Source organism: Atractosteus spatula, chromosome 8 (genome assembly GCF_055471065.1).
Source record: "Atractosteus spatula isolate fAtrSpa1 chromosome 8, fAtrSpa1.hap1, whole genome shotgun sequence".
NCBI lineage: Eukaryota > Metazoa > Chordata > Actinopteri > Semionotiformes > Lepisosteidae > Atractosteus > Atractosteus spatula.
The window spans coordinates 6,473,496-6,617,674 of NC_142713.1; the positions used below are offsets into that span (position 1 = coordinate 6,473,496).

The window sequence follows — 144,179 nt, forward strand, 5'->3', positions numbered from 1 at the left end:
TTAATGCGTTAAGCGCATTATTGAGTCTCAAAGGGATACCCTCATTTTAATGAGTGAGAGTTGCAATTAATCGATCAGTTAATAAACCCGTGGTGAGGTTTGTTGCACTGATGTCCCACTATTACTGTAGACATTCGTGTAGAAATAAACTTTTTAAACCGCAAAATGGTTCGCTGAATCCATCTTCAAACAATTCGGTTAATAATTGAAATGAATACTAAGCTGTAGTACCAATAAACCGATACCCTGCTTTTAACTTACCAGTCTTGATGTGACAGCCTGATGTCATTTTCTGTAATATTCAATAATAGGACTTCTTTAATTTTGAATGCAGTGGGTTTCCTGGGGTGCTATCTGCATGGAGTCTGCGTGTTCTCCCTGCATTCACATGCGTTTCCTCCCAAATGACCACCAGACATGCTGGTAGGACGACTGGCTTCTGGGAACATTGTCCCTGGCGTGAGCGTGTGTTCGTGTCTGTGTGTTGGCCCTGCGAAGGACTGGCATCCCATCCAGGTTGTACCCTGCCTTGCATCCAATGTTTCATGGGATAGACTCCTGCTCTCCAGCACCCCATTACTAGATAAGTCATTATTGAAAGTGATGGTGATAGCGATCCTCATGTCATCTGCCAAACAATCGCTGAGGTTTAGATTCTCATGAGAACAGTGCTGTCTTGAAAGCAGCTCATCAAATCGGTGGCACAGCCACAGACAGTTCACCGTCTCATGACCGTTTCATAGTAAGAAAGAACTTCAAATTCTGTGAAAATGCAGAGCAAAGCCTGTGAGAGATAGAGAGTACAGCAGGACGTAAAGATAAGCCAAAGCTGAAGAAGAAGTCTGTAAAGACTTTTAGCTGGGAGATTGCTCCAAAATGGCTTCTCTGCTTTTTATTTTAGCCATTCGATACTTGATATCCATCAAAGAAACAACAAACAAAAACCCCCAAACATCAGAACATTAAAAGCAAAGTAGAACCTTTTGTAAAATACAGAAAATCTACTTCACAGAAAGATATGGGAGATCCAATTAGAGCTGTATTACCTGAAAAGACAATTTTCCACACTCAGTGTACAATGAAGAGTGGGCACAATGGGCACAAGGCAGGATATGCCCTGGACAGGACGCCAGTCCTTCTTAAGAAAGACAGACACACACACCAAGGCCAATTTTCCCAGAAGCCAATTAACCTATCAGTATGTCTTGGACTGTGGGAGGAAAGCAGGGCACCCAGAGGAAACCCACGTGAAGCAGGGGAGAACATACAAACTCCACACAGACAGCACCCCAGGTCTAGAATTAAACTCAGAGCCCTGTTGCTGTGAGCTGTGAACACTAACCACTGCATCATCGTGATTCCCAACAGACTATTGACTTTTCACCTGATCTTTTATACATCTTCAATTCATCAAGCCCCAACATTGATCTTAAAGGTAAGGCTGTCATTCAAAGCTGTTATTGTTCATTAAATTCATAGGCACTTCCTAAGTATTTTAACATATGCAGCCCCAGGCCCTGTTGAAATTGTCATACACAGATCAGGCATTTGTATAATTTGAAATACGGCTGTTCTTGCACATATATGCTATGACGACATCTGTGTACTAGAGCATATGTTGTGTGAAAGAAAAACATTGTTTTACTAACACCTTGGGAGTGTTAAAGAAAATATATTCAATTACATCTTTAACCGACAAAGGTGTATACCATTTGGTAGAGGAAAAAATATTCAGAAAATGGATTCCAAATGTAACCCCCAGAGAAAAAATAATTTTGCCAAGCTTAAAAACAATCAAAGTAAAAGACCTGGTTTTGATACCAGGAGTGGTTCTATGAAATTTCAGTCACCCTGGATTTGGGAGAAAAAAGCACCAAGATTATACTAGCTTGAAAGTGCAGCCATGTGCTCAGCGCAGGATTGTCCTTTTGACGGTAAGCATGCTATACTCATGTACATTCATGCTCCTTAAGTCTCTTAATGCTGTTTCTTCGAGTGTTTTGGCATTCACACAAACTTGACTGCAATAAATCCTATAAAAATCCCAAGGAAATGAACACAGTTGCACTGTCCACATTTCTAACACTGATTTGAAAGTGTCAGCTTAAAGGTGACGCCTTGCATTAGCAAAAAAAACACAGTCCAAATTCAAACACTGTTAAGAAGGGTAAAGGCAGTACTAAGCTCTGCAAATTATATTATTTTTAAGTAATCAAGCTATTTACACAATGGAAGCACCCCAGACAAGGCTTTTTATCAGAAGAATGCTGAAATGTTACTCCTTTTTTGTCACTTAGCCATTACTTGACCCTGGTATTAAGTTTTAAAGTGGACTTTGATTCATACTGTATCTATGTTGATTGTAACCAAATTGAATCTTATCATGGAGTCCACAATAAATAAAGCATTAGCCCCTAGCACACTTATCTTATCCTTTTCATCTGAGTTGACCACAGAATGTTAGAAAAGACCATTTTTGAACAGATGCTACATAATTGGAAACAGACTAGAGGGCTGCTAAACTACAGGCCCAAAAAGATCTAAAGAAGAAGTAATCTTTGAGGCCCTCACAAACAACCCTCTGCACAAAGCTTTTTCATTCCATTTACCCCCCACAAAGATTTAACGAGAAACAGCAATCTCAGATGAAGCTTTCCATGGTAAAGGAAATAACTGAAACTGAGGTCAGTTTTAAATGGCAATAATCTTTCCAAGGGCACATTTTTTTTTCCCTTTTGAAGCCTGATTTAACTTGCCTGTCCACGTCTGTGTCAAACAGCAGTGGTTCTGCTAACGATGAAAGCAGCTTCAAATTTTCCTGCCTGTTTCTGGAAATCCATTGCTAGTTTTAAATGCCTCCAGTACACACAATGGCACATTACCCAAGGCACGCAACGATACAGATGAAATTACTTTGTGGATCATAAGTAAGTGTGACAGACACTTGTAGGTCACTTCAATACCAAAAACAAGAGATGTAAACTGAACTGGAAATTGCAAATCAAAGTTCTAGAAGTTTTGAAGCAAGACTTGAGAAGTGTAACATCAATTAACACTGTTCTAGGTAGTTTGAAGGTTGCACTGCTCATTATTTAATGAACATAATAATATAATGATCAACACTCCACGTTTGTTAAGCTTTTGGAGACTGTAATACCTCATAACCAGACTAATGGTACATGGTATGTAAAAGTTATTGTGGTACCCTGGGGTCAGAGGTCAAAACTCTCAGTAGGACATAAATTGAAGAGCCCAAAATGCTTGAAAACAATAACTGAACTGAAGGCATCATCTGTATGGAATAGCATTACGATAAATGAAATTAAAAAGCTTTGAAATACAACCTGACAACCCAGATGGAAAATTGTCAAAACTAAATGGATAATGGTGAGCTAACTCCACATTTCAAAGACGCATGCTTGATTGCACCAATATAGAAACCATACCAAATTATGAACTATAGTTAAAACCAGTTTTAGCTTTAACCCCTGCTTCACACTAATCAAAAGTCTTTTTGAAATTCACTTGATGTAAGCGGGCTGCTTAAAAATGTCACCTGCATGGTAAATTGCATTATCTACTTTAGAAAAATGTAATATAGATCTTTAACACTGCTTATATTTAAGTTCTTTTTAAATGCTGTACATAAATGTGCAATTTACTAATCATTAAGCGAAGATGAACTCCAAATCTAGAACTGTCTGATTAATATTTTATTATCATTTCTATGGTGCAATTCAACTGTTATTTAAATACAATCCTGGGTTACTTTTAATTATTTTATGAGCTCTGAGTCCCTCATAAAATAATCACTTACAGAAAAGCTTAAGAATGATATGTTTTACAGTGATTCATCCTTTCTAAAACAGTGGGACTGGGCCGGTGATATGTCCCCAATTCCTGAGGATTTACAACTAGTAGCAAATCAGAATGCTTTGTTTTGAATTGCAAATTAGTGAAGAAATCAGAATGGATAAAATACCACCTCATGTAACTCAGTTCTAAATGCTTATATTTGAATGCTATAGGTGTTAGAACTGTGGTCCCCAGATCTGGTAACTTGTACTTCCTGAAACGAGAGTTGTAATAAACTGGCTATCACCAATGAAAGACCCCCAAGTGTTAAAACAAGACTTGAGAACTACAACAAGAATTAACACTGTTCCAGATAGTTTGAAGGCAACGCTGCTGATTATTAAATGAACATCCTTTCACAATAATTAAACAAGAAACATTCTGCTTTTGTGAAGATTTTGGGGACTTTAATAACTTATAACCTGACCTGGTACGAGACATATAAAAAGTTTAAGGGGGATTCGGATTTTGAGGCTTTCAGTCATAATGCCTTAACTGGCAGCTTCACAGCATAGGCTCCTGAGCCAAGCACAGACACTGGGTGTGTATAAGAACTACTGACAGGAACTCCAGCAGAAGGCCGAATCAAAGGTGATGAATTCAAGTGATTTCAGTTTTCTCTTTGGGTATTTTTGTAAATATGATCTCTGGTCTGTAAAAACGTAAAACGGGATTTGTGATTGGGATCAACTCTAGATGAATTTAGAAGGTAGAAATACACGTGCTCACTTTTATCTATATCTTCATAATATCCTTACACTTATATAGAATTTTTCTGGACACTCCACTCAAAGCGCTTTACAGGTAATGGGGACTCCCCTCCACCACCACCAATGTGCAGCCCCACCTGGATGATGCGACAGCAGCCATAGTGCGCCAGAACGCTCCCCACACATCAGCTATCAGCGGGGTAACACCTCTACTTGTTTCAAGAAACGCCCTGGGATTTTTAATGACCACTGACAATAAGGACCTCAGTTTTACGTCTCACCCGAAGGATGGCAATTTTTTTTAAAGTATAGTGTCCCCCTCACATTACTGGGATATTAGGATCCACACAGACACACACAGTGAGCGCCCCCTATTGGCCCCACTAACACCTCCTCCAGAAACAACTATAACTCTCGCAGGAGGTCTCCCATCCAGGTACTGACCAGGCTCTCACCTGCCGAGTTTCAGCGGGCTGCCACTTGTGAGTTGCAGGGCGATATAGCTACTGGCAGTCCACTATCAATTAGTCAACTAGGAAGAGCTGTTTAATCAGAAATAAGAGCAAGACAGCCGAGGAGAGGCTGTGTAAAGTGCTGCATTTTGAAGTTGCTTGGACAAGTATTCCTAAATAGGGTTTTTTTGATGCCCCCTAATGGCTGAAGTATGAGATTTCAAGCCTAAACGAGCAAGCAGATCAATATTGTCTTCGCGTCGCCTTGGAAATGTAGAGCTCAAATGGGATGAAAAGCAGCAGATGCAGTCTTCTTCCAAGAGCAGGCCTGGGAACAACCCAACCCTGGTGTCAGAAATAAAATCCTAAAATGGAGGGAAATGGCCTATTATTGCGGTAACCCCTATCATTGGGATCACTGAGACAGCATTTACGGAGAACTGCACCATCTCCATGAATATAGTGTTCATGTGGGTATCCTCCGCATCCTCCAGGTTCTGGTAGGGTAACTGTTTTTGGGGAAAATTGGCCCGTATGTGTGTCTGTCCTACAATGGACTGGCAATCCGTCCAGGGTGTATCCTGCCTTGTGCCCATTGCTTGCCAGAACAGGCTCTGGCTGATCCTGTATTGGATTAAGTAGTAAAACCGAGGGGTAGCCACAGGAAATTAAACCTGAAGGAACTACCGTATCGGGATCCATATGGATAAAACTTCCAGAATTCTAAGGAGACTGTTATTCATGGTCAAATTAAAAAAAAAATCATCTATATGACAAACTGCTGGCAATGTATTAATGAGAGCTTATCTTCTCAAAGACTTGAATCTTTAGCAGGACTGAAAATGAATTTGTAGTTATAAAATGTTATCAGCCATTTTTTTGCCCAAGAGATACTGCTTGTACCAAAGGCCTGTACGGACATGTTTCTCAAACAACACAACCCCTTCAAGACACTATGCTGGGAGCAGTTAATATGCTGTACGGTTTGAGATAAGGTTTTATGAGCTATAATTTGAGATGAAATGAACAGAAACGTAATCAGTAGACTGGAGTCTGACAAGAAATCGTGAGAAAAAATTGTTTGAAAAATGTAATACTAGGGGCACAAATTCAATGTTAAGTAAACAGTAGTCTGCAAAGGCCATAATGGCCATAATCGCTAAATAGGTTGATAGAAGTAGCATTAGGAAGATTTTTTATAGCTTAAACCATATAATGCATTATATAGTATTAAGAATTATAAAAGAAAAACTGAACATTAACAAATCCAACACATACAGTCTCTGTAGATTCAGGGACAGTGTTGAGTTTACACACTACCAGGTTGTGCTAGGAGTTTTCCTATTTAGTTCAATTCTAAAGGTAGTTGTGAGAGTTCCCAGACCACAGGATGAAAATCACAAGTCTTGTGGACCACTAGATGATGGACTGTGAAGTGTCACATGTAAAGCTGATTAAAAGAGTAGGGACATACTCTAATGCTCCGGTAGGGCACTACACAGAGAATGATTTTTAAAAAGCCTTGTACGAACACTACAACTTTATACTCCGCTGTGGTTAGTCAATATGGACCATATTCTCAAATGGACACAGTGCATATAAAATAACCCCAACACAAAAACAGTGTTGAATGCCACACAAACCTCAAAGCAAAGCGTTTTATAGTTATAATGAGAATTTGTTATTGCTACATTTCGACAGTAAAACAGACACAGTAGTGCACATTGTGGTTCCTTAGAACATGAGTTTCAATTAAAAATGTCAAACTTAAATGCTTCCCCAACTTGCAATCCTTAAATGTGCGAATTCATGTACTTCCCCATTGCTTTTGGCAACACGAGCTCTTCACTTATTAGGGCACTGACTTGTTCAAAGCGTAAAACTGAGGTCCTGACTCTCTGTGGTCATTAAAAATCCTAGGGCATTTTTCTAAAAGAGTAGGGTTGTAACCCTGGCGTCCTGGCCAAATTTCCCATTGGCCCTTACCAATCATGGCCTCCTAATAATCCCCATCTATTAATTGGCTACATTACTCTGTTCTCCTTCCCACTGATAGCTGGTGTGTGGTGAGCGTTCTGGCGCACTATGGCTGCCATCACATCATCCAGGTGGGGCTGCACACTGGTGGTGGGGGAGGGGAGTCCCCATTACCTGTAAAGCGCTTTGAGTGGAGTGTCCAGAAAAGCACTATATAAGTGTAAGCAATTATTAGATATTATTATAAAGCAGGTACCCAAACCAATTCATTATTTCAAATTCAAAATTACTTCACCCTTAGGACCAACTTTAACACAATCACAAAACTACTTGGACCTGTGGTTTGCAAATACATGTTAAAATCTCTTGGCTGAGTAATGATTCAATATATATACACATGATACCAGCTTTAAAAACAAAATCACATTTGTAAGACAAATTTTAGTTCTTTTCATGCTTTATGCTCTTTCATAACAGGAAATCTATCCTGGCGACAAGGTTACAGATACACTACGACATAATAAAAGACTAGATCTTTAATTGCTTACATTTTCATTTTTTTTTATTCTTACAATAAAGCACCTTAATTCCCTATGATTAAGACCCAGAGGCATGACCTAACAGATAGTTCTCTTTCATGGCTGCTTTCATTAAATTACTGGCACTGGCAAATTAAAAAAAAATGCTTTGGTTTCATCCCAAAGTCTGAGAACACTGAGAGAAAATGTTTAAACAACCTGTTTCACATTACTTCCCTTTCTGTACTTACAATAACTTGGTATCTGCAGTTAAAATTTTAAATACAAAAAAGCAGCAAGTTAAAACCTGGTTGGTAGCACATACTATTGTAGCTTTCACATACTAATCAAATAGTATCGCGAAAAAAACCTAATGAAAATGCACAAAAATAAATATTCATTACAAAATTGTCTTTCTTTTATGTTACAACAAACCTTCATAACATTATATTGGGAGCAGTTATTATGACGATTGCATGCCAGCAGGTTTACTGGCAATTCAATATTGAAACTTTTGTGTAGATACAGTATATACACATCATAGAGTTTTCAGGAAAACATTTTGAAGTTAAAAAAATACTTTAAAATTGGTTTCTCATGTTAAAAGTGTCCAACTTAGGCATATCTTAGGTTGAAAAGGCTGTTCACAGATAATTAAACAGGATACACACAAGAGACACCATTTGACATATTTCATTTACCTGAAAAGGTTAGTTTTTGGACAAAGTTAGTCTATTAATGAACATAACATGGCTGTTTCAGCGAATGTTAAACACAGGGACACATTCTAAAATACCTTGATAATTCTGCTTAGATCACTGTTTATGGTTTATATAAATTTGCAGTGTGAAGACTTCAGACCTGCACAAGTGTTTTCAAAGAAAAGTTTTTTTAAATGTGGCCCAGACCCGCCAAAATCAAAGTACTGGTATGGTCTGAAAAAACACATCTATTCTGATTCTGAGATTAGTTCTCAGCTTAAACAGACGCAGGGTAGCATCATCATCCAATTTGGGAATCGGCACACTTTCGCAGTTTCTTTTTGGGCTGTGAAGGCTCGTTCTCTGCCTCTCTGGCCACTCCTTCGACTTTCGGTTCGGGAAACTTCCGTGCCGGATACAGGATCCCCAGGCGTTCCTCAAAAAACTTTTGCAAGGTCTTGCCAGCAGCAGCAACTTCAGAGTCTGGCTACAAGACGCGCAGAGGAGAGAAGAAAGGGGAAAGTGCAGGTCAGACAAATCAAAACTGCCCATATTGCTGTGCAACTCCCTGCAGACCTCAAAAGAAAGGTTAAATGTTACACGCAGTTGCAGTAATTTGAGAAAAGAGACAAAACATATCCGTGCTAGGAATACAAGATGTCAGGGACTTCAGGGAAGATGCTCCCCTCGAGTTTTAGATAAAATAGTAGGAAAACATTAATTTTTCCACTTGCAAAATGCTTTTTTTTTATTTCAACACACAATACAGGACTGAAACGATCGACTTAGATCATGATTTTATTTCTATCACTTGCTTTTAACTTTATGGTAGATTACACTATTTTAAAAGGAAAAATAAATCATACTAAATCTTTAACATTTAAATGTAACCCACTTGTAAAATGTTTCTTACAACAGAAAGGTAAAGCACTGACCTTAACTTATGTGAAAAAATTAGTGGTAAAACAGCAAACTTTATACCCATTAAAATGATCAAGATTCTTGGTCTCTGTTTTCAACACAACACCTGACATTGGAAAAAGAAGACTCATAAAGATAACAGACTTTTTGATGAATTTCTAAGCTTAAATATTGATTTTAACAATTGGAAACCTATTGGGTTCACAGGTACATTGAGATTCTGTCATACCTCGTTAAACTCTGCACAGTTCAGGAAGATAAGCCTGATGTCTGCAACAAATTCTTCCGGGTCGCTGTAACACTGTTTGTGCGCCTGAAGTTTCTCCTTCACAAGGGACAGATCCATTGGCGTCTTGATAATTGTGTAGTAGTCTGGCACAATCTAAACAAGAAAGGCAGGTCACTTTTAATAAAATATCGACATCAATGACGCACCAACAGAAAAAAAAATGGAAACATCGATGTTAAAGAGACTTAATAGGGCACAGGGCCACCAAATGGCTGTAGATGTCTCTAAGACTGTACTGCAAATTCTTTCACAAGAAATCAGTTGGCGCATGGCAGGTTAATGGAGAAGGAAAACGCTATGATCAGGCAACATCATAATATCCCAGTGCTCAACTGGATTCGGATCTGGTGAGCAAACAAGTGTCATGCTCATCAATTCACTGAGCGACCACATGGGCTGTCTGGATGGAGGTACTGTCATCATGGCGGACAGCCCTCCTAGCAGCATGGGTTGAAGGTGATCAATTAGCACCATTAAGTAGCGTTAGGCATTGACCAGGTCTCCTAAGAAAATGAGTGCTTTCAATCTATGCCAGGAAAATCCATTTCGCAGTATTACAGAACCACCAGAACCCTTTACTGCTGGAACCATGCACTTCGGCATGGCTTTTAGAGGTTGGCACTGTATGTGCACACTTCTGTTTGTCCAGAACATGGTGAAGGATAATTTATATGACCGTATATTACGCTTCTCCTCTGTTAAAGACTGCTATGTGCTCCTGTGGGATCTCTTTCTTCTCCATGATTACTTACGGATGGTGGGACAGGCTCTTGGAAGTCGGCGCTCTGTTCGTGACAGTAGAGGTAAAGTAAAAGTCTTTCACATTTCTAGAAAAGTCGAGGAAAAAAAATGCACCACACATTACAAACATTCTGCAGCTTCTCGCGTGATGCAAACAGGGGAAAAAACAGTCATTTCGGTCTGGAGGATGACCTAATAGTCCAGTGGATACTGCTAGATATTTGTTGTTTATCAGCCCAAGTATACCTACTTGCTATACTTAGTGTATATATACATTCCTACTGGCATACCTACCAGCTAATTGCTTGAACCTTTTCAGTCTAAGTAGGGCCAATATTACTTCTCACCATCATACCCACAAAACTTACTTTGGAACAGAAGACACAGATGAGATGTATGTAAAAAACATAGTGCAGCATTACTATAATTCTTAACAATGTCATTTACAGTGTTGTTCTCTGTGTTATTAATGTCAACAAATAAAACATGCCCACAAAAAATATTGAGGGAACATATTAGAATAGACTAAATTTTCACGTGTGAGGTATATTGGTAAATTTGTATTATAAAAGGGTTGATGTGTAATGTCATCTGCATTTAAAACAGTATTATCTGTTCCCCAAAATAAAAAAAATTAAACAAAGGACCACTAATTAAAAAAATTCTAAACTTTCCTAGGGTCTAGGATTAAGAGTTTTAGTTATTTTACGAGTGTGTACAGATTTGATACAGGTATGTCTTAAAAGGACGATTAAGCTTGCATACCCTTTTGTCCAAAGGAGGTAGTCTCCTGGATGATTCCTTATCCTTGGCTCCTGTGGGTTCAACGGCGCTGTCGCAGTCATACTCCAGCTCTGGCTTGGACAGGTCACGACAAAATGTGCAAAACCACTCTCCGCTTTGGAAAAAGAAAAGCCACAAAGATGAACGCAGTCGTGCCACTGTCCTCAACTTTCACATTTACCAGTGAATCATTTAAGCCAAAATGAAGCACAATACTTCAACTTCAAGTACAATAACCTCACATCTACAACTTCTGCCATTCCTAAATTCTATCCACTATGTGCTGTGTTTTTTTTTGGCAATTTGTACTGCAGTCCTATCATATGGGTGACTCCACCTAAATAAATGCATTTGCTTTCCACCTGGGACAATACTGCACACTGCGCGTTGCTTCATATCATAAATGCTATGTCTTTAAAACAAATACACATTAATAATAATAATAATAATAATAATTAATAATTGCTTCCACTTATATAGCGCTTTTCTGGACAATCCACTCAAAGCGCTTTACAGGTAATGGGGACTCCCCTCCACCACCACCAGTGTGCAGCCCCACCTGGATGATGCGACGGCAGCCATAGTGCGCCAGAACGCTCCCCACACACCAGCTATTAGTGGGGAGGAGAGCAGAGTGATGAAGCCAGTTCAGAGATGGGTATTATTAGGAGGCCATGATTGGTAAGGGCCAATGGGAAATTTGGCCAGGACGCCGGGGTTACACCCCTACTTTTTTCGACAAACGCCCTGGGATTTTTAATGACCACAGAGAGTCAGGACCTCGATTTTATGTCTCATCTGAAGGATGGCACCTGTTTACAGTATAGTGTCCCCGTCACTATACTGGGGCATTAGAACCCACATGGACCGCAGGGTGAGCGCCCCCTGCTGGCCCCACTAACTCCTCTTCCAGCAGCAGCCTTAGCTTTCCCAGGAGGTCTCCCATCCAGGTACTGACCAGGCTCACACCTGCTGAGCTTCAGTGGGGCTGCCAGTTGTGAGTTGCAGGGTGATATGGCTACGCCACCCCCCTGCACTCTTGAGGAAAGAAAAAAACAGTCTTTCACCCCTCCATGGTGGTTTTTGAAACAACTGTGCTTTTCAGTACCTTGGAAAGGCGAGGAGAGGGGGCACGTGGCAGGCGAGGTGAAAGACTTTGGGACACTTCTCGCAACAGAGCAGCTCTCCCCCGTTCTGACACACGGCGCACCAGTCCTCGTTGGGGTCCTCCTCGGCGCCTCCAGTCTTCCCGGCCGGCGTCCCCGCCGGGGAGGAAGGACTCCAGCACGACAGCCGCTCCTCCACCGCCTTGGCTTGGTCCTCCGTACTGTCCGGGACATTGGTCCTCACGCGCGATTGGCCCTGAGAGCCAAAGGCAGAGCAGAGAATTGTTGGAGTTGAGAAGCTGAGGAGATCCCAGGACCCTTTTTCTGTGCCTTTCATCAAATTTTCTTTCATAAAATGCGAACGTCTAAAAATGTGAAAGGAAGCTTCTATCACACAGCTTTTCAATACTCCACTGTCACTTCTTCTACAGTTTCATTAGTCATTTGCAAGCAGTGGAGCTCCAGGTGAAAGTTCACATGAACAGCTGGAAAATTTAGAGTGTTGCTGGACTGCCTACAAAGGCTACAAGCATAAAACACAAAAGGACAATACTGCATGTGAACAATACTGTCATACGTTGTCAGATTCAATACTGAATCTTGTTTCTTACTAATTCTTTGTGCTCTGCTGCCTTCTGGTCCTGTTATAAATTTCACAGATTATATGAAATGCTGGCATGTTGGTGCAGTAGTCAGCATTGCTGCCTTGCAGCTCTGGGGCCCTGGGTTCAATTCCTGGGGTGCTGTCTGTGTGGAGTTTGCATGTTTTCTTAGGATGTAGGTTCTCTCAGCGAGCCAGGATAGGCTCTGGCTCTCCTGCAGTTATGCATTGCATAAAGTGTTTAGAAAATAGAAAGCTGAATTATAATTTGATTTCTCTAAACGAGCAACAGCTATAATAAATGCGCACAACATTTTGCTTTCAGTTCCTCGTAAAAGATTAATTTTCAAACTACAGGCAGTAGGCATTTAGGGAACTGTGTTTGGATTAAGAGTTGGCCAATAAATAAAAAATGGAGTACAGTGAGAGTAATCTGTACTTACTGTTTTAGATCAGTATCATACTAATTTAGATCAAATTTCTATATGGGTATGGTGAGTAATGTTTTCTCCTGTTTAATCAGATTATACTAAAACAGGAGGAGTAGCTAATGAAATTCAAAAAGACACGTATCAAGACTGAACCGACACATGGCAGATGATGTTCAGTGCAGACAGGTGCTGGTGAGTAAAAAATCATTAAGCATAAATTCAAATTGGAAAAGAATTAGAAGAGGGTTTTTGATAACACATCTTCCAGATAATGTGGGGAAGCAATTATAAAGTGTAAGAAAATGTTATGATATGTAGTTAAAAGCATTTAATCAAAATCAAAAGATTTTAAAATTGTACAATGCACCATTAAGATCTTACTGTAAAATTAAGATCTATTCTTTAGTTCACCACATTAGAGAAAAGATATCGCTGCTCTGGCATCAGTGCAGAGAAGACCAGCCAAATATTTTCCAGTGATAGAGGGAATTTGCTACACTGACAGGATGAAGAAATGTTTTTAGTCTCAAAAAGAAAAGACCTCTAGTGGACCTAATATAGTATTCAGAAATCCGTCCTTCCTCCATTTTACAGACACTTCATTCAATTCAGCGTTGCGGGTGAGCTGGAGCCCATCCTGGTAATCAACGGGCACAAGGAAGGGTACACCCTGGGTGAGACGCCAGCGCAGGGCACATACTCACACCAGGGTCAGTTCTCCCAGACACCAATTAACCAACCAGTAAGTCTTTGGGACTATGGGATGAAACCAGAGCACCTGAAGGAAACTCAAGGAATCATGTTGAGAACATGCAAACTCCACACAGATAGCACCCAAGGTAAAGAATCGAACCCAGGGCCTCGGTGCTGCGAGACAGCAATGCTGAAGAGCCACTATGCCACCTGTATTCAAAATGCTCAAAGGGATTTTTCTTTTAATTCCAGTCAAGCTAGTGCACTTCTTCAGAATGGACACTAAACCATGAACCAGAGGACATGTGTACAGTAAGTGTATTTAATACCAAGAACATGTTTTTGACCCAAAGGGTTGTGAGAGTAAGCTATACAGCCATGGTGTTGAAGCCAGTATCCTGCCTTCTTTCAAGAAACTGCTGAGATACTTAAACCAATTACAGGAGAGTCACGATTATCTGACCTAAACGGGACCAACAGTGTATCGGATAATTGAAAATGTCGGATAATGTCGAAACTGAGTAGACAAATCCTAGATTAATGGAAGCGCAGTATAAGTATAAAATCTGGTTTATTAATCTACTGTAAATCAGAGCTTTCTCTTGAAGTATCTGACCTGTGCTAGGCATTCCCTTATCCCTTTGCTGCGTAAACCACAAGAACAAAGCTTCACTGACCTCTTCATCTTCACATTTCTTCATCGTTTTTCTGTCCCTCAGGCCTTCAATTGAGGCCCGATCAGAGCACCACCTTTCTATCTCATTTCTTTTCCTCTTCCAGTCACCAGCTGTATCTCGTCCCACACCGAACTCCGATGCAAGTTTATGCGTGGACGCGCCCTTGTCTAGTCTTTTTGACGCTTCAAGCTTTTGTTCCATTGAAAGGAAAACTTCTCTTTCTCTTTGCACTTGTCATGTTTCTCAAATAATAAAATGATATATACACAAGCGCAAACGAACAAGCGAAGCTACGTCAATGGCAGTATTTGACGCACTGAGAGACAAAGCAGCATGGGATTGGGCAAAATATTATGCATGCGCACACATACAGTGCATAGCATATATGTATATAGCATGTTGATTGCTATGTCAGATAATCAAAGGTCGGATAATCGAGACTGTACTGTACCTATCAACTATTAAAGGAGTTAGAGGGCTACTCTTGTTTGTGACTGTTCTTATGCTCATCTTACCAAACTGAGGTCATCATCATCAGGCTCATCTTTGACAACGATAACAGGGTAGGGAGAAGTACTCTTCTTCTGCTTAAAGGAATCCTTATTTTGAGACTGTGAAGATTTACAGGATGACGACCTAGGCAGATGAACAACAAAAATCAGCAAAAGCTTCTCTATTTATTCCTTTATTCCTTCCGCCCAGCTTCATGTTCAGCTTCACTTCTGAGAAAGTCAAGATCAGCTGAAGAGAATCAAGGTCGAGAGAAGATCTTGAAAGAGAGGTAATAGTGAGCTAGTCAATCTTTTTTAAGGTTACTGAATCAAGTGCATATGCCTTCACTTCCTCTCCTGGAAGCACACAGCATAAGTACGTACCAATAACAAAAAGTATTACTTTGAAACATTAAAAAAAATAATAATTTAATCTTTAACTGTAGTTCTTTAACTGTAATGGAGACGGCACACAACATTTGCCAATCGGACTCGGTTTGACCACAAACGCCACACTACTTTTCAAACTAACCATGCCTTAATGGGTTTTACAAAAAAAAATATTTCAACCTGCCCTCAACATACGCCAGTTTAAAAAAAGCCAATTTTTAACTGACTTAGATAAACACAAAAGATAAGATCACTTTATTAGCCATATACAATTTCTTGCATTAGGAATTTGTCTTTTCGCATACCCCAACTTGCTCTCCATGAGACACACAGGCACACAGATGGGGAGAGAGAAGCTTGGGGTCAGAGCACAGGGTCAGCCATTTATACGGCGCCCCTGGAGCAGCTGGGGGTTAAGGACCTTGCTCAGGAGCCCAACGGAGTAGGATTCTTCTGCTGGTCACGGGATTTGAACTGGCAACCTGCTAGCCACAGAGCCACCACTCCATTTGCTCAGTAGTGATGAAGGTTACACTTGTGTACTCTATAGCATGCTTCTGCCACATGGCCTTTATCTTCTCATTATGAGTTTAAACAGCCAATTATAAAGCCAGAGCAACAAATGCATCTCTGTGAGAAAATGGCCTGTTTGCAGGAACCTATCAAGCTAAGAATACCAGACTCAAGCCCACCCAGATCCAGTGAAGCTCAGCCCACTCTGTGTGAGGGTGACAAGTCAGTTCATAGCACAGGCCAAACTCTAGCCAGCGGGATTCCAGTAGTATTAGTAGTAAAGCACTGAACCTGTGGTTAGTACAGGCACATTTATGAGCTCCTTTGCTTTTTAAAGGAAGAATCAGAGTGTTGTATCTCACCATGTGCTGATCTCACTGGAAGTGGCAGATGAGGGCATCAAGAAATTCAGTCTTTGTTGGTCTGTGAAGAAGAGAAAATAATTACTTTCATATTACTGGTTCTAGTATAGCATTAAAATATGCTTTGCTTTATAAACGTTCAACTTCTTAGTGAATTTAGGAACACAAGAACCCTACATTCAATGGTTTTATGTATGCTGGTATTATGCCCACTTCAGAAACATGGATATGCTTGTACTTTGCGTATGCCTCCGATTCACAGGAGAAACTTGACCAGAGAATGTATACAGTACATATGGCATTTGTTAACCATGCATGACATTAAAAAAAAAGTCCCTTCATACTCACTGTCCTTACTTTTCAAACCAATTTAGCAAACAGATAAAGATCACACTTGGACATTAGCTGGTCCAGTACTTTGTACAGTGCCCACCCGAGTATTCAGTCTTACCATTTTTATCTGTGGATGACATTGGTAAGCTTTGAGAGGGGATAGTTTTAGGAACTGTTATTGGGCCATTCCTTTCTTTCCTGTTGTCCAGATATACAGCTTCCATCCTATTTAACTGAGAACAGAACAAAACACTGTCCTAAACATTTTTGTTTATATAATACTTATAAACAACAACAACAACAACAAAGTTTGCTTTCGAAAATGATCAGGTATTTCGAATAATTTCAGAAAGCCATGTCCAGTTCAGGTTGAAAGAGGAGAATGCAGTCATAAACCGTGACATACATTTGAAATAGAATAAGGGAATAAAAACTGAACACTAGCTCTCACAACATAGGCCAGAATAGTACAATTCATGTCTTGATATTTTAACTCGCTTTAGAACGAACATTTGAGAGAGATTTTTGGAGGGAAATGCAGGGTTTGTGAAACAAAAACTAGCCACATTAAGGAAGTAAATTCTATCCAAAACGACCTGTGTACTTTTAATTAAGATTTACCTTTACAATGAAGAGCTTTAAGACGTTACTGATTAAATCAGATCATACTGGGATTTTAGTCTGCGTTTTGATAAATCGCCACCAGAATAGATCTCTAGTTAAAGTAAAAATGAGTTAACATGACTGACAGACGTGCTCAACTCAAAGCCTCACCTGTTGGAATGCTGAATACGCCGTGGGGCTGCTGGAACTGGGGTGGGGCAGGGGATTCCGAGGGGCATTCTGGGACTGCTGGGAGATTACCTGTTTGACTGTAACGTTGGAGCAGTTTCCAGCACGTCTCTGATTTTGGACATTAATCGGGTGAGGAGGCTGCTTTAGAAAAAAAAAGAGAAATGACTTGACTTGGTGCCGAGAATCATGTACTGCTTGATACCGACTTATTCTGATCTATTTGAGCTAAACGGCTAGCACTACATTTAGTAAGGCAACTAGATCTAAATTGCCTTGTTGTTAACGCACCCTTTGGTACAATGAAGGACTGTTCATTTACTGTATGTCTGTGACATATTTCAGATTGTTTTAATTACAAATAACCTAGGAAAAACAGGCATTTTAAGTGCTAGGTCATCAACAGAAGTTCCACAGACTTTGGAACACAGTTCAGCTCGCCAAGTGACTCAGAGACTGAATGGGCTTGTGCCTGCCTCGTCATTCTTGCAGATATCCGTGAAGTGCAAATTTCAGAGGAATGTGTGTACAGCCTTTATATCTCCTGTACTAGTTGGGAATTTACATGTAAAAACAAAGACAAATCTGAAAACCTTCTCTTTGTGGCTCTTTATACTGCAAACTCCTGTTGTTCGAACACATCTGAGGGCCATGTTGTCTTCTTAAATGATGATGATTCTATAATTGTAACTTCAACGCAAGGTATTCACCACTTTGGAAATGTCAAAATAGACAAGCAAACCTAACGCGTAGAGGAAAAACCTTGTAAAAAATTACTGTCAGTATATGGCATCAGATGAATAAAAGTTCAAGCAAGGGTTTTGGAGTTACAGACTCTTATTATAAGCCCAGTGCCAGGCACTGTATAGTGGTAGTTTGTTCATTTAGTTGGACTGAGTTTCCATAAAGAACAAGTAAGTTCAAATGCACTTACTGTAAATATAAAGTTTTTGCGCTTCATTGGTTCACAATTATACAACAGCCTGCTGCATATGTTTTGTGCACACTGGAAGTCTTAACTGGTTACTTTCTATTAGGAATGAATTTTACATAAAAACATTCCTAGAGCACTTTCAACATATGCAGTTCTTCAAGAAAGATTGGAGCAAACAATGTTTCCTAAACAATTTTGGACAGAATTCTTGAACATCCTTTCAATTTTCTTACATTGTACTGGACTCATCCTATCAGTCTATGAAGCAAAATTTGAATTTGAAACCTCAGACTAAACAATATCTTACAGCTGACAACACTGGGGAGGGGTGGCGACAATGAAACAGTTGTTTTTTTTGGTCCTTTGGGTCAGTTAGCATTTCTTCTCCCAAGTCGCAATATAAACAGCTGGCCATTAAGGTCTGAAACATTACATTAATTTTCTTCATGGTATGTAAACAGCATGCAGTATGTCATTGCTCCTTAGTTGTAAAGCCTTTTTTTAAAAGGCAGGAAAAGCCTGTTAGGAATTCAGTGCCGACTGTAGACCAAAGACTCCAGAGTTTGTTGTAATACAGTCCAACAGGAGACTGTACAAGCTCAAACACCTCAAAACAAGTCTCCTGGTTACATTATTTCCTGTCTGGGGAAAGCAGAGTTAAAAACACTCCCTTATCAAAGGACATCTCTGTCTTGTCTTTATTTATTTATTTATTATTATTTTTCCTACCCTTGAGAGCCATAGGGGTTGGACATTTTATTTTTTCCTATTACTTCAGCATTGAATCAAATGTCTTATTCATTTCCTCGGTCCTGGGGGTCTCCAAGTTCTTAACTTCTAAGACATATCATTTCTAAACCCCCTTGATGCTGTGGCTGTGCATGCCCCAGTATACTTGCATTCCTCAATTTTGCAGCACTAATATCAAGCTATAGGCACAAGGAGGGATATATCCTGGATGAGATGCCAGTCCACTGCAGGACACACACACATACACACAACTAAGAAGCCAAATAACGTACCCGCATGTCTCTGGACTGCGGGGAGGGGGGAAACAGTGCACCAGGAGGAGACCCATGCAAACACAGGGATAACATACCAACACCATGCAGACAGCACCCAAGGTCCAGAATTGAACCCAGGGCCCCAGGGCGGTGAGACAGCAATGTTAACCACTGTGCCAGCATGCCACTCAGTTAGCTTTACTTGCATCTCAAATTACATGCCATTTGTATCTCCAATACAAGCCCTCCCAAATGTGCTTGAAGTAAAACACTACTTTAAAACTTTTCACAAAAACAAAGTGGTGATTATGTGGTAAAGTTAAGCTTTTCTTTTTGATTGTTTTTATGTGTCCACTGATTGCATAACTGAGCGAGCAGGTAACAGATAAAATACACAATATCGACAAGCACAGTCACGACCAGTTACTTTACATGAAGGGCTTTTTCTGCAGTTATGAATGTCACTCTTTATCTAGCAGACTGTACTTTAGGAGAGTACTGAAGAGCAGCTGAACAAGGTGAATATATGCATGAACCCTGTCTGGCTCAGTTCAAAACTGTAAAAATTATTACAAATATATTACACCGACAGTCTGAATACAGTCAAAAGTTCAAGCTATCACCATAAACATATTTCCTTTCTCAACGTCAATCTTTTCTCTTAAATAAACTGGAGTGGATAAGTTCTCCCCGATACAGATAGAAGGACATTAATTAAAATGTTTAAAACTTGGCAAAAATGCTACATCTGGATCAAGTACTAGTGGCCTCTTCAAAGAAGAACACTGTGTATTTCTATGACATAACATCAGCAAACCACGAACAGCAGATGTATGTGCTTGAAGAGATTCCACTTATAACACTGTCATTTGTTATGACTGTGTAAAAGGGTCACTGCAATCGTAAACTCCAGGGACTCGTAAATTAACAGAACTGGAAAACAAGAATTGGAACTGAAAACACATCTTCGGATTGATGTTCTTTTCTGCTCATGTCCCATGGTCTTGAGTTATGCCAACGCATCTACTGTATAGTATAGACTGGGGAATATCTAGTCTATATCTCCTATGCTGGTAAGACAGTGAACAACACTGCAAAAATTATGCCCACTTGCCTTTTAGAGAGGAACAAATTCTGTTCATAAGAAGAATTGCCTGAGCACGAGATAAGTTAGATATTGCAGATTCAATTGCGACTACTGAGGAGAATGTACACCTATCCAGCCCATTTTTTTAGGTTTCCATTCGTAATTACTTTTCACAATGTATGAGCGTCTGTTTTTCACTTGGAGGTGGTGTGTTACAATGTGTACAAAAAGGTTGATTCTTATTTATTCTAGAGTTGATTTCAGTCACAAAATGTGTCACTTGGGAAAGGGTGCTGTAGACCGTCTAGCAGGCACTGTATATTTTAAGTCCTGCTTGTGTCTAAGATGTCTTAAGTTTTTGCACGGCTGCACAGGCTGAAAAGCAGTTATGTCCAAATCATAAGATACAAAAAAACTAAAACAAAAGAACTTGCATGCAAGGTGTCCAAATACTATAATATGGAGGAACAGGACAGAAACTGTGGAAAAAATCTCAATTAACTTACAATACTATCCATACTAACACCCCATTTTGCATTTAAGCCACTTTTTAAAAAAAATATAACAGCAACAAATTAGAAGGGAGGATATAATTTCACATAGAGAGGTGGAAGCTTGGAGAGCAAATAGATTGTGCTGTAATTAGTCTTGGATCTTGGATCTGTCGACCTTTAAGAAAAACACTGGGCTTGAGTGATGTCTTCCTAATCTAATGCCTGCTATCGTTGATCTATGATATCTGTAGATCTTTGTGGCCTAAAAAGGGACAAGTAATTGCAGAAACAACTCACATGGGTGAGGAATCCAGGGTTCTGTGGGTTTGAAGTCGGGCTTGGAGGAACCAGACCTTGAGCCCCAAATCTTGGGCCCTGCTGGGACCCCACAGACGGGCTTTGAACTCGGGACCCTTGGACGCCCCCTTGAGGCTTGAGCACAGGGGGCTCGTGGATGTGCCACACCCAGCCTCTGGGCTGGCGCTGTCGGCCAGGGCGGTAAGACAAGCGCTCCACCTGCTTCTGGAGCTGAGCCAGGGTGTTTGGGGGCACGGCCGGGGCCGGCTGGGAGGAGGAGACGGAGGGGAAGCCGGGCGGAGACGCTCCTGGTTTCTGGGCAGCGGGATTCAGCACGGCCTGGGCGTTCTGGAAGTTGCTCTGCTGCACGGCGGGGTCCGTATCGATCATGAGAGTTCCTGCGGGGTACCAGAAAGAAAACAGAACAGAAAACAGCCTCAGCACGCAGCATGTGCTTCCAGCCATGCCTTTTCAAAACCGCTTCTTGCGGGTCGGGGGAAAGGGGGCCCCTATCCCAGCAAGCCACAGGCGCGAGGCTGGGTACAAACCAGATGGGATGCCAACCTATCACAGGGCACTCTCACAGCAGGGCCAGTTTTCCCAGAAGCCAATTAACATACAAGTGTGTCTTTGGACTGTGGGAGAAAACCAGAGCACCCGGAGGAAACCCACACGAACAGGAGAGAACATGCAAACTCCACACAGACAGCACCCCGGTCCAGAATTGAACCCAGGGCCCCCCCATGCTGCAAGGCAGTAACACTGACTACTGTGCCGTCATTTGAATGAATTAAAACATAAACAGAAAGAATGAACTGATACAAAGCAGAGTGACAGGCATGAATAACAACTGCCTCTAATAATACTTGTGTATCTGTTTCTGGACTTCTTTGCTTTGTGCACATTTATGTTAATACTCCAACGCTACAACTTGTTTCAATCAGCAAGGAGTTCCTTTATCCAAACTCAAAAGTGAAGAGATCCTTTTGATTTTTATCTGGGTCCAGTATTAGGAGGCTGACATTGTAGTGAATGTTTGTGGGAACCATTTTAAAAGTTTTCCAAAACTCTCCAGATGATCTGATATAGTCAGATTCCAAACAGTAATCTGGGAGTTTAACTGGAGTTAAACTTTCAAGGATATTTACTAATGCAGTATATATGTACACGTTTAAAAGTGTATAACTACCAGAAGTGAAATTCTGTAAACTTTATAACAAGATATTTAAGATTTATTTGAAAACCATTCATATTTACTGATACCATGTATATTTGAATATATTTTGAATCTTACCAAAATCAATATTTCTAGCCCAAGCAGCAAGACCGGACTGGAATCGGACAGAATTTTGGGGTATAAATGTCATCTCACATTTGGCTCGAAGAAGGTTTTGGATTTGAAACAAAATCTGAAACAAAAGGAAAAACAACAAATGAATAGGTAGAACCTATGTTACTTGTTAAGTATTCCTAAACCTATAAATGTGTCCTCCAAGGTACATTAATTCCTCCAATAGTTCCCAAGAATATAGTAGCAAATATCTGTGTACTTTAAGGAGCACTTAAAAACTTGCTTTCTATAATTTTAGCTGTAGAATATGACTTTTAATAAATATGAATAATTCATTTCAGGTTATTCTGAAAGTCCACTTTTTCAAGGTTAAATACAAATACTTTTTGTACTTTTTGAGCTCTGTGGACTATTACCAACTGGAGAAATTAGTTACATTAAGTTTCCTAATATGACTATTCTTGCGAAAGGTTGATAACGATACACTCAGCCACAAGAAATATAATTTTAAAAGTCTCAGGAGTCAAGAATGAGAAGTTTCAAAGACAAAAAGAATATGGATTTATAAATTAAAACTGTTCATTAAGTTTCATGTTCTAATTGGTAAATTATAAAACTAAATCTAGGTTCTTGAACTAGAAAAATTTGAGATGACAGGAACAACTTTATGTCCCAAATATGTGTGAGCACAGTATAACATCTAGTCAGATTACTATCAACTAAATACATGAACAGATTTAAACAGTATTGATACATATGCAATACATCTTGAATACAGGTCAACTTACAATGTACATGAAGTTTACATTAAGTGTAAGTACAAAGAAAACTAGTCAAATTCCAAACGCAAAGTGTATAAATATGAAGTTCTAAAATGATGTCAACAGATACTAAAAGAACAGATGCAAAGCGGCAATATGGACAATATAGTTCCATGAGGAAAGTAATGCAATTAGTAAATTACATGAAGTGTTTGAGAATCAGGATTAATGCAAAATAGTGTAAATGTTAGTGAAGGCTGAAGATGAGAGGTCACCAGTCTTGAGAGGTGCTGAAAGGTGGTTAGAAACCAAGCATTTCTGTGGGGAGGTTTTTCCACCACTGTAAAGAAAGGGTGGAGAATGCACAGGCTGGCAGAGTAGGGATAAAGGAGATGGTGGAAAGAAACATCTAGCAGAAGAGGAGGAGTGGAGAATGTGATTGAGGGTCCAGGGGGAGAGACAGGAGGGTGGAGATGGGCAGGAGGAAAGAGTTTAACACAGTAGGGAAAAATGAAGGGTTTCACATCGCGCTGTGGCAGGGGGTGGGGGTGTAGCATGGGGAAAGTGGGGAAGAAATAGGACGAATCCAGAATTCTGCATCTGGCCGAGCTTGAATCGGACAAGGACACCTGCAGGGAGGTCAGCCAGCAGATAGTTCCAATCTTCCAGACAGGAGAGAACCGTGGCCTGGACTAGAGTAGCTGGCAAGGAAGGGGCAAGATTCTGTACATCTTGCTCGAGAAACGATCTGGGGGAAGACGCATGGTGGGATAAGGAAGGGTCGGGAGTGAGTCAGTGGTTATTCCCAGAGGAGGAAGGGGAGAAAGGATGGAAGAAGAACCGAGACAGCTTCAAAGAGGCGGGAGGGAGAGGCAAAGGGACGATGAAATAGCATTCAAGAAGACAGACTCTTGGAAGCAAAGGTATGGAAGGAGACATGAGCATCAGAGAGGGGAAAAGAGGGAGATTTGAGCACCACCAGCATAAAGACGACACAGGAAGTTGTGGGAAGTCATTGGATGACCCACAGATGAGTTTTAAAGAAAAGTAAAGAGACCGAGCCACGCTAGGAATCGCGTTATGTACAATCAGCAAAAAGGAAGGACAGAAACAGATCAGTGGGTGTCGAAAGGAATATCCAATGATCTGCAGTGTGAAAAGAAGCAGCAGAGAGATCAAAAAGAATTAAGAGAGGAGAGGGGGGCCGCACGAGCTGTCGGTACCAGTGACATTCATTTTGAGTGAAGGCGGGTAGACCACAGCACTCACATTTTGCGTCTGCTGCGGGTCGTGGGGAAAAAAAAAGAGGAGGACTAGTAAGAAATGAAAAGGGCAGAGTAAAAGTCCACTCAGCCACTGGTGGGGAAAACAGTCAAAAGCAAGACTGATGGCTTACTTGCTTGCAAAAAGAGATCCCGATTATTTCACTGAACAAGTTGAGTCATGCAAGGAAAGAAACAATGACACCAGTGGCGATTAGAATTGAAAAGATAAAAAAATAATCATTTTAGGTTACTCACAGATTAGGAAGGTTGAACAATAGAAGCACTGTACCAAAAGTAAAAAACAAAATGGCTATCATATCTAAAGTCTGGAAGCTTCTCTTTAGCAGAAGATATCAGTAGACTGAGTGCTTCTTACCAGCCGTTTGCTGTACAGGAGGGCAGTGCTGCTGTTATTAGATGCCACCCACTTTGTAAAGTTCATGACGTACTCCAGCTGTTTGGACAGCAAGTTTATGTCTTCTTGCTGCTTGTTCAGGACGGCCTCTTGATCCTTCCTCATAGCCTGGAAAGAAAGAGTTCCAACCGTGGTAAAAAAACTGGAACATACAAGAATATCTAACGCCTAAAGAACAGAGATTAATTTCCCAAGTTAAAACAACACATCAACCTCTATGGCTAATTTGGACGATGTGAATTCTTTAACGCCACGGGAATTTTCTAGTTCTAACCAAGGGATTTTTAACATTTTCTGGCTTTTCGTGCAAGCCTGCTTTCTCAGCACTAAGGCATGTAGTCAATTTCCTCCACGGTAAACACCGAGTGAAATATTAATTTATCATTCATTTTCCTTCCTCCGTGTAAACGTTTCACATTTTTACCTCTGAGACACTACATTCTTTAGATTGCTGTTGTAATAATGAAAAATCCTCTTAGTTTTCAACACTTCCTTCTTTCAGATACTTCCCTCAGCGTTTCCATTATATATTTACCCCTGCTTACAAAGTCATTACTTTTACTGGATCCTGTTCTTCTGCAATCCCTGCGTAAAGCATGTTCCTTCTATTATATTTGAATCGATTTATTAAAACATTTGCGTCTCTGCTTCCTAGCAGAGCTTCTAGCTTTGCATTCCCTAGGAATGTGTTTGTTCAGTCTTTCAAGTAGGATACCTAAGAGAGGTTCCTAAGAAGTCCATCCATCTTGTTAGGTATCCAAGATCCAAGGATCTCACCCAGCTGTTTCTTATAATCTTCACACTTACATAGCACTTTTCTGGACACTCCACTCAAAGTGCTTTAGAGGCAATGAGGACTCCCCTCCTCCACCAATGTGAGCCCCCGCCTGGATAATGTGAAAAATGCGCCAGTCTGCTCACCACACATCAGCCATCAGTAGGGAGGAGAAAACAGTAATGAAGCCAATTCATAGATGGGGATTATTATGAGGCCATGATTGATAAAGGCCAGGGGCCAATTTGGCCAGGACACAGGAGTTGACACCCCTATGCTTTTTGGAAAAGTGCCCTGGAATTTTTAGTGACCATGGAGAGTCAGGACCTTGGTTTTATGTCTCATCCAAGGACAGTGCCTTTTTACAGTATAGTGTCCCCGTCACTATACTGAGGCATTAGGACCCACATAGACCGCAGGGAGAGCGTCCTCTACTGGTGCCACTAACACCTCTTCCAGCAGCAACCTTAGCTTTCCCAGGAGGTCCTAGCCAGGCTCCCACCTGCTTAGGTAAACCCTGCATCAGCTTCAACAACCTGGCTATGTTGCTTGCTCCATACTTCAATAACCCTTTAAACTGTGGATGCTAAACAGCTCTTTAGATAAGATAACATCACTTTATTGGCCATATACACTTTCTTGTATTAGGAATTTGTATCACACACAAACATTTCTTGGTCTGCAAAGGTAATTTGTTCCTCAAAGACGTTCACAATGCAAAATTATACAATTTTGGTGGGAGCTATTAACAAAAAAGGTCACAATGCCAACCCTTTATTGACAAAGTCAAACTCACCTCGAGCTGATTAATCAAAGCCCTGCCCCTTTTCTTAATTTCCACAAACAAAGCATAGATGGACATGTTTATCTCGTATTTAACTGCTTTATGGTTCTCATCCACTTGCTGGAGTCTGGGGAAAAAACACATATGGCATATGGAATACTCAGTAAGACTAAGTAACTCACTAACAAACGTGTAAGACAGCACAGAGCAGCATCGTGTAACGGCAATAAAAATGAAAGTGTTTAAAAGTTAGATTTTGTGGTTTAGCTCTTAAAAAAAGCTAGAAATTGAGGACAAAATAAATGCGTATATAAAAGCACACTTTCATTAAAACAGAACACCGACCACCTCATGAGATGTCATAATTCACCATGACAACATTCAAATTTGAAACCATGAGAGAAAAACGGGAAACTCTTGTTTTTATAACGAATGTTTTGGAATTTGTTCAGAAAACCACACCTAAAAAACACCATAAGTATTTCCACCGTTTTGACAATTATCATACTATTGTATTCAGGGTATTTTATCAGACCAAAACTATGGTTAGGTAACTCTAGTTCTGCAAAAGGTTGCAATTTGCAAAGCTATCCTAAAAGAATTTCTACACACATACTTTTATCATGAACTGCTCAGGACAAAGGCTCTTGATTTGTGGCATTACCTGCTCTTTATGACATCCGACACTGTCTCCACTGCCTTCTTCTTCTCCTGTAACTGCATCGTCATCGTCTCAAGACACTCCTTGTGATTTTTGTAAGCATCTTCCAGAAACTGGTACCTGAGGAGAGAAGCCAAATGGCAGACAATGCAAGGATTAGCATTCTTGGTCCTGTCAGGAGTTTCGATCCGAGATTTTGCTAAATGGATACCAAGTGTGATAAACACACCAGACTGGGTTGTTCAAATATATTATGATGTTTTGTCCAAATATTTCATGTGTTTCCCTGTGTGCGGGTGAAGTCTGACAGTGAGCCTGTTCGTGCATTGAGCTCGCCATTGAGCAGCTCATTTCTCTGGCCCTGAAATTAACAGATCTCCATGTGGAGGTTGTAGAGAATTCTCTCTCTGTAGTAAGGTGACTTTACAGGGGGAGTGTAGAATGCACACAGGAAAGAGATCACTTTATTGGCCATATACAATTTCTTGTATGAGGAATTTGTCTTTTCGCATACCCCAGCTTGTTCTCCATGAGACACACAGACAGGGAGAGAAGACTGGAGTCAGAGCACAGAGACAGCCATTTATACTGCACCCCAGGAGCAATTGGGGTTAAGGGCCTTGCTCAGGGGCCCAACGGAATAGGATTCCTCTGCCGGCCGCAGGATTTGAACCGGCAACCTTCCAGCCACAGGCGCAGATCCTTAGCCACAGTGCCACTGCTCCGGAAACGATCACTTCCTATACAAATGAGGTTTCTATTCTGATCTCACACAAATCACACATGCGACTCTCCTCTCTTCACAGATTGTATGGACCTGCTGAGCCACACGATGATCCCCCCAGAATCTCTGCTCCAGGTGAGAAAGTTTTTTCTAACTACGATCTCCTTGTAGCCTGGGGAACAGTGGGTGGCCATGTCGAACTGATACCATTTCCCTGGGTTAATGATGTCTACTCCCATTATATTAATGAACTCTGGAGCTCTGCTCTTCAGCCCAAATGCAGAGGGACCCAGGCCCTGTATATTTTACATTTTGAGTTGAAACTTTTACAATGATTGCTTTCTGGGATGAGATCAAATCAGTGCACCATCACCAAAACGCATCCAAATTAAGAACCCGTCTCTTGCTGTACAAATTGGAGCTTTAGCTCATGATCCCTATCCGTGTTGCTAAAGCTCAGGAGGTGGCAAATTTCTCCCAGCTCTGCTGAGTGCTCATGTTTTCTAACCCCCTCCACGATTAACACAAACTTGTGAATCAATGCAGCACAAACCCTGGATGAGCCTGTAATGCTGTCCCTCCTATCTCACTGGCAGACACAGCCAGGACAGATAAGGGAGGATCACTACAGTATCACGAATGGCTCTTCTCTATACGTACACATGCAAGAGCTCAGCAAGGGTCACTTCCAGCTTGCATAACATTCGGGTGACGTACAAACTTGTAGAAACAAACACTTGAGTGCATATATTCTGAATGCAGTTATTATACCATTTAAAAATATACCATTTTGGTCACGGACACATTATAGAAAAGATATTGCTGCCCTTGAATCAGTCAGTTGTGGGAGAGCTGCTACCCAACCATGTTGCTGAAACCAGCACTCTGACCTCTTCAAGAAACAGCTGGATGAGACATGTGTAACCATTCTTATGTTATTATACATTACAAATGCAGATGTATAATTCCCAATTAGCAGTAGACAAAATAATCCAAAAACCGTACACAGGGTGTTTCCAATGGCTCTTGATTTGTGACATTATGTGGATTTTGTTTTTCCTGACACTACGGATGACCTCCCTCGTACTCAAGTTTTCAGACTCCCATACATAAGCCAAACTCAGGCAATGGCTTATAAGAGGTTTACAATTTTAATTGAACTTTTCTTGTCCACCCAAATCTGTAATTGCATAAATACATGTACATAAGAGCATGCACAATTTAGTTTGTGTACATTATATACTCGGGATTTTGCAGTAAATCAACAGGTATGTTATTCAGATCAGATAACTGCAAAAAGTTAGCTGACTTTTTGATCTGACTTAAGCTGGTATCATTGGTGATGAACGCTTGAAAACTATGGTACTTGTGTCTGCCAAGTACCTCTCCACTACACGTTTAAGTTGTAAAAGTTCAGATTTCTTCTTTTAACTATATTTCTTCACCAGTGAACATAAGGCAAAAAATCCCAGATGAGCTGTAGCATGATGGATGATCCTTAAGTATAATCAGTGCCTACAGTGTACTTGAAAAACCACAGTATGCAAGACAAGGTCTCCTCTAATTTGGACCAGATCAAATTACCACCAAACCATGAATGTTATCCTAGTTTCAAAAGTCCAGACAGGGATTCTCTGCCCTTCCTCTGTTACAAAATTAAAACTTCAAAGCTACATCGGACGTAAACTGTATTTTAAACGGTACAAACTATATTTTTATAACTATGTTTTTAGTTTTTCCATTTTCTTCAAGGATTTCTAGCCAAACACAGAAGACTTGCCATTACTAAGTGCTCTGGCAAATCCACTTATAATTGGGGAAAAAAACTATCTGGTTGATCAAATAGTTTAAAATAAAATGGCATTTTACAAGGATAGCACATGTACTGTGTTTTATTGTGTTTTCTAGTAAACAGTAAACAGGAGGCTGTTTGTTTCAGTTTCAGCAGGGGGAGCTCCAGGACTTTGCAACAACCCTTCTAAATATCATGAATGGTGTGTATGAAGAAGTATTAGGTTTTCCCCATCAAACACACAACAGTACTGTTCATAACAATGTAGCCTAATTGCATCTGATATGTCTAGATCAGGGCCACACAGTGGTGCAGTGGTTAGTGCTAGTGTATAAAAATCTTAACAGTTCACAAATCTGACCATTCGTGAACCTTCAACCTTTACATTTAGGACCCAATTATCCCGTTTGCTTCTGAACTGCAGTACACAACTATAGAAAATATCACAAACCAAAAACAGATCGTTTTTAGACTACCAAGGAACTTCCACTTCATGCTACGTTCACTGAGAGTAATGATATTTTTCTAGAAATATTGAGGCTAAAATAACATGGTCTAATATCAAATCGTGGAAGGTTAACATGAGCCATTCAAGAAAATAGGAAGAGGGATTTCTTCTACTGAGCTCATGCCTCTCCAGTCTTATTCACCTTCCCAGAAGAAAGGGAAATGCTAAGCCCTTCGCATGTTGCTCTATCCAGTGTGTGGCCCCCACCTGGATGCACCTGTAGGCTCACCACACAACTGCTATCAGTGGGGAGGAGAGCAGAGTGATGCAGCCAGTTCAAAGATGGGGATTATTAGGAGGCCGTGACTGGTAAAATCCAGAGGGGGGAATTTCTTCCAGGACACCTGGGTTAACACCCCTACTCCTAACTACCCCTACTCATTTTTAATGACCGTACAGTTAATACATGGAAAATGGCAGCTTCATTGCAATAACATCTTCCATCTAACAAAAGTTTCTGTTGGGGTTCAGACAAATGCAAAGCACAGAACCACTGTTGAGATACTTTATTATTTGCTGGTGGATTATAACTGAATCACTTTCATTCCTTTCTTATCTTAGGTACCTTTTAACACTCTCAGTAATGGAGCACAGGGAAATCTATCCAGGTCGAGTGCACAGTTAAGCGCAGGTTTTATGAGATAGGAATGTTAACCAGTCTGTTCCCTCAGAACTAACTCTGAAACTCATGTCTAGGACTTTCCTTTTATACATCACTGCATGCAGCGATAAACCTTCCTGCGTTACCGTAAAAAGAATTAAACATCACGTTAGGAAAAAGGACATACAGGGAATAGATATATTTAAACTCACACAGAATGCAAACTTCACAAGACATCCACCTGCTCAGAGCCGTCATGCATTCTTTGAGAGCTAAATAAGTCAGCTAAATAAAAGCCTTCAACCCACAACGGGTGGGGTTACTTTTTAAAACAAAGAACACATTCTAATGGAATTTGAATTCCATCTGAAACTCCCATTTGGTTACCAGGAGTTGAACTATAAGACTTGGGTGTTTCAAATCTTGGTTACTCCCATCATGACTGCGATGCTAATGGCTCATTTAGTCAGATCATGGTAACAGCACAATCACAATTGTACCGGTGATTCAAAGATATGGGGGCAACACAATTCAAAGTTCAGACTGAGGTTGTGTTCTTAAGTTCCCTTTTTTTTAAGATGGTGACATCAGTAGCCTTGTTGTCAAAGACAAAATCAGACACCAAATGGAAATTAGAGACCTGGGCATTACTGTTGACCCAACTGAAGTGCCATGTTAATAAAGTCATAAAGATACAACGTGCATAATATTGCTTAATTAAGGCCCCAGTGAAATCCACCACTGAAATATCGACTCAGTTATATAATGATAAAACCATACATACCTTTATTTAATCAAGATTAAACCAATAACGGCTAAATGGGCTTTGTTATGCCCAGAATGGGTCAATTTAAACCAACAAATATCATTCTATGTAAACTGCCCAGACTACTATCAAATCTAGAATCCACCTTCAAGATTTTCCTGCTCACATATACAGCACTAATAGTCTAGGCCCAATTTTTCTTATTAAACTTTAATTAACGATAAGGGCTTTTTAATGACAGGTAAATGAAATACTGTTGCAGACTTTGATGTACTTAAGAGTTAGTTCCACTCAAAAGCACCACATCTGGCAAACCTCATTGCCCAAATCCATTAGCGACAGTCAACATGGTTGAAACGAGTTTTTTTTAACCATGGCTTATATTTGACTCCTAAGTAACTGGTTTTGCAGGTCCCATGAGCACTGCTGTATGGCTCTCCCAGGTTTTCATTGCTGCTCAACCTGGAGGTATAAGATGAATCCCGTTCCAGCTGTTCCTGCATCACCATGGCTGAAATCCAGCAGACACATGGGATTACCGCGGTCTGAGTCGGAGCTCTTCCACGCATCCTCCTGAAGCTCTCGTTTACATTCTTACAGAAAATACTGGCGTACGCTGGGAAAAGGAATTCCCAGCGGCTCTCCACTCCCTCACATATATGGGATTTACTCTATCCTATTTCTGGGGCCGTTTTCTTTTTCCCCACTCGATTGCTTCTGCCTTTGCCACCCAAACGCACCCGCGCATCGCTGCGTCAGGTAGTGACGGCGCCACATACAAACTCGGCCAAGTCCACTCTACCAATTTAAACCAAGACGTAAACTATTTTCTAGATATTCCGCCAAAAAATAATACAATTCTTTACATAAATAACAAACGAGACCTTTCAAAAGGCACTTAAAAAACACCCCCAAGCAACTGCACAAATTATTTGTAATGTAAGCCATCAATGAGATTTTTTTAGTGCTCTTTGTAGGTTCTCATGGTATTTTCTCTTAGGCTAGTAGCATAGCTGTTTTGATCTTACCTGCAACAGGCATGCCATCAAGATAAAAGAAGAAACAATCCATGTTCTTACACAAATAACACACCATAGGCTGAAGCAAAAAATAAACCATAAAATTATGCCTTATTGTTTATGGATGCTGATTCTGATGCACTGCTCATCATACCCGAGAATAGTCCCACTAAAGCGGCTATATATACACAATTTATTTTACACTAATAGGGTTTTGAGCCTAAAAATCCCTATTTACTCTTTGACACTCTGATTTTTAAAAAGTCACTCTCAGTAAGACCCCCCCATTTTTGCCAAAAAAGACGGATAATTCTAAATACAGCTACCGTTAACCATACGCTTCAAATCCAGAAATGCTCACCAACACGTCTACCGCTGATTTTACCCAGTGCAATGCTGGTAGGAGGGGTGGGGGAATACAATGTTACTCTTTGTTTCGGGGGGGGGGACCCCAGAGAATCCCTAGCTGAGAACCACCATGCCAAACTTAGCAACAGTAGCAAAGGCCAGTTATTTGAAGTCGGAGGACGGACAGGCCGGTCGGTGGAAGTCGGAGGACGGAAAGACATGAAGCAGCTGTGAGAACCTGTGGTCCTTGTGCTCCAGCAGCTGGCAGTCCCGGCAGGTAAGTCGGTCACAGGTGTCACAGAACAGCTTCAGGGGCTCCTTCTTGTGAATGGGACAGAAAACCGGCCGCTGGCTGGAGATGGAGACGGCTTCTGCAAAACAGAGATTCTGCATTTCAGGGTCAGGTCTTACTCCGGGGGCTTATTGTGGTAGAAAGCTAACGGAAGCAGTCTGGGAATTAAAACTTCCACGATTTGTTTTCTTCGTCTGTCGCTGTTTTTTTTTTCCTACATGAACAATTATCATCGTTGCCTCGTGGGGAGTGATGGGTGGTTATTTGGCGAGGTTGGGAAAAATGTTGTGCTTCCCTGGAATCGGTTTTCTGTTCAGAAAATGAAAAAAATGTTACAGATCTGAGCAGTTTTATAAGTGTTTGAAACCTCCTGGATGGCAGACTCGCCTTTTCATTTTATCGCGGAGTATAAAAAGTTTGAGAGCAGTAGCAACACTGTTACTTAAAAGAGATAGTAGGCTGCTTTGAATTAAATGTACAAACATACCCAACCTATAACAGCCCTTTTCAGTCTGTCATTTGCAGGAGGTAATTGAACTGAATTAACCTTTATTGGCCCAAAGGGAATCTGTCTTGCACATCGAGAGCTCATGAACATATAACAATCCAACAATAAGACAGGACAACAACAATACCATAAAACAAAACAACATCACTCAATCATAACCCTAACTGCATGAATTGGGATGCATATCTGCAAAGAGTTAGTTAATTCATCACATTCTTGCTATCTGCTGCATTCAATAGTTTTGACCAATAGCATTTGCAGATTACACAACATTTTAATTTCTTGCTATAAATCTCTGTCCTATCCTGAATGGGTCTTAGATTAGTCTTAAATAAAATTCAAGACTGTGCAAAACACCTAGCAGATGACTTAATGTAGACAACTGCAGGTACCAAAACTCCACAAATACAAATGAGAAAAAGTCAATAAGAAGAGGCTACTTATGAAAAAGACTTGGGTGATTATATTAAGACAATTACATCTTCTAGGCAATGCGAGGACGTTTTTAAAAAGGCAAACAAAATGTTAGAATATAAAGTAACCAAAAGTTAAGGGGATAAAAGTTAATAAAAGGGGATGATATGCTCAAATTATTCTATTGAGGTCCTACTAATGCATTGAACATGGTGTATTCACTTTGGTCATTAAAAAAAAAAGATATTGGTGCTTTGAAATCAATCTGGATCCATGAATCCTTTAGATATAAGGAAACCTGTGTATTTGAGAATAAAATATCATCAGCTAGGGCAATTTCTCCAGGACGAGCAGTAAACTAAGAACTGAGATTCAAATGGAAACTGAAAGGAAATGCATTTAAGACTAAGTGGGCACTTTTTACCCAATTTGTTTATGGCTCACAGATCGTTTTTGCTACTAGGAACCAAACTAGCACGATGTCAGTTCCTTAGGGCCTTGAAAGGTAATATATGTTTGGATTAAATTTTTTGTTTTGAGGCGGCACAGTAGTTAGCATTGCTTCCACACAGCGCTGGGGCCCCTGGGTGCAATTCTGGACCTGGGCCGATGTCTGTGTGGACTTTCTATGCTCTCCCTGTGTCCTCTTCCACAGCCAAAAACATGCTGGCAGATTAATTGGCTTCTGGGAAAATTGGCCCTGGTGTGGGTGTGTGCTTGTCTGTGCGTGTGCCCTGTGACAGAACGGCATCCCGTCCAGGGTAAACCCTGAAGCGAGCCTGCTGTTTGGCACCCCTGTTACTCTGAAATGGAACAAGCAGTTAGAAAATGGATGGATGGATTTCCATTTTGATTTTACAGGAAAACAGACAGGTTTCAAAGATGGCTGTCGACCCAACAGGTTGCACCCTTACAACAGAGTACTACCTCAGATTATAAAGTTGCAAATAAAAGCAAAGTACCTGGAGATACCTCCTCTTTCTGTCTGATGGTGTGGTCCCTGGTGAATTTCACTCTCTGGTGTGCTTCAATGCAGGTGAGACACAGGAACTCTACACATTCTACACAGAAACCTGTGGCCTCTGTATTGTCCTCGCAGCTTGTGCAAACCTATTAAAAGAACACCAATTAGACCAAATTTCACTCCAAGTTAGCAATGTTAACACACCCCTTGGGATGGACTGAAAAGGTTCATCTTATAATGTGCTTTAATGCTATGAAATAATTGTGGGTAAGTTATCGTTAGGAGGATTTTAGGTTAAAGTATAATGTTTAAGAGTAATTCACTCAGTCCTGACACCATCTTAAGCAAAAACGTTTAAAGGAAACTACACACACCTCTTATCAAGTAATACTAAGCGAGAACTCCTGGCTTCTATAAATCCTCCAAGAGCGATTTGTGGTGAAGAAATAATGGTTAATTTGGTCATTGCTGAAGACTTTATTTATAACATCTCACACATCAACACAGAAACCTGTGGCCTCTGTATTGTCCTCACAGCTTGTGCAAACCTCTTAAAAGGACACTAATTAGACCAAATTTTACTCCAGGTTAGCAATGTTAACATACCCACTGGGATGGACTGAAAAGATTCAGTTTAATGTGCTTTAATGCTGAGAAATAATTATGGGTAAGTTACTGATGGGAAGAGGCTAGGTTATAATGTTTAAGAGTTATTCCGTCACCCCTGACACCATCTTAAGCAAAAATGTTTAAAGGAAACTGCACACACCTCTTATCAAGTAATACTAGGTGAGAACTCCTGGCTTCTATAACTCCTCTGAGAGTAATTTGTGGTGAAGAAATAATGGTTAATTTGGTCATTGCTGAAGACGTCATTTTTATCATCTCAGCAAAACATGTCTCCGGCACTCCCTCTGACTTATGTTGTGCCGAACAAAGGGCATCAGCTGAGAGTTTGTGTGCTGAAAGTCGTCTTAATTTCATATGCATATGGAAGTCTTGCGTTAGGACACAAGACTTAAAAAACAACGTTTACAGTGCTCTTTTATATAGTGAAACAAACTATACAAGATACACTCCCACATGACTCTCTGTTTGCCTTATGGCTATATGGTCATTCTAAAAAGCTGACCAGTACATATATATTCTTTACTGCTGGCTTGCATGAAGAGCAGCCCCTTCTGCTGAATTGAGCATTTGTTCCAGGAGAGGTCACTCGGTCATTTCCCTGAGAACTATGCCAGCTATGCATAAAAACATTATGTGGCTATGTAATCTTTTGAGACCAGACATCCTGGGATGGATTTAATAAAATATAAGTAAAAAGATACATAGTTAACAAAATATAATACAAACTTTTAGTAAAAACTTCTAGTTAATTCCCTCACTTAGTAAGAAAACCACAGCATAGCAAAATGTTAGCAAAATTGTAACAGGTTGTGTAAATACGTAGCAAAATAATTAGGGGGGATTTTATTGAAATATGCTCTACAAACAAAAGGTTGTAAAGGAGGCCAAGAGCATTATAAAGTGAGTGTCTCAATCCCTCCATTAGAAATTCACACTACTGTTATGTATTGTTACAGATAAGGGAGATAACTCAATATGTATCACCTGAGGTGTTTACCCAGCTGCAGGTTTGCTAAGAGACAGGTGATCAAAAAAGAGGATTTTCTGATTTACTCTGGTTGATTACTTACGTAATCACAGAAACATTGCATATGAAGACCAACAGGAGACAGGAAAGAGAAAAACAGAGCCATCACAGAGAAAACAAGAAATAACCATCATCCTCCTGTTCCTCTTCACCTCTACACTGCCATGCAAAAAGATCTTGGGGTGGTTTAAAAGAAATGTTAGCCAGATAACTAGCAGCCATATCACCCTGCAACTCACTACTGGTCACCCACTGAAGCTCAGCAGGGGTGAGCTGTTGGAAGATGTTAGTGGGACCAGTAAGGGGCGCTCACCCTGCTGTCTGTGTGGGTCCTAATGCCCCAGGATAGCGACGGGGACATTATACTGTAAAACAGCGCTGTCCTTCAGATGAGACGTAAAACCGAGGTTCAGACTCTCTGTGGTCATTAAAACTAATAATAATAATAATCGATAATAATTCAAACATTTGTAACAATATTCTTGGATATCCCATTGTGGTCCAGCCACTGTAAATGCATAAATTACTGAAATTACTGCTGCATTAAAACAATACAGTACAACTACACAATCGTTTCAAGAGGAGATCCACTTCAATACCATAATAATGTAAGTTCTTGCCCAAACACTTTTATATACAGAGCGTAAAGTCCTATTTATTTTAGGAAATTCTCATTTCCTGTATTTTGAAATCCACAGACTAAAAACTCTCTCTCCTATTTTGGTTTTGCATCTTTAGAATAAGGAGACATTATCATCTGTTTTTGGATATCCATGTTGAAGAAAGGGGACTGAGTCCTAAATCAGATTATTTTATTTGTTCTCTTTATAGCCTGTGAAGGCTTTGAATTGTGTTTCAAGTTACAGGGCTAACAATTCTGGGTTTCTGGGTCTGTAGAATGTAGGCCTCTGAAATGCATAGTTTTGTACATGTGTTTGTTTAATATTTTATGTTTAGCTTTTCTCTGTCAAACTGGGACAGATAAACCACAAAAGATAAAATATTATTGTAGACAGAAGAAGAACATAAAGACATTCTTGTACAAAAGGCTTAGCACTAACAGCATTAGTACCGCTTCTGTTTAACCATATTATATATGTAATCTGCCTTTGCCAGAAGTATTAGGTATGTTTATTCTTTTATTATACTACAAATATTTATTATATTTTCATTTTGTACCGTTCATTATAGGTAGGGACATTCATATGTGGTTTACAATATCTGTAAAAAGGTATTAATCTGTGACTTTACATGACCACGATAATATATCCTTATTTATTACAAAGTGTTAAATTTATCCAATCTGGATTTGCTGAATGAACCTTCTTACATTGGACAAAGGTCTGCTGTATACTTAGGCTTCCTTGTCCTGTTGAACTGTAATTTTTGCAAGTTTCCAATCACCACCCAACTGAATAAAGAGTGGTCAGAGATATGCAGTTCAGTGAAACTGAAACAGCTATTAAGCTTAGGTTTAGTAATCATTACAAACAGAATAGCACCTCTTCATTTTTTTTTAGATTTGATGGGCTTTTTGGGATTTTACAAGTTTTCAGTTCAACAAAAACATCCATCTCTCCCTTTTGTGTTTTACAACACAGCCAGGTGCTTTCCAAACCCTGGAGATTTTCAAACCGATCTCTTTAATAGATTAGTGTCCCAGGTCCTTACAAATAACAAAGCTAAGCTGTTAACTGTATGAAAAGAGTCTAACAAATTGCCTTATAAAAGTTTCAGTTTAAAAAAAAAAGAAAAGTAAAAGACCAAGCAGACGCTCTCAAAAACACCCGTTCTGACTGCTTCACGGCCCTATAGGATATTCCTCTTGCTAGATCATTTCATGTGGACTCTGAAGCCATCACTCCCTGCCATGCTAGCTTCCAATTCACATTCACAAGCACACAACACTAAGCTCAACAAGGAGTGAACAAAATTCAGTTTAACAATCTTTCAAGGTCATTCTTTGCTTTTGAGTATTGGCAAAACCCCTTGCTAAAATCTAAAATCTAAAATACAATAATACAAGCAACAATAAAATACAATAAACTGCAAAACAAGGTCATATTTCAGGAAGGGTTCATTTTTACCAATTTCAATCAGTGGCTGCTGTCAGCAAGTTGTAGATTTCAATCAGGAGCATGAAGCCTAAAAACCTAGAAGTGTTTTTATTCTCCGAAACAAATCTCAAAATATCAGTTCTAGATAGTATTTTAGTTTAAATAGCATAGATCATATGCTGTTGGCAATAAAGCAATTTATTAGGGAACACCCTTTTGCAGAAACAGGTGCATATTGGATATGATGTGACTCAATTATACCCTAACTATTCATACAGAAACGCACGCTTAGCAGGGTGTGGTATTGTTTTGCGCATTGGTGTCAGTTTTTGCACTACCTGCATGTACAACAAATTTGTGCACTCAGCTACTACGTTTTGATTCTTTGGAAACTTTGCCGGCAGCTGTGTCACCCTGCAACTCACAGCTGGCAGCCCCACTGAAGCTCAGCAGGTGTGAGCCTGGTCAGTACCTGGATGGGAGACCTCCTGGGAAAAACTAAGGTTGCTGCTGGAAGAGGTGTTAGTAGGGCCAGTAGGGGCACTCACCCCGAAGTCTGTGTGGGTCCTAATGCCCCAGTATAGTGATGGAGACACTAATAATTAGTAATTCCTTAGATAGTGCTCTTCTGGAAACTCCACTCCAAGTGCTTTACAGGTAACCCTGTAACCCTCCACCACCACCAGTGTGCAGCCCCACCTGGATGATGCACCAGTCTGCTCCCCCACTCACCAATCCTCAGTGGGGAGGAGAGCAGAGTGATGAAGCCAGCTCACAAATGGGGATTATTAGGAGGCTGTGATTAAGGCCTACAGGAAATTTGGTCAGGACACCAGGGTAAAACCCCTACTCTTTTCAAGAAAAATGCACTTTTTAAACTATACTGTAAATAGGCGCCGTCCTTCGGATGAGACTTGAAATCAAGGTCCTGACTCTCTGTGGTCATTAAAAATCCCAGGGCGTTTCTCGAAAAGCGTAGGGGTGTTCTAAAGTACCTTTCATCAGTATTTGCAAAAAATATTTGAGCCTAATCACCATGTGCATTTTAAAAGGCTGGTACCTGCATTACTAAATCTAAAACAAAGGTTGCTACCGTAAGAGATGTTAGTGGACCAGCAGGGGGCGCTCACCCTGCGGTCTGTGTGGGTCCTAATGCCCCATTATAGTGATGGGGACACTATACTATAAAAAGGTGCTGTCCTTTGGATGAGACATAAAACCCCAGGGCGTTTCTCAAAAAGAGTAGGGGTGAAACCCCGGCGTCCTGGCCAAATTTCCCATTGGCCCTTACCAATCATGGCCTCCTAATAATCCCCCATCTCTAAACTGGCTTCATCACTCTGCTCTCCTCCCCACTGAGAGCTGGTGTGTGGTGAGCGGTCTGGTGCACTATGGCAGCTGTCGCATCATCCAGGTGGGGGCTTTCAGTTTCAGGGGCTTTCAGTTGGAGGGGAGTCCCCATTACCTGTAAAGTACTTTGAATCCAGAAAAGCACTATAAAGCGCTATATTAGTGTAAGGATGTTTGATTGGTTTACAAATGTTTCCTATGTTCTTTATGATCAATTAAATAATCTTTATGATCAAGACAAAAATTTTGTCTCGCCTTCCTTCACTGCAGCATTTCTCCTCTCTTAGCGATGCAAACACTGATCATCTTATTATTTAAAACACATTGTTAGGAAAGAAGAGATTCAAACTAATAATATGACCAATTAAGATCGAAAAAAATACCTTTGTTATTGTGAACAAATTCTACCCCATATTCCCTCAATTCCCACTGAAGCTATGTTTTTTATAACCTCATTTTGTATAACACAGTGTTTTCCTTGAACACAAATGTTATATAAAAAATGCCAATAACAAACAATAATGATATTTTGATAGTGCACTTCTCACTGACTGTACTGTATGTATTGTATTGTTGTGTTATTGTATCATTTTGTTACACTGTGCTGTGTTGTCTGTGTTAAACTGCTGTTGCACTGCAATTTCCCTCACGGGATTAATAAAGTATCTATGTGTTCTAAGCATCCCCCACATGGAAGTGATATCATCTCAAATACATTTACAAAGACATTAGATTAAAAATTACATTACACTTGGGGGAAAAAATGCATAAATGTTTACTGTCTTCCAGTTAACTTACCTGACTGGTCTTCTCCACAGTGCTGCTGGGAACTTCTACTGTGTCCTTCACAAAAAAGTTCTCCATTACATCGATCTCAACACACTCCTGCTGGCATACTGGACACCGTATAACACCAACTGAAACATCAAAGAAAAAAAAAAAAGCTCAGATAACGACATAAAAATTGGGTTCAATTTCCCGGCAGAAAAATGCACTTCACTTCGGTTCGGATACGTCTTAACTCCATGAGGAATTTTGAGTGTGATTTATGGCATGAACCCACAGCATATACTGGGGCTAAAGGCTAAAATTGATTTTTTAGCAACCCAGGATCTTTATTTAGAGATTTAACTCATTGAATTTTTATATTAGGACTCTTAAATTGTATACTATGACACCTGGGATTTATATTCCAGGCTACTGATGTATATACATGCATATACAGCTTCTATCAAGACTATAACAAGCTTCCATTGGCGAAAGTGAAAGGCAGCAGGATTCCTTTCAAATCAGGAAACGCCGTTTTTCACACCTCCCCTTGAAATGTGCATCCTCAACGGTCTGATCACTGTTCCCCTTTTATCCAAACTTCCAGGTTCTCCCACCTTTTCTTTCCTATGCTTTCTCCTCGCCACCTCTTTTCCAATTCAATTCAAGATGCTTTATTGGCGTGACCAGTGTTGCCAAACCAAAAAAAAAAATACAATTAACATACAACAAAAATCTACAGACATTTACAATAAAGAGACAATCGTAAAATATTAACATATGGAGCATTACTGGGAGACAGGCTCACTGTTCCTCAGGCTGTGACAGGAGGTCACATACTGGGCTGCCTGGCACAACAGCAGCCACACGAAGAAGGTAGACACAGCCCTGCACAACAGCATGCGCATTATAACCGGGTGCATTAGATCTACGCCCACTGAATTGCTACCGATTCTCAGCGGCATCTCCCTACCTAACCTTCGCAGAGAAGCAAGTTGCATCAACCTTGCACTGAAAGCCTCGGATGACTCCAACCACCTGCTGCACGATGCCATCTGCAACCGGAACACCACAATCCTCCGATTAGAAAACCGGCACTCACCTTCTAACACAATGAGGCGCCTTATGAAAGAAGCAAACAATGACAATGGCACTAATTGGGCTAACAAAAAGTGGCAAGACGCGTGGAATAATAACAACCACAGACTGAAACAATTTATTGACAAAGTATCCAACAAACCCGCTGGAAATGACCTACCCAGACAAGCCTGGGTCAAGCTGAACCGACTAAGAACCGGACATGGCCGTTTCCGGGCCACCCTACACAAGTGGGGTCTCACTGATGACCCAACTTGCGAATGCGGCGATGGCAAGGAGCAGACGGCCGACCACATCCAATACTCCTGCCCTCGCTTCAGATGCCCCGGCAACTTTATCGATTTGGATGATGCCAGCCGCGACTGGCTGAGGCACCTGACTGTGACAATATAACTATGTAACTTCTGCATGTTAAGCTCATACGAATATATACAAACTGGGCTGCCAGTTCAACCGAGTTCTCTCCCAGTAGGATTGGGACTTGTTATGATTCTGGCTGGTGTGGGAATTCTGGGATTAGATTTGAAAATTTAGGGATGAATGTTTGTATAATCTCAGAATATCTGTCACAGTGCAGGAGGAAGTGCACCTCTGTCTTCATTTCTCCCCACTGGCAGTGGGAGCTCAGCCTGTCCTCTCTGGACAGCCTGGTCTGCCTGTGTCGCCCAGTTTCTATGGCCAGGCTGTGGACACTGAGCCTGTACTTCGTGAGGTTCTGTTTGTTTTTGCTGTTACTTATGTAACATTTTTAATTTTCCTCTCTTTCTCTCTCTTATTCCTGTTCTCCCAACCCCCCACACCCCCCAGAGCAGAAATGTAAAAGGCATTTCAGAGATCCTATGAAGGTGCCAAATGTCACACCTCCCCAATCTGTGTGCTACAAGTTTTGAAAAAAGGCCATGTAAATTAAAGCCCTTTGTCTTGGTAATGGGGCATCTACAGGCACCAGTATGGCTGCAAACAGCTGCATGAAGGACGGACTGAGGTATCCGCATAGCTGCAGGGATACTCAGCTCGAGAACAGCTTCCATTTAAATTGAGCCCATTTGAGATCAGAAGGCTGGACGATTGGTCAAGCGGGGACGTCATCTGCATTTAAAAGCGGAATAATTTGAGAAAAGAAAAACAATCAAGAGGACAAAGGAACGAGTAAAGGTTTACTCCGTGCTGAAAAGAGAAGAAAGGAAACAACGTCTCGTCTGTGGAGCCTTCTTCGGGTGTGAGAAAGACGGGAGTTCAGCAGAGATGATATAACATAGGAGAACAGAAGCTGGGAGTGAAGAGGAGGCGGGAGCAGGGGGAGAGGCAGAGTGGGCACTCAGGTGGTGCGAAGTCGAGAGAGGTGAAGAGAGGTGTGAAGTCGAAACTTGCAAATGAATAGAGAGGATTTGAAGGAAACGAGTCTGTCGTTGAGAGGAGGGGAACGGTGTGAACCTAGTTTCAGGATACTTTTGGTTTTGGGTGTCTTTCTGCAATAGGAGTTAAGAGACCCTTCTTTGAGAACGCAGACGGAGAGATCAGTGTGATCATGGCCATTAGAGGTGAAACGATGGGCTTGGAGAAATCTTTTATCCTAACAGCCCTAGCGTGTTCTCTGAATCGGTCTCCAAGTCTCCTTCCTGTTTCCCCAATGTAGATAGCAACACTCCCGGCTTCTGTTCACCTATGCTATATATCAGCTGCTGACCTCCCTGTCTCATACCTGAAGAAGGCTCGAAACGTTGTGCTTCCTTTCTTCCCTTTTCAGCATGGAATAAACCTTTACTTGTTCCTTTGCAGCCTACAGATGCTGACGCAGCTCCCCACTACTACCATCAAGAGGTATTAGGCATATAAAGCTACAGACTGTATGACCCTCGACCATCTGGAAAACGGTACCGGAGCATTCGGGCCCGGACTACCAGACTCAGAGACAGTTTTTACCCCCGTACTATCAAACTATTAAACTCCCAGCCTCTCTCACCTACGATCTGAACCTCACAGTGCCTTCTTTCTTACCAAAAACTCAAACACACATTGAAATCTACCTCTACCTCACATGTCAAAAAGCTCACTCCCCATAATTTCTATCCTTTTATTTCATTCTGTTGATGCATGTTTTGCACAACTGATGTTGTTTTGCACACTGCCTGCTGTTGTTTTGCACACTGCCTGCTGTTGTTTTTGCACACTGCCTGCTGTTGTTTTTGCACACTGCCTGTTGTCTCTGTCTTTCTTTAATTATATAATTGTATTGTTGTTTTTTCATACTACTTATCATCTGAGAGCTAGCTAAATAGCATTTCGTTATACCATATACCTGTATATGAGTATAATGACAATAAACTTGAACTTGAACTTGACAGACTAAATATAGGGAAAGCATCACCACTGTCATTTTAATGAAACCCACTTAAGTTTCTTGTGTTCGTTTGTTTGACAGCCTGGTTTGTTTGGTTGCATTTTTGTTACGGACCATAGGTTGTCTTCATTCAAGTTTCATTTTTAGTTTAAAAGGCAAATTGCGTGCGAAGGATTATTTCGTTTATGAAAGCCATCTTAAATCTCCTTTAAAAAAATTGATGCCCACTTCTGAGCACACTGGGATGGCCAGTGTTAGCGATTTAGTATAAGAGGATGGAGATAAAAATTTGTTCACAGAGTCCAGTATTGGGTTTCATGTCTTCTGCTCCTGTTATTTTAATATACTTGTCTTTGAGATAGTGCCAGTTTATTTCTCCACTATCAAATTCTTCATGGAAAATTACTGACATTCCTTTGAACTTGTGGATACAAGACGACCCGCACACCTAATGCAAAAGTCCGATAAAATGATCAACACGGGATATTATTACACCATTACAGCACTGCCAAAATGACCCCAAAATAGTCATGTATTGTGCAATATTATATTGTTTATCAGATTAATGATTCAGTTCCAGTTAAATAAGCAAAAGGAACTAGTAATCTTTATTTTTGGATGACATGAGCCTAGAGCAATATTATTATTTTAGTATTTAACAAACTACCTTATCCCACTGGGACTGGGACTCTCCAGTTTTAAGGCCACATCATGTCACTAGCCGACTATGACTGGGACTCTCCAATTGGTTGAGCGGCACAGTGCACAGTGGGTTTAGTCTTCCCATGCTCTCTCAGCTCTTAGTAACACAGTTACCCCGCAGTCTTCAGGGCTAAGACAGGCATGTGGTTCTGTCAGCAAGAGAGTCACTTCACTACTCGGGGAATTATTCTTAATTTGCATTTCTGATAAGTCTTTTATATCTTAAACACTTGTGTCTTGTAACTTTCCACTCCAACAGTTGTGAAAGTAAGTAGTTCCGCTTTTGTCTATATATGCTGACCTGTCACGTATGTTATGTTGCAAGGCATAACTGCCATATGTTCCTGACACAGTTACAGACATAATGAGGAACTTGCTTGACTGCTTCATCATGTGCACAGCCAATGTCTAATCCCTTTAATGGACATGTTTTACAGAAGAACATATGTAATCCATCCATTGTGGGAGTAACCGTTGAACCTGTTTACTGTATAAAGAGACCACCCTTTGTAATACTTCTTTGGGTCTTGCTTGACAAAGCCTGGCTCCAATATGCATATGCAATAAAGGCGTTTTCTGCTGCATGAACACCAGAGTTGCTGCCTTGTACCCGATACTACACTACCAGTGACCATTCATCCTCTGATATGGGGATGTGTTGTCTTTTGACATGTCATAAGACGTCAATGAAGGTGGGTGGGTCAGAAAAGTCTATCGACACTTCCTCCAGCCCCAGCGTTGCCCAAGCTTTGTGAAGCAGCGATGTTAACCGCGGCACCACCGTGCGGCCCCCACTCTGAAACAATGTCTTCAACATCACGAACATTCAGATCTTAACATGAACAACTGTAACAGATTACAATTACTTACATTGTACATTTTGAACAGATTTCTTTATTCAGAACAGATTTTGTGCCTCCTTTTCCAATTCTGAATTTGAAGACTAGCCACACTTGAAACACATTTTTAACTATACCATTTGCCCCTTCAATTTTCAACATGCTTTTTTTTATACACACACACCCATGAGATTGCAAAATGCCAGACCTGCCATGCAGCATATTACTTTCTGCAGCAAAGTTGCTTAGAGGCAGTGTTGGAAATCCTCAAGACCACGCAGCTGTGGCCCTAGGACACGTTTGTCCCAGTTTAAGATATGGGAGGTGCCTGTTATGAACTGTAAAAGAAACAATGCTTCCAAAAACAAAGATACTTTGATGTTTTTAAATGTAAGTGATTCATCTTCATTCTTCTTTTAAAATGACATACTTTGTTTTATTGTAATTCACAATTATTTTTATGTAATTCAATTACATTTAATTAAAGAACAGCCATTTATTAAAAGCAAACCTATAAATTAAATTATAAAAAAGCTCTAACAGTAGTTTCCAGATCACCAGCTCAAGACACTCTTATCTCAGCTGTCAGATATATGAGCTATATCCCTGCAGTGTTCATGCACTATTTAAGTTAAAGCATCAAGTCATGCACACTTTAAGGACAGTGCATTAATTAATGCTTCAATTTCTTATATATCAATCGACATAACTGGTCTTCATTTTCTAATGGTTCGTGAGCTTATAATGAACACATCTTAATTAGCCAAAACTTTCGTTTAAAAAACAAAGCACATTCAGAGTATGATTTTGGAAAATGATTTTATGTAGCTAATAATTTTAACCATAGTTCACATCCATGTACTTCAATGTATCTATATACGTCTTCCTAAAAACTGTCTATTGAACCTATGACCTGCCCCGGAGTTAATTAATTTACTGCACAGTTCAGGTCTGATTGCATATTCAGGGATTAAAATAAATTCATTTTAGGGCTAAACTAAGTTTATTTTAGGATTCTGTTTTAAGCACATTTACCTTGTCTGACTAACATAACCTGGAAGTATCATATCTTTATCATAAAAAAACAATTATCTTCTTAATATAATTACACATATCTTTAAATTAAGCAGATAATTCTAGGTCATTGTAAATTATTAGCAACTTGCAAAATGTTTTTTACAGCATTTAAAAAAAGTGAAAATGTAAGAGTTAAAGAGCTAAAAAAGTAACAATTTTTTTAGATAAGTGACAAATTATAGTATCTTCAAAGACAAACTGGTTTTCCTAGCATCTCATCCCATCTAAGAAACCCCCCTGTAAAATTTGAAAGGAGTAAATCTATTTTAACTATTTTCTTTCAAACTAATTTCTTGTACTTTAAACCACCTAAGGTCATGCTGCCACTATGTGTCACTTCAAATGATCAGCAAGGAAGCTTTGAGCCACTTTTCATAAGTAAACCTGGATTAAAAGTTTATAATAAAGTCTTACTAGTGCCTTCCATTCCATCTGAATTCTCTTCCTTCATTAAAACCTAATACAACAGTTAAACAGCGTAAAACACTTGTAATTCCAGCACTAGAAATTATGCAAATTCAAATATATTCCCTTTCCTAAAATATATTCCACTTTTGATCATAATAATGGATTCACCAGAACACCTTTCTGAAATACAAAAGCAAACATTATCATTCAATAAGATTTATCTTAATAAAATGGACAAATATTGGACAAAAATCCAACAGAGGAGATAAACAACCACAGCCACACCTATTCCAGGACTCTGTCACAGAGCAGGATGGGAGCCACCAACAGCTGTATCACCCTGACGCTCACAGCTAACAGCCCCACTGAAGTTCAGCAGGTGTGAGCCTGGCCAGTACCTGGATGGGAAACTCCTGGGAAAACTAAGGTTGCTGCTGGAAGAGGTGTTAGTAGGGCCAGTAGGGGGCCCTCACCCTGGGGTCTGTGTGGTTCCTAATGCCCCACTATAGTGACAGGGACACTATACTGTTAAAATGTCCCTCTCCTAATAATAATATAAAACTAACCTAATTCTACATGGTCATCAAAAGTCCCAGGGTGTTTATAAAAAAAAAAACAAGGTTGTTACCCTGATGTCCTGGCCATATTTCCCCCTGGCCTTTATAAATCATGGCTTCCTAATAATCCCCATCTCTGAACTGGCTTCATCACTCTGCTTTCCTCCCCACTGATAGCTGGTGTATGCTAAGTCGCACTATGGCTGCCGTCACATCATCCGGATGGAGCTGCACACTGGTGGTGGTGGAGGGGAATCCCCATTCCTGTAAAGTGCTTTGAGTGGAGTGTCCAGAAAAGTGCTATATAACTGTAAGGATTATTTATTTATTACATACACTGAAATCAAGCAGTGTCTTTTCAATTATCTTCATGATCATCACATTCCCAGGGAATGCAGTATTCTTCTATCAGCACATTAGTTAGTCAGAGGACAGATTAAACTAGATCAATTTCAAAAACCTGTTGTTTTTGTAACTGATTTATTTCAGGTGTAAACTGAGGGCCTTCAGAATAAGTACTGTTTTGAAAAACACTTTTTGGCATAATAATGGTGAATGAATTTATACTTTACCTTGATTAGATCTTTGCCTGACAAAACAAACGAAATGCTCATGACACAAGACAAAGCAATCAGCATTAGATGTTTGCTTGCCATCTTCCCAGAACTGTAAAATTGTTTCTTCTCTTCCTTATGCTATCAATCACACTAATCCTAACATAACTTTTAGCATGCTCCTGCCTGTTTCTCTTCACCTGTATTGTCTACTCCTGGCGGTGGAGAGATCAGACATTGCTCCACATGCCTGAAACTGTAAATTGTGGTCAGGATGTGCAAGGCAAGAAAATTCCGAGGCACCACAGCAATGCACATCCAAACCAAGGAAGGCTAATGTTGATAAAAAAAAAAGCAAAGAGCCTCAGAAATTGATGACATTTGAACAAGTCTTGAAATCTTTTTTTTTTTTTAAATTGTGGAAACAATCTGCATTACAATAACACTCTCTACACCTGTGGTCCAATTGAAAAAAAAATATCTAGCAGGTTTGAATGTGCAGCCTTTGCACTTTGCCAAAATTGCAATTAACCTTTACAGCAGAGCACAGCACTATTTGCAACATCACCAGTCAGAACACTGACTCTCCCCTTCGCTCCAGACATTCAGCAGCTACTTTGACAGCGCAGTACAACTTCTCACTCATCACGTTTAGAAAACTGGATGCTTCAGCTTCCTTCTCCAAAGCACCGTAAGCAGGGAGCTCAGGGAACACCGATCGCTCCAGCATCTCGCCTCTCGGCAATGGCACGAAGCCACTGGACTGCTAAAACAAGCACGCAGACAACACTGCCTGAAGAAATCCGAGTTGGGAGCTGCGCCAGCAGGCGTAGGCTGCAAAGGAACAGGTCAAAGTTCATCCCTTGCTCAAAGGTAATGAAAAAAGACACAACATTTTGGAGCCTTCTTCGGGTGGGAGGGAGGCAGGGAAAGCAGCAGATAATTAAGGCATACGAGAACAAAAGACATAAAAGGTAAGAAGCCAGCAGCTGTATCAGCCCCACTGAAGCTCGGCAGGTGTGAGCCTGGTCAGTACCTGGATGGGAGACCTCCTGGGAAAAACTAAGGTTGCTGCTGGAAGAGGTGTTAGTAGGGCCAGTAGGGGCACTCACCCCGAAGTCTGTGTGGGTCCTAATGTCCCAGTATAGTGACGGAGACACTAATAATTAATAATTCCTTAGATAGCGCTCTTCTGGAAACTCCACTCCAAGTGCTTTACAGGTAACCCTGTAACCCTCCACCACCACCAGTGTGCAGCCCCACCTGGATGATGCACCAGTCTACTCCCCCACACACCAATCCTCAGTGGGGAGGAGAGCAGAGTGATGAAGTCAACTCACAAATGGGGATTATTAGGAGGCTGTGATTAGTAAAGGCCTACAGGAAATTTGGTCAGGGCACCAGGGTAAAACCCCTACTCTTTTCAAGAAAAATGCCCTTTTTAAACTATATTGTAAATAGGCGCCGTCCTTCGGATGAGACTTGAAATCAAGGTCCTGACTCTCTGTGGTCATTAAAAATCCCAGGGCGTTTCTCGAAAAGCAAAGGGGTGTTCTAAAGTACCTTTCATCAGTATTTGCAAAAAATATTTGAGCCTAATCACCATGTGCATTTTAAAAGGCTGGTACCTGTATTACCAAATCCCACCCTTCAGGAAATCCTCATTCAGCAGCATGCAAGTCAGATTGTCACAGGAAAGGCAGAAAAGGTGCTAATTGCAGGCAGGAAGGCTGACAGCATTAAAACGGCTGGAGAGAAACCTGGCTGGAGTTAATATTTAAGGCAGGACAATCAAGTCAGACAAAGGTGTGTAGGAATTACCAAATTACAGAGTAGGCAATAATTTAATTAATGCTGAAAAACAGAAGAAAGAAAACTTCCTTCTTTTTTTCAGCATGGAATAAACCTATGACTTGTTCCTTTGCAGCCTACACATGCTGACGCAGCTACCCACCTGAATAATTTAATTTGCTACCCAAGAACAAAACATGAAACTGCATTTATTTCAACAGTGAAACATGAATCTGAGGACACCAGAGTTAGTTACTTGAAATGCATTTAAAACTGAGATCGGGAGGCACCCCTTCACCTAAAAACACTGTGAGATATGAGGGTGGTACAAGCTGCCCAGCGATGTGGTTGGGGCTGATACCCTCCACGAAACAGCTGGATAAGATCCTTGACTCAATAAACTCACTATCACGCAGGCTCACTATGGGCCAAAGGGCCTCCTCTGCGTTTTATCACCTTTTCTGTTGTTCTTACAACCCCAGGAAGGAGGCTCCGTGGTTTTGAACAGGCTCGGTTTTGCATGCAGCCATCTTAACTGCATGTCACGTTGCCAACCCACGGCCATTTTTTGTAGCGTTAGACATCTGATTCATTTTCTTCAAGATGCTTTTAAACGGGAATGGCACTGGCAGTTGGAATAATCCCACTGACAGCACTCAGAGCACCTGTTACTCAGAAAAAAACAAAACCATGTCATTCCCTGCGCTTGATCTTTACACATATTAATTAGCACTACCTGGGGAGGTTCACAACTTAAAGAACTAATGTTTGTTGAGGATTTTGCTCACAGCACAGCAGAGAACTGAATTATATCAGTGCAGGTAAACTGGATTGCATTAAGCTTGCTTGATGCAGATCACACGCAGCAATCAGCACAGAACAGTGGCAGAGATGGGTAGCTTACAAGCAGCTTTTTAGATAAGAGATCACTTTATTAGCTATGTACAATTTCTTTCATTAGGAATTTGTCTTTTCGCATACCCCAACTTGCTCTCCATGAGAGACACAGACAGGGAGAGAGAAGCTTGGGGTCAGAGTGCAGGGTCAGCCATTTATACAGCACCTTGTGAGCAGCTGGGGTTAAGGGCCTTGCTCAGGGGCCCAACAGAATAGGATTCATCTGCCAGCCAGGGGATTTGAACCAGCAACATTCCAGCCACAGGTGTAGATCCTTAGCCACAGTGCCACCACTCCCCAAGCTTTTTAAAATGCAACTTATTGTTGCTGGTAATTTTGCACTACGTGGTCTTGATTCCAGATATTTTAAACTTTTCCAGAAGACACTCATTAAAGGTAATCTGTCTCTTTTCCTTTCAGCCTGGAATAAACCTTCACCTGTTCCTTTGCAGCCTACACATGCTGATGTAGCTCCCCACTTAAATCTTCTTTTGAAGGTACTGTAGATGTTGCTCTGCTGTCTCTGTGCTCGTTGTAAAGACTGAAAGGAAATTCTGCTTGCCAGTTTTGTAGCCTAACCTTATTCCCACTGAACATGGGATGGGAAATCAAGCTGCAAATTAATTAAGATCACAGTCTGACAATCCTTGAAAAGTCATTCCACCCCTCCATTTCCTAAACCACTTCATCCTCAGATCCTTGGCCAACAACAGGCACAAAAGGCAGGGTACACCCTGGATGGGACGCCAGTCCATTGCAGAGCACACACAGTCACAAACATGCACCCTCGCTCTAGAGCCAGCTTTCCCTGAAGCCAATTAACCTACTGGTATGCCTTTAGACTGTGGGAGAAAACCGACACAAACGTGGAGAAAACATGCAAACTCCACACAGAAGGCACCCCAGTCCGGAATTAAACCCCGGGTCCCGAGTGCTGGGAGGCAGCAACGCCAACCTCTGTGCCAGCATGCCACCCTGAAAATGCATTTTAACAGACCTAAATCAAGCAGACTCTGCTCGTGTGCCCACCAGTCAGACAAATCAGGTTTACTGCTCTCATCTACAAAATGCAAGTACACAAAGGCCACCACCAGGAGCTCGCCTCCAGCACATTAGGTAGTCCTAAACACTGTGGGATTACACAACAGGCAAGAGTTTATTCAAGTTTCTAATTTAGTCAAATCTCAACAACCAAATTGTTTTGCTTTCGACTGTGAAGTTTAGTTTTGTTCACCTTTTTTGTTTTTGCCGAGTCCTTGCAGTTTTTGCTCAGAAGCCAGACACAGCGAGAGCACAGTTCTGAAAACAGCCTCAAGTTCCTCTCAACCACATTCATTGTCTGGGACAAGGGGGCTGGTGGTGGAGGAGTCACAATTTGACAGCGGGAGAAAAAAAATACACATTTGGCCCATCAGTCACAGTGTTTCTTCTTGCTTCTAAAGATAATTACTTTTTTTGCCCCCCAAAACACTTTCATTCATCTGAAAGTGGAGAGTAAGCAACTTTCACTGCATTATAAATTAAACAGAGAGCATCAGCACTGAGTAGGGCAGTGCACAATAAAAGCACACTGCAATGAAATAAAGATGCCAGTAATTGTATTTCATATATCTGATTCCTATTGATCCTAACGTCCTCTCTAAAGTTTGTGTAACTGAAAGCAAACCTCAAGTGATCCAGCACTTAACTTAAGTGCTGTACAATCAGTACAGTACTTCTCACTGTACTGATTGTATTATTATTATTATTGTATCATTCGTTACACTGTTGCTGTGTTGTCTGTGTTAAGCTGCTGTTGCACTGCAGTTTCCCTCACGGGATCAATAAAGTATCTATCTTAATATATTAAGTAACGAAAGACTAGGTCTACAAGGTAATGTAGATATAAACGGGATCCACTAGTTAATGTGAGCTCGCAGAAAAAGACATTTCATTACCAGCAACTACTGCTGCACGCCGTATTGTTGTGCATTTGATAAATAAACTTTGATTTGATTTTGATTTGATTTAATGCACGGTGCGGTGGCTCAGTGATTTTGCAACTAGCCGCATATGCAACCTTTTTCTTTCCCATCTCGAGTTAATTTCTGCAAATTAGCTGCCCAGGTTCACAGAGCCGCTCTGTACATTTTGTTGTGCACCCGTTTCTGAGCCAAACAAGGAAGCTCTTATTTGATTTTTTTAGAAAAGGGCATACTTACTGGATCTCGATGCATGGTCACCCGGCAGAGAGGAGTCTTTCTTCTCGGCTACCGCCAAATGCCTGGACGGCTGAGGCAAGCACTTTTTGCAGAAAGAGTGAAGGCAGGGCAGGAGTCGGGGTTCTCTGCTCTGGAAATTTGAGGTGCATACGGCACAGGTGTCCAGCAAATTCAGGGAGCTTCGCAGCTTGGGACTCTCCTCTTCAATCTGCATGCTTTCTGCTTCGTTTTCTGCAATCAGCACGACGTCTTTGTCACCGTTGTTTTTTTCCGAGCTCTCATCCATATTTTTTCCACGGACTGTTTGTTGATCGACAGAATGAATTCCAGTTGTGGTGTGTTGTTGTTTTTTTCAGGTGGCAGTCATCACCTGACTTCACATCGGTCACGCCAAGATACCTTACAAACGTAACACTGGATGGTTCCTCGTAACCATGCTTATTATAATAATAAAAAAACCCTAAAGAACGGCGTGTGCTTATTCAAAGTACTGTACGGAGCTGAAAAGTGCTGAATCCCCAATTACTTCCGATTCCAGTTCTTTCCAGACCGTTCTCTTTATTGACAGTCACTGTGCAATGGATATACCCCGTACAGCACATGCGTTACGGAAACATTACCGTAGCGAAATCCGTGTTGAAGTCAGGCATGAAAGAAACCCGTGTAAGTGCCAGCAGCGGCATACAGGGGCTACAAATGTAGCTGACGCCTGCCTTTTGCCCTATGCAGTCGATAGGCATCCACAAGGCCCTCGCAGACAGATCCGCGCAGCACATACACATTTCCCAGGTTGCCCCGCGCAACCCCGCAGCGCAGAGCCGCAGCAGCCCTGGGTAGGAGGAGACAAACAGAAACCTTCAGAGGCAGAGCAAGCGCTACTTTCTCTCCCCGAGTGACTGCGGGGTTTTGTATTCTTAGTGGGGGCTCTTCGAAGCCCGGTTTGGGAGTTGAAGAGGAAAAAATAAAGCCTGTACTGTATTAGCAATTTAAGCAACCTAACTGTAAAAGCTGGCCAAGTAGGACGGCGATAATAAGATTTATTATAAATGTATTAATAAGATCACTTTATTAGCCCTATACAATTTCTTGCATTAGGAATTTGTCTTTTCACATACCCCAGCTTGCTCTCCATGAGACACACAGGCAGGGAGAGAAGCTGGGGTTCAGAGCACAGTCAGCCATTTATACAGCGCCCCTGGAGCAGCAGGGGTTAAGGGCCTTGCTTAGGGGCCCAAAGGAGTAGGATTCCTCTGCCAGCCATGGGATTTGAACCAGCAACCTTCCAGCCACAGCCACAGATCATTAGCCACAGTGCCACTGCTCCGGAAAAGATCACTTCCTATACAAATGAGGTTTCTATTCTGATCTCACACAAATCACACAAAAAAGTAGGTGTCCTGGCCAAGTTTCCCATTGGCCTTTACCAATCAGGGCCTCCTAATTATCCCCATCTATGAACTGGCTTCATTACTCTGCTCTCCTCCCCACTGAGAGCTGGTGTGTGGTGAGCGTTCTGGCGCACTATGGCTGCCGTTGCATCATCCAGGTGGATGCTGCACATTGGTGGTGGTGGAGGTGGAGGGGAAACCCCATTACCTGTAAAGCACTTTGAGTGGAGTGTCCAGAAAAACTCTATATAAATCTAAGCAATTATTATTCATAATAATAATCTTTAACTGCATTAAAGGGTGAAGACTAAGAGCTGCAGGACTCTCCAACAAGTGTAATTCTGTAATTCAGAAGGGGACGCTTGAGTCCTTACTTGTCTATTTTAAGGATTTAAATACCAAATATGCAAGAGCCATAACTTCCCTCGGTATTGAACATAAGAGAAGAGAGATGCACACATATGCCTTGTTTAGAACCTTGAGCCAGCTCCCAGACGACTTCGGGACATTCTTTCGGTTTTGTCCCATCCCTGTGTCCGCATAAAGTGTTTTTTTTCCCCCGCTAGTGTTAAGTTTAAGAAATTGACTTAACATTGATTGCTTTCCAGTAAGGTTCTAAAACTGAAATTGAAAAAGAGCAAATGAAAGCAGTGGGGAAGAAGCGTGGGAAACAAAAGAGAAGGAATAAAAAAGTGAAGTTTAGCAAAGCTGCACTGCAGATTAGAATAAATAATGCATGATTGCTTCATTTCCAAAGGATTGTGAAATTAGAGTACGTAGTCTATCTCAGTACCTTAAAGGAGGTTGAATAGGAATCATAGAACTAAGAATTCAAGGGAGAAAACATTCATTTTAGTAATGGAGAGCATACTGAGAGCTGAGAAAATAGAACATTCTCAAATCACTGTTTACCTGTTTAAAATAATGTTAAAGTTATTTATTGGGGTGGTGCAAGTAGGTGTCCTTGACCTACAGAAACTGCATAAATTGGAGATGTACTTGCCACCTCTTAATTCCATTTTTCGGGGTTTGGTGTTTAAAACTGTACCTTAACTTCAACCTCGATCTAAACACGATTATTTGCTCTTCAGTTCTGAACTTCAGCCAGTAGTCCTAGATTTGTTCAATGCCAGTATTTTATAATGTGACCTTATATAGCAGGCCAGGGAACTGTGGGACAGCAACATTGTTGGGTTTTTTTTGCTTTCCCTGGGGTATGAATAAACCTGCAGGGCACCGTTTAGATTGTTATTTTGTCACGATCGCCACCCGTCCTCTAGAGGGCGCTCCAACTCTTTTCTATTTGTTTCATTATTACGTTCACCTGTCCCTTGTTCCCCTTTATTATTTAAGCCCCATGCCCCCCCCCAAAGCTCAGGGCTCTCTCTGCATTGGAAGATGGACACCCGGAGCATCAAGTCACCCCATGCCCCAGGCTTCAGGGCACTGGCTTCCGACCAGCTGAGGCCGGGGCTCGGAGCACCTGGCCTCGTTCATCTTCTTTTAGCTTCCACGTTCCTGGTTCCATGTCCCCGTTCCCTGTTTTTGCTCTTGTCGTCGTCTTGGATGGACCTCCCAGTTTTGGATATTGGACTGTGTCCTGGTTTTCCTATTTGGGCTGTTTTGGACTTGTTTGCCCGCTGTCATGATTGGGAGCACCTGGTTGGACCCTGTGCGGCGCTGAGACTGTAGGCAGCTAGTGTTTGGCCTCCAAATCCCAAAAGGCAAAAGTCGTAGTCGAGTGTCACGATAGTCACTAGGGACTTGTGGAAGAGGTGATCGGACCCTATGCGGTGCTGAGAGAAATAGATGTCCAGAAATCCAAAGGGCGAAAGACGGAATGCGAGGTCGGGTAGGCAGGCTAGGTAGTCAGGTCAGAAAGGTATCGAGAGCCGCGAGACAGAGACGAAGACGTTGCCGAAGGAAAACCAGGGTCGGTATCCAGAGATCAGTTCAAAAAGTACGCGCACAAGAGAAAGGCTAAGTCGATCTCAACAGTGAGCGAGGACTGAGAGGAGTGTGCGGGTTGAAATGGGGAAAAGGGCGGGGGCAGTGCAAATTGCTAACTAGGGCGCAGGTGATGCCGAGAGGTGCACGCGGGAGGGCGGTTCGTGACATCGAGGTAGAAGAGCAAGGTCGGGTATCACAAGAGTCAGGTCGAGAGTATCCAGATCCAAAACGAGGGGCGAGGCGAAGTCGAAGCAGGAGGAAAAACAAGGTCGGGTAGACAGAAATCAGGTCGAGAGTAGTTTACGCACACAAGAGAAAGCCAAGGGTTATTCTCAATAGTGAGCGGGGACCGAGTGGAGTGAGAGGGTATAAACAGGGAAGAGTGTGAGGGATAACAATTGATTATAAGATAAGATCACTTTATTGGCCATATACATATAATTTCTTGCATGAGGAATTTGTCTTTTTGCATACCCCAGCTTGCTCTCCATAAGGCAGAGAGAGGGAGAGAAGCTGGGGTTCAGAGTGCAGGGTCAGCCATTGTACAGCACCCTTGGAGCAGTTGGGGTGAAGGGCCTTGCTTAGGGGCCCAACGGAGTGGGATTTCTCTGCTGGCTGCGGGATATGAACTGGCAGCCTTCCAGCCACAGGCACAGATCCTTAGCCACAGTGCCACCACTCCACCCCATGACAAACGATATTTTAAATTCTTCACACAAACCTGCGACCCAGCAAGTTTTGTTTCTTTGGTTTCCATTCCATTTAATCAACAAAACAAGAAACATGTTTGACTACCTTGTTTGAAACCTGATGGACAGGCTTGCATTTATGCATTTAGTTATTCTCTACCATACAATAGCTAAACAGATAATTTGCTTGGAAAATACAGTAAATCCTCAGTTTAATGGATTTAAATCCGATTTCAGATTTAACAGACAAAATTCTTCGGTTCATTTTCCGGTTATTATGACGGACAAAGAAAGCGATGATGATGAGGAGGAAGAGGGACCTCAAATTTGTAAAATCAAGCTGTCTGATTTAAGATCTCATCTCGACGACTTGATCACGTTTATGGACTCATCATCTGATCCTGAAGTTCAGCTGTATTACTCTCACTTCCAGAGCTTTCAGAGAGATTATTAAGCAGTAAACTTCCAAAACACAATTGAAATTGGATGCTTTCTTCAACCCAATTAGCTGACCAAATCCTGTGTCACCTCAACATAGCACCTCCTCAGCAAATGGTGTTAATCTCTTGCCAGGACTGACGTGAAACATGGAAGAGGAGCAAGGTGATTCCTCTTCTGAGTAGGCTACATAATATTCAGTTTTTTTTTCTTGTTAAAAGACGGTGGGTAATTAACTATTATTTATTATTATGTCCGAATAAATGATATGTAATACATGTAGCAGAATTTGTTTTTCACGTAAATATGGGTGGCGTTGTGCTTCAAAATATATAATTTGTTATTTAACGGATAAAGGTTTCATATAGACGCTATTTTACGGACATTTAACGGACATTTGGCAATATCGGACACCCCCTCCACCCAATTAGTCAGTTAAATCAAGGATATACTGTAGTTGCTTTTCTGGACACTCCACTCAAAGCACTTTACAGGCAATGGCGAGGAGAACAGAGTGATGAAGCCAGTTCAGAGATTCGGTTTATTAGGAGCTGAGGAAGATTTTATCTTTTTAGCATTTATCTTTCATTAAGTATATAATATAGTGACTATTTGCTTTCGCTCATATTCCTTTTTGCTTAGCAACAGTATAAAAGGATAATTCAAGCATATTATTTGACTTTTTGATATTAATGCTTCAACCGCAGCTCATTTCACACCTGTCACGATTGTGGTCCCTCCACCTTAAGGGCACTCCGGCTCATTCACTTTTTAGTTGATTTTGTACACCTGCTCCCTGTTCCTACCTCCCTACAAAAACCAGACGCTCACTCTGTTCCGGGATCTGCATTGGAACACGGATGCCCGGAGGGTCGCCTATCACCGAGTCGCCCTAGGTCCGCGGCTCGGGGGTCATTCGCCTCCTAGGTGTCCTGAACCAGCCGAGCCCGGGACCTGGAGCTCCTGGTTCCATTCCCCCCTTTCTTCCCCAAGACCCTTCGCCAGATCCCACTCCGGTTTTTAACTTTGTCTTGTCTGTCTATGACCCCTTGTCGGATTCCGCTCCGGCATTTAACTTTGTCTTGTTCATCTTGGACTGATCATTTGGACATTTGCCTCACCACGGATTTCCCTTAGGATTCCCTTTTGGACTGTTCATCCTGGACCACGCCCCCCCCCTGTTCATCTACCAGCCTTGTTCCTCATCTCTTCCCTGTGTGTGTTCACTGCCTTCCGGATTGTGTCGTCTGCACAGGGTCCTGAAAGATGCTTCATAACAACACCTTCTGTTTACTTACTTCCTTTTGTCTATATACATGGTAAAATTGCTTCTTAAGAAGAACGTGGTCAATTACAAAGATGTTTTGTAGAGAGAAAAACAAATCCTAATATGGAAATTAGAATGAGCTTTGTGAATTTGCTGTATTAAACTCATTGCATTTACCATCTCATTGGAGAGGTTACTCACAGAGGCCATGACTGATAGAGGCCAGGGGGAAATTTAGCCAAGACATCATCGTTAACACTCTTACTCTTTTCGAGAAATGCCCTGGGATTTTTAATGACCACAGAGCAACAGGCCCTTTTTTACTGAAGACAGGTGAGTAAATCTCAGCAACAAAAAATTCATTGACGTTACAGAAAAATTTTACAAACTTCGAATTAAATGGAAAATCAGGAACTTTGTTAAAGTACTGCAAGTCGCCAAATTGTCGCAAACTTGCATTCAAGTTTCTAAGAACTGGAAGGTGATGCAGCCCTTCCTGCTCACTAGTCACTGTAATGACCAATGTACTGTGATGGATGAGCAAATAAGTTGTGCAGCAGACATTTCACTGCAGAGATGTTTCAATGTGATCTGCATGCAGAGTTAACGAGTAGTAGTATTTGTCAGCAAAACCGTCATGAAGTCAAAAGCAATTTCTATTGGATTAAAAAAGATATATTCACAAGTCTGCTTGTTTACAATCTAATAGGGCTGCTTCATCTCACTAGAACTTTAGTTGCCCTGTTCCGAATTTCAGAATATGGCGCTAAGCATACCTGGAAATTAAATCTATTTTGTGATGTAAATTGGAGGTTTTACAAGTTACTGTGTAGATTTTACTTTTATTATGGCTTGAAATGCACTCATCAATACTGAATCTTTCTATCCCCAAAATATAAAAATAGCCTTGCAGTTCCCTTTTATCTGGATTCTAGGTACTATAGAGGCATTTGATACTTAAATTTGAATTTTAACATCAACAATTAAACTCTTACCATGTCCTTTTTAGCTTCCACCAACTTCACAAGGCCTTGACACTATACCATAATTAATAATTAATAATGATTGCTTACACTTATGTAGCTCTTTTCTGGACACTCCACTCAAAGCGCTTTACAGGTAATGGGGACTCCCCTCCACCACCACCAATGTGATGCGATGGCAGCTATAGTGCGCCAGAAAGCTCACCACACATCAGCTATCAGTGGGGAGGAGAGCAGAGTAATGAAGCCAATTCATAGATGGGGATTATTAGGAGGCCATGATTGGTAAGGGCCAATGGGAAATTTGGCCATGACGCCAGGGTTATACCCCTAATCTTTTTGAGAAACACCCTGGGATTTTTAATGACCACAGAGAGTCAGGACCCCGGTTTTACGTCTCATCCAAAGGACGGCACCTGTTTACAGCATAGTGTCCCTGTCACTATACTGGGGCATTAGGACCCACATGGACCACAGGGTGAGCACCCCCTACTGGCCCCACTAACACCTCTTCCAGCAGCAACCTTAGTTTTTCCCCGCAGGTGTCCCATCCAGGTAGTGACCAGGCTCACACCTATTAAGCCTCAGTGGGTTGCCAGTTGTGAGTTGTACCATGTTTTTCACTTGAATTCTAGGCTGGATGGGAAGTTGTTGTTAAGCAAGTATAAATTGCTTCATAGTCGATTCAGGTACAATAAATAGTATAATGTTGTGTTCTGGAAATTATCATCTCAGATTAATTTCTGTCTGCAAAACAAAACAATTGACTTTTCATAAGCTCTTTCTATTACAGCTCATACACATCCTGTTTGCAGAAGGAACACACTGCTGATACATTTTACCAAATGAATACCACTTTTTAATCCCAATCTTTTAACACCGAGACAAAACAAATTTTCACTGTGTTGTTAATCATCCAAAATGTCAAATCGCAATTGTAAGTGAATGCTTAAGATGTCTGAGTGTTTTTCATACTATTGGGTGAAACATACCATCCTTATAGTCAGTGGTGTTTCTCTTGAAATTTAGGGTCTGTAGCCTTTGTTTATAGTTCCAATAGTGCTTGCTAGTTTAGATATAGATATAGATGTTTCTCTGTTGAAACACAAAGGATTATGCAAGTAATGAATCATCATTTGAAACAGTAGAGTAATCTGAAGCTTATTCTTTTAGACCTCCCCTTTCTCAGATGACATTCAGGACCACACACCCCAAAAATGCAAAACAGGTCTGCACAATATTTCAGTCCTGGAAAGACTAGACACTGGGCGTGAAAAGAAGTCTACAGCTACAACTGAGAACCTGTGTCTCAGGTAGAACATCAATTCCAAGACTTATTTATTTGGTGTCTAAAGGTTTGTCTTTTGATCATTTTACTACGAAGGGCGAAATATTCTGTTTTTTTTTGTTCGTCGGGGCCAAAGTATTTTTTTTCTTCTCATGAGTCTCTGTTTCTTCAGCTTAACCAAATGGAAAGCACAGCCATAAAATGAACAGGAAAATCAACATTTAAAACCTTGCAGGCTTGGTGAGAGGGATGCTGAGATCTGGTTTAGGAATGACATTTTATACCCTGTCTTGCTGGAGTACACGAAGCTTTTAAATGGTCCTAACATTATAATAATACCGGTTGATGAAGTAGGTGCAAATATATTTTTCAGTATTCATAATCTAATCTTCTAAGAACACATAGTTGCGGCTTAATATCATTATGTGTCTGATTAAGTGTTTAAGGTACAAAATGCAATTATGTCTATACTTCTGAGAAATACTGGACGTTGTTCCAATGTAGGTGTGGTACACATGTACCAGCAGAAACGTTTATATTGCTGCAGTGTTCTGTAAGTCCAGGGATGGGCCATTCTTGAGCCAGCACCCTGCAGGTTTTAAACATGCGTTTTGTAGCAGCAGTTTAAGATGTAAAATAACAGGTGGTTTGGCTCCTTGTTTCAGTAATTACTTTACATAGATAGATAGATAAGACTTTATTAATCCTGTAGGGAAATTGATGAACATAATGACAGGGAGGTGGCTACGAGGCACTTGCAAATTAATGTTGCCAAGTTTAAATGTATGGAGAAATTAAGAATACCCTTATCCACGTTTTCTTTAACTTGAATAGTTTACGTGAGAGGGCAAATACTTTTGGCTTTGCTTTATACCTAAGGGCGGTGGAGAATCTACCCCATAACATCTACCATCAACCATGTTTCAGATAAAATATCTGCAAATATCATTTTGGCTGCAGATCAGAAACACTCAGCATGTGTGACATGATCTAATTCCAACCTCAAACCTCAGATTGTCACTCAACCAGAAAAATCCATCATTACTAAGATATTTGGATTTCTGGGAGCTCAGGAGCGAACATGTGATTAAAAACAAATGGAGCAAAGGTCTCTGCATCTGTTATTTATTAACCGGATTATTGCACATGAAGAGAAGTAAAAGACTTTTCTTGATTACCTGCATCTGATATTCTTGGAATCTGAGCAAATCATTCGCTATTGCAAGTTTATTAGTTAAAATCAAGGTGTGTCTGTTTTAAACACTGCACAGTTCATTAGGTTTGGTTGGAGCACCATGAGTCTGACTGCTGAGAACCACTTCATCCCACTCAGTGATGGAAATAAAATGCCACTTATAGGACTGGGGACCTACGGTGACCCACGGACAGTAAGAACATTTTTTCTGCATCTTTCTGCTGAAAAAGACAGTTGAAATAATCTTGCACAATGTGCTCACTTGTTCACACTTTGTCTAAGAGTACTTAGGGTGTACCTTGCTTTGCAACCTGCTGCTTGCTGAGATAGCCTCTGGCTCTCTTGTGACTCTGAACTGCAGGAAGTGGATTTTGAAAATGGATCTATTAAAACAATTTTAAACTGAGATTTTTTTTTTAGAACTATGGGTTAAAAACACACTTAGCAGTGAAAGGTGCTTTTGATGCAATATTTTGCAGGTAAAACCGTGCAGTAATGAATTCATTGTGCCGTTTTAAAAAGCCACTTTTAAACCCAAATTCAAAACATTATTTGAATTGGAAGTCCAAAATATCGAGCTCCGTTGTATCTGTCACAACAGAGTGATCAAGTAATCCACGAGACTGTATTTCAAGAAATACAAAACTAATCTATCTTCACTGATTAAAAAAAACTTTTGAATTGCTGACACGGCTGATACTATCTTCAAGTAATCAGATAGCTCTTCATGGACAAATCGCCTTCAGCACTTCATAAAATAATAATCTAACAGTTGTCAGCACTGTCAGTACTCTAATCACACAAAAATGAATAACAGTAAGAACAACAATCCCTTTTCATACTACCGGTCTTCAGAGTTATTTGCTATGTCCTTGATCTCTGGGGTTGCTATATTCCTTGCTTTCCTGGCATTCACAAAATCGTTTACTGGCATATTTCGGTATATCAACTATTTTGCATTCCTTAAGTTCACCTGCAGCACAAAGCTTACTGTACTCCATGATCAGCTATGCCACTTGATAGCTCATCTGATTTGTCTTGAGTTTTGCTAACTCAAACAAACAAATAAACACTATGCAGTCAGACTCAATTGCACCCTCTCTCTTTTCCAGCTTACTCCTATGGCTTTGCTTAGGTTGTCCTTTGTAATTACAATTGCTTCATTGAGGATTAGACAAACACATTCAATTCTGTTTAGAACTGGGTTTTTGGATTAATATCAAAGAACTGCAGAATACTGTAAGTGTGGAGTGTACACACAACTGAAGCACCACAGAGCAGTAGGTGAGGAACGGAACACGATGTACCCCAACAGCAGATATGATTTCTCATGGATTCTCCAAACACTGCAAACTGCTTTATTTCCATAGTGGTCAGTGACACTGGGAGAGTTTTCCAGATGCTGATGGTTCAAATTAAGACTTGCCATTGACAGTCTACTGCAGTGCTCATCTAGATTCACTGAAAATCACCCTGCAACTCCGAGCTGGCATCCCCACTGAAGCTCAGCAGGTGTGAGTCTGGTCAGTACCTGGATGGGAGACTCCTGGGAAGAATTAAAGTTGCTGCTGGAAGAGGTGTTAGTGGGGCCAGCAGGGGGCGCTCGCCCTGCGGTCTGTGTTGGTCCTAATGTCCCTGTATAGTAATGGGGACACTATACTATAAAAAGGCGCCGTCCTTCGGATGAGACGTAAAACCGAGGTCCTGACTCTCTGTGGTTATTAAAAATCCCAGGGTGTTTCTCTAAAAGACTAGGAGTGTTACCCCAGTGTCCTGCTCAATTTCCCCCTTGACTTTACTAATCATGGCCTCCTAATAATCCCCATCTATGAATTGGCTTCATCACTCTGCTCTTCTCCCCACTGATAGCTGATGTGTGGTGAGTGTCCTGGTGCACTATGGCTGCTGTCGCATCATCCAGGTGGGGCTGCACATTGGTGGTGGTGGAGGGGAGTCCCCATTACCTGTAAAGCGCTTTGAGTGGAGTGTCCAGAAAAGTGCTCTATAAGTGTAAGAAATTATTATTATTATTCTTTGTTTTGGTAGACTCCAAAAGGCACCTGTTATGAATCAGTAAAGCTGGCAATTGATGTTGGATACCGACATTTGGACGGGGCCTTGGTATATTTCAATGAACATGAAGTTGGACAGGCTATCCGAGACAAAATTGCTGAAGGTGTTGTCAAAAGGGAAGACATCTTTTACTGTGGCAAGGTAATGTTTCTTTTATAACCCTCATGTTTAACCTCTTTTTAACCCTAATGTAATCCTCTTTATCAGGACAAAGGGAATGCTCAGAAAAGTCCTTTGATCTGAGACTTAAAGTTAGGATATTGCTATGATTACACGCACATCCAGAGTCTCTGTTATCCTTGTTTGCTTTATGTGGAGCTAATTTCAGCGAGAAAGACCTCTTCATTTCAGGAAATTATATTGCTACTGGAACAGTCAATGAGACGTAACTTATGATTTTTCAAGCCTCTTACTGCTGAAGTGAGCACAGGCCATTCTTCTCCAGAATGCTGAATAAGAGTAAGCGTTCGACAAAACAACAGCACCCAAGTCAGCCAGCAGAGCTCACTTTCAACATTAAGCCATAACTCTTAAAGAAGAAAATCTTTATCATCGCAAAGTTTTCTAGCCTTTTATTTTATTACATTTCAAGCTTTGGAATACCTTCCACCCCCCTGAGCTGGTCAGGCCTGCCTTAGAGAGGACTCTGAAGACTCTGCAGCTTGACTACGTTGATCTCTACATAATTGAACTTCCTATTGCCTTTAAGGTACACCGGCTTCCTTTTCAGAACATTGCTCGCTCTACATTGCCAACGTGCCAGCAGCCATATCACCCTGCAACTCATAACTGACAGCCCCACTAAAGCTCAGCAGGTGTGAGCCTGCTGGAAGAGGTGTTAGTGGGGCCAGTAGGGGGTGCTCACCCAGCGGTCCATGTAGGTCCTAATGCCCCAGTATAGTGACAGGGACACTATACTGTAAAAAGGTGCCGTCCTTTGGATGAGATTTAAAACCGAGGTCCTGACTCTCTGTGGTCATTAAAAAGCTCAGGGCATTTCTCGAAAAGAGTAGGGGTGTAACCCCGGCGTCCTGGCCAAATTTCCCCCTGGCCTTTACCAATCATGGCCTCCTAATAATCCCCATCTATGAATTGGCTTCATTACTCTGTTTTCCTCCCCACTAATAGCTGATGTGTGGTGAGTGTTCTGGCGCACTATAGGTGCTGTTGAATCATCCAGGTGGGGGCTGCACACTGGTGGTGGTGGAGGGGAGTCCCCATTACCTGTAAAGCGCTTTGAGTGGAGTGTCCAGAAAAGCGCTCTATAAGTGTAAGCAGTTATTATTACTATTAATTAATAATAATAATAACAACAGCATAAATGACTGTATAAGAACATTTTTTATTCACTGTCTGTAATGCTTAGACTCATGAGGACAGCTTAGTTTTACAATGTTGGACAGTCTACATACAGTATTCTCATTCAAAACTGTTTTTACTGTACTTTCAATGTCAGTCGATGAAAGTTTACCTTTCGCCTACTTAACTACCTTTTACCTACTTACTAGCTTACCTACAGATTCCTACATGTAACGTCAAAGATCTCAAATTAACCTAGTTGCTTAGAACATTTCTTGTTAAATGATGAGCGCTTTCTTAATAAATGTACACCACACCGTTGAGCACAAAAGGATTCAGTGCTGCAAAATAGACTATTGTTCAGTGCAATGATGTGAGTTAAAGGAATCACTGGCAAAACATTAAAATTGGCTTTTAAGATAAACCATTTAGTTACACACTGCCCTGCATTTCCATTCATAAGAACCCACATTTTAATACATGACGTCTAATTTTCATGTACTGTACCTTATTGTGCACTCTGGGTTATTGTAGTTATTTAACTGAAACTGATACCTTTGTTTCATTTTATCCGATTATTTAACAATCGTATTTAACAACACAAAAGTGTTGCTTACACTTATATAGCGCTTTTCTGGACACTCCACTCAAAGAGCTATACAGGTTATGGGGACCCCCCTCCATCACCACCCGTGTGTAGCCCCAACCTGGATGATGTGACAGCTGCCATAGTGCGACTCACCACACATCAGCTATTAGTGAGGAGGAGCACAGAGTGTTGAAGCCACTTCATAGATGGGGATGCCAGGGTAACACCCCTACTCTATTCGAGAAACAGTCAGGGCCTCAGTTTTACATCTCATCCGAAGGACGGCGCCTTTTTACATTATAGTGTCCTCATCACTATACTGGGGCATTAGGACCCACATGGACCACAGGGTGAGCACCCCCTGCTGGCCCCACTAACACCTCTTTCAGCAGCAACCTTAGTTTTTCCCAGCAGGCCTCCCATCCAGGTACTGACCAGGCTCACACCTGCTGAGCTTCAGTGGGGCTGCCAGCTGTGAGTTGCAGAGTGATATGGCTGCTGGCATTCAAAAATTTAAAAACAGAATAATATGAACTCTTGACAAGATTAATCACAGGATGGCCATAAACTTGAAAATGACCTTCACTAGAAAATCTTAATCTCATCCTGACATAAAATAACAGTTGTTTGGTATTTCAGCACCTTGCAAAAGAATTCACCCCATGTCCTTTCGTGTCGAATTAAAAATGATGTATACATTTTTTATTACGACTGAAGCTTAAACTGGACACGTTCATGGATGATAGAAGTTAAATGTCAGCAAAAACAAATATAGTTTGTTGATTTCAGAAGTATTCAGCCCTCTGAGTCAATACTTAGTGGGAGCACATTTGCCAATCAATCACTCAAAGTTTATTTATCAAATGCACAACAATACAGCGTGCAGCAGTAGTTGCTGGCAATGAAATGTTTTTTCTGCAGGCTCACCAGGGGGGTAAAATCACAAAATTAAAGTTACAAAATAAGGTTACATAATAATACATAATAGTGCAATAGAAATTGAATAAAATAAACTCAGACAGAGCTCAATATAAATAGAGCTGCGATGTGCTCAGGGTGTGTGCAATACATTATATCCAAGTAGTGCAGTATGCCCAATACAATGAAAACTGTGTCCATGTAGCCATTACGGGTGATTTGCTGAAGGAACTGCAGCTTGGCTGTTTAGCAGTCTTATTGCCTGGAGATAGAAGCTGATCCGTAATCTGTTAATCTTCGACTGAATGCTTCGATACCGTTTACTGGAAAACAGTTTGTCAGTAATTACAGCTACAGTCTTTTTGGAAGCCAGCTTTGCTCATCAGGATTGGATGTGTATCACTGATTCACAGCAATTTCCAAGTCTTGCAAAAGAATTCCTATTAGACGGGGTCACTCTGGGTGAAGTTTTGGCCTTGTGCTTTGGGTCATTGTCCTGCTGAAAGAACACTTTTTTTTTTTGCTGACATTTAACCTCTTTCCTCTATAACATTGCTCAGTTGCATCACTCGAGGTTTTAAAAATGTGCACACGTTTGTAATTCAACAAAATATGACATTATTGTGTGTGTGTGTGTCGGGGGGGGGGGTATTTTTTATGTTCACTGTGGGGATTTAAACCAATGGAAACAGAAAAGTGTTTTGCCATTGTCTTAAACTGACTGCTGCCTCTGCCTTTCAGCCAGGGGACACATTTTATCCCAGAGATGAGAATGGAAAGCACATTTACCACAAGACTGACCTCTGTGCTACATGGGAGGTTAGACATTTATACTTACAGCATTTACCAGGAAAAATTCTACAACACCCCTAAGTCCGTCATTCAGATCTACAAAGTCAAAGGATTGCATTCCCAGATAATTGAAGTCTACAAGATACGTGGAAGTTAGGCAATAAAAATTAATACAATTAAAAATATAAAATAATTATAAAAATATATAAGGATTTATACACAATATAATTTAATTTACTTGAGCAAAATTCCTCGTTAAAGGGGAATAGCAATATGATTTTTTTTTTACTGAAGTAAAAGACAGTCTCAAAACTCCTAACAAAGAGAAAACATACAGAAGTCTTACAATAAAAATGTGAAAATTCTCATTGTTTGTTAAGGGGATATCACACAGAAGTATTCATTTATTGCAGAAATCATAGATAATATTAAAGAAACATAAACAATCAATGTTAAGTGTTCACTAATATGTCCTGTTGTGTTTAAACTCAACATGTTAGCTTTATTTTTAAAAGTGAAATTTCAACATTAACCTGAAACACAGACATTTGTTGACTTAAGTGCATGTTGATGGCCCACTGGCAAGCTCAGAGCACATGTAAAATTATACTAGCTGTTCTGAAATATTACCTCTAATGACAAACCAATACTGTCTTATCAGCAAGATTGTTCAATAAGCACATTCAACATGTCTTGAACTTTTTTGGCAGCACTTAAAATGCAGAACTTCAGATTCAATATCAAAAGAGCCTCAGAAGAGTAAATCCATTGTACATGATGCACACTGAATACCGCTGTTAATTAATTTGGGTTGGAATTTCACAGTATTTTCTCAGAAACACTGATGATTTGAGTCCAGAATACTGTTCATGGTATTAAATTACAAATGCATTAAATAGAAAAAAGTATTTTGTTTCTTTAAGACAATACAATTGTCTTAAAGTGCAGCATGGAAATACTTCACTGTAACTATTGTTTCAAACATGCTGAGACGTGAATTGTGCATCAGAAATTATAACTGCACACTTAAGTGTCAAAATCCTAAAACGGACACACGGGTTTTCACTTCTAAGTACATATTTTGTTAGACTATACTGTGTGATGCTTCTCGTTGTGTTATTGGCCATCCTGGAAAGTGATAGTTGAGATATTTTAAGAATTACAGGGCTCCAAGACTTACATCTGCTGCTCTATATGGTTTTTGTGTGTTTAATATTTCCCAAAACAGGCTTTGGAAGCTTGCAAAGATGCAGGATTGACAAAGTCTATTGGAGTCTCCAACTTCAACCGCAGGCAGCTGGAGATGATCTTGAACAAGCCAGGCCTGAAACACAAGCCTGTTTCAAACCAGGTAGAGATCCCTCACGGGCCATTACAAACGGGTATAAATCTCGCTCTATCTGTAAAGGTAACAGAAGACAAAAATGATCCAGAGTGATCCAGAATACACATACCTGTGTCATTCTGATGTTATCAGGTTCGTTGCTTTATTACAAGGCATTTATTTATTTTTAAAATAGTCAGCTTCATACTGTTTCTCAGGGATGATGAGATAATTTCATAAAGAATGATCCAGCTACGAACAACGCCTCTGGTGTTTACACATTTTATGTGACGTGAAACTCAAAACAGCACTTCTTTTTTTCCATTGTCACTGAGATAATGTGGACAAGTTTGAATTTTTAGTAGCACGGGCCAGTGTCCGCCTTTATTCCGCAGTCTAAAGTCATTCCTCCTGGGGAAGTTTCTCTTCCTCCACTAAAGCCCAAATTCAGTCTTCATAGACTTGTGGGCATAATTAATGACAAATATGTATACCTGGTTTTAAGCTTAGCTGCTGTAGGAAGTAGTTGGCGTAGCCTACTCAATACCTACTCTAGCTCTTCCAATTTATTATATCACTAATTATTTACATCCTTTATTTTTGTTTCTAATGCCTTGAGGGTCTGTGTGGAATGAACATTTATATAAAAAGTGTTTCATCTTTTACAAGGGCACTTTGAAGAGATATGCACAAAAGCTGGTGCAGTGGGTTCAATTCCTGGGGTGCTGTCTGCGTGGAGTTTGTAGGTTCTCCCCTGAGTTCGCACGGGTTTCCTCTGGGTGCTACCTTTTGTTCCGCAGTTAAAATATGCTAGAAGTTTAATTGGGTTCTGGGACAACTGGCTCTGGTGTGATGGTGTGTGTTTGTGTCTGCGTGTGTCCTGCGATGGACTGGCGTCCTGTCCAGGGTGTACCCTGCCTTGTGCTCATTGCCTTTTGGAATAGGCTCTGGCAACTCTGTATCGGATGAAGCAGTTAGAATATGGATGGATATTGCACAAATGATGTACAATATAGTGTTCATATAAGGAGTGAAAATGGGACACAAATTGCACACTTGCCTGCTTCACACATTTTTGCTGTTGCATTCAAAGCACCCCAATCCCAGCTTAGTTTCACATTATTATGAATTAACAAGCCAACTTTTTATCTGTGCAGGTTGAATGTCACCCTTACTTCACTCAACCGAAGCTGCTAGAATATTGTCGACAGAATGACATTGTGATTGTAGGCTACAGCCCATTGGGAACATCACGAGACGCATCTTGGTACGTACCTGCAATGAGGTTTTTGGGGGAAGAAAAAAGTTGCTCTTTGCATCTTGCTATGGATTCCACATTGTACTTTAGGGAACTGAAGCATTTCAGCAGTAGGCCCTTGTCTTGTGGAACACTCTTTCTGTCTATATTAAAAATGTGGCCTCCGTTAATGTGTTTAAATCTCACCTCAAAACTCTTTTTCAGTGGCCTTCAATTCGTAATCTCTTTCTTTTGATTTTCCATTTACATATGGCTTTATTGTATTATTGGTTACCCATATTTTTTACAATATATTATAATTTATTTGAAGTTTCTTGAGAATGCTCTAAATTGAAAGGTGCTACTGTATATACGAATAAAACTGGTTGAGAGATTAAAGGATTTTAATGATTTGATGGAGAAGCCTACTACCCATGTAAAAATATGCAGTGCATCTGAGGACTATAGCTTACTATAATTCAGTTTAAAAAAAATTTCAGTACATTTCAGTAAAATCGAGTACTCCTGAAGTTGTCAGGGAACTGGCAGGTAGTTCTGTCCGGGGATCCTGTGCGTAGCCGTGAATTCTGCGAGATGCAGAGGCAAACAATCCAAAATCGTAATCCAGCAGCAAGGTCGAGAGGAGAAGCTAGAGATCCGTGAACCAGAAAGGGCCGAGACAAACCGAGAAGACAATCCGAAAGGCAAAATCCAAGAGACGAGATCAAAAGGGGAAAAGTTAAGTCCAAAAACCGAGAGATCCAACAAGACAATAACGCGCATAAGAAAACTCTAAAGGAGGCTTTTCAATAGTGAGTAAGGTTAGGTGCGTGAGGGAACTTTAAATAGCGAAGGGAGAGGGACGTGGTTGGATAATTGGTCCAGGAGTGAGAATCTGTGGAATCTGGTGCCTGTGAGAATGGGATGGGTTCAGTTAGGAATGAGAGCGTGAAACAGTGGGTTTGGGAATATAATGGGGTTTGCGAGGGCGAGTGCGGGAGGTGACAGAAGTCAGCAGGTATTGTAGTTCAATATCCAGAGCTACGCAACAGGTAAAGCCCATTTTGATTATTGGTCCACAGCTTATCCTTGCAGCATGAAGCAAAGTACATAACATGTGACCATCTAGAGTTATACAAAGCAAAAAAAAAAAATAAAGCCACAATGACATTGTTTTTCCCCGAAAGGGTCAATTTAACTTGCCCGCCTTTGTTAGAAGATGAAGTCCTGGTTGCTATCGGAAAGAAGTACAACAAGACAACTGCTCAGGTGGCCCTGCGCTTTAATGTTCAGCGGGGAGTTGTGGTCATTCCAAAAAGCTTCAGCCCTCAGCGCATCAAAGACAACTTCCAGGTCGGTACGAACTGCGGTAACTACCGTAAAGTCTCTATGGTCCTAAAGACCCTCTGGTGGAGAGAATCTGTGCCTACTAATGGGAAAATCTCTTAAGCACAAGAAAAACTCTTTCCACTTTGTATCTAGAACAAGAGTCTCCAGCTTTGATCAGGAGATCCCTTAACCAGCAGGCTTTACGGTATAGGTAACCACTAAGTTATTGATTTCTAAAATGATTTAGAATGTGAATGATTTCACTGTGATTGGTTCAACAGGTTAGTTCAATAGAAACCATGTACCTGTACATAACTTACAGGGCACAAGACAGGGGTCTTGTGTTGGAGACCCTAGGTCTAGAAGGGGGATCAAATCAAAAGCCCTAACTAGCACCACAAAATATTCTGATCCTGTCCTTGTATCTCCCATTTAACATGATCGGCTCTCTTCCTGATGTGGGGTTTCGAATTATTTAAAAATATGCAAGTGGATGGCCTTACCAAAAGCCTCTTACAGGCAAGTCTTACAGAACAGAGATCTTACGGTCTACTCCTGCTTCACCGATACTTTGGGGAGAAGAAATCAAGAAATAATGCAAATTCTTTTTCATATGAATGATGTTTTGGAGACAAAATGACCTACATACTTTCTCAATTTTAGAAAAATATGATATTTAAACATGCAGCTGCTGGGTTAGACTCCAGCCCACCCAGGCCCTGTAAGGATAAAGCTGTAACTGAAAATGATTGGGATGAAGGATATTTAAATAAAAGAGGAACCAGAAACTCAAGTGAGAGAAACATTAGTGCTATATTTTTACACTCTGCAAAAATGTTAAAATATATTTTTACTCTACAATTTCACCTACACCTTGCCTTTGGCATTCTCCCATAAATGATGTTATTTCTCTCGATAACTGTGTATTGTTTCATGTCACAGATCTTTGATTTCTCTCTTACTGAAGAAGAAATGAAAGCGATCGAGGGACTAAACAAAAATATCAGATTTGTGGAGCTTTTAATGTAAGTATGTTAAAAAAATAACCCCTGTACATTACATAGAATAGAATCTGAAGGGAGATCTACTTAAATGTAGATCATCTGAAAGAAAAGTTACAGTTAAGCTTTGGACCAGACAGGAACGTTTACTCTATTTTTTTTTCATTCAATCAAAAATCAGTGTGTTAATGTACTCTGTTTTTTCTATAAAGCATATTTTTTTGTCAGTTTATTATAACAGAAGCCACACGACATGTATGAAATATAACAAAGATACAAAAGAACAGAACAAATCTTTCAGAATTATTACTTCTTGCCCATATTTGCATGAATAAAATATTTGATGAAAGCCAACAAAACCTTAATCAATCTACTATATAAAATTAAATACAAAATAAAGCAATTAAAGCCATCTGGGTTAAAACACCATGTTATAACAAACTGTGTTGTGGAAATTTAAACAACCAGATCTCCATACTGAAGCATTGGGCAGGTAATTGTGGTTCAGTAGAAAGAGCACCACCTACAGGTCCACCAGCACTACTTAGAGCAGCAACCTGGTTTCTGTAGAGTTATCTTATCCCAGTACTGACCTGGCCCATCCTTACTTGATTTCTGAAAGGTGGCTAGAAGTTGGAAACGCTGCTTTTTAGATGATTTGAAATCCTTGCTGCTGCTGACCCTGCTAGAGAAGACCATGGCTTCATTTTGTGCATTTCCTGAAACTGTGACAAGGTATTAAAATGCTGTTATCAAACATTTTTGGTTTTGAGGTTTACTGGGGAAACAAAATCCTGCCATAATTCCAATTTTTATCAGGTGTGACACCTCAGACACCTGAAGAAGGCTTCACAGCCGAAACATTGTGTTCTCTCTCTTCTCCTTTCAGCATGGAATAAACCTATTACTTATTCCTTTGCAGCCTACGCATGCTGATGCAGCCACCCACCTGAATTACTTCAACTAACATTTTTACTTTCTCATACAGGTGGAGTGATCACCCAGAATATCCTTTCCATGATGATTACTAGACGTGCGAGTTTCATCCTGCAGAAAACATAATCATTTCAGAAAACACAACTTCAATTGTAGTGGACTCCAATAAAAACAAAACAAATATACCTTTCTGTGTCATTGTATAGTGATCTTTTTTTTTTCTCCTACTCTGCCCTGGTAGCATGTCGCAGCCTTTTCTAACTCAAATTTCTTTTCATTTTACATTTTAACTTTCGGTTTACCCCTAATTTATCTGCAGCTCAACAGTTAGGGACTCACTGTAATGTAGGGGATCAAATCATAGATAGAGTAAGGTAGAGTTAAACTTATCCTTCATCCCTAATATTTTCTTCAAACCCAGTTTTATTAAAGCCCCTGGTGTAGAAAAAGAAAAAAATTGTCACGCCCCACACTCTCCCTCACAAACGTCGTTGCATTCCCAGAACCACTGTTTCACAATCTCATTCCTAATTGAACCCATCACATTCCCACTTGTACTAGATTGCACAAATTCTCACCCCCGAACCAATTATCCAACCACATCCTTTCCTTTCAGTATTTAAACTCCCCTTACACACCAACCCATGCTCACTGTTGGGAAGCCTCTTGTCGTGTGTCGTGTGTCGTGTGTCGTGTGTCGTGTGTCGTGTGTCGTGTGTCGTGTGTCGTGTGTCGTGTGTCGTGTGTCGTGTGTCGTGTGTCGTGTGTCGTGTGTCGTGTGTCGTGTGTCGTGTGTCGTGTGTCGTGTGTCGTGTGTCGAAATCTTTGCTCCTGCCTTTTGATTTTTGTTTTTGGATATCTCTTGTTACCAGACCTTTTGCCTCCTAATTGACCAAGCCTATGGATCTTGTCTTTTGGATTGTCCCTTTGCTACTCTGTTCTGTGGGATTCATGGTTACACATAAGGATCCTCCTATTCTACCAATAGGTTCCCTGACAAAAATACATCATAATTATATTAGATGTATATTATATTACATTATAAACATTAGAGTACTGTGTTGTCACCCATTGAATTCTTATATACTCTGCAGTATTTGTCCTTTTGTTTAACCTATAATTTCTTCAGTTTAGAGGGGTGGTAGCCTCAAATTCACTGATCAGTGCATTTCTATTCACTTTGAATAGATGTACAAAGTGATAATTTTTATTCATTTTATACTTAATACAAACAATATTTTATATTTGTAATTTAGTAGTATCTGTAAAATAGTGTTTTCACTTTGAAACTATGCAGTGTTTTGTATCAATCAATGGCAAAAAAATCCAAATGAGATCAATTATGATTTCATGCTGTTACAGTTCAATGTGTAAAAGTCTAATGTTGGTGATTACTTTTGATAGCCACTATAACTGTTAACTTCCATATTAAATATCTCCCTGTAAAGAAAAACTGTTTAGATGCAGTTTAGAGAAATTGGAGCTCAGAAGCAAAGATCACTTCAGGACACTAAACGATAAAATTAGATTTTGCGAGCACTGGAGATGGAAATTCTGAGCACTAACTGCACGTTTCAGTTCCTGAAATCTGGTGAAAAAGATTTCAAGCCTTTTGTAGTGAATATAGTTAAACACGGGTATGCTAAAAAAAAAAAAAATTGAAGTGACTAAGGTTCACACATGAAATACAGAAATAAAAGGAGCAATCATTCCATTCTTCATCACAAAACATTCTGGAAAAGATGCATCTGTTGGCGGTTATATTATTCAACAAGAATAGGACTCTAAAGATTGAGCCAAAATCAATCTCCACTATTTACTGTACATAAAAAGGGAAAACAGATTCTGGAAGTGCTGTACATGCAATCAGGATGCAATTGTTCCATATCCATTCGAAGAAACACAGTACTCCCCACACTACAATAGCATCACTGCCTGTGCTTTGAGTCTTCATGTTGGTAAAACACTTCAACTGCTACTGAGCAGCCACTGACAGTGAACTCTATCCACCCATAGCTGTACTAGGGGATATTTCAATTTCAACCATACAATCAGACATTACATTTTATTTTTTGGTTTCCAGAATGGCATAAATACATGCTATACCACCATAACTCGTGGTTGAACCTGAAGGTAGTTATGCTTGTGTACTTAAGATGGTTATTTGTATTATTTTTTATTATTCTGAAGAAGGTTTCCAATGAAACGTACTGGTGTTGCAACCAACAACTAACTAACGGGAGCTTTGAGATTTTACACTGATTAAATGTAACATTATCCAATAAACCAGCTAGGAATTAAGGCATTGTGGTACCGGTTATCGAACTTTTAAAACGTACAGAAATAGGTACAATTTTTTAAGCTCAATTACAATTAAGCACATAACTAATTGAGTGAATATTATTCCCAGAAACATGCAAGGACATGTTAATTTACAAAATGTCATACATTTTACCAAAAATATATTTTGTTATTTAAATATTAACAGGATTTCCTGTATGTTTGTTGGAAAGATAATTATTAAGATAATTGGTATGGGAAGGGTATACTGTATGTTGTTGGGGTATCTAAATCTACTCTGAACAAACTGCAGTATGTCCAAAACTCAGCAGCCAGAATCCTGACCAGGTCTAGTGCAAGTGTTCACATCCTGGAGTCCTTGCACTGGCTTCCGGTCAAATTCCGTGTAAACTTTAAAATCCTCATGCTCACCTATAAGGCTCTGCATGGCTTGGCACCTCAGTACCTGTCTGAACTATTATCGCCCTACTCCCCACCTTGCAACCTTCGCTCTTCTAATTCTGCTCTCCTTACTGTCCCCCAAGCCCGTCTACATTGTATGGGTGACAGGGCCTTCTCCTGTTATGCCCCCAAGCTCTGGATCTCTCTCCCCAAGGATATCAGCGAGTCACCTTCTCTAAACTCCTTCAAATCCAGACTCCTAACCCTCTTCTTCAGAAAAACCTTTACTTAACTGGTTCCATTCTTCACCCCTCTGCTTTTCTTAGTACCACCATCCACGGTCTCCTCTATATATTGTAATTGTGTTTTATCTTGTGTATTCTACTTATTTATTGTTGTTTTCATCCTGTAAAGCACTTTGAGAAGCCACTTTTAAAGGCGCTATATAAAATAAAGTTTTTTATTATATTGTTATGAATTGAATCTAAATACAATGAGGACACCTGGCTAGTGTCAACATTCCCAGCTTCAGTGGAAGAGAATCAAAGCAATTGTAAAGGTTACTGTGGTTTAGGGAGGTAGGTCCTTTTTCAGGCCATAAAGGCCCATGGGGAATAGGCCATCGTTTTTCTTTGACCATCCAACACTGGAGGTGGAGGTGATGTGGTCAACATCACACTCCGGCTGGCCTATTACCCCTGGAAGGATAAATCCCTGGTACTCCCTTGGAAAGCAGGCTGAGTGCACCTGGGAGCCGTCTGGAAGGAACTTGAGCAAGCTACATCGCTTGCCCCTACCTGGGATCGAACCCGGGACCTTCCGGTCAGGAGCTACAGTAGACGTCCCATTGCCGTCTGAGCAACCACGGCTCCTACTTTGGTCTACCTTAGTTAATTACATTCTAGGTAAATGATTAAGTGGCGACTAACAGTGCAGGAGCAGAGCGTCAAAAAGGAGAGACCACTAGACAAGACAAGGGGAAGAAAACATAGAGGAAAAGTATGATGGCCTGACGAGCTCCAGGGCTCCAGCTTCAAATTCCACAACACATTCCACACGTGGAAGGAGCTTGTCGGGGCCATCCTTAATGAGATCAGGCAGGGCCTATCAGCCTTCATTAAGGGAACCTTAAACACTATTTAAGCCCTGAGGAATCATTCCTCAGGGCTCAGACACTGAGTTGCAATAGGAGTGTCTCTCCCCAGGAACTCCTACTCAGATTTCTATTGTCATATCAGTAATCATCCAGTAGACCCACAAACCTTCACTGCTGAACTAACTCTGGAAATCATTAATTCGCTATGCCCCATTTTCCATCCACAGGCCAGAAGATAAGATACTGGAGGTGAGAGCTCCTTGCTCCCAAACCCATAGTACATACCTCATCCACTCTGGGGAGGTGTAGGTTAATCAAACGTCGTTGACCCATCAACACGTCTCCCCTCCCTGATCCAACTCTGTTCAGTTTTGGGCTAGATTTTTGAGAACTATTCATAGTCTCCTTGGGGTTTATTTTTGGGATTTTAGGATTGCTTTTTTGATCATGACTTCTGGACTTTGTTTTGGATACCTTTTGTCTCGTTTCGCTCTTGGCTTGATTGGCCTTTTTTTGCTCGTCTTTTGATCTCGCCTCTCGGAACATTCCGCTTTCCCAGTGATCCTGTTACCTGCATAGGCTCCATCCCTTGCAATAAGCTGTCCAACAGCGTAACGCAGATCACCAGGGAAGACCAGATTGGAGCTAAGTATTTGAACCCTGTTAAGAGAGCTTATTATTCTGTGGATTTTAGGGAACTCTGATTTCCTGCATGAAGAATCCCTTGGTTAAGAAAAGCTTCTCCTGGTTAGTGAGTGTATTTTTAGAATAGGGAAAGAGGTTTCCATGCGTTTTAGTAGCATCTGGGTTTGCAGAGAGGAATTTGACTACAGGTTATATTCTATTTAGTTTAGATGGCAGCATATCTCTTATTTTGGCCTTTGGAGATATTAAATAAGGATTCTAATACTTGGTAACAGTCTGTTTTTTTTTGGGTGGTTAGGGCATTAGACCTCTGGGACACCTTATTTGAAGGTATGTACAATGATTAACTTGTGTGTTATGTTTATGGTGTGTGTGTGTTTTGTCACTGTTAATAATAAATTATTATTATTAATATTTGTTTAACCAAGTGTGCCTAAATCACTGTTTTCACCAAACTGTGCCAGGGAACAAAGAATTCATGTGCCTCTAATTATAGCAACCGCTCAGGTATGTCCTTGGAAAAACTATTTACAAGTAGGGGCTTATGATTATTTTACACTTAGTCACTTGGTCAATTCCTGATTTTCTCTGTTATTGCCCCCTGTTTGTAACAATATACAAAAAAATACAATGCGTTAAGTAACAACAAAAGTTTGTTTCAATACCAGTTTCTGTACGTGAGTGAATTGGTTTCCTAAGTTCCTAAGAGCTATTTTTGGCCTGAAAGGTTTAGAATTGGCTTTATCAACAGGATTTGAGTGCCCTCTGGTGGCAGATTTGAGATTTAACTACAGTGCTGCAATGGCAATATCTTTTACTTTCAATTTGTTATCCTCTGGCCCAAATTGTTTTATGGTACAATTCAATAGAACAAGGAAGACAAAACAGAAAACAATAGTGTTATGGGAGATAAGAGAGAAGAGAGTTACTTTATTGTTTGAGAGTGAAGAGGGGAGAGAGGGGAGAGAGAGAGGCAGCACAGAAGATGAGCTCCTAATTTCTTTGAGATTTTATTGTTTTCTGGAACTGAACAAATAGTCTAGGAATAAGGCGACATCTAACAAAACTAAAGAAAACTACAGAAGTAAAGAAATAATTTGCCATTGGAAAAAAAAAATCAACAAAGCAAACATCTAAAAAACTGAAGATCAACTATAAGACACAGCTACACCTGAGGATAAAGGACCTGAGGAAAAACTCCAAAAAGGAAAATCCCCAAGAGACGAAGAGAAACAAACAGAAAAGGAATAATTAAAACAAGGAAATAAGAATAAGAAGACAAGAAAGAAAGAAAGAAAAAGTACACCAAAGGAAACAAGAAGGAAAGGGAAAATAGAAGCAGCATCAGGAGAAGCCAAGAACTCAGCCACCAACACGAAAAACACCTGGTAAGCCCTGTTCTTTCTTCTCCTTTCTTGAAGAGGCCTCTAAAAAATTGAACTGCTTTGCTAGATAAAAGTTTAAAAAGTCTTTAGAAAAAGTTACCTTAAAGTTTAAATTAAACAAAATACCACTTGGGCCCACTACACTCAAAAGGCCAAAGTTGAAGAACCTGTTCCCAAGCAACAGGGGGCTGATTGTATTCAAAACGCCCGAGCCAGGCCGTCTGTTTGCTCTTCTCACCTGGGCCCATTGTATTTAAAAGAGGAAGATGAGTACAGAGCAGAACACAGCCCCACTGGAGCAGCCCTGCCCCCTCAGCACAGTACTCCAGTACCCTGAGGACGTGAAAACCGTTAAGACCAGGAAACAGTACAAAGACTCCTGGATGAAAGAAAACCCAGAGACCCTCATTGCTGACTACTGCCAGGCAGGAGAAAAACACATAAAAACCAACCTGCTCTTTTTTACTGAGCATCCGAATGCCTGGCACACAGCTGTGTGTAAGAATTATACAAACACCACCAGAAGGGGCATCAGCAAAGGCAGGCAAATCTCCATAGGGGGCGACAGCGAGGTAGAAGACACTGTCCTGACTGTCAACACCTACCACAATGGTACAGTGATGATACAGGGCAGTGAGGCCGCTCTGGAGCTTTTCGAGGAAAAGTTCACAGACCTTAAAACACAGGCCGACCTGGAGAAACCTCCCCCAGAAACAGGAGAGAGACCCAGCAGCCTGATGCCCGCCACACCGGAGAGTTCAGCTCCACCTGACTCGGAGCCCACAAACACAGCCTCAGCCACAGAACAGCCCAGCAAGAGTGTAGCCCTCGGCAACACGGAAACACACCACCCGGACACACACAGCCCACACCAACCCCCCTGTGACCACAGCACAGTGCGCCTCCTGAGAGAGAAACTCTCTGCTCTGGAGCTGGACTTCACTGAGTTCAAGGAGCTGATGCTGGGGAGACTCACAGAGGGGCAGACAGCACAACAGCTAAGAGACGAGGTTAACAAACACAAGAACGAATGTAAAACCTCCAACAAACAGCTCAGGGCACAGATGGAGGAGCTGCTGCAGGACAACAGGAAGCTGCAGTCGGAAGTAGCAGAGCTGAGAGAGGAGCTGCAGCTCGCGGAGAGGACAAGCAAGACTCTCAAAGACCAGCTGAGGAAACTCACTACTTCCCACTGCAGCCCGGACTGCAACAGAACAGCCCTGAGACCCAGAACACACAACACACAACACCCACCCCCAACCCGCAAAGACACACCCACCTCCACACAACCTGACACCCCTACGACCCCCACCACCAACTCCCACTTACCCAGTACCCCCACCGTAGCAAACACCACACCCACTGCACCCCCCGGCACCCCAAATCCCCTCACAACTCCACTGCCCAAAAGCACATCCACCTTGCCGAACACTCAGGGTGACCCACACACACACCCGGCCCCACCCAACTCCTCCACCTCACACACTGCACCCCCCCAAGCAGCCGCCCGCCCGGCAGCACAGCGCCCCTCCAGCAGACTGGACACCAGAGGCAGACGCATGGAAGTAGCCCTTCTCATCGACTCCAACGGGAGGTACATCGATGAGCACAGGCTCTTCCCGGGATTACAAACAGCAAAGCTCTGGTGTCCGACGACAGAGAAGGCCCTGCAGCTGCTGTCCAGGTCGGTACTGGGAGCCCCTCAGCACATCATCATCCACACCGGCACCAACGACCTGAGGACCCAGAGGGAGCAGGTGGCCCAGTCCATCAGGAGAGTGGCAGAGAGGGCCATACAGGAGTTCCCTCGCGCCCGAATTGTCATCTCCACCCTGCTGCCGAGACGGGACGAGCAGCACCACACCATCCAGAGAATCAACGCCGAGATCTCACGGTGCTGCGCCCTGCTCCCAAACGTCTACCTGGCCCATCACTCCACCCTTGGACCACAGCACCTACACGACCATAAACACCTCAAAAAACAGACCATTGGACTCTTCACAAAAACTCTGAAAGACACCACACTGGGCAGACACCCTAACAGCACCCCAGAGAGAAACAGGAGGACTACCAGAGGAACGCCCCAGCACCCATACCCCCAACCCAGACCAGCTCAACCCACAAAGAACAGAACCAGCACCACCCTACAGCCCTCCAACCCAGACCAACGACCTAATAGGATCAGAACCAGCGCCCCACCCCATGCCCCTCACCCAGACCAGCAGCTGAACCGGACCAGAACCACAACCCCTCCCCACCCAGCACAACAGCAGAGCCGGACCGAGCCCCTCCTGCACAGCTACGCCGCAGCCCTGGCCAGACCAGCAGTCCCGAGCGGTTTGGAGCTGGGAGAAATCCGGCAGCTCCTGAACCTCATCTGCACCCGGCTTATGAGCTGAACTTCCACCACCCACAGCGACAGACAAAAACCCAGCACAATACTTGTTTCTGTCGATGATGTAAATGTCCGACACAAATTTGATACAGTTCCAGAAAACAATAACAACTTGCAAAGATAATTCAAACGATAACAATGAGATCTCTAAAGATAAGTATGTGGAACATTCAGGGTCTGGGCTCGTCAGCATTTGGGCTGAAGAGCACTGATCCTGAATTTATCAAGGATGTAAAGGAGACAGACATCATGATCCTACAGGAGACATGGTGTCGGGGAGACTTGGCTACCCACTGTCCCCCAGGCTACAAGGAGATCATGGTGCCCTCTGTCAAAAAACCCCAAATCACCCGGGGCAGAGACTCTGGGGGGATCATTGTGTGGTACAGAGCGGAGCTCAGTCACTCCATACAATTAGTAAAGAAAGAAGAGTCACGAGTTTGGCTTAAAATCAAAAGAAACACCATCTGTACAGAAAACGAGGTTTTCCTGTGTGCTGTCTACATCCCGCCCTCAGAATCCCCCTACTACAGTGAGGGAATTCTCCCCAGCCTCCACACGGAGATCGGTCACTTCCAGGGCCAGGGAAACGTGCTGCTCTGTGGTGACCTCAACGCACGAACAGGCACACTGGCAGACTTCACCAGCACACAGGGAAACACTCACATATTCGGACAATCCCCTCTGTACCACACACCGGTCACCTCACACAGGTGCAGCCATGACACCACGGTCAACAGCACCGGGCGCGAGCTGCTGCAGCTCTGTCAAGGGCTGGGCCTGTACATCGTCAACGGCAGGACTAGAGGGGACTCTCTAGGCAGGTTCACCTACAGCTCAGCTCTGGGCAGCAGTGTGGTGGACTACGCCATCACCGACCTGGACCCCTCCTGTATCAGTGCCTTCACTGTCAGGCCACAAACTCCCCTCTCCGACCACAGCCAGATCACACTCTACATGAAGAGAGCACACCAGCACAGAGACACACGGACACAGCCCAGCCAGCTGTATGACCTCAACCAGGCATACAGATGGGACACAGACAGCCTGGACAGATACCAAACTGCACTGGGCGACGACGAAATTCAGACACTGATGGACACATTCCTAAACACTCCGTATCAAACCAACAAATTAGGCATCAACTTGGCCACACAAAAACTAAATCACCTATTCCACAAACTAGCATCAAAATCTAAGCTAAAAACAACTAAATCAAAAAACTACCAAAAAACAAAAGCAAAAGAAAAGTGGTTTGATACGGAGTGCAAAAACATCAGAAATGCACTACGAAAAGTCTCAAATGAAAAACACAGACAACCACACAACACAGATCTGCGACTCAGGTACTGTGACATGGTAAAACTTTACAAACACACGCTGAAAAAGAAAAGAAACACATACATAGACAAACAACTTGCAGAAATTGAGGAGTCACTAAATCAGAACTGTTTCTGGGAGAAGTGGAACAACTTAAACAAACCAAAACCAGAAGAATTGGCCATCCAAAATGGAACAATCTGGCAAACATACTTTGAAAATCTGTATGAAAAGCTCCCAAATACAAATCAATCAGACCAAAACACCATTTATGAAAAACTCAAAATTTTGGAATTGGCTATCAAAGACAACCAAAACCCCTTAGACTCCCCAATCACTGAGCAGGAGCTACTGGACAAACTCCAGGCCCTCAGACCACGCAAAGCCTGTGGCCATGATGGTGTCATAAATGAGATGCTGAGACACAGCAGCCCAAAGTTGCAACAAGCCCTGCTCAAACTCCTCAATCTCATCATGACAGCTGGATGTTTCCCTGAGGCCTGGAACCAAGGACTGATCACGCCCATCTATAAGAGTGGAGATAAACTCGATCCCAGCAACTACCGGGGCATCTGTGTGAACAGTAACCTGGGGAAGGTATTCTGCAGTATCCTGAACACACGAATACTGGCCTTCCTTACCGAACACAATGTCCTGAGTAAAAGTCAGATTGGCTTCTTGCCAGATCACCGCACATCTGATCACATTTACACCCTGCACACACTGATAGACAAACACGTCCACCAAAAACACAAAGGAAAAATTTTTGCCTGCTTTGTCGATTTCAAAAAAGCATTTGACTCGATTTGGCATGAGAGATTGTTTTATAAACTACTCCAAAGCGGCATAGGGGGCAAAGTGTACGACATCATTAAATCAATGTATTCAGAGAGCAAATGTGCAGTGAAAATTGGAAACAAAAGGACTAAATTCTTCACCCAAGGCCGCGGGGTGAGACAGGGCTGCAGCCTGAGCCCAACACTGTTCAATATCTATATCAACGAATTAGCAGGAATGTTGGAGCAGTCTGCAGCTCCTGGTCTCACACTACACGACACAGAAATCAAGTTCCTGCTCTACGCAGATGACCTGGTCCTGCTGTCGCCCACAGAACAGGGGCTGCAGCAGAACCTGGCACTGCTGGAGCAGTACTGTCAGACCTGGGCACTGACAGTCAATCTGGACAAGACCAGAGTTATGGTTTTCCAGAAGAAAGCCAGACCTCAGGGAAACAGGTACAAATTCACACTGAACAACAACACATTGGAGCACACATCCAGCTACACATATCTCGGTCTCACCATCAGCTCTTCCGGGAGTTTTGACCTGGCAGTGAAGGCACTGAGGGAGAAGGCACTCAGGGCTTTCTACGCAATAAGAAGGAGGCTCTTCAACATCAACCCACCAACAAGAATCTGGCTCCAAATACTTGAAAGTGTAATCCAACCCATTGCCCTATACGGCAGTGAAGTGTGGGGTCCCCTCACAGACCAGGATTACACCCAATGGGACAAACACCCCACAGAAACTCTGCACATGGAGATCTGTAGAAACATCCTCCGTGTGCAGAGAAGAACTCCTAACAACGGGTGCAGGGCCGAATTAGGCCAGTACCCACTATTGATAAACATACAGAAAAGAATATTCAAGTATTGGCTACACCTAAAAAACAGTGACCAAAATTCCTACCACCACAAAGCCCTGCTGAGCCAAGAGCTGAGCCCAGAACAGAGCCCCCTGAGCCAGCTGGTCCTGAGGCTCACCGACCTGAGCCACACCGACACTAACCAGCCTCAGGACAGCACTGCTAGAGCACCACAACCCAGACTCAACCACATCACAGCACAGATCAAACAGCAATATCTCACACACTGGGACACACACACACAGACACAACATAAACTGGAATGTTACAGAACCTTAAACAGACAATACACACTAGCTGAATATTTGACCAAAATAAAAAATAACAAACAGAAACAGACCCTGACGAAGTACAGGCTCAGTGACCACAGCCTGGCCATAGAAACTGGGCGACACAGGCAGACCTGGCTGTCCAGAGAGGACAGGCTGTGCTCCCACTGCCAGCGGGGAGAAATAGAGACAGAGGTGCACTTCCTACTGCACTGTGACAGATACTCTGGGATTAGAGAAACATTCTTCCCTAAATTCAGAAATCTAATCCCAGAGTTCCCACACCTGCCAGAATCACAACGGGTCCCAATCCTACTGGGAGAGGGAGGAGGGAACTCAGTTGAACTGGCAGCCCAGTATGTGATCTCCTGTCACAGCCTGAGGAACAGTGAGTCTGTCTCCCAATAATGCTCCTTCTTTCTACAGTATATGTAAATATTTTATAATATGTCATTGTTGTAAATGTCTGTAATATGTCTGTAGATTTTATTTTACTTCTATTTTTGTTTTGTTTCATGTAAATATCATTACTTTCATTTGCTTTGGCAACACTGATTGTACCCATCGGTCATGCTAATAAAGCACCTTGAATTGAATTGAATTGAATTGATATATCCTACTGGGAGAGGGAGGAGGGAACTCAGTTGAACTGGCAGCCCAATATGTGATCTCCTGTCACAGCCTGAGGAACAGCGAGTCTGTCTCCCAGTAATGCTCCAATAATGTTTACAATATATGTAAATTTTATGATATGTCTCTGTTGTAAATGCCTGTAATATGTCTGTAGATTTTATTTTACTTTTATTTTTTGTTTCGTTGCATGTTAATTTTATTATTTTTATTTGCTTTGGCAAGACTGATTGTACTCATCGGCCATGCTAATAAAGCACCTTGAATTGAATTGAATTGCATTGAAATGAACAACTTCCTGATTCTGTGGCTTTTACATCTGGGGGTACAAAGGTATCTCTCAGATGGGAGTACTGTAAATGCATAAGGGAGGGGGTGAGACGCACTTCATAAAGCTCTTGGCCTTCTTTACAACTTTTAGTTGCAGAGGATATATAACTGGATTTGATTTAGCCCCATTATCTCCCTTCTTAATTTTGACACTATACTGTAAACAAGCGCCGTCTTTCGGATGAGACGTAAAACCGAGGTCCTGACTCTCTGTGGTCAGTAAAAATCCCAGGGCGTTTCCCGAAAAGAGTAGGGGCGTTACCCCGGTGTCCTGGCCAAATTTCCTATGCCTCCTAATAATCCCCCTCTATGAATTGGCTACATTACTTTGTTCTCCTCCCCCCGACTCCTACGGCAGGCGGAGCAACGCGCCGGTTGGAGTATTCCCGGTCGCATTTAATGGCAACGTCAGCTCACAGATTTGGTTCAAACCACCAAATGGAGACGGGCGTGCCGACAAGCGGACCCTGCTGATGCGGGATTAACGTTAGGATGAGAGAGATCTCGCTACTTAATTTAATCAAATTCCCCAGCCAGTTAAAGGTACTGATGTTGCTAAACCAACAAGTGAGACAATATATTAAGTCACTTTCAATAAATGATTTAAAGAAAAGTGTTAAAATAGCTCTACCTGCAGTATGCACACACTATATTCTAATGTTTTACAGTAGGTTGGAGGAATACTGCATTTTTTTCCAAAAACTGGGCCCATGTTTTCCAAGATCACCAAGGTTTTTGGTTCTTGGCTTCTCGTGAGCATCCTAGTTCATCATCACATAAATTGCATAAGCCTGGATGAACAGAAAACATTTACTTCAGAATCCACCAGGACACCTTTGATAGACTTCAGGTTTTGTGTTGACTTCAGAATCCTCATGCTCACTTATATGGCTCGGCACCTGAGAACCTATCTGAATTATTTTCCTACTCCTTACCTCACAACCTTCTTTCATCTGAGTCTGGTCTGCTGTTTGTCCCAAAAGCACATTTACACTTTAAACTCTGGAATGCCATCCTGAATGACACGAGTCACCATTCAAATTCAAATTCAAAACCTTCTTCTTCTGAAAGATGTGTATTTAATTGGCATCTGTGTCTATTCCTTGATTCTCCTACTAATTTTCTAATCTCCTGTGTCTCTTTGTGCTAATTTCTCCTCTCTTTCTTTGTCTTACTTTCATAGACTACTTGGAAAATACTTCTACACTATGAGTTTAAGGCCAGGGCTTCAAAAATAAAAGTAAATGAGCAAAAGTAAAACTCTCAACTTCATTCCACTACTGGCTTTGTCAGAAGCATGAGGAGGACTACTTTTAAAAGATGAAGTAGTAGTTGGGGCCCTGGTATAACACCAATTTTCAAATATAAAAATGTAAAATGTTTGCTAAAATGCCACCTTAAACTCCCCTGGATTCTAAAATGTCGCAGCAAGTCAAAAGAGATCTCAACAACCCTAATTCAATTTACACAACGTTGTGTCAGGCCTCTAAACTGGTGGATCTACATGGCTTGGCACCTCAGAACCTATCTGAATGATCTTCCTACTAGCCTAGTCTGAGCATACGGAGACCACAACAGCCAGCAAAAACAACATGCTGGAAGACTTCATTCTGAAGAACAAAAAGCATAAGCTTGGATCACCACTAAAGACTTACTCTCAAGCAAACCCCTGTAACTCCCATTATATACTAAACCAAACTAAATCAACCCCACATGGATATTTGGCTCTCATCAAACAATGCACCTCATGTGAATTTACAATATACCAACAATAGAGGCCTCGGTGAGCTCTAATGGCAGGTCAGCGAAAACTACTTTGGTCATCACTGCTGGCCTGCCACAGCAATCTCTGAGACCAATCTAATACTGTCCACAGCCTCTGTAGTCTTGTGACAATTTCGAACTTTAAATTTGAATCTTAGCTGGCATCATCCACTCATCAGTGACTCAGAGCCTAAGTCAGTAGGCACAGGCCACAACATGGAACATAACCCTGTTTTTAATTATGGTCAGATCCACAATTTGTACAAAAATATGATATTGAATGAAACACTTAACCCTGACATTAACCCTATTAAAAACAGTACAGAACATTAGTTTTTTTACTACTTATCAAAATAATGCCGAGATCTCAGATCAACAGTTTTCAGAATATAGGAAAAGATTCCAACTCTTCAATGCCCTGATGATTTAAAATAGTGACTGCCAGCAAACTTCGATCAATCGATTATTAACTCAGAATAGATCAACTGGATGTATTACCAAGAATGCTTTCCTAGTGCAAAAGTTGGAAATCATTGGTATCTGGGTGGTCAACCTGGTTCTATTGGGATACAAAAGGAAAGGCTGTCCTCGTGTTCAGCCAAAAGTGTCCCTGGGATACTGTAGAGAGCAGACCAATGCTACATACTTTCTAAATTGTTTAAATGTACCCCTAGTTCAGATGATACATTGACAATTTCCATATGAAAGTCACTGAGACCTGCAAGAAGTTTCTATCAGTTGCCAGTGTTAGGAAAGTGGCAGAGCTTTGCTCATACGATTTTATAAGGGGAACATTGGCATATGTGAGTGTAGATTACATATCAGGTATGATTCTTTAGACAGTTTACTGATTAAAGAAAAAAATAATATGTTAAAAGAGTAAAGTGTATTTTATAAAGTTAATCTGAAAATTCTAATTTAATTTTTAGATGGGAACGCGAACATACAGCACAATATCTGTGTAAATGAGAAATTCCTCTATGCCTGTACAAATATGGCGGCGGTAAATGAAATGCTGTGATCGCTCTGGATCCCAGCATGCAACTCTCACAGGAAACTGTCATGTCTGGCGGGAAGTTATGAAAAAGTTTACTTTTACTAGTCAAGAGCTGGTGGTGCCGTAGTAAGAGTTTTCGGTTTTATCTGCATATTTAGTATTTTAGACTCCTCGTATATTTTATTTTTAACCACATACGCGGATTTCTTGGGAGATAAAGGAATGCGTGCATCAGTGACGATAAAACATTGCATTGATATCTTGCATGAAGTCCAGCATTTTTTTTTAGATAAAAGTCATCGCCTTTAAATGCAGATTTTATGTTGTCAGCAGTGCGCATCTTGTTTTAGGCGTGAGTGATCCTGCCAAAAGAGTTGAACGTGCACAGATCTGCACAAGATTTGACATTTTAGTAAGTTGCAACGAGAAAGACCCTTTCCAAGCTTGTGTTTGTGGATCAATATACCTCAAAATTTAAAGATGATGGAAAATAATTGGATTGATTAAATGCATATTTTAGGTGTTTTCTTTTTTTTAATTTAGCCCTCACTGCTGGTTTGATTACTCGTGTTTTATAACTGAATTATCTCATTTAAGCGTGCATAAAATGAAACCCTGGAGGACGGAGAGGAGATGATGCACGATAACACGGCTCACAGCGGTTGCAGAAGCACAAACACTAACTCCATGTATTTCGGACAGGTCCGTCAACACAATTTAAGCACTTTTGCCGAGACTCCGCGTGTTATATTGTCCTCGGGTTAATGATTAAATTATTGCTGTCGTATATCTCGGTATGAAGGCGGGTGTTGGGTGATTAAAAAAAAGTGTGCAGTGGTTAGCATTGCTGCCTGTTCTGGGTGCTGTCTGTGAGGAGTTTGTATGTAAACCCCTATTTTGCATGCTTTTCCACTGGGTGCTCTGGTTTCCTCCCTCAGTCCAGAGACATCTTACTGGTGGATTAATTGGTTTCTTCGAACATTGGCCCTGGTGTGAGTGTCTGTGTGAGCCCTGCAGTGAGCTGGGCGTTCGGTCTGAGTGTATCCTTAGTCCCCATTGCTTGCCAGGATAGGCTCTGGCTCGCCAGCAACCCTGTATTGAATGAAGAGGTAACAAAATGGATGGATGGTTTACACATTACTCCAAAAACACATCTTCTGCGAAGCCTAGGGAAACGTCCCAGTGTGTCGTTTTATTTCTGCTGGAGATGAGGACGTCAGCTCTGCGTGTTTTTGATCTCTCCAGTACCAGTACACTGCAGAGGAATACCAAGCTGTCCAGGATGCATTGCGACAGAAGCTGGGACCAGAATACATTAGTACCAGACAGGCTGGAGGGGGACAAAAGGTACGTTTTTTTGCTTTCATGTACTGGAGCGGGGTGCATTTTTGACGTGCTGTGCTCTCGTCTCCAGAATCATTTCACTCTCTTTTTGCTTTACTACATACTGCATAACAAACATAAAAATTGACAGAGCCAAGGCTATCTGTACTACATTATACAATCTTAAAAATACAGACATTTCAGAGATGAGAGAGGGTCATTTTGTCCCTGTTGTTCTTCTAGTTATTAGTAACTCTGTGATCCACGGACTCCATAAGTTGTCATAAAAGCTGCACCAGGCCAAGAAGCCTGGTAGTATGAAAAAAGGTTCAATTGTGTTAAAGCAGAATGCCTATATATAGATAGAACTGTAGACAGTTAAATGTTATTCCTAAAAGCTGGAGTTCAAGTGGCACAAACACCGAATGAAGGGGGTTTAGATGGAATCAGGGTGGAAGTTCATGTACTGTATGTTACATGTGTTTGGGAAAAGTAAGCATTAGATACGATGCTTTGCAGACTTCGTCTAGCTTGGGCCTAGATGTGCAAGGTTGCATGTATTCTGCATGCAGCCCATTAAAAGTCTTAAAAGGAACATAGGAACAAGTAATAGATTTATTCCATGCTGAAAAAAAAGAAGAAAGAAAACACAACGTTTCGAAACGTTGTTTTCTTTCTTCTTTTTTTATAGAGTAATGTTTTTTTATTTAGTAATAGATGGAATAAACCTATTACTTGTTCCTTTGCAGCCTACGCATGCTGACGCAGCTCCCCACCTGAATTAAAGGGAGCATGCTGTGTTGTTAATTGTGCAAATGGGAGGTACAGAAATGCCGTCAAACTCAAAAACCCCTGCAGCGCAGCTGTCAAAGAAAGATGGTTGAGTGGAGCTGGACGTCTAAAATGTAATATTCAGTCACCCAGCCATGTACAGTATTTCTACGAAGATTGAGAGATCTACAAAATTGAGACGTCCTCGATGCTTGTATACAGTACCGTACTGCCTGCTGTGCTCAGCTCTGCACTTATCCTGTGTTTCTCATAGTGCGGTCAGGTGTTGGGGTCTTGGTTTCTGAGTTAAGCTTGAAGCAATGTTGATGGATGACTTAGTCCCTTCCTGGATTCTGAGCACCTCAGACTGATCTTCCTGTAGTTGCCTAAGTTTCAGTATAAAGAATTACAGCGTTTAAATATTCTGCATTGTATAACTTAAGTATTTAGAAGCACTGTGTGCCTTGATCCTGTTGGAAAAAAAAAACCCTTATCCAACCCTGCTTAATTGTAATCCATAGATACACTAATATCTTTGCTTCCCTGAGTCAACAAAACCTACCTTATTTTTATAGAATATATAATAGAGGAGTAGTTAGCTATAGATAATATCAATTTATTAGAAATGATAATTGTGCACGTTTGTGCTGATGTCACGAACAACCTGTAGTGATTTGATTTGATATAACCTAGATAAAATCGAAAGCGTGACATAATTCAGGTTTGTGGTAAATAGAAATCCAGCACATGCAATGTTTCACATGAAAGCGTCCCCAAGCGAAAATAATGCTGAAAGCTAACTGGGTTTATATGTAATGGCTCCAGCTGATTTAACACGAACGAGGTTCGTGTTGTTTTTAGAACATTTTCTAAGAAAAAATGTTTTGGTATTTTTAAAAGCTAACATACAACCTGGCCGACACATGACTGAACAATAAAAATGCTTTACTGCAAGAAAACCTATGCCCTAGAAGCACATATGTTGTGCTGTACTGTACAACAAAGTTGAGAAACAGGCGGAGCGGTTGCTCTGTGGCTAAGGATCTGCGCCTGTGGCTGGAAGGTTGCCGGTTCAAATCCCGCGGCCGGCAGAGGAATCCTACTCTGTTGGGCCCCTGAGCAAGGCCCTTAACCCCAACTTCTCCAGGGGCGCTGTACAATGGCTGACCCTGCGCTCTGACCCCATGCTCTCTCCTTGTCTGTGTGTCTCATGGAGAGCAAGCCGGGGTCTGCGAAAAGACACATTCCTCATGCAAGAAATTGTAAAGGGTTAATAAAGTGATGATGATGATGATGATGAAAATACTAAGATTTGCCTTTTTTGTAACCTCATAGAAAACAAACTGCTAAAATTCAGCCTTGTGATGTTATTAAACAAACACATTTGCCTTTAGATTTCCAGGACTTCATTAGAAGGGAAATCTGGCTATTCTTGTTTCATTTCTTGTTACAGGTGTGTTACATTGAAGGACACAAGGTTATAAGTCTGGCCAATGAGATGTTTGGTTATAACGGATGGTCCCACAGCATCTCTCAGCAGAATATTGGTATGCTACAAACGTTGAGCCTTTCTGATGTGATTTAGAGTATTCATACTTAGCTGAGGCCATCAGTCCTATTTCCTGGAGACCTGGGTTTAAAGCTTTGTTTTTACCTGCACACAAAACAGATACATTTGGGAGAAGGAAATCCCTGCATTAGCGTATATGTGTAATATCCAAGGTCTTTAAATGGACAAGATTGTTTATTTATTCTTATTTAATCAGAACCCAAAAAACTACATCTGTAAATTGCCAAAAGATAGGTTAGTCGTATGGTTGCTTTTAACACTGGGAAGGCGGACAGCTTAATATAATGCAATAATTACAACTTAAGTTAAGTGTCACTGAGCTCTGTTATAGGAGCATGTTTTACAGTTTAGACTTATCTAAATGATTGATTTGTATCTTCTTGAGTCTGTTCTAAGTAATGATGTTGTTGTCTTTTGAGAGTGACATGCAAATTACCTGATCCTGCAAAAAAAAAAGCTTCTCTAAAATAATGCAAGGCGTACTAGTGAATAATGCTTCTTTTCTGAGGTTTATAATATTAATATGCTTAAAATTAAATGAACAGTATGCGTCCTACCACACGCTATAGAATAGCTATCTGCAGGTTAGCTTAGTTAACATGGCAAACACAAATCTAAGTAGTTAAAATAATAATAAAGTAAAACAAACTGTACAAAAAGTAGAGTAAAAAGCAAAAGAAATACTGTAAAATAAAAGCAAAATCTTAAATGTGTTTAGATCATATTGCACTCATGATTGGTTAAATGTAACCTCAGTTAATGTAAGCCTGAAGTTAAATGTGCAACATAGACCTACCTTAAATTCCAATCTCTGCCTTTTTTCAACATTTGTCCTCGAGATTTTTTTAATTGATTTTTCTGTTCTGCAACTTCTTTAGATTTTGTGGACCTCATCAACGGCAAGTTCTACGTTGGGGTTAGCGCGTTTGTGAAAGTTCAGCTCAAGGTAAGGTCTAGAACTGAAACAGCCTTTCCCACTTGCTCATGTTAAATTTACTGTGGTGTTCTTTAACAGGGGTTTAGGTCAATCACATATAAAGAATAGAAAGGTGATTGAGAAAAAAACCCCAAGGATGTCTGGATTTCAACAGCAATTGCACCTCCTTGGTAAAATGTACCGTAAAAATAAACGTAACAGCCCTTGTTGAGAAATTGCTTGAAAGGTTTGCAGCGGTTGTTTGGATAAATACTCTCTCTTCAGCAGGTTACACAGTACAGTCAAATTGAAAGATCAGAATTGAGCTCCATTGTGATAATGGACAAGTGTAAGATCACAGTATCCTGGCTTAACTAAGGCACAAGTAAAGGTTTATTCCATGCTGAAAAGAGAACACAACGTTTCGGCTGCGGAGCCCTTTTCAGGTGTAAGAGGACCTGAAGATGATGGTGAAGATGCTCTCACACCTGAAGAAGGCTCCACAGCCGAAACGTTGTGTTTCTTTTCTTCTCTTTTTAGCATGGAATACACCTTTACCTGTTCCTTTGCAGCCTACGCATGCTGACGCAGCCACCTACTTGAACTTCTTCAACCCACTATGCCTTCTGCTAAATCTTTTTCCAGATCTCTTCATTATTCCTCCCCTCCTCCCTGGGCTCCTTGCCCCCTTATCTCGCCAAAACCAGCATTCCATTTCTTCCCGGTGATCTGCTTCAAGACCAGGCTTTCTAACTACCTCCTGTTCCTTCACAGGCGTCGTCGTTATAATATCATTCCTAAAGGATTTAGTCTGAACACCTTTCTCTTTGACTCGGACACCACCCAGAGTAACACTCAGAGACTTCTTCAACAGATTTTGAGGAAACTAATGGCTCTCACACCTGAAGAAGGCTCCACAGCCGAAACATTGTGTTTCCTTTCTTCTCTTTTCAGCATGGAATAAACCTTTACCTTTTCCTTTGCAGCCTACGCGTGCTGACGCAGCTCCCTACTTAAACTACATCAACTAACTTTCTCCCTCTTTTGACTTTTTATACTATGTTTTCAGGTCTCTTGACAGAGTCAAGTCAGGATAAACTAGCCTGATGATAACGAGGACTGTTATAGGCTTTAACTATAAGCCAGCAGCCATAATACCCTGCCACTCCCAACTGGCAGCCCCACTGAAGCTCAGCAGGTGTGAGCCTGGTCAGTACCTGGATGGGAGACCTCCTGGGGAAAACCTAAGGTTGCTGCTGGAAGAGGTATTAGTGGGATCAGCAGGGGGCGCTCACCCTGTGGTCTATGTGGGTTCTCATGCCCCAGTATAGGGTCACTATACTGTAAAAAGGCGCTGTCCTTTGGATGAGACATAAAACCGAGGGCCTGACTCTCTTTGGTCATTAAAAATCCCAGGGCGTTTCTTGAAAAGAGTAGGGATGTAACCCCAGTGTCTTGTCCAAATTTCCCATTGTCCTTTACCAATCAGGGCCTCCTAATAATCCCCAACTATGAATTGGCTTCACTACTCTGCTCTCCTCCCCACTGATAGCTGATGTGTGGTGAGTGTTCTGGCACACTTTGGCTGCTGTTGCATCATCCAGGTGGGGCTGCACACTGGTGGTGGTGGAGGGGAGTCCCCATTACCTGTAAAGCGCTTTGAGTGGAGTTTCCAGAAAAGCGCTATGTAAGTGTAAGCAATTATTATTATGATTAACTACTATCTGTTCTTGAAAGATTTTGCATCCAAGACTTTTTAAAATGATTTCTCCAAAGAAAGCCACCTACCGGGGGCAGCGAGAAGATCCTGAGAAGAGCTGTCTCGATCTGCCTTTTCCCTTTGCTGTAGCTGACTGGTACTTTTCCTGCTTCTCCAGGATGGCTGTTTCCATGAGGACGTGGGCTATGGAGTGAGCGAGGGGCTGAAGTCCAAAGCCCTGTCCCTGGAGAAGGCCCGGAAGGAGGCCGTCACCGATGGACTGAAGAGGGCGCTCAAGTAACCTTCACACCCGCCGTCCCTCTAATTCGCCGTCATTGTATTTCCCTCATTTTAACCCTACATGACCATACATGACCTTATAATAATTGCTTACACTTATATAGCGCTTTTCTGGACACTCCACTCAAAGCGCTTTACAGGTAATGGGGATCCCCTCCAGCACCACCAGTGTGTAGCCCCACCTGGATGATGCGACGGCAGCCATAGTGCACCAGAACGCTCACCACACACCAGCTATTAGTGGGGAGGAGAGCAGAGTAATGAACCAATTCATAGATGGGGATTATTAGGAGGCCATGATTGGTAAGGGCCAATGGGAAATTTGGTCAGGACGCCAGGGTTACACCCCTACTCATTTCGAGAAACGCCCTGAGATTTTTAATGACCACAGAGAGTCAGGACCTCGGTTTTACATCTCATCCGAAGGACGGCGCCTGTTTACAGTATAGTGTCCCCGTCACTATACTGGGGCGTTAGGACCCACATGGACCAGAGGGTGATTGCCCCCTGCTGGCCCCACAAACACCTCTTCCAGCAGCAACCTTAGTTTTTCCCGGGAGGTCTCCCATCCAGGTACTGACCAGGCTCACACCTGCTGAGCTTCAGTGGGTTGCCAGTTGTGAGTTGCAGGGTGATATGGCTGCTAAACACCTTGCTAAACACAGCACGCCCTCTCCTCAACATCAGTTAGCAAGTTATTAAGCCTAATAAGACAGATCCTTCCTTCATTGCTCACTGTTCTCCTTAGAGGAGAGGTAGAGGAGTTTGCTGCCATATGTACAAGTCTACGTGTACATTGGAATTCTTAATCGTGCGGATGTCTCAGGACAACTGGTTGTTAAAAACTTTCTGTATATGAAAGTGAGTGAATAAAGAAGCATTAATATTAGTATTACATATTAGTAGTAAAGGAGAGCGTTCCTTGTAAATGTTTCACACCAAACCTTCTAAAGTAATTTACTCATTTGGGGTGTAACTTGTTTGGCTTGATCTGTGGTTTTGACAGGTATGTAGCAGTGACATTTTCTAGTAGTTAATTTTAATTACAAAAAGCCAATTCAATTTAAACTTGCTGAAATATGTCAAAAGACATTTTAAAGTCCATACCACGTTAAGGTCTGAGCTACCTATTAACTAATAAGGACAAAAGAAACATATGAAGTCAAGACAAGATTACAGTGCACAGATAAGCCTCAACTAGAGTAGAGGAGTTTATTTGCCATATTTACATGTACATTGGAATTCATATTCACTTGGGACATAGACAGTACAACAGACAACACCACACAATGTAGGCAGTACATTACAAACATAATCAATAATAACAGAACAATCAATGTGTTGTGGAGAACAATGAATATGTAGTAGTGAGAAAAAAACCATGATAGACTGTGTAAAAAGTGTGTAGTGCAGATGTGTATTGAGTCTGAGGCCCTGCAGTTATCTGTTGTTGAGGATGCGCACTGCAGTAGGGTAGAAGCTGGTCTTGAGTCTAGTGGTCTGTGCTTTAACAGTGCGGTACTGCTTGCCAGAGGGTAGGGGGGGAGAATAGTCTGTGTCCGGGATGGCTGGGATCCTGATTAATGGATTGTGCTTTATTGAGACAGAGGATGGTGTGAATCTCACCGATTGATGGTGAAGCACATCCTACAATCCTCTGCCGTTGCCACAACCCTTTGTAGTAGGTTAGTCTTATTACTTTTGTCATCTGTCCCAACATTACCCACTTATTCACAACCGTTGCACAGTCCTAGTACTGCATTTCACTCATCTTACCCCTTTCTTGACCACGGTCACACACAACATGCTGCATCTTTCACATCAGTAAGTTACTGATCCCAATAAGGCACATTCTCTTTTTTCCTTTATTGCTCACTGTTCTACTTATTACCTAGGGTTAATGTAGGTCAAGGAGTTGTTGTTTGATAAGGCAACAAAAAGAAATTTCTCTGAGGGAAGGGATTAGGAGCATTGCTGCCTTGCAGCGCTGGGGCCCTGGGTTCAATTCTGGATCTGGGGTGCTGTCTGTGTGGAGTTTGTATGTTCTCACTTTGTTTGTGTGGGTTTCCTCCCACAGTTCAAAAACATACTGGTAGGGTTAAATGGCTTATGGGACAATTGGCCCTGGTGTGAGTGTGTGTGTCTGTGTGTCAGCCCTGCGAGGGACAGGCGACCCGCCCAGGGTGTACCCTACCCTGTGCCCGTTGCTTGCTGGGATAGGCTCCGGCTCCCCGGGTGACCCTGATTTTCCATTTAAATGGGAATTTCTTTCTTTTCCCGTTGGTGTGACCTCCCTTCACTGACTGATTTCCTTCGCTCGCAGGTGCTTCGGGAATGCCCTGGGAAACTGCATCCTCAACAAGGAGTACCTTATGGCCATCAACAAAATCCCAAAACAGGTGCACCTTTTGATTGGGCTGGCCTTTTCTGCATGCAATTACAATGTCCTTCTGCTTCTCCACTCCTCCCATATCCATTCCTGTAGAGTGCATTGGAAATGTCTATTTTTGTAACAGTAGAAGAAAAATAAATCTAATGTTCAAACTGAGTTACAGTTACAGAGTTCACTTGGGAGCTAGTTACAGAGCCTACAGCACGCTGGTGCCCTTTTTTTAATCGGTGCTTTCTTTATCATGTGGCATCACTCTCAACATCATCACTAGGAGGTTATGGTGAGCGTTCCCTGCATTTTAAATTTCACCTTTAAATTTGATTTGATCAGTTATGTATGCTGTACAGTACTACTGTATTTGCTGTATCCATAATACTTTAAGCTACATACACATATTAATACACTGGGAATACCTGAAGAAGGCTCCACAGCCGAAATGTTGCGTTTCTTTTCTTCACTTTTCAGCATGGAATAAACCTTTACTTGTTCTTTTGCAGCCTGACGCAGCTCCCTACTAATACACTTATGATTATATTATATTGGGTGTTGTGATTATACATGATTTTGGGTACACGCAGTATGTCGGGAAAGCTAACTACCGCGTAAAACACGAGTCTCCTGTACGTGTTTACGGGTGAGGCCATTCCTCCTTGAAGATCTTGAGGTGTATTATTTCCGCCGCCGCTGGTCTGATTTCAGTACCTGTTGTGACTGCGGGGCTGTGTGAGTCGAGCTGCAGCGCTCTTAAGGTTTTTCAGGCTTTCGGCTTCTGTCGGAGGCCGGCTAACAGGAACCTGACCCGTTCGCCTCCGTGTGCCCTGTGCTCCCCCCGGCTCAGCCCTCGCCCCCCCTGGATCCGGCGGAGACGAAGCGCTCGGACCGCGAGCCGCAGGTGGAGGAGGCTCGGTACGGCAGCCTCACCCGGGGAAACCGGCGGAGAGAGGCGGACAGCGAAGCAAAGGCCGGCGCCCCCCACCTGGAGCGGTCCGGACCCCAGGAAAGGCCACCGGAGCCCGGCCTCGGCCAGCAGGAGGCCGAGACAGCGCACAGCGCCTCCAGGTGACGCTAGGAGGATGATGATCTTGTCCATCTCAGTATTCAAATCCAGACTGAAGACCTATTACTTCAGCCTGGCCTACTCGCACCTTATATCATAACCTGCTGTACATGCCATTGTGTGTCTCTGTGTTGGCCCACCAGGTAGATACATCTGTTCTGACCACACTATCCTATTCTGGTTTCACAGACTTGTGACTCGAATGAAGGTATTCTCCGATTCTGAGGTCCCCTTTTGCCGGCCTGAACTTTTTCGGTCCTCATGAGTGCCGGTTTCTTCCTATTGTTTGCTAGTCGTGGCCACAGCAGCTACTGACACTTGCAAAGTCCTTGCAATTTGTCTTAAAGATTGACCTTCGATTCTTAAAGTAATTATTGACTGTCTTTTTCTCCTTGCTTGCTGAGCACATTTTGCCATGTTCATTCAGGAATGACAAACCTTTGCCCATGCTCCCTATATTCATAGTAAACGTGGACCCTCACCTGTTTACCAATAATTGGTGACAAAAGGTAAATGAGGTAACATGCTAGTTAACTGTGAAACCATCTAAAAAAGAGCATTTTAAACTTATTTTAGTGTTCTAACACCATATTATACACATTTCTGACTAATCACATTATTCACATTTCTGACTAATCTGGGCATCAGACTGAAATCCGCTTGCTTTGGGTGTTCATTTTATGGAATGGAAAATGAACATTTTCAATGCAGTTCCCTTAAGATTATAAGTACACATATCATGTGATTTAATATGAAGTGTTTATAGACAAGTTTATTCAGTTTAAAGCACAGATAATCATGAAACACCTGGTTTCAAGCTGGTGTACTCGTACCTTTGACTGGTACTGTATGCTTCGAAATAACAGATGATTCAGTTGGAGACTAGCCAGGTCATATTAAACTATCCAGCTAAGTCAACCTGGGCATAATATGGGAGTGTGAGATGAATTATGACTTGGCAGGAATGTTATCTCAACCTGTCCGTCTGTTTTGTGGGGGTACAGGACAGTAGAAACTGCAGATGTCCTGGGTTCATCCACTCATCACCCTGATCCCAAGCAGCTGAGGAAACTCAAGCAGCAGCAGCTACAGCAGAGGTTCCGGGAGCAGATGATGGCGAAGAAGACGCAGGAGGAAAAGCAGCTGAGCGTGGACGTTACAGCGCCCCCTGGAGGTTACAAGCCTGGCGGTTTCCAGGGTGAGAGGCACAGAGAAAGATGCGGCGGAGATAATGCACTTTTAACCTGTTGAAAGCTTTCAAGGAGTAGTTCAAAGAGAAGGGATCTACATTATGAGAAAGAGCTCTCCAACCTTTAACATTTTCAGCCTGCTGGTTTTTCCAGTGTCACTCACTGATAATTAAAAAGCTTCTTATAACTTGCATAGTTTTGTATGCTTCTTTGAAAAAGCGATACGCCTGAGGTCAAGTGGTTTAAACAGCAGCAGTAATATTCTTTCATTTTGTACTGGTGCCAATGAGGATGTATGACTGAATTGTTGTTTTCAGGCTTGACTGAAAACCTATGCTGGCTTTGGGGTTGACACAATGCAAGACGTTGCTTTTACTTGCTGAAAATCTTGTATTCTGTCATTCTGGTCCGGCTCAGTCAGATAAGTTTGAAATGATCAGACCTGCAACTTTTGTCAGAGTCTGTGACAGCGGCTTTATCACCTCGCAACTCATAGCTGGCAGCCCCACTGAAGCTCAGCAGGTGTGAGCCTGGTCAGTACCTGGATGAGAGACCTCCTGGGAAAAACCAAGGTTAATGCTGGAAGAGGTGTTTGTCGGACCAGTAGGGGGCGCTCACCCAGTGGTCTGCGTGGGTCCTAATGCCCCAGTATAATGACGGGGACACTATACTGTTAAAAAAGGCACTATCCTTCAGTTGAGACCAAGGTTCTAATTAAAACTAAGGTCCTAATTCTCTGTGGTCATTGAAAATCCCAGGGCATTTTTTAAAAAGAGTAGGGTTGTGACCTGGCCAAATTTCCCGCTGACCAATCATGGCCTCCTAATAAACCCCATCTCTGAACTGGCTTCATCACTCTGTTCTCCTCACCACTGAGAGCTGATGTGTGGTGAGTTTTCTGGCAGACTATGGCTGCTGTCGCATCATTCAAGTGGGTGGTGGTGGAGAGGGGGCCCTATTATTATTATTATTATTATTATTATTATTACACATTTCCAAAGAAAATGCTCACCTTCTCTGCATCTTAAAATATAGCTCGAATCACTTAAAGAACATACTAGTAATTCCTTACATTAATCTAGTACATTTCACTCTGAAGGATCCTAGAACACATTACATTTATAGCAGGAAGCCCACTTCATCTTCCACTTACGGGAAAGATCCACGTGGGAGACTTACAATAGCCAAAGGATCCAGAAATTCCACCACACAAGCAGATCAGATAGAGAAGCCAGAAATTGCTCCCCGAATTTAATTAAGGTAGGCCAGATTATGCAAGCCCAGAGTGGAATTTGGCCAGGACAACTGGATTTTGTCAGCGCCTCTACATATATAAACAATACCTTGGGATCTTTAATGACCATAGTCAGGATTTAACATCTCATGTTAACATCTCACCAACAGCAAAGCGTTCCCTGTCCCCATCACAGGACAGTGGTCTGGAATTTGTGGTACATATGGCAAGATGTCATTTATCAGCCCACCACAACAAATTTCAGCAGTAATCCGGTTTTTCCTGGAGTACCTACCAGCTTCAGCCTTTCTTTGCTTCCGAGATCTGAATATCTCAGAATCTACATCTGAGAACATAGCATGGTGTAGGTCCTGAGAGATTTAGGATAGACTCTGGAGGAACAGTTTAGGATCAACCAGTTTTCATCAGTTAGCCTGGTGTTAGCTGCTGAGCTTTAGACTTGATATCTGGGTGCTGTTTGTCGTTCTCCAGGCAGTGCAATCCCAACAGGCCACAAAGACCCCCAGAGGAGTCACAGCACGCCCCTGAGCAGCAGAGCCAATCCCGCAGAGGAACAGTATCTAACCGGTAAGGAAAGCGCCCTGTACATCTCCGAGCCCTGCCACAAACTTTTTTTTCCCCAAATCTGACAGAACCTCACAATGGTGTGGAGCTGAGACCTTTTCCTGGCCTAGTTTTTACCATCTTCTCTTAACCACTCAATACAGGTGTCCCAGTGCTAGACCTCAGCATTTTGAATTCAGTCTATATGCATCATTTACTAATTAGATTTTTTGGGGGTTTTCAGATGCCAACATGCAGCAAAATGTTTTATTTACCCTTATCCCAGGTGACTAAACAATATTGGAAATAATTAAGTGGATATATAATACAAATTCTAGGCAATAAACATACAATAGTGCCACACTGCCTTAAGGCCTATTTAAGTATATGCAATACTGCCATTGGGATTTAAAATATGTGGTGAGTACTGTGGCTTTTGGAGAGAGAATCTAGATGAAAATGGAATACAAATTAAAGTTTGAAGGTTATTCTTGTTGACCTGGAGAGGGTATGTGTGAAACCATCGGATGGGGGGGGTGTGAGGGGTACTGTTGATCGAAGAGGTTGAGGAAGACAATGTCTCCGAAATCGATAGTAAATCACACGCTTGATAGGTGTCGATCCAGTAGAGAAGAACTTTGCTGCAAGTGTAGGAGATAACAGTTCTTTGAGAAGCCTGATGCACATATGAGCAGAAAATGGTCTGGAGGAGCGAGTGGCTGTTTCGGTACCTATTTGTTTTCCTCCTTCTCAACGCAAGGGGGAGTGTGACTGGTGGGTTTGAGGGGGATGGAGATAGAGAGGGTGAAGAGGAGGAGGTCAGGTGCAGAATGAGCTTGGGGAGGCGCGAGCACACCCAAGATGAGAGGGTCGAACGACACAAGGATGTACAGGAGACGTCAGGGGAAGGGAGCGGAAGATCTGAGTGCCGCCAGTCAGCATAGAAGTGATATAAGTAGCTACAGGAGGAGACATTAACTTTAAATGTCCATGAGCTGATCAAGCAAGGTTCAAATTATTAGTGGAGTTCATTAACAACGCTCAGTTGGAACAAGAAACCCAAAAGGCACTGAACTCAAAAGGAGCATGACAGGGAGCGCCTATATTAAGTGGCTGTGCAACGTATCAGCAGTGAAAGGCATGAGATAATGACATAGCAGTGGGCGTTTCCGTGTGTTCCTGAATGGTGTTCCTATTGGCCAACTCTAGTAATAATAATAATTCCTTACACTTATATAGTGCTTTTCTGGACACTCCACTCAAAGCACTTTACAGGTAATGGGGAATCCCACTCCTAACACCAGTGTGCAGCCCCACCTAGATGCTGTGACAGCAGCCAGAGAGCACCAGTACACTCACCACACACCAGTTCTCAGTGGGGAGGAGAACAGAGAAATAAAGCCAGTTCAGAGGTGGGGATTATTAGGAGGCCATGACTGGTAAAGACCCATGGGAAATTTGGGCAGGACGCCGGGGCTACACCCGTACTCTTCTCAAGAAATGCCCTGGGATTTTTAATGACCACAGAGAGTCAGGACCTCGGTTTTACGTCTCATCCAAAGGACGGCGCCTGTTTACAGTATAGTGTCCCCGTCACTATACTGGAGCATTAGGACCCACACAGACTGCAGGGTGGGCGCCCCCTGCTTGCCCCACTAACACCTCTTCCAGCAGCAACCTTAATTTTTCCCAAGAGGTCTCCCATCCAGGTACCGACCAGGCTCACACCTGTTTAGCTTCAGTGGGGCTGCCAGTGGTGAGCTGCAGGGTGATATGGCTGCCGGCAACAGTACTGCTTAATGAAGAACTGTCCTTACTGGTAGATGACCCAGAGCTGTGGAACTTCCCCCTGGATGAGAGTGAGATCATCAGCACCGAAAAGAGCAGCCGGGCTTCTGGTCGCAGCACTCCCTCTACCCCGGGTGGGCACCACATGATGACGCGCAGCAAGACCCCCCAGAGACTGCCCTCAGCGAGACCTCCCGTCAGGCCTAATCACATGCTGAGCCCCTCCAGGACCTCCAGTTACCTGCAACAGCCAGGAGCCCAGAGCTTCAACACAGGTATTTTATTTGAGTTTTAAACAGGCTTGGCTTTCAAACTGTGGGCTGAGGGAAGGGGGGGGGACCAAGCTCACAAGCAGGCCTCACCACAGAGCACTGAGGTGTCTCCGACCACGGAGAAACCGGGCAATCCAGGAAGACTCCCAATCAGTATTGGCAGAGCAAAAACAGGAAAAAAAGCGTCGGAATAAACTGTGAAAGTCAGTGGCGATCAGGATTCATCTAAAAGGGATTACAAACATTGCAGGTTCTCTGCAGCTGGGCAGTGGATCAGAGCAGCTGCCTTTGACAAGAATAGATCTGCCCATTTGGAGGCACTTGCACTCTGAATTGGCTGACGACAAGCTACTGTAAGAGTCTAGAAGTGTTCCTGGGCCAAACCCACAGGGACCTGCGACACACCCTGTGGTACTGGGTGCCTCACAACAGACATTTTAACAGCTGGGCAAAGGTGAAACAAATGCTAAGCAGCCAAAAGGAACAAAGTTTAATTACATTGTGCAGGAACATAAAAAAACAACACCAAAACAGAAAATCCAAAACCTAGCTCTTCTTTAAGGTCCTGACTATAGAGACTGAAACGCTCCTGACTTTATTAAGTCCCTAACTATCAAACGAGGCAGCTAAGATGCTTACCAGTTTTTCAAAGTGACCTCTCTCTGAGACTCTTTACAAAACTCTTCGCTTAGCCAGCCTGGGGACAGCAATTCATAGCCCTCTGCATTCTGGGGCATGTGGTCCAGAGGAGAATCTCCATTTTGTCTGTAGTCACTGCCCTCTCACAGTCCTGCAACCTAAGAATTTGGTTGCCCCAGGCTTCAGACAGCGTAACTGCCCGGAGTGGAATCAACCAAGGCAGGCTGTCTAGAAGTTGCTGCGGTCCTGTGAGTGAAGATCTTCCCTCCTGACCTAGTCCATGGAGCTTAGTAGAAGAACCACTAGAGGTCACGCAGGTAGCCATGGGGGGCATCAGAGCATTGACACCCAGCAAACTGTACTGATGACAGAGAGAGCAGAGACAGAAGTGAGTGGCCCCTCACGGGGCTGTCCTCTCCTGCCTTTTCAAACTGACTGTAGTGTGTAGATGCTGTTCAGAGGGCAGCAGGTCTCTCCTGACAGCAGGCGGCAGGTCCGATCTGTAGCAGTAGCAGTGGTGCCACTGTGAAGGGGTTTGAGACCTGAAGCCACCCTTGTAAATGGATGTAGAACCCCACATATATGTCATCTGTGTGTATGAGCTCAAATCATGGTTCCCACGGTCATGGAAATCCTGGAAAAGTTATGGAAGATGAGAAAATATCCATTAAGTTTTGGAAAAGTCATGGAATTGTTTTTAGCTGACCCAGAATGATCATGGCTGTATCATGTCATTTTGTTCGTAAGTTAGCAAACTTTTAAAAAGAGGCTGCGGTGTTGCCGTACAAATTAGAGTGTCGCGTCAGACCCTCTCGCGGAAATTTTATAGTGAGCCGTAAGCTAGTCTAGCGCTCGTGTCAAAATGCTGGGTAAATGTGTTTCCAGTGACCTCTGGTTAGCAGATGAAAAATACAAGCTGTGGCTCCAAAGAGATGAAGATCCAGGACGTGCGAGCTGTAAATTCTGCAGGAAAAGACGTTATGGAAAAGGTTTGGAATTTGGGTGGGGAAAAATTAGTGGGAACCCTGTCAAATGTCACTTGGGCAGCACGTCTTTGCCAAGGGTTGGTAGATCAGCCCCCATGTCCAGGGTGGAGGATACCTGAGGGACCCTCTGGTCAGGAGTATGAATAAATCTGGAGGACACTGCAAGTGTCCAGCTGTCCTGCAATGGGATCACTTTAATTCATTCTGATTAATTTCATGTATCTCAATGATTCATCTTTCTTGATAGGCGTCCTGGTAAATGCTTTTGTCCCCAGTAGAACATTTTTTTTTTAAATGCCATTAGAACTTACACAGCAGGTCTGTCAGTCAACAGCTTCTGATTCTGTTCAGTACGTCGGATTGGGAAGCCTGGGAATTGTTTGGATGCATGTGATACAAAGCAAAGGGGACTATATAAAGAGAAAATACAGTCCGATACACAGTCCCTGGCTCTGTGTCTGCCTTGTGCCTGTTGCTTTCTGGGTTAGGCCCCAGCTCCCCTTGCATTGATGGTAGTAGTAGAGTAGAGCTGTAGGGGAGTTTACTGCCACATGTACATGTCCATTAGAACTCTTCTGCACGCTGATCTGTCTGGACAATCACAGTACAGCAGACGACGCAGTACGACAGACAACACCACAGTGGAGCGGTGGACGTAAGCTGTCAATAAATTTAATTTTTCCCCCCTCTGTTACAGGCGGACCTCACAGCCCATACAGACAAGGACAGCATATGAAGAAACGGAAACTGGAAACATAGGACTAATGTATATTAAGGTGTATGAATGATTAAGTCCGTTAATATATAAATTTAATTTTGCATTGTGAAGTCACTACCTGAGATCTTGCTTTAACTAAAACGAGAATGTTCGGGCATCTTTTTACATTGTTCACGTGACATTTTCTAAGTACTCGGCTACCTCCTTATACTCCTGTCCTTAGAGAGTTTGCAGTCAGTTGTGAAACAGCTGAGCCCTGCAAACAGCCTATAGTGGCAAAGTGATACACCGGAGATCAGGATGTTCAAGAAAGAAGGTAAAGGGATACTGTACAATATGCATAAAGCTTTATATACTCAGTCTACTTAAGCTCCATCATTACCTTTTATGGATTTTAAAGTCTATTGAGCCCAATTATTTTAATGAATTAACTTGAGTTCAGTCACATGCTAAGAATAGTCTACACACATGGAGAAGTTTTTGTAATGCAAAAAATTCAGATCTGAACTTTCCTTTACTAGTGAGCAGAATTACTCTGTAAGAAATTTAATGTTTTCCTGTTTCTCAAAGAAAGCACCAGTGCATGTTTTGAAAACAACCCATAGTTCCGAAAAGCAGTGTTGTTATTTTTATATCTAGGCCATTTCAAGGTGTGCAGAGGTATTTTATAATGTTTACATAGAAGGGACACCTTTTGTCATTCTGTTGTTTGAGATGTTTTAAAGATATTTTAGGTTAACGGTTTATTTTTATAAATGTTGTTGATAAGCCTTAATAAAAATGAATAAATAATCTATTGTGCTTAATACACTCTTTGCCTTATTCATTGTTTCCCTCCTTTTTTAAAGTCAAATTTAAAGAGATTATATCATTCTGCACCATTTCATACCATAAATAAGAACATAATCGTTGCAGACAAGAGGAGGCAATTCAGCTCCATTAGTGTGTTTGATTAGGAAGAGATAAGTAATCTGAGAATCTCATCCAGCCCGTTTCCTGAAACAAGCCTGTGTTGGCTTAAACACTGAGAAAAACGGAAATGAACCAATTTGTTCTTTCTTTGTTCTTTCGGTATGTGGGAAGATGGACTTAATCAGGCTTGGGCATTCACAGCCAGCAGTTTCTGACCTGGCAGGATGTTACAGCTAAACAGTCCAGCAATGAGCAGTAATGGCCATAATGTTCCTAATGGTTTTTGTTGTGTTGATCACACTGCATTAGAAATTCCTGGTTATAAAAATCTTGGGAGATTTAAATGGTCACTGATTGCAGGCCAGATGACCACACAAGGGCCTAAATGACCCAACAGAATGGTGTGAGCAATGCAATACTGCAAAAGCCTTTTGGTCATCTTCATCTTCATCCAAACAAAGGTACTTTTTTGGTAGCAAAACTCATTACGCCATCTGCTGGTCACTAATTACCACTGCATACAGTAATTTGATATTTCCACAATGTGAAAACCTTACAGAGTGCGAGCACGGCCCAAACAACGGTGTTCACATAAATGGAGTGTATTTCTCAATCTGTATTTCAACAAACAGGGCCTTAACGCAGTATTAACGCGGTGTTTGGAAGTATGATTTACAAATAATCCAGTACTCTTCTCAGCTAATCGGGTGTATTTATGATAATTACAGTCCTGCATTTCTCATTACCTGTTTTTAATTAAGCAAATGTTGCAATCTGCTAAACTCCAGACATTGCTTATAATGGTACATTTAAACCTTGTAATGATTAAACATCACGACACGTTACTTTGTTTCAGCTCATTCGGTTACTACGAAGTATAACAAACAGTGCCAAAGATAGCGGTAGCTACAGGTTTAACTTAAATTCTTTGTGAATATACAGTGTGTACGCTCCTAAGGATATGTGTAAAAACAAATTACATCTCCTAATGTGTTTTAGTTGTCAGAATGTTTTCAGAAGCTTTTGGCAGATGCCACCTTGATAACAAGCAAGTATTTAAAGAGGCTGAGCACAGAATCTTGAAGCTGAGAACCATGAAAGGGGTTGCTACAACACAAGGAAGAGGAGGAAAGGTTCATCTTAATGTGCAGTTAGGGAAGTCATTTGGGATGTTAACTCACAGGGTAACAGATGGAAGGACTTCACAAAACCGTGTCATCATTAGCATACAAAATCTCCAAGACTACCATTCAGTGCTGACCTCACGAATCTGATGTCTGTGGCCAACCTCCATGGCAACATTAAATGAAAAGACACATATTTGCCTAACGCTAATTGTCTCCCAAGTCAAATGGGGCCACGTGATGTGGCTGGATGTTTTCTTACCTGCAGTATGATTAGCAGATTAAAAAAAGAATAGTATCCCTAACTGGAATAGCAGAAATGGTTTGAGTCAGTAGCTGCATCAGCATGCGTAGGCTGCAAAGGAACAAGTAAAGGTTTATTCCAGGCTGAAAAGAGAAGAAACGAGACACAACGTTTCAGCCGTGGAGCCTTCTTTGGGTCTTTACTTGAAGAAGGCTCCAATGCAATAGATCTGTACTTGTTCCATAGCAGAAATTGATCTGTCCTGCTTTTGGGTTGTTCTCTGGTCTTGGTACCCTTGTTAGATCCGAGGGACTGACAGTTTCTAATACTAACCAGCATGTTTTATCCAGAAGATACCAGTCAATGTTACAAAGCTCATGTTCGGTCACAAATGCACCTTACGTTAGGATAACAGTACAAGCCCTGCATCAAGAACAATCACTAAATGGTTTAAGACAGAATAAAGTTCGGGGTTTGTAATTACCTATTGCAGTCTCTGATAGAATGTGTATGGATTGCATTGAGCAAGCTGATCACAACCTCGAGCAGCTTATAGATTTTCTATTAAAATAACAGTCACATATGCCGCATACAAAATTCAATTAGCCTATTAAAAGGCTACAGGAAGCACTTCTTGGAGGTTATCTAGGGCAAATCAGGGCTCACATCATACAGACTGACAAAGTCATAATTACGTTGTTCATCAATTAGAAATATATGTAAACATGTTTGATAGATATTCTATTTACACATAAACAATTGCACACATAAGCTAACTGTAAGAAAACATACACTTTCTAATACTTTATCCGCTATTTCCTCCAAACAGACCAGTTATTTGATTATTGCATGACCTGTTGTTTATTAGATAAACCTGAGTGCACCTAGCAATTTCAGGGCCGTTAATGTTGACAAAAAACAAGTGAAATCCACACAGCCCTAGTGATAATGTATATGAGCACGTACATTTAACCACTTATCCAAAACCATACCGAGTATGCTCTGGTATATTTTTATTATTATTATACCTCATCGTATATGAGAATGTGGGAATTTGCGGAACTGGATATTGTGGAACGGGTCTTCTCGCCAGAAACTGAAAGTAGGAAGCCACTGGCCTTCTGCTTAGCAAACGAGTAAAATGTTGCAGAAATAAGCACTTTCAACCACTTTCATGGGATTGAAATGCATTATTTTTATCCCACGTAAAACCACAACATCTTTATCCAAAACTCGACTGCCAACTTCATACCGGAAATAAATCGGCACCGGAACCTCCCTTTGACCTTAGAGCGTCGCCTGACGGGCTGTATCCATCCGCGTGTTAAAACTCCGCTGAAATCGCCCTACACTTTTTCCGCTTATGTAACCATTTCGTGTAAAATCCTTAGCAGATTTTTCCCCATCGAAGTGAATCGCAACGATAAGGGTTTATAATATAGTGTCCGGAAAGAACATTTTTACTTTTCCACCGGGGAAAGAGGAGGATGGATACGCTGTTGTTGCTAAGGGGGTGGTGCGGCGGCCGTAGAAAGAAGGAAGATTTTGAACGAAATAAGGAATAGTAGTATTTTTTCCCCCGGACAAAAAAAAAATCAGAAAACAAACCACAAATGAGGGAATGCGGTATACGGACCCAAGATTAACTGATAAACCTACGCATCCTGAAAGCTGGCGTGCTGTTTTAAGTTTTTTTTGTGTGTGTGTCTGTGCTGTTCTGCAAACACCTTGCTAAGTTATTTGGAGTATAGAGGTGTACCGTCAAAGATGGATATACGACCAGTTTGGCTGCTGAACGGAAGAACACGAGAAAATGATTGCTCTACACGAAGTGATCGATATCACCTCCAATAAACCCGACGCTTGGTTTTTTTAAAAAAAAAACAAATCTTTTGGGATGAGCGAACGTGTGCCTTACTGCGTATCTATGCCAGAAAAAAAAGCACTTAAAAGAGGAATAATTCAACATCCAGAATAACTTTCAGTGTATAGAAGAAACGAATGGACGCCTTCCTGGCCGTGTGGATCGAACGAGGAGGTTCGATCATTTTTTTTTCCCCTCTCTGAAATTATGAAGTCATTTGACATCCACGACAGATGGAACACCAAAATGAGTTTCCTGCGCCTTTTAAAATAGGATTTTCCTTCAGGAAGGATACTAGTAACATTTAACCGTGCCGGCGTTTTAACCAAAGAGATACAACTGTTGCTGTTCTTATTTTACTCTTTTTTTTCCCCCTCCGGATTATCACGGTCTTGTTTGATCTTCGTGTCCTCCCTACCTTTCCTGATGCGCAGAGAGGAGCACTGGGTCGGTTTGCATTTGGTCGTGATGTAGACCTCCAGGGGTACACCCGGTTTCTGGAGTGCCTCTGCATCATTTTGCTGGTCTGTTTGCCCGTGTTAAGCTCTCTCCTCCCCGACTTTACGTGTCTTCTTTTTATTCACGTCTAGCAATGCATAAAGTTTTCCTGAAGAAGAAAGGACGCCGCGAAGACAAGCCGACGTCGTCGCTACCATTGTTTCTCGAAGGAAGCGTGTCGGACACGGCATGAAAACGCATCGCGCACATTTTGGACAGATATTGAGTATCTTCCACTAAAAAAAACAAACAAAACAGATTGAAAGGGCGCCTTTGAATTTTAATCTGAACAAAAAAAACACACCCCCCCGTAATGTCTGTGTACTCTGAATTCGTCCCTCCTCCGGAGTGTCCCGTCTTTGAGCCCAGTTGGGAAGATTTTTCGGACCCTTTAGGTTTTATTAACAAGATACGACCCATTGCCGAGAAAACTGGCATCTGCAAAATTCGCCCGCCCGAGGTAATCCCCCCTTTTCGTTTATCGCTTCTGATCTACCTCTTCAACTTAAAGCAGCCGCCAATTGCCGCAAAATGGGGGAATTGTCTTAATTCTATTTGTTTACAAATGAGGGGGAAAAAAAACAGAAAGTTGATTTCAGGATTGATGACGCGACCTAAGGTTTCCGAAGAACAGGATGGGTTTTTTTTTTCCCAGCGTTTATAAAAGTGTTTTGAGGTGAAGGTAACGGGGAAGTCGAGTTCTCCTCACTTTCCCCTCGGGTGTTTGTATCGGAAGCAGTCACGCAAAAGGGAGTTTAATCGTTGCGGTTAAATGAAACCCACTTTCAGTGTCTTGTGGAATGGAAAAAAAAATGAAAGAGCCTAAAACGAAAAACCTTCTGCCCGTAAAATAAAAAAAAAACAGGCCTTCTCAGAAGCCGTATTGGTGTAGGACACGCTGCCTGGGTCTTTATTGCAACATGAACACATTTTCAGGGTCTTCAATCTAAAGCCAGGCCTTCGCTTTCCAGCCAAATAAATACATGTAGCAGCTTTTTGAAACAAAAGACAGCAAATGGATTTTACGTTCTTTGAGCTCAGGTTTGCATTGTTATAGCAGTAATAGCAGAAGTAGCGGTGTTTAGATAACCAAAACACTGTTTTTCTTCAAATAAATGGGTCTGGATCTTTTCAGGTGAATAAGTGCATCTTTCTGAACACTGATTGTCACCCTGTACATTATCTATAAATAGAGGTAATGTTAACTCGGAAAACGAGACTTTAAGAAGCACATTAATTAAGCAAACGTTAGGGTGTTTTAATGTACACTGATAATATATGGTTTATCCCCTTGGGAACAGCTGCGTCTGAACGCAGGCCTCATGCTACTCGTTTCTTAAATTCTGTTAACGTCCACTTTATTGTAATATCTTAATCCATTTTGATATTATGTTTTCACTTCACAATCAATAGATCATAAATGCTGAGGTCTTTATTGTCTCTGTCCTGCTTCTTTTATGACTCAGAAGAGTAGCTGATATCCAAATGTGACAAAAAAAATAGTATTTCACAGTACCACAGTGTTGTGATTCACAGAGCAGCTTTTCTGACATAGGGCCTCAACTTTTCATGTCTTTTTTTTTAACTGGGTAATGTATTTAAAAATGTGTGGATGTGTACTCCAAGCTAGTGGAAAAGCTAGCTTTCAGCCTTTAGGTTTAAAAAGCCAAACAGTTGCAAAGCATGCCAGAAAAGATGCTCTCAGACTTGTCAAGAGTGAGCATTGCTTCAGCAGAAAAAGCTAATCACTAAAGTTTAGAATTACAGAATGTATTTGTTGGAAGAGATGATTGCATCAGTATATCAGAATCATAAATACTTAAGCAGCTTTGTCTTATTTTTAAAATTTGCCATATGGCATATAATTGAGTTTTTCACCGGTGGAAAGCACTTAATTTACTGCTGTCATTTCACAGTGTTTCAATGTTTTTAAGTCTATGCAAAACATGGCTCATTTTTCCAACGCTCACATTACAGGAGGTTGATAATGAAATGCATATTGCAGTGATTCTGAGGAAATTAAAGGCTTTTCTGTTTGATATAGTTTTGGTCATTGTCTTCGTTGTGGGCAAACCACCTACTTTGGGCTCCGTTAAAGGGGTGCTGCGCCGCTATTTTCATATTTCGGGGTTAGAAAGAATCAGCGTTGATGAGTGCATTTCAAACCACAATAAAAGCAAAATGTGCACAGTAACTTGTAAAACCTCCGATTTACATCACAGAGTAGACGGAATTTCCAAGTACGTGCAGCGCCTTATGCTGTAATTCAGAGCGAGGCAACAAAACTTCTGGTGAGGTGACGGGGCCCTGTGACACTGTTAAAAAGCAGGCTTGTGTATACGTCTCTTTTAATCCAGCAGAAATAGTGCTCTGGACTCCGAGATGGTTTTGCAGATAAATGGAGCTTGTTAACTCTGCCTGCAGATCATGTTGGAAACTTTCTGCGGCGAAATGTGTGCTGTACAACCTGTAGTTATTCGCCTGTCCATCGCATTAGTCAGCACAGGGACTAGTGAGCAGGAAGGGCTGCATCACATCACGATTCGTGGGAACTCGCCCGTGGCAAGACCAAGGGTTTGCGGCAAAATGGCGACTTGCGTTCCTTTCACCAAGTTGACGACTTTGTGCTCAATTCAAAATATGTACTTTTTTTACTGTACTGTCAGTGATTTTCTTTTTTGTTACCGGGATTTAATAACCTGTCTGAGAAATTAGGACTGTAGTTCCTCTTTAATGAGATGGGTGAAGTGCTTGGGGAAGCCAAGAGTCCTTTGTGTTATTGCCTTGTGTAAAGATTGTAAAACAAATGTTTTTTTTTTACGGAGTTAAAGTGGTACCGGATACAAGTTGTGCTCATTCCAGTGCTTGTTTTAGAAGGTAATCCATTAGTACTCATTCAGTGAGGTTCATTGGCTCTGTACGCAGAATAATATTGCATAAGCTTTAGACTAACTCCATAGGCCAGGTAATGTTTGTCACTTTTAGAGTGTAAATTATAACTTTTGTCTGTTTTGGTAGGTAGCTAGCTCAGCAGTTTTAAAATGTAAACCACAAGTGGTAGCAGGCCTTTTTTTTGTGTTACTTCTTGCCATCTTTTAACTGAACTCCATCTTGGCAATGTAGCTGTGCGCGATATTCATTTTGGTACATTCAATATACCCCTTACCTTGACTGATATACGCAGTGAGCAGCAGGTCAGATTTTGTTGCGGATATGTCCCAGAAGAACTGGAAAAATGACCCGTGCCTTTTCTGTTCTGTTTGAGAGAGGGGATATCTTGTAAAGAAAGGACAACAAAAAGGGGGATTAATGCCTAGAGACGCTGATGCTGTAAATTAGCATGGGATGGCTTTCTAAGTGTTAAATATTTCTTTTCCTTGTAGGGTTAGTATGGAGCATATGTTAAATATATTATATATTATTAAACATGTGAAATATCTAATTTCTTAGATATTAGGAATTAGTAGGATTAGTTTAGAGTGTATCCTCGTGTGCTTGATCAGAAGTGTAGCACGTGTGACCTCTTGAAAAAGAAACACTACCATTTGGAGAAATGGCTCCTGATTGTTTCTCTGTTCCCTGCAGGACTGGCAGCCTCCCTTTGCCTGCGATGTGAGGAACTTCAGATTCATTCCTCGAGTCCAGAGGCTGAACGAACTGGAGGTACTGTCACATACTGAACTCGCGCTGAATAACTTCTGCTGCTGCACCCTGCATTTGCAGTTCCAAAATATAATAAATGAACCGTTAGCTAAAGATGAGTAATGTGCCCAACAAGGAACTATTGGATATGCAGCATACGGTAGTTTGTAGATTTGTTATACTTGCCGAGTATAAAATAAGTACTTGTCTTGTTCCGTTAAGCTGTATAGCCTTTCAGCCACATTTGAAACTTGGATTTCGAAGAACTACTCCCGGAATCTTTGTAAGTTTTATTTCTTATGCAAAGGTTATGCAAAATAACTAAACTGCACAACATTTTATTTGTGTATGTTCAGTATCTGACCTTGGGTTATATGCAAGACCATGCCGATCAAAAAAACTGAGATGGGCTGACCTGCTGTGTGCCGGCTTACTCAGTGTGTGTCTGTCACACCGCAGTTTTAAGGTCTAGCCAGTCAAGCTTGCATTTGTAGTTTTAAAAAGCATATAGGAGCTGCAGACCATGTCAAAGCTTCTATTTACCCCACTTAAAACTGAGGTGTTGTTAATAACCAGGGTGGTTTAATTATAAGTTTGGAAGAGCAGATGAAACACTATAATATCTAGAGAGCCTGATAAGACAGTAAGAGATCATGAGGCTCACTGGGAGAAAAGGAGGTTTGCACACAGCTCTGGTTTGTTTTAGTACAAGTTTGTGAGCTGCAGTGAGGTAGTGGTATTTTAGTAGTCCAGCTTGGATAAATGTGATGCAGGGCATTGTTAATAAGCAGTAGACTGAAATCTCTGCTGAAATGAATGCTATAGCAAAGAGTGACTATCTTTCTTATTCATGCAAAATGTTTTGTCTTGCATTCCTTCTAGGCCTTGACTCGAGTGAAGCTCAACTTCTTGGACCAAATTGCCAAGTTTTGGGAGTTGCAGGGGTCTATGCTCAGAATTCCCCATGTGGAGAGAAAGATTCTGGATCTCTATATGCTCAGTAAGGTACGTGATTAACTAACACTGAGTACTGTTAATTACGATGAGCAAACTTGTCCACTGTGAGGTTGCCAGCTAAGCTCTCATATAAGCAAAAAAGCAATTTTAGACATGCAATACACTGCTTTTTTTCCATTTGGAAATTGATGTGTTCAACAATGAATTAAATAAATCCAACAGAAAGCATGGCCTTATAACAATTGTATCAATAACGCGTGTTATAGTATATAATGACTTGTTAGAGTGCATCACTTGTAATAACATGGTAAGATTTGCCTTGAAATTCTAGACAGAACTTCCAGATAGACTGTGGAACAGAAAGCCCAGCACCTTTCTCTGTTTAAATCAAATGCAGTCTCAAAGGTGAAGGTTGTCGAATCTGCCTTTTGCAGGGGGTTTCAAAAACTTAAAAAGATGTTTCGTTGTAAGATTGACTCCAAAGAGATCTGCCGACAAAACAAAAATAAAAATTCTGTGTTGCCATCAGCCTTAAAATTGTATTTACATCATTTCAAGGAGAGACTCCAACCTTTCTGACAAATTACACTGAAAGTTAAGAGATAAGCCCAGTTTTGAAACAAGCTTAAGATGGCAGTAACATTTTCAGAAGAGATCTGAAAGAGGTGGGTTTTTATATTTAGGAAAGAACATTTGTTTAAGAAGCACTGAACTTCTTGTGTGCATAAGTTCATTAATATGTATTGCAATAAATCATTCCTCACTTTTTAATAACTGCTGTGAGTATACCAGCCAGTACTTTGTCAGGTTCTTAATGTGTGGGCCTCAGTAGTGCAGTAGCAGGTGTTTGGTACAACTTATTCTGTGTAAGTTGACACTGTAGATCCAGTTTCTCACTCATGTTCACATAGGCAAACTACATGCTTTGTGTGAAAGCCTATGCAAAGTAATAGTACAGGATTTGTTTGCATTTTTTATTGGCCAGTGGGCAAGATGTCCCTCTGTCTTGGATGTATCGGCTGAATTTGAAGGTGTGTTTCAGGTATGAATCGGAGAGGAAACTTTTCAATTTGCCGCACTTTTGAAAAGTGCGCGTTTTTGTTTTGACTTGGGTTGATTTATTTTTTTAGTAAATATGAAGGGTGCACTGGTGAGGAAGTGGATGAACAGATAATGTCCGTAGTGTTTAGAGATCTAGCAAGTTGTGGGAATCACTATTGAATAGTAATTCACAGACTGTCGTGGTGATCAGTTAATTGCACTGATGCTCTTGGTGAAGGATATTGGCAGAGGGTGGTTCTGGACTCAATCCGCACTCTAACTGAGCTTTTTAGCGACAGATTTATGCACTGTATCTAAGTAGGTGGATCAACAATGTTCAGTTTATTTGTACACAGTTTGCGGTGCGTTTTGTCTTAATATTTATGAAGATCTCCGAGACACAAAACTCTTCCAGTCATTGGAACACTTTCTGACTGAAAACCACGATTGCCCGAAACACGTTTTCCAAGAACAATGATCTTGTCAAATCATGTCTATCCTTAAAACAGATCAGATAAACCTCTTCCTGAGTTGTGAAAGTAATTTTCACATGGCAGCTGTCCAAAGAGGACCAGGTTTTGTTGTGATATCCATTCAGAGCAACTATTTACGTCCTGGGTTGGTATCTATTCATCCTGCAACTTGATAACATCTTTGCGGGCTTTTGTCTTTATGGCTTGAACCCTGCAGAACAGTTGGAGAGTCTTACATTCTAAGCTTCACCTAACTTTTTTGGGGGAGTAATTTGCAATTTCTGGAGCAGATTCACCACCACGGTTTTTGAAAATGTCCCATTTCTTTTTCCACAAAGCCTGGGTAAAACATTATGCATCTGGAATGGTATTCATCTGCAAAGTGTTGGACGTGGTTAGGGCTTACCTTCCTAATAGCTTGCATCTCGAAAGTGGTTTTAAATTGCAGGTTTTTCTTTTTAGGCGACGTTTACACATTTTCTTAATGGTTCTGATCCGCATGTCTGCTTTCACAAAATTATATGCCTGAATGTCACTGCCTAGGGTATTTCAAGTCAAATGTATTGAATTTGGCAACAAACCTCAAAGAGTGTTATTGAATGCCTTGATCTTGTCACTGGCAGTGTTGGAGACCAGTCACACTTTTAAACCCACCGTGCACTTTTAAACATTTCACAGGGCCCTGTGCACTGATGATGAGTAGAGCACATAAACCTTTGTTTGCTTCTGTAACGTTTCTACTGTGGAAAACTCCGCAATATACCTACCCGTAGCAAAACATTGACAAATGAGTGTCTGAAGCTCTTAAGACTTGAGTCATCAGAAAAACATGCTGCTAAACAAAACTCTGTTTTTCGAAGGGCTGAATGCTGTTTCATCCTAGAAAATGGTCTCACAAACAGTAAATGTAAACGCTTCCTGTAGGGATTAACTCCAGATTGTTCTGTACCTTATCTCACCACATGCGATTTTATTTCTACAGCTAAAATCAATCAGTTAGTTGAGCATTTATACAAGACAAACTTACCGAAGCCCTTGTGATGTTTGCTTGGTTTGTGTGGCAGTTGAAGAAATCTAAAGATTAGGCAAATATGCCTGCATGGATCTGACAGACATCCATATGAAATGTAGATTGTTTTGTGATTGTTCTTTCACTTTAAATTTTAAATTTAGAGACATCAGCTGAATTACTGAAAGACGATTACCTCAGATGAGCTTTGTGTTATGGAAATGTAAAACCTGTTGATGTTGTGAAAACAAAGTCATTCCATTGAGATTTTAGTAAAAAAATATTCAGTACTTGTTAGTACTTTGACAGGGATATTTTGTTAAAAATCATCTGTTTTGTTTTAGTATTAGGAGAACAAAATGTAGTTGATTTTTTGATTAAGTAATTAGTGTTAATTAGTGTTCTTCTAAATAGTTTCTTCTTAAACATACTTTTCTTTTTTCATTAAGTGGTGATTTATTTCAAATTGTTTCAAAAGGAAAACAAATTATTTACAGTGTCACGGTTTAAAGGTTCGGGATATTTTGAACTTCACACTTGTTCTCTGTAGAGTGTTCATTGCAAAGTCCCATACAACAGTGCTGGGACATTGATTTTTCCATTTATGCATCGTTCTATTCGTAAAAAAAAAAAAAAACTATTGACATCGTAATTAGATGTTACAAGTTTGTAATTATACCATTTCTCTTGGACGATAGTATTAAATTGTATGCTTCGCAGTATATTAAATATAAATGCTATTTTCCCTTGCAAGCACAGTGCTGACGGTGATGTTTGGAATAAAAAAAATTGAAATTGGCCCAAAAGAACAGTAAATTGTCAAAATACACATTTCTTTGCACTGATGGTTCCAGTGCCAATTTTGTTCTCATTCATCGAGCAGATTTGTTGTACTTTTTTACTTCTGTATTATTTGGAGAAGTGGTGCCTTGCTGATGTTCCACTCGGCAATTTGTAAAACGAAATCCGAACGTTCGGCTTCTGGTTCCTTGGTCATTTTTTTTTTCTTATTTATAGATTGCATTTTGATTTAAGGAGTACTGACCTATTTTTGGTCCCAGTTCTACATGCGCTTGGTTGTCCCACATGCACGTCACAAGAAAAACAGTGGGAGAACTTCTGCTCTAAGTTGTCGATTTTTGTAATTTGTATTTTTGCCATACCAAACAATAACTACTGTAAAATGGAGCCCTTTTTCCCCCCAAAATGTTATTTTATGTTACTAGTCTACCCAAAGTGCGTGTGCTTGGCAATTGAAAAGTATTTTCTTCTAACTTTTTTTCTTCCTCTTAAACTCATAACATCGGTGAAGCACTGTAGATTTAAAATTTTAAAAAATGAGTGTTATAACAAGCCCCCTCCTTTTTTTAAAGGCTCTGAGTATTTTATCAAGATATTTTATTATCAGTGTGATGATATATGCACCAAGGAACAAACCTATATGTTGTAATGGATTAAAAAATTAAGAGAAAACCCAGAACACCGATTTTATTAGCATTCTTACGTTGCTGTGTTAAAATGTGTTTTGAGTTCATACCAGATTCTTACATAGCCACTGTGCGTGCCCTGCATTTTTCTATTAGTAGAAACAAACTTAATGTCCTTTTATGTTACAAAATAAATACTTGTTAATCCTAAATGTTTTAGGATGATTTTATTTACATTCACAGCATTTATTATAAAAATTATACAATTTGAGAAGAAAAAGCTGGACCCCAACAATCTTATGCAGTGCCCTCCATAAGTATTGGGACAGAGGAGTCCAAATTGCTGACAACATGTATTATTCTAAAACTTATGTGTGTGTGCAGAAATACCCAGAATGAAAAGGTGACATTCTGTACTTTTGTCTTATATTCATCTTTTCACCTCAAATTTCAATTTCCTGATTATACCTGGCCTGGCCAGTACCTGGATGGGAGACCTTCTGGAGAAAACTAAGGTTGCTACTGTAAGAGATGTTAGTGGACCAGTAGGGGGCGCTCACCCTGCAGTCTGTGTGGGTCCTAATGCCCCAGTATAGTGAGAAGGACACTATGCTGTAAAAAGACACTGTCCTTAGGATGAGACGTAAACCCAAGGTCCTGACTCTCCATGGTCATTAAAAATCCCAGGGCGATTCTTGAAAAGAGTAAAAGTATTAATGCAAGTTTCCTAGCCAAATTTGCCCCTGGCCTTTACCAACCATAGCCTCCTAATAATCCTCATCTATGAATTAGCTTCATCATTCTGTTCTTGGCTTCATTACTTTGGTGCACTTTGACTGCCGTTGCAATCCAGGAGGGGCTACACATTGGTGGTGATAGTGGGATTCCACAATACCTCTAGAGTGCTTTAAGTGGAGTGTCCAGAAAAGCTCTGTATAAGTGTAAGCAATTATTATCATACAGCAGAAATAGCAGTTTTTACTTGACTGACTCAATACTTTTGGAGGGCAATATATGTGGTTTTACTAGTTTGGCAGAAGGTTTTTGCCAGACGAACAATGAAAATAAAAGTTCAGGTGGGTAGCTGCGTCAGCGTGCGTAGGCTGCAAAGGAACAAGTAATAGGTTTATTCCATGCTGAAAAAAAGAAGAAAGAGAACACAACGTTTCGGCCGTGGAGCCTTCTTCAGGTGTCTTCAGGTGTGACACCTGAAGAGCCTTCTTCAGGTGTCACACCTGAAGAAGGCTCCACGGCCGAAACGTTGTGTTCTCTTTCTTCTTTTTTTCAGCATGGAATAAACCTATTACTTGTTCCAATGAAAATAAAAGCCTTTCTGTTTTGGGGGACTTCACAATGTTGTGCTTGCAGATTGTGTCGGCAGAAGGCGGCTTCGAGGTGGTGTGTAAGGAGAAGAAGTGGTCCAAGGTGGCAAACCGGATGGGTTACCCACCAGGAAAGGGAACAGGGTCACTCCTACGCTCCCACTTTGAGAGGATCCTGTACCCCTACGAACTTTTCCAGTCTGGAGCCACCCTGACGGTAAGGCCCGGAGCCTCACAGACTGTGCCAGTATCGGATGTCTGTGGACGGTCATTTATTGAAACCTTTGTCAGTTCGCTTGCCCAGATGTGTTTTAATCACTCTCAGAAATCATGTCTTAAATGGTTTTCTCTATTCCGCATAACCAGCAAGTCACTAAAATCTGCCTGACTCTACCAGATTCTCCTGTGCTTTGAATCTGACCGACTATGTCAGGAAAGAAGTCAGTCTATGTTCCAGACAGTGTCTGTTGCTTAGAGATGAGCGTTAGGGGTGCCGAGTTTCTGATCTTGGTCCTTTGTCCTGCTATCATCCTCTCTCAGGGAATTCAGAAGCTCTATGAGGAGGCAGAGGACAGAGAGGAGGGAGAGGAGGGCATAGAAGGGGCTGGTGAGGAAGAGGACGAGGAGGAGGTGTTGTGTCACCGGACCCAGGCCAAAGACCCCCTGGTTCCCACATTACAACCAGCCCCTGAGCGACGTTCCAGGCGTCTGAAGTCTGCTGAGGTAACTGAGTACAGGCAGAGACTAATTTTACACAGACCTGCAGTCTTGTAAAATGTCTACTGTCTACAGCCCCAAGTGAGATCATCTTTAAACCCCTATTGCTAAATCACTGAATCCAAGGACAGTTACATCTGTATATACGACACACTGACACCTTTATTTTTTGTGATGGTTTTCTGTTCTGCTGCTTAGTTTTTTTTTCCTCTTCTCAAAATGTGTGCTTAGTTACTGGCTCACATGAAGATTTGCGTTAAAAATGTTGAAGTGACATCTCTCCACAAACAGTTTTTTAAATGTGAAACATTTCTGTTTTTATCATAGGTTGCTGAAAATAGAAAAGAAAACATCCCTGCTCACTGTCCTCTCGGCGTGTTTACTTTTTAAATTTTTCGGATATGATACTTTGGTTTGCCTTTTAATTGCATTTTTCCCTTTCCTTTAGCAAGATAACAAGGAGCTGAAGAACCTGCCTATCTTTGGTACAAACCCTAAAATGGTGGGACTGGAAATTGTTCCTGCAGGTATGTCATTTTATATCCTGATTCTTTCAAAGCACTAGGGTTCCTAAGTCCTTCAGCTAGAAAAGAGGCCGACTCCGAGCACAGGTTGAGTTCTGTGACCTCATGGTCCTTGTCGTGTTGCGTTACAAGATGACTGCAACCTGCGTTCTATGAGAGTTAGCCCCCAGCTGGCAGAAGTCTTGACTGGTGAGTTATGTGCCACTCTTGACGCCAATCTGTGAAGCCCACAGCGAGTCTGAAGCCTGCCCACTGTGAGCCAAGATTTTAAAGGAGCATATGGCAATTCCCAGTTAAGCAAGTATAAAATGAAAAACTCTGAAAATATAATAGATTGGTTTCACAGATGAAAGAAACTCTAAAATGCCTGTTAAATATCTGATTGCATTGAGTAAAGTTTTTTTTATCACAGCTTTTAGCCACAATTAAATAATCTTATTACCCTGTATCTAAATTGTAGTAATTCAGTAGTTAAAATGTAATGTTTCGATGTCGTGTTTATTAAACCGTACTTGTCAATGACAACATTTCTTTGCGGAACACTCTTTCATCCTTAGCAAGCCTTGGTTAAGACCAGTCTCTTAACCAATCTTGAAGAAATTAAGATATCGATTTTTCATGACCTCACTGCTCCACACAATTGCATTTAAAAACAGCAGGTACTTGTAGAAGCTGGAGAAAAGGGCTCTTATTTGAAGTTCACTAACAATTAGCTGACAAGGTGTAGTGCTGTTTTTTTTTATATGAAAGCTGCTGCCAAACCTTGATGGATCAAACTTGTATACAGTTGGTAACAGCTTCACTGATCCATAACCTGGATAGAGTTCTGTCTACTAGGTAGAGAAAAATGTAAAGCTTCAAAATGTGTAATACCACAAGGTTTCTGAATTCTGTTCTGATGAGCAGTCACTGTGCTGCATTGTGTCACAGAATATTTCTCTTTTCCCGCACTTGCAGATGAAGGTTTTGCCAAGAAACAGCGTCACCTCAAGTCTCAAGGTTTTGCCATTAAGATGCGGCAGCGCAAGGAGACTCTGGAAGTTAACTTTGTGAGTGAACTTCAGGCTGTATGACGCACTAATAAGTTGAAGCAGGATAAAGCAATTCTACCGGCGTTATTCGCCGTGTTCTTCTTTTGTCTCTGAATGTAGTAAAGAATTTCGGCGCGTCAGAGTGGCCAAGCAGTCTAAGGCGCTACGTTTAGGTCGCGGTCACCCCTGGATTCGAATCCCACCTCTATTGGTGACTTTACCAGCTGTATCACCCTGCAACTCACAACTGGCAGCCCCACTGGAGGTCAGCAGGTGTGAGAGCCTGGTCAGTACCTGGGATGGGAGACCTCCTGGGAAAAACTAAGGTTGAAGCTGGAAGAGGTTTTAGTGAGGCCAGTAGGTGGCACACACCCTGTGGTCTATGTGGGTCCTAACGTCCCAGTGTAGTGACAGGGACACTATACTGTAAAAAGGCAGATGAGATGTAAAACCGAGGTTCTGACTTTCTGTGGTCATTAAAAATCTCAGGGCGTTTCTCGAAAAGGGTAGGGGTGTCATCCTGGTGTCTTGTCCAAATTTCCCATCGGCCTTTACCAATCATGGCCTCCTAATAATCCCCATCTCTAAACTGGCTTCGTCACTATACTCTCCTCCCCACTGATAGCTGGTGTGTGGGGAGAGTACTGGAGCATCATCCAGGTGGGGCTGCACACTGGTGGTGGTAGTGGGATTCCCCATTACCTGTAAAATGCTTTGGAGTTTCTAGAAAAGCGCAATATAAGTGCAAGGAATTATTATTTAAAGTAAGGACTGCGTTTACTTCCGTAAAACTAGATGCATACGTGGAATGACATTTTGTTTCTTCAGAATGAGGATTGATGACGGCTGTGATCTATCACAGATGGCCTTTATTAAGAGCTGCGTGTGATTCACAAGCCGGCGAACAGGCGACCTTTATTTTTGAAGCCCGGGGGGGGGTGTGCTTTCCTCCTCGTGGACAGGGATTTGACACACGCCCCGCTCTCTCTCCCCAAGATCGACCTGTACGTGTGTCTGGTGTGCGGCCGGGGCGACGAGGAGGACCGGCTGCTCCTGTGCGACGGCTGCGACGACAGCTACCACACCTTCTGCCTCATCCCGCCCCTGCAGGACGTGCCCAAGGGAGACTGGCGCTGCCCCAAGTGCGTGGCGGAGGTAAGGGCATTTCCGTGAGGAGCCCGGGCGGCTGTGGTTCGTGCGTTCATCAGCCAGAGGTAGACTGTTTTGCATTCACATCCCTACCTTGCTGTACCATTGCAGCTCCTGGTTGTGTCATTTGGTACAATATTCTCCCATCCATTCATCTTGTCACATCAAAGCAGTAATTAGGAGTTTTAGATGGTTCTGCTTCCTAGTGCTGTGAAACAGCTAGAGCTAATCGATAGTCATGTTACCATAATATTTCAGTTTTCTTTCACTCATATACATATATAAAAACAGTAGGAGAACACTGTTATTGGCATTTTATGTATACTTGGTCTTCGAGGTACAGATGACCGTGATATGAATATTCCGTACATATGAACAGCATAAGAACCCTGAAGAAATATTAAGAAATGGCCAGCGAACAGCGAATGTGTTTGGAATATGGGAACGATGAACTGAGGTCGCTCCCCAATATCGCAGGGGCACGCGGCACTAGGCTGCTGGGTTCAGCATACATTTGCCCCCTGGTTTTGTTTTGCTTCCGACTTTGACATCCCAGTATTTGCTGTGTGATTCCGTGGCCAGTTTGAACCTTAATAGCTCTGATAAAAGGCGGGAGAAAGGGGAAAATTGACAGGGCCATATTGAATCCTAAAAACACTTAGAACAGTAACCTTTGAAGCAAATGGGGTTCTCGCGTTTCTGCCAGGTTGTTTCGGCTTGAGAATGACCCCGAGTTGTGAACAAAGCTTGGGAACATAACCAATTCCCAAGTCACGGACCGAGCGTATGTGTATAAACACACACAAAAGTAGATTGCTATAAATTGGGCAGGCGTGCTTAATTGAGTTGAAGCAGTTGAGACAGACGTGCATTGCTTAATAGTCTTCTGTTGCTAAGTACACAGTGCTTTTTCCCTTGGTTGAGCAATGCTATGGCAATGGTACGGCATTCAATTCCAAGCTCTCCAGTGTGGTCAGTCGAGGCCACTTTCCTCATTGATGACCCCCCTTTCCTTCCATTGGTTATAGTCACTTATAATAGATGCTTACAGTAATACACAAACGGCTACGTGCCATCAAGTCAAGAAGTATAGTTGGGACGACACTAGCATATTCATTCATCTGTTTTCTAATCCGCCTTTGCAGTACACAGTCATGGGGGAAATTAAACCCTGGAGATAGGACACAGGTCCATCACAGGGCCTAGGTACACAGCCTAACGCCAAGGCCAGTTTTCCCAGATGCCAATAAACCAGCCTGCCTGTCTTTGGACAGTGGGAGGAAACTGGAGCACCTGGAGGAAACTCACGCGAGCACACAGGGAGAAAACATCTAAACTCCACGCTCCACAGGAATTGAGCCCAAGGCCCCCCCTAACGCAGCAAGGCAGCAGTGAGAACTGCTGCACACCCCTCCCTCCTCAGTGTTAGCCTGTGTAAATGTTTATTCAGCACAAAACAATGCTGTACAATGAAGGCCATTTGCTCAAATTTGAACGGTCTTTCCTGGTTTCCGAAAGGGGACCTCCAGCTGATTCTTTAAAGACAGTGGATCTTGAAGCTGACTTTATTTGCTCTGTGTTTCCCCCGCCAGGAGTGCAGCAAACCACGGGAGGCATTTGGCTTCGAACAGGCGGTGAGGGAGTACTCCCTGCAGAGCTTCGGCGAAATGGCAGATCATTTCAAGTCAGACTATTTTAACATGCCTGTGCACGTACGTACCGTTTGGTGCTTTTTTAAAGTAAGGGTATGTTTTCCTGTTCTTTCTGTAACTGTGTCAGGATAACCCTTTAGCCACATGTTCGTTCGCACTCCAAAATGCTCAGTGTTTTGCGGGGAGATCTTTGGGCCATTTCTTTTCACATCTTTGGTGGTTGCATGCGTCTCAGGTCTCGTTTTGTGTGCTTATGGTCTGCAGACTCCAGCTGTGTTGCGGTGACTCAAACGTTTGGGTTTTCTTTCCCCGCTGGGTAATTGACAAGACGGTGCTTTTTGCACAAGACAGGGCAAAGAGATCTTCTAGATGTTCTTTTTTCAAATCGCAAGTAATAATAATAAATACATGCAAATTAACAAAACAAATGAGATTATATGATACACGATGCCGAAAAAATTGGGACAGATCTGGCGAGCCTCTTATTGCTTGCTGCTCCTTAGGAGAACGGTCAGTTATACGAGTTAATAGCTATCATTTGGCGATTCTGTTCTCTCTTTCAAATATATTGCACTTTGGAACGTAAGGCTTTGGGAAGCATGTGTCCTGGACTGTGCACAAGTTCCAGATTGGGCTGTCTCGCATTGTGCAGGAGGTTGAGCATCCTCTTATTCTCCACAACCACCCTCTGACTCTTGCTCTCTCGCTGCCCCGTTGGGCACGTAGATGGTGCCCACCGAGCTGGTGGAGAAGGAGTTCTGGCGGCTGGTGAGCAGCATCGAGGAGGACGTCATCGTGGAGTACGGCGCCGACATCAGCTCCAAGGACGTGGGCAGCGGGTTCCCGGTGCGCGACGGGAAGAGGAAGCTGCTGCCGGACGAGGAGGTAATTCCGCCAGGCCGCGAGACGACACCGAGCGGTCCTGACAACATCGCTTCCCGTCACCTCTTTCACTTCTCTTATGCAGGGTGTCCCTGAGATCCTTTATTGGCGATTTGTGCTTACGATAAACTTTACTTTTCCGAAACTCGGACGTGATAAGGCTGAGCCAAATTCGAATTACACTTACAAATTACAGATTTGCATTGTAGTTTGACCGTGATTTGCGAAAAAGAAAGTACACCCTCTTAAGATTCTGTGGTTTTACATAAGACATCTGATCTTCACCTAGTCCTCGCCAAGTCGTAACAGTAGATAAATCTGACTTGGTGACAACACACACAGATTTTGTTTTGTCTTTAAACTCAGTGCACATCTGCACTGTGCGATTTTTGCATGGTCTACCACATTTTGTCTTTCTTTCACTACTTCATATTTATCGTTCTGGTTGTATTATTTATGATGTCGTAATGTTCTGTCTACGTTGTGTGGTGTTGTCCATTGTATAAGAATAATTATAATGTACAGGTGCATATGGCAATAAACTCCTCTACTACTGTTTACAAAATCAGCCAACGTTCAAGCCTTGTGTGGAAAAGTAAGCACTTGATTTAGTAACATGTGGAACCCCCTGTAACAACACTATCTTAAAGTAAGTGTTTCCTGGAAGAGAGCTTGATAAGTGAGACCACAGAATCATAAAGGGGTGTACTTTCTTTTTCACATCACTTTATTTGTCAGGTGCTGAACGTTGCATCACCTGCTGCTTAAATTGTCCCCCCTGGAGATGAATAATGCATTTTGAATTACTAAGTCAGATAAAATTGTTGCTTTTTTTCTCAACGTTTCACACAGATAGAGCAGACTCATGGAGCCAAAAGAACAAAACATGGGTTTGCAAACACAAAGCAAAGAACCGTGCATTAAATTAAACAACACAAACTAAATGAGGTCAAAAACCAAATTGTCACCTCTTGGCACACAGCATTGAGAAAATGTTTTATGGACCCCAGAGGTGAAAAGGCAGATTTAATCATTTTACCATGATAGCCTCCTTGAGTCAAAAACAGTCTTTATGTAAATATCCGATAGGATTCATAGTAACCAGTTCCATTTTTCTGGGAACAAAATGATGTGTGAATTCAACACACATGGAGTAATCAAGGCGCAGCGCATGTAAAAAAACGTACTTTACCTGGAGGGAAGGAAACCGCTTTTCTTAGGGAAGCTACAAGGAAAACAGGAAGGAAGGGGTCTTTCCATGGACGTTCTTCCCCGTGTTATGAGCACTGTTTGTGACGCTCTCTACCCTTGTCGTCAGGAGTATGCGAACTCGGGCTGGAACCTCAATAACATGCCCGTTCTGGAGCAGTCTGTGCTGACCCACATCAACGTGGATATCTCGGGTATGAAGGTGCCCTGGCTCTACGTAGGCATGTGCTTCTCCTCCTTCTGCTGGCACATTGAGGACCACTGGAGCTACTCCATCAACTTCTTGCACTGGTAGGTCTAGAGCATTTTTAATCAGCAGAACTCTTCTACTGAAATACTCCAGAAAATACCTCATTGAGGACAGTGTACTGAAAGCCGTTATTAGATGGTGTTGTTGTGGATTCTGATACCTAGTGAATGAATGTCTTACCTATAGATATGGTACTTAATTAAGAATGGTTGAACATTTAAGTATTCAAAAGGTTTCAACCACTATAAGAAAATGTCAGCTTTCTTTAAAAAAAAAACTTAACACAGTCTTAATTAAGGAGAACCTTGATCCTAAATCATTTTTTTCCTTCCGTAGATCCGTGGTATCTTTTGACGTTATTTCTGTTTGTACAGTGTTTTTTTTAACACTAAGGGCCCGAAATTTAGTTGTATATATCTTGAACTCAAAAGAACTCAAAGTCTTTGGGATGGGCCGGCTGAACTTTTTATAATTTTAGACTTCAGTGTTAACTTTAGACATCAGCGTCTGTACTGCAGAGCGGGTTAGTCTTTTAAATGTCCGTAAAGCCAAGTATCCTGGGATAGCAGCGACGTTCCTTATCCCCCACTGATTAAATACTGGTTACCTCAGAAATGGAAATATTTTTCTAGAAATGGAACCGTGGAATAATCTTCTGGGTTGGGCCTGGGTATCTATTTATCATTTTAGGGTTGCTGTGCAAGACAAAGTGAGATTTCAAGTATATAATTTAGTAATCTGAAGAAGCAGAAGCACATTGAATCACAGATAAGTGGCTGAACCGTGTTTGACCCCATTTTTTCTATGCTCTGCCCAGCTTTGCTGGACAGTGCACACTTTTGTTCTTTGCAAATGTGGCGAGTCATGCAGGCAACTAAGACTGCGTTGTCCATCCTGAGCTGTTTATTTTTGGGGGGGTTCGGCGAACATGAAAAGCACCCACCCTCCTTTTTTTCCTCCCCCCACCCCGTCTCTGCTCTTCTCTCAGGGGAGAGCCCAAGACGTGGTACGGCGTGCCGGCCCACGCAGCCGAGCAGCTGGAGGCGGTCATGAAGAAGCTGGCTCCCGAGCTCTTCGACTCCCAACCCGACCTGCTCCACCAGCTGGTCACCATCATGAACCCCAACGTCCTGATGGAGCACGGGGTGCCCGTAAGTCACTGCGAATGCCGCGGGGGGGTTGAGAGAGCAGTGGGTGGGCGGGGCAGGGTACCAGGGTGCTGTTCTGGATTCCTTGTGCTCAACCATCTGACTCTTGTCCACAGCCAAAGTGGTCAGTTGCTATTAATCGGTTCTACACCTTTAATACAACTATAACAATTTTCTCCTATTTACAGGGTAGCTCTCCCTGCAATGAAATGTTTTCATGGGAGTTACGCACCACAGGCTTCGATTTGTTTTCACTTGATGTTGTATGTTAACGTTTAGCTTCTGGGTAGCCACCAGCAGATAAACAGTGCATATATAGAGGCCTCCAATCCGGCTTCCCACTTCTCTGTTAGGAATTCACCCAGGGAAGACATCCGGTAGTGGCATGCATCATCATGGCTAACCTCTGGCTTACATGTTATGCGTGTACATCTTTCTTCAGAATCCTTTAGCTTAGGTTTGGACAGGTGAGAGTGAGATTAAGCAAACCGTGTGCATGTGTCATATGTTTCTGTTTCACCAGTTTCAAGGCTGCCTCTATTTTCAGTGTAGTTTGCCAGATTATTCTTTTCCAAGCATTTCACCTGTCGCTGTCCTGTCGGGGGCAGGTGTTCAGGACGAACCAGTGTGCAGGAGAGTTTGTGGTGACCTTCCCGAGGGCCTATCACAGCGGATTTAACCAGGGCTATAACTTTGCTGAAGCCGTCAACTTCTGTACTGCAGACTGGGTACGTCTTTCAGATTTCCATGCCGCCAAGCATCATGGGATAGCAGTTACATCCCTTGTCTTCTCGCACTTCTAAAATACTGCTTGCATCAGAGACGTGAAATATCTGAATAAATTAGTCTAAATCTTTTGTTTCCGTAAACAGTACTATGTAATATTTTCAATAAAATTGACTATGGACCTGAGTATTGGATAACTGAATATTGAATATTAAATAATGGCATATAAGACATAACTGGCTTTCATTGTTAGAAAAGGGTTAGAAAAGTGCTCTTCTCATTAAAGAGATTGCCTTTGCAAAGAGAATTATTTTGAGAATCCGATCTGCACGGCTTCATAACTTGGTAAATTTTCACACTAGCTTCCTGCCACAAAGTAGACCATAAAGCACAATTTGAGATGGCTGATAACGACAGCTGAAATTATTTGATTTTGTGCGACATTTACACCTGCAGACATGTCCTGTTTTGTATCAGTTATATTATCCCAGGTACAAAAGTCTGGATGCTTATATTATTTCACTCTCTCAAGCAGTATGATTGCATTATCTGCCTAACCAGCTGTTATCTGTAACTTCCAACTGTTTGTTTCAGTAAATTAATATGCTGATATTATGCTTAATGCGATCATTGGAATTTTACATTCAGGCACTGATCTCTTCTTCCATTCAGTCGCAGTGATAATGAGATGCTGAGGCTTTTTGGCTTTCGTTTAGCCCTTTTTTAACTGGATTGCTAAAAAAATAACGATCTTTGAAATGGGATCTCTGGGTTCCATTAATAAGGAGGAAGTTGGGATGTTTCTGGCGCTAACCCGTCGCCGTCTCTCCCCTCAGCTGCCAATGGGGAGACAATGTGTGGCTCACTACCGCCGCCTCCAGCGGTACTGCGTCTTTTCCCACGAGGAGTTGCTCTGCAAGATGGCGGCCGACCCGGAGAGTCTGGATGTGGAGCTGGCGGCCGCTGTGTTCAGGGAGATGGGGGAGACGATTGAAGAGGAGACCCGACTCAGGCAGGCCGTCCAGCAGATGGTGTGTGCCGCCCAATCCCTTTTCCCCGCGGTGCAAGAAAACACAGCGACCGGCGGTTCTGCTTTGCTTTCAAACGAATTTAATGTTTGCCAATGAACCAAATATCTCGTCTTGGCTGATTAAGATAATCAGCTGTCGGCAAATGTAGCCCATATCTTAAGCCACTTCTTTCCTATTGAAAAAGAAAAGAGCTTAATCCGATGAGGTAAGGTTAAGACGACAACGCAGAAAAAGTTTTGAATTAAAAAAAGTACATTTAAAATACTGCTACTATCTTCTAAATCTGCATATTTTTAATATTTAACTGTATAGGTCTTGTTTTTGTTTTTGTAAAGGTCTTTTCAGCATGGAATAAACCGTGACTTGTTCTTTGTGCAGTGAATTCACTCATAAACCGCTTCCGATGTCTAATTGTTGGCATTGTCTTTTTTGGGGGGGCTGGCAGGGCGTCCTGGCCTCAGAACAGGAGGTGTTTGAGCTCGTCCCGGACGACGAGCGCCAGTGTGCAAAATGCAAGACCACCTGCTTCCTGTCGGCTCTCACCTGTTCTTGCAACCCGGAGCGCCTGGTGTGTCTGCACCACGCCGCCGACCTCTGCCACTGCCCGCTGAGCAACAAGTGCCTCAGGTGAGGCTGGCTCGAACTGCGCTGTCTTCCTGTAGCAGAATAGCAAACTATTCAAACGCGGGGCCAGTGCAATTGAAGAAGAAGAATTACCTTTAAGGTTGTTTGTTAAGCATGGCTAAAAATGGGGGAAATGGCAAGGCACAGTCTTGAATGACTTTGAATAACAGTTCATGCCAAGGGGTGTTGGCAGAGAGAGGGAATTTCAAAGGCATCTCTGGGGATTGTGGGGTAATACAGTCACCTGAAATAGTTTTACTTACAGTTAATAATCAAATATTGAATGTCTGAAATGAAACATTTACTAGGGAAAACAGGAATTGAAGCATGTTAACAGAAAACGTAGAATTAGGTCAAAAAAGGAAATCAAATGCTAATGATATTACGGGCTGTCAGACACAGTGACCTTAAATTGTTTCCCATGCAGAATATTGATCTTGAGGGCCAGTGCTCTAGAAGTGAAGTTGATCCACTGTTCCTCCATTGATCAAACGTATCCACCTTTCCACAAGTGTGGTCTCAACCATGCCCGCCGTGTCTCTGTCCTGTAGGTACAGGTACGCCCTAGAGGAGTTTCCCTCCATGCTGTACGGAGTGAAGTCTCGGGCGCAGTCTTACGACACCTGGGCTAAGAGGGTGACTGAGGCGCTGGATGCGGATCATAAAAACAAGAAAGGTGAGAGGTGCTGCTGCTGCTGCTGCAATCAGCTGCTGCTGATCTCGGCGTTTTCGGTATACAAAACCATCAGGCCGTCTGGGAATGCAGGAAAAAGGGCAACTTTACCTTCTAGAAGAGGTTAGAGTGGGTATCATTTTAAAATGGAGAAGTTTCAGCAGTCACCTGGGCCTACATCATCATCTCTGTTCTTTTTGCTGCCCCCTCCGCCCTCCGAAGACCTGATTGAGCTGAAGGTGCTGTTGGAGGACGCCGAGGACAGGAAGTACCCAGAGAACAACCTGTTCCGCCGGCTTCGGGAAATGGTGAAGGAGGCAGAGACCTGCTCCTCGGTCGCCCAGCTGCTGCTCAGCCACAAGCAGAGGCACAGGTCAGGAAGACGGGATTTTCTGAGAACGAGCGTCTGTCGGTCAGGCTAGCACTGCTCCTCAAGCCAAACCCACAGCTAGATGGTTACTGAAGGAAAATCTCTTCGGTGATGGCTGTAGCCTCACATACAGAGGGGGGTCTTTGACACTGGAACATATGCAGCACTGTTCAAATTAAGGCACGTGCACCGAATCCTATTCCAATGTTAAAGCACAGTGGACAGCTGATGCTGAGCTTCAAAAATGCCTGTGTTTTTGGGGGCGGTGGGATGGGGGATGGAAGGGTAGGGATGGTATTCCGATAAAACAAGCACAAGACAATTACATCAAGGGATGTTCTTTTCCTTAGCACATCGGCTCGTTTTTAACAGAACTGATACGTAAGCAAAGTTTACCAAGTGTCACTAGAGCTCAGCCACCCCGCCTGTAAGCAGTTAGGATTATAACGCAGAAGGGATTTCTGAGCTTATGGAATTGAAAATGCTATCCTGTGAGCTCTGGAGTCATATGGAGAAAATATGGTTTTTATCAAGTACATTCTTGGCCTTTGCAGTGTGGGGAAAAAAATTGGATTTCAATAAACCAGCATACGATAAGCCATTTTTAAACGGCAGGTTAAGGTAGACTGTATTTCCTTTGAGCCTGTGAAATGTATCTGCACTTTTGGTGTTTTCCCCTTGACATTTTGTCCAGAAGAAAAAAAAAATTCAAATAAAAAGCTGTGTTTTCTCAGTAGAGCAAGCTTTGCGTCTTGCGTGACCCTCGTGAGTGAGCGTGCGTGTCGCTTTGCCGTGTCGTTGACGCAGGCAGCGGCCGGAGAGCAGCCGGGGGAGGAGCAAACTGACCGTGGAGGAGCTGAAGGCCTTCGTCACCCAGCTCTACTGCCTGCCCTGTGTGATCAGCCAGGCCCGCCTGGTCAGGGTGAGTCTCGCTGCCCAGCTTTTCAACATGCCACCCCAGAGCAGGAACAGTAACTCTCCTCGCCCTTTTGGCACATTCTGACTTGGTCACTCTAAGCCTTTGTCGGAAAAAAATCTGTACACAATCTTTGAAGTAGGGTGCTGTTATTTATAAATTGTATGTATTTGGTGTATCCTTGTGTGTTAAAAAACCTAATATTAGTTTACTCAGGATTTGATGTTGTCCTGCGTCCTGTTCAGGAGCTGCTGGAGAACGTGGAGGACTTCCACGAGCGAGCGCAGGAGGCCTTGGCGGACGAGACGCCCGACTCCTCCAAGCTGCAGGCCCTGCTGGAGCTGGGCGGGGGGCTGGACGTGGAGCTGCCCGAGCTGCCCCGGCTGAAGCAGGAGCTGCAGCAGGCCCGCTGGCTGGACGAGGTGCGCCTGACGCTGAGCGAGCCCCACCGCGTCACCCTGGAGCTGATGAAGAGGCTCATCGACTCGGGTGTGGGCCTGGCGCCCCACCACGCCGTGGAGAAAGCCATGGCCGAGCTGCAGGAGATCCTGACCGTGTCGGAGCGCTGGGAGGACAAGGCCCGCACCTGTCTGCAGGCCAGGTAACGCCCGCGTTCTGCTCGCGTTCAGCTCCTGGCTGGGCCCATGGGGACGGGCTATCTGTTCTCCAGTAGAGCGCACTCACTTCGGTAATGAAAAGCTGGAAAGCTGTGGGGAGGTAACCTGTGGGTTGCTGTGCTTGTTGGTAAACCTGCCTGCATGTAGCAGTAGCAGCAGTAGTAGGGCACTCCAATCAAAGTTCTTTACAGTTAATGGGGAATCCCACGATCACCACCAATGTGCACCCCCCACCTGGATGATGTGATGGCAGCCATAGTGCGCCAGTACACTCACCACACATCAGCTTTCAGTGGGGAGGAGAACAGAGTGATGTAGCCAGTTATACATGGGGTTTATTAGGAGGCCATGATTGCTAAAGGCTAATGGGAAATTTGGCCAGGACGCAGGGATAACACTCCTAATCCTTGCAAGAAACGCCCTGGGATTTTTTTTAATGACCACAGAGAATCAGGACCTTGGTTTTTCGTCTCATCCGAAGGATGGCGCCTTTTTTTACAGTATAGTGTCCCCATCACTATGCTGGGGCATTAGTATCCAGACAGACCGCAGGGTGAGCTCCCCCTACTGGCCCCACTAACACCTCCTCCGGAAACAACCATAGTTTTTCCCAGGAGGTCTCCGATCCAGGTCCTGATCAGGCTCACATCTGCTTGACATCAGTGGGTTGTCATTTGTGAATTGTAGGGTGAAATGGCTGCTGGCAAGTAGTAGTACTCTTCTAGCCAGAAAATGCCTGTCTTCTGCTACAGTTCGGAACCAGCTGCACCCATGTGCTTCTCGTAGAATGGCAATGGCCTACCTGAGGCTGTGTTCCCTTCTGGCGTTTACCTTGACGACCATATCTGCTACCTGTGTTCTCCAGTCTGGAGAACTGTTCTTCAGTATTTCATTACTGAAGTGAGTGTCTCAGCTCGAACTGCTGTTACACGTGAATCGTGAGGCTTGTCACAAGTCATGCAGTTGCTGATTGGATTTTTTGAGTATATTGCGTGCTGTTAAAAAGTGTTTGCCCTCTTTCCAATTTTCTGAATTTTTCTGACACTTTCGCCACTGAATGTTATTAGAGTTTCCTGAGAGGTATAAAGGGAGTCTGAGTGAACATAAAGCATGCATGTGTGGTGCTTGTTTTCATTTATTTCGTCCAACCTCCAATGCTCTCTGCATTGAAATCTGCCTCTTAACCTTAACGCTTTTCCTGACACTTTCTGCAGTTCTCCAGTCTGCCTCCAGGTGGTGCTCTCACTGCAAACACTGGTGGTTTGATTAAATGTGGTTTGGAGTCTAGATCCACCACTAACAGCTTAATATAGTCATGCCATGGGTGACCTCTGTGTAAGCTAATTGTGCCTGTACTGTAATCCTGCTTTATACTCCCATATAAGGGACTTGGTCAAAAGTAGCAATAAAAAAGGTGGCATCATAAAGTGGGTAATTAAAGAGTTCAGTTAGTAAAAAGAAGAAAAGTGAGTTGTTAAAATTCCACAAAATATATACATTTTATTCCATGTTTCTTTGATGTTTTTCTTGAATTCCTCAATATTGTTCCTCTCCTAAATCAGTTCTTACCATGTGAGTATTCTAGCACTGTCCTTTTCCTTGGTAATTTTCAAATTCCTACGAATTGAGTTTAATGGTATAAAGAGGAAAACTGCCAAGATTGTGTGAATATGCATACTGATATGGCTGAATTCAAAGGACACATTGTTACTGAATAATTATTTGATTTTACAAAGCCCAGTTGGTGTTCGTTATATCTGAAATACAGGACATCGCCAAGCAGAGTGAATCACTATGAACCGTTTAGACAGAAATGCATGGCTTTTAGTTCCTTTGTTTTTTTTTCTATAGACCGCGCCACAGTCTGTCCACGCTGGAGAGCATAGTGATGGAAGCAAAAAACATTCCAGCCTACCTCCCCAATGTCCTGGCTCTGAGAGAGGCCCTGCAGAAAGCCAAGGAGTGGAGTGCCAAGGTGGAAGCCATCCAGGTGAGAGCAGCAGCTGTCTGCCCTCCACGCTGTACCGAAAAACGCTGCTCCCCAATATCGTTGTTGCTTTTCCGTTATTGCGCTTATTCTCAGGAAATTGGTGGTTCAGTGCGGTTGCCCCGAGTCCAGATGTGATGGCTTGGGAACTGTTTGGTGTACTGGAATTTTTAAGTGATTTATGGAGAGAATCATTTTGCTTTGACCTCTTTCCGTTTGCTTTTTTGGCATATATGCGTGTTTCCCCGCGAGACTGGCTTTCCTGGGGCTCGTGTGACTTGTGCAGCATGTTCTAGGAATAGTAACTTCGTGTAAGTCAGCAGACCTAGCCAGCAGCTGATCGCCCTGCAGCTCCCAACTGGGAGCCCACTAAAACTCATAAGAAGACTGAACCTTTTCAGCCTTGAACACGGTAGACTTCAAGGGGATCTGATACAAGTATTCAGAATCCTAAAATGCATTGTTCAACCCTGCGAACTTCTTCAGAACGTCTTGCAAACGTCTTCAGCATGAATAGTGAAACACAGACCAGCAACCTTAGTTTTTCCCAGGAGGTCTCCCATCCCAGGTACTGGCCAGGCTCACACCTGCTGAGCTTCAGTGGGGCTGCCAGTTGTGAGTTGCAGGGTGATACAAAGCCCTTTACGCAAACAGCTGAGATAGTATGGGACAAACTAATCTGGCAATGTTGATTCCAATGCTTTTTTCAAGAAATGGCTGAAAGAGAACATAAAAATACAAAAGATCTTTGGATCAATTAGCTACTATCAAAAAGGCACGTCAGGCCAAATGACCTCTTATGTTCATGCTGTGCCGTACTGCGATATTCAAGCACGGTTCCGTTCTCACGTCCTGCTGCCGATTTGCAGAACGGGAGCAACTACGCCTACCTGGAGCAGCTGGAGAGCCTGCTGGCACGAGGCCGGTCCATCCCCGTGCGCCTGGACGCCCTGCCGCAGGTGGAGTCTCAGGTGGCCGCCGCCCGCGCCTGGAGAGAGAGGACCGCGCGGACCTTCCTCAAGAAGAACTCCACCTACAACCTCCTGCAGGTAGGCCGGAGTACAGGCGCGGAAAACGGAGCGTGGCGTTCGTGCGAAATGACTAACATATCACCACATCGTAGAGTAAGTAGTTCAGGTGGGGAGCTGCGTCAGCATGCGTAGGCTACAAAGGAACAAGTAATAGGTTGATTCCATGCTGAAAAGAGAAGAAACAAAACACAATGTTTCGGCTGTGAAGCCTTCTTCTCTTTTCAACATGGAATCAACCTATTACTTGTTCCTTAGTAGTAGAGTAGTTTTATTGCAATATGTACACATACATTGGAATTCTTAATCACGCTGATCTCTCAGGACATACAGTACAACAGACAACACCACACAATGGTGGTTGACACGGGAACAATAATATATTGTGGAAAAATAAATAAATATGTAGTAGTGAGACTGAGGGGGGAAAAAAATGGTAGACTATGTAAAAACTGCCCTGCAGTTAGCTGTTGTTGGGGATGCGTACTGCAGGAGGGTAGAAGCTGGTCTTGAGTCTAGTGGTCCGAGCTTTAATAGTTTGGTACCACTTGCCAGAGTGCAGGGGGTAGAACAGAACAGAGACAGAGCATGGTGTGAATCTCACCGATTGATGGTAAATCGCATCCTATGATCCTCTTGGCTGTTGCCACAACCCTTTGTAGTACCGTACTGCTGTACCACACATTGATTGGAACTAGTGAGGATACTTTCTGTGGTGCTGTGGTAAAAGTTCATGAGGAACTGCTTCTCCAGACTGCATTTCTTTCAGTTGAATTGCCTCGATTGCACGTGATGCACTTAACACTATTCTAATGCTAAAACCACGTGATTGATGGAGCGAGTCTAGCTACCATCACTTTGATACTTCTAGTTTCTAGAACAGCCCCTAGATAGAGTATGACTGTCGATTTGGAGCACCAAATGTTCCAATGTGATCTGCATGCGGAGCTAACAAGTAGTATTTTTCGGGAAAACTGTCTCGAAGCCGAGAACAGTATTTCTGTTGGATTAAAAGAGATGTATTCACAAGCCTGTTTACAGTGCAATAAAGCCTCTACACCTCAGGGGCAGTTTTGTTGACTCATTCTGAATGGCAGAATATGGCGTTGTACATACTTGAAAATTTCATCTTATTTTGTGATGTAAATTGGAGGTTTTGCAAATGACTGTGTCCGTTTTACTTTCATTGCAGTTTGAAATGCATTGTTCAATGCTGATTTGTTTTTAACCCCAAAATATAAAAAATATCCTTTGCGGTTCCCCTTTAAACAGCTCACGGAAATGAACACCTGTTTGTGCAAAACGGGCAGCGAACTGACACTGTGACCTTGAATGCGCAGATCAGAGTGGAACAGTGAAACGTGAGGGTTTCAGGTGCTTTATGATCCACGCAGGTGCTGAGCCCCCGTCAGGATATCGGAGTGTACGGGAACAGCAAGAGCAAGCGCAAGAGAGCCAAGGAGCTGCTGGAGAAGGAGAGGGAGCTTGACCTGGAAGGCCTGAGCGATCTGGATGAAGGAACGGAGGAGGCTAGGGATCCTGCTACCGTGGTAAGCCCAGTCACTGCAAAGACTCTTGGTTTAATAAGCATCTCATGGCCTCTGAAGAGCCATCCTTACTGCTTCTATCACTGGCTTTTAAATTCACTTATTTCCTCATTTAGGTTTGCTGTTGGATTCAGTATTTTCTTGGTCTGCTTGTTTCTGGTCTTCAAAGTACTGAGGCGTCTTCTTTTGGGTTCGGAGACCCATGCGTGAAACCCAACAGCCGACGCCCCTTTGGGATTCGTAATTTTTATCGCCATACGCTGCAACTCCCTTCTCACGCTTGGCGTTATTCCCCCCCCCCCCCTTTGCAGGTGGCCGCCTTCAAAACCAAGGAGCAAAAAGAAATCGAGGCCATGCACTCCCTGCGGGCGGCCAACCTGGCCAAGATGGCCATGGCGGACCGCATCGAGGAGGTGAAGTTCTGCCTGTGCCGCAAGACGGCCAGCGGCTTCATGCTGCAGTGCGAGCTGTGCAAGGACTGGTTCCACAGCGCCTGCGTCCCCCTGCCCAAGACGGGCTCCCAGAAGAAAGGCCTGGGCTGGCAGAGCAAGGAGGTGAAGTTCCTGTGCCCCCTCTGCCAGCGGTCCCGCCGGCCCCGGCTGGAGACCATCCTCTCGCTGCTGGTGTCCCTGCAGAAGCTGCCGGTGCGCCTGCCCGAGGGCGAGGCCCTGCAGTGCCTCACGGAGCGGGCCATGGGCTGGCAGGACCGGGCCCGCCAGGCGCTGGCCACCGAGGAGCTCTCGTCGGCCCTGGCCAAGCTCTCCGTGCTGAGCCAGCGGATGGTGGAGCAGGCGGCCCGGGAGAAGACAGAGAAGATCATCAACGCTGAGCTGCAGAAGGCGGCTGCCAACCCAGACCTCCAGGTGAGACTCTCTTCCCAGATGCACTAGCGGAACTGGGGACTGCGATCGTTGGAGCTCTGGGGTTCAAGCTGTGGGAGCTGCTCAGTTTTTTGAGTGGGCTAGTTTACCCTCATAGTCCTAGTCCGCCTAGCCGTGTAAACGGTTACCTCTGTTGGGTGAGAACGGAGTGCGTTATTGTAAGCTTGCCATGGCAGCACTGAGCCAGAGCACTCGGCACATACCGGTATTCTTGAGGCGTATGCCGCAGTAACCCCTGCACTTGATTAGGTCAACAATCGGTTATCTCTTGGCAGGAATCGTGAGCGGAAACGCAAGTTGGCCTGCATGACCTACGTCTGTAGTTTGAGCTATTCGTCCTTACCCAAGCGAAATTTTAATTTAATCAGCGGGTGTTTGTTTGGTCAATTGTACAATCTCGTTTTTTTCCTTGTTCACAAGGAAGTCTGCTAACCCTTCGGCTCCGGAAGGATTCCGATAATCAGCCGTTCTTATTAGCTTCAAGCCAGCTACTGTACTGGCTCCAATCCGCTCGGCACAGGGCTGGGTTTTTTTTTTTGTTATTTTCACCTTTCTGGCACGTTTCCTCCTGGGATCGAGCCCTTCAAATAACCGTGCGTCGTTTTTGTGGTACCTCCCCAGGGACACATCCAGACCTTCCAGCAGGCCGGCTTCAGCAGGGTGATGGGGGGGTTGTCCACCTCACCGCGGCAGTCCGTGGATTACGACGACGAAGAGACCGACTCCGACGAAGACATACGGGAAACGTACGGCTACGACTTGAAGGTGATTTGACGGCACTCAACCGATTTGGTCGCTCTTAGCCTGCCCGTGAGCCTTATTTGTTCAGGCCAAGACGCACACTCAATTGAACAAACCAGGAAGCCGTATTGCTGGAGGTACCAAAAAAAAAATGGAAACGCCAATGTAAAGCCAGCAGCCATATCACTCTGCAACTCACAGCTCACAGCTGGCAGCCCCACTGAAGCTCAGCAGGTGTGAGCCTGGTCAGTACCTGGATGGGAGACCTCCTGGGAAAAACTGAGGTTGCTGCTGGAAGAGGTGTTAGTGGGGCCAGCAGGGGGCGCTCACCCTGCAGTCCATGTGGGTCCTAATGCCCCAGTATAGTGAGGGGGACACTAGACTGTAAACAAGCGCCATCCTTTGGATGAGACGTAAAACCGAGGTCCTGACTCTGTGGTCATTAAAAATCCCAAATTTCCGTCCTGGCCAAATTTCCCATTGGCCTTTATCAATCATGGCCTCCTAATAATCCTTATCTATGAATTGGCTTCATTACTCTGCTCTCCTCCCCACTGTGGGGCTGCACATTGGTGGTGGTGGAGGGGATCCCCATTACCTGTAAAGCGCTTTGAGTGGAGTGTCCAGAAAAGCGCTATATAAGTGTAAGCAATTAATTAGCAATTAATTAAAGTCGCTTAATAGGGTGCTGGGCCAACCCCTGTGACCAAAAAGGTCCTTAATCACCATGGCATAGAGTTGACCAGTGTCTGGAGTTCTACCGGAAGGGTGTGGCGCCATTCTTTCACAAGAAAGTCAATCAAATCCCATCAGGTCGATGTGCACGCCCGAGCATGTAACCATCATAAACCAAGTTTGCTTAGATGATCTGAGTGTGTGTAGCATGGCTTATGCACTGAGGCAGTTACCCTAATGGGGTCACCCCTTCTGAAATGTAGACGGTGTGGCAAACTGCCGCTGCAGAAGACCCGATCTTTTGGACCGAAGTCATCTGCTGTCAGTGGGAGCTGCATTTGTCACACATGCATCAAAGTGCATATGCACTATGCTTTATCCTGGCAGGAATCGACGTCATGGAGGAAACATGAAACTCTTGCTCAGCGACTCTCAGGCATTCTATTTTTATGTCCATCAAACACGACAGACTCACACCATGCACAGTTCACTTGTCTCAGAGAGTGTCACCCGTGTCGAATGCATACATCGACTGTACTACAGGGCACTTTGATTGCTCCAAATCTAAACAATATTATTTATAAATAATATGTTTTTTTTCCCCCTCAGATGTATATGATTTTTCCTAAATTCCTAAATTTCCTGTTAATGTCTGAAGGCAAACTGATTGGGGAAACGCTGACCTGAAGGAACACACATAATCTTAATTGATCTACTCTTGGGATTTCAGTCTTTCGTAACTCTTTCTGCATCATTATGTCCTCCATCTCTAATGTCGTTTAATGTGCACATCTGTTAATCAGAGTAAGAGATTGTTTGTTTTTTTCTGGATGAACTTGATTGTAGGGTGACCTGTTTTAAAGTACTCAAAGGTGGCTGGGGTCTCTTTTGGTCAGCATTGGTAGCTGTGGAGATAATTAAGGGACAACATTTAACATGATCTGTAATGTTAGAAACAGGGCAATTTTTTATTCTGAAATTAAGTTTTCATGTTTATTTTTTACTGGGCTGTGCAGTGGTTAGCACTGCTGCCTCACAGCTCTGGGGTCATGGGTTCAATTCTGGACCAGGGGTGCTGTCTGTGTGGAGTTTGTATGTTCTCCTCATGTTCATGTGGGATAATGCTGGGTTTCCTTCCACAGACCCAAGACATGTTGTTAGGTTAGTTGGTCTCTGGTAAAATTGACCCTAGACGTGAGTGTGTGTGTGTTTGTGTGTGTGCCCTGCGATGGACTGCTGTCCCGTCCAGGGTGTATCCTGCCTTTGGCCCATTGCTTGCTGGGATAGTGGCTTGCTGAGAGTCCCGCCTTGACCCTGAATTGGATGAAGCAGTTAGAAATGGCTGTTTGTATTCGTTTGTGCAGTACTAGCTATTTAGTAGTTAACTTGAGTATTCATATGTACTGTGCTATTCTAGTTCTTTTGCAAATGAGAGATTTAACTTTGTTATAACTTTACCATTCCAGAGTTGTTGCCGGTCACACGAACATGTTTTGTTTTCACCTATCATTTGGTTGACAGCTTGTGGAAGATGGTCAGTTTACATATATATAGTTGACATACAATATATATATATATTTCAGTTTACATCTGATATAGATTTGCAGAAAACCGTAGGACTATAATAACATTGGCTGTTTGATTGTACCTTGCCATTTAAAATTTGCCGTTGACCTCCTTTCACGTTGAACCTTTGAGGCTCTTGGAGAGCCACAGTTCTAATTGTAGTTAGATCAATGCTTTATTGGTATTTGTTCCACTATGAAAACCGATAGGTGCAATTAAGAGGTGAGACCTTTTGGGACCAGGCTTGCTGACCTCCGTCCTACAGATTATAGCCTTGACTCAGTTTGATCCCGAGGGTGGGGTTTGGTTTGGCTTTTATCTTCACAGCACTAGGCATTGGGTGCCATGGATACCGTTGACCTGAGGGTTCACTAGCTTTTTTTAAGTTGTGGAAACTGTTGCTTCAAATGAGCATGAATGTGAACTCCACTCAGTTAAAAGTGCCCTCTAGTCTGACGTTTCCAGCCATGGAAAAAAATAAATAACTGTCTTTGTCCAGTAGCTTCCATTGAGATACTTTCAGAAATTAAGATTATCTGGACTTTTTTTCACCTGGTCAACTCGCCTGCTGTGTAATTTGTTTGGCACCGAAGAGGGACTGTTTCCGTTTTGTGTGCCAGAACTGAAGAGGTTCAGCTTGTGCGCCATCCTTAATAGTCCTGTAATGATTTTGTTCCCTGCCTGTCTGTCGCTGTAGATCAGGAATGGAGAACTCCAGTGCTTGAGGGCAGGAGTCCTTCACATCTTACAGGTACTTTTTGATTTAGAGCTAAAAAACAGGCGATAGTGTTTCGTATCCAAAGAATTAGTTTTATTAAGATCAGCGTTGCAATGAAACCAGGTGACCCTCAGGCAGGCCTGGAGTTTTCCATCCCCTTCTGACAGTGCTTAGATTGGTTACAGTGTAAGATAGGGTCAGTTGTGTGCTAAACACAACTGGGCTCAGTACTTCTTGAATGAATTACAACGTCAAACCAAGTTAATGAATTTATGTTTCTAATTTTAGAATATAAACATCACTGTGCTTTTTGAATTTTGTTTTTTATTACTCAAAAGAGCCCAACCTGCAACTTTTTTGAGAAGCCTCAACCCTCCTCTGTGGGATTTTGAGC

General features: G+C 42.2%; 4 protein-coding genes across 12 annotated transcripts in view; 3 read left to right on the plus strand and 1 right to left on the minus strand.

The window, feature by feature from the left end:
- Window positions 1-7,538: 7,538 nt before the first annotated feature.
- On the minus strand, window positions 7,539-54,173 carry trim24 (tripartite motif containing 24). Of its 2 annotated transcripts, none has more exons than XM_088923758.1 (18): window positions 53,338-54,173; window positions 40,903-41,021; window positions 35,039-35,186; window positions 33,101-33,233; window positions 27,108-27,224; window positions 26,456-26,570; window positions 24,846-24,992; window positions 22,447-22,561; window positions 21,153-21,550; window positions 17,319-17,480; window positions 16,663-16,777; window positions 16,212-16,272; window positions 14,971-15,091; window positions 12,056-12,309; window positions 10,930-11,062; window positions 10,176-10,250; window positions 9,364-9,516; window positions 7,539-8,700 (listed from the first exon to the last, which is right to left on the minus strand). In XM_088923758.1, exons 1-18 carry the CDS (start codon window positions 53,621-53,623, stop codon window positions 8,515-8,517), a joined length of 2,838 nt encoding a protein of 945 aa, XP_088779884.1. In that variant the 5' UTR covers window positions 53,624-54,173; the 3' UTR covers window positions 7,539-8,514. The 2 variants fall into 2 exon arrangements, with proteins under 2 accessions (XP_088779884.1, XP_088779885.1); XM_088923759.1 differs by having other exon boundaries at window positions 17,319-17,477; window positions 53,338-54,172.
- A 7,126-nt stretch (window positions 54,174-61,299) lies between these two features.
- On the plus strand, window positions 61,300-74,218 carry LOC148829113 (aldo-keto reductase family 1 member D1-like). 4 transcript variants are annotated; one of them, XM_088924338.1, is made up of 10 exons: window positions 61,300-61,407; window positions 62,612-62,728; window positions 64,582-64,749; window positions 65,201-65,317; window positions 68,156-68,233; window positions 69,435-69,557; window positions 70,688-70,797; window positions 71,955-72,120; window positions 73,039-73,121; window positions 74,086-74,218. In XM_088924338.1, the coding sequence occupies exons 2-10, from the start codon at window positions 62,636-62,638 to the stop codon at window positions 74,126-74,128; spliced, it is 981 nt and encodes a 326-aa protein (XP_088780464.1). In that variant the 5' UTR covers window positions 61,300-61,407; window positions 62,612-62,635; the 3' UTR covers window positions 74,129-74,218. The 4 variants fall into 4 exon arrangements, with proteins under 4 accessions (XP_088780464.1, XP_088780468.1, XP_088780467.1 ...); XM_088924342.1 differs by lacking the exon at window positions 74,086-74,218 and adding an exon at window positions 72,250-72,307 and having other exon boundaries at window positions 73,039-73,097; XM_088924341.1 differs by having other exon boundaries at window positions 61,301-61,365.
- Window positions 74,219-89,569: 15,351 nt separating this feature from the next.
- On the plus strand, window positions 89,570-106,651 carry rad52 (RAD52 homolog, DNA repair protein). The gene is made up of 12 exons (XM_088924053.1): window positions 89,570-89,603; window positions 89,789-89,893; window positions 90,437-90,538; window positions 92,739-92,832; window positions 93,734-93,801; window positions 95,649-95,767; window positions 98,094-98,169; window positions 99,001-99,221; window positions 100,224-100,417; window positions 102,136-102,231; window positions 104,031-104,270; window positions 106,590-106,651. Exons 2-12 carry the CDS (start codon window positions 89,825-89,827, stop codon window positions 106,649-106,651), a joined length of 1,341 nt encoding a protein of 446 aa, XP_088780179.1. The 5' UTR covers window positions 89,570-89,603; window positions 89,789-89,824.
- A 3,628-nt stretch (window positions 106,652-110,279) lies between these two features.
- The window catches only part of kdm5a (lysine demethylase 5A), a 48,566-nt gene continuing 14,666 nt past the window's right edge, over window positions 110,280-144,179 (plus strand). For 4 of the 5 annotated variants that reach the window (XM_088923804.1, XM_088923806.1, XM_088923805.1 and 1 more), the window contains exons 1-24: window positions 110,280-111,712; window positions 114,838-114,915; window positions 115,777-115,899; window positions 121,170-121,340; window positions 121,664-121,846; window positions 122,289-122,367; window positions 123,322-123,413; window positions 124,392-124,550; window positions 126,137-126,256; window positions 126,923-127,081; window positions 128,397-128,578; window positions 129,526-129,688; window positions 130,294-130,413; window positions 131,248-131,442; window positions 131,888-132,069; window positions 132,618-132,742; window positions 132,962-133,112; window positions 133,917-134,031; window positions 134,271-134,626; window positions 136,494-136,632; window positions 137,499-137,678; window positions 139,052-139,207; window positions 139,516-140,067; window positions 140,707-140,850. In XM_088923804.1, the coding sequence (XP_088779930.1) occupies window positions 111,566-111,712; window positions 114,838-114,915; window positions 115,777-115,899; window positions 121,170-121,340; window positions 121,664-121,846; window positions 122,289-122,367; window positions 123,322-123,413; window positions 124,392-124,550; window positions 126,137-126,256; window positions 126,923-127,081; window positions 128,397-128,578; window positions 129,526-129,688; window positions 130,294-130,413; window positions 131,248-131,442; window positions 131,888-132,069; window positions 132,618-132,742; window positions 132,962-133,112; window positions 133,917-134,031; window positions 134,271-134,626; window positions 136,494-136,632; window positions 137,499-137,678; window positions 139,052-139,207; window positions 139,516-140,067; window positions 140,707-140,850 (4,071 nt within the window). In that variant the 5' untranslated portion in view covers window positions 110,280-111,565. Of the gene's footprint in view, window positions 111,713-114,837; window positions 114,916-115,776; window positions 115,900-121,169; window positions 121,341-121,663; window positions 121,847-122,288; window positions 122,368-123,321; window positions 123,414-124,391; window positions 124,551-126,136; window positions 126,257-126,922; window positions 127,082-128,396; window positions 128,579-129,525; window positions 129,689-130,293; window positions 130,414-131,247; window positions 131,443-131,887; window positions 132,070-132,617; window positions 132,743-132,961; window positions 133,113-133,916; window positions 134,032-134,270; window positions 134,627-136,493; window positions 136,633-137,498; window positions 137,679-139,051; window positions 139,208-139,515; window positions 140,068-140,706; window positions 140,851-143,764; window positions 143,819-144,179 lie in introns of all 5 variants that reach the window. The other variant, XM_088923808.1, reaches the window with a different exon arrangement.

What these genes read in the sequence shown, in the direction of transcription:
- trim24 (XM_088923758.1), bottom strand. Translation starts at nt 53,623, where the DNA reads ATGGATGAGAGCTCGGAAAAAAACAACGGTGACAAAGACGTCGTGCTG. An exon ending in TCCTGTACAGCAAACGGCTG is followed by an intron (nt 22,562 to 24,845) that starts GTAAGAAGCACT and finishes CTTTTGTTTCAG; the next exon opens with ATTTTGTTTCAAATCCAAAA. An exon ending in CCTCTCCTCGCCTTTCCAAG is followed by an intron (nt 11,063 to 12,055) that starts GTACTGAAAAGC and finishes CTTTTTCCAAAG; the next exon opens with CGGAGAGTGGTTTTGCACAT.
- LOC148829113 (XM_088924338.1), top strand. Translation starts at nt 62,636, where the DNA reads ATGAGTCTGACTGCTGAGAACCACTTCATCCCACTCAGTGATGGAAAT. An exon ending in GCATCAAAGACAACTTCCAG is followed by an intron (nt 72,121 to 73,038) that starts GTCGGTACGAAC and finishes TTCATGTCACAG; the next exon opens with ATCTTTGATTTCTCTCTTAC. An exon ending in AGATTTGTGGAGCTTTTAAT is followed by an intron (nt 73,122 to 74,085) that starts GTAAGTATGTTA and finishes TTTCTCATACAG; the next exon opens with GTGGAGTGATCACCCAGAAT.
- rad52 (XM_088924053.1), top strand. Translation starts at nt 89,825, where the DNA reads ATGATGCACGATAACACGGCTCACAGCGGTTGCAGAAGCACAAACACT. An exon ending in GGACTGAAGAGGGCGCTCAA is followed by an intron (nt 95,768 to 98,093) that starts GTAACCTTCACA and finishes CTTCGCTCGCAG; the next exon opens with GTGCTTCGGGAATGCCCTGG. An exon ending in AGAGGAACAGTATCTAACCG is followed by an intron (nt 102,232 to 104,030) that starts GTAAGGAAAGCG and finishes CCTTACTGGTAG; the next exon opens with ATGACCCAGAGCTGTGGAAC.